Source organism: Lepus europaeus, chromosome 22 (assembly GCF_033115175.1).
Source record: "Lepus europaeus isolate LE1 chromosome 22, mLepTim1.pri, whole genome shotgun sequence".
NCBI lineage: Eukaryota > Metazoa > Chordata > Mammalia > Lagomorpha > Leporidae > Lepus > Lepus europaeus.
Genome location: NC_084848.1, coordinates 26,709,214 through 26,847,359, shown reverse-complemented (window position 1 = coordinate 26,847,359; position 138,146 = coordinate 26,709,214). Strand labels below are relative to the sequence as shown.

The following is a 138,146-nucleotide window of genomic DNA, read 5'->3' as shown; positions in this document are numbered from 1 at the left end:
TCCCAGCCCGTGTGATTGTCAGTTATTTGAGGCTCTCATTCATACAGAAGATAAAGTGGTGTTTAGTAGAAGGAATTTATTTTATAAGTTCACCTTTTAGAATATGTATTTATTATAGGATCAGTGAATGAGAAAAATGAGGCTGTTCTGAGGATGTTAAAAAGGAAAAAAAACAGGAGGTGCAGGGGTGGGTGTTTGGTGCAGCCTTGCTTGGGATGTCTGTATCCCACATTGGAGGGCCTGGGTTCAAGTTCAGCTCTGCTTTCCATTCCAGTTTCCTGCTAATGTGCACCCTGGGAGGCAGCTGTGCTGGCTCCAGTAGTTGGGCTCCTGTCACCTACATGGGAGACCCAGAGGGAGCTCCTGGCTCCTGGCCTTGGCCTGGCCCAGCCCAGGCTGTTGTGGGCATAGAAGGTTGGGAGTGAATCAGCACATGGGAGATCTGTCTTTCCATCCATCTGTCTGTCTCTTTCTTCCTTTCAAATAAATAAAAATAATTTTTTAAACAAAAAGCAGTAGGCGGATATTTGGCTTAGTGGTTAAGATCCCCACGTCCCACACTGGAGCACCTGGGTTTGAATCAGCTCCGGCTCCTGACCGCAGCTTCCGGCTAACGCAGACCCTGGGAGGCAGCAGGGAGGGCTCAGGGGACTGGGTTCCTTCACCACGTGGAGTGAGTGAGTCCCAGGTTCTCAGCTTTGTCCCCGTCCGGCCCCAGCTGCTGCAGGCATTCAGGGAGTGCTCTGTCTGTCCATCTGTCTCGGCCTCTCTGCCTCTCAAATAAACCAATCATTTTAAAAAGGAATCAGGAATTGCATTTGCTTCAGAAACCAACTTAGTCCTCTATTTTGCTTTGATTGTAAAATAATTCCCAAGTCCTGCTTCATCCAGCTCATTAAGTCACAAACAATCACAGTTTTGCCTTGCAACTGCAGAATACTAGTTAATTAACCTGCGTTGGAAGGACGTTTATTCCAAGGTGTGCACAAATGAGCTAATCTAGGGAACAAGCGTGCTTCCAACGCGTTGCCCCATGAGCCATGGGCTGCTGTTTGGCCTAGCAGCTAAGCTGCCAGTGAGGACGCCCGGGCCCATCCTGGAGTCCCTGCAGACGCCTGGCTCTGGCTCCTGACTCCGCCTCCCCGCTGACGAGCACCTTGAGAGGCAGCGTTGATGACTCAAGGACTGAGTTCCGGCCATGCATGTGGGAGACCTGGATTGAGTTCCCGGCGCCTGGCTTCAGCCTGGCCTAGCCCCAGCCTTTGGTGGCATTTGGAGAGTGAACTGGTAGATGGGAGATCTCTCTGCCTCTTAAATAAATAGATGGGGCTGGCGCTGTGGCGCAGTGGGCAAAGCTGCCACCTGTATCCCATCTGGGTGCCGGTTTAAGTGCCAGCTGCTCCACTTCTAATTCTCTGCTACGGCCTGGGAAAGCAGTGGAAGATGACCCAAGTCCTTGGGCCCCTGCACCCAAGTGGGGGATCCAGAAGAAGCTCCTGGCTCCTGGCTTCAGATCAGCGCAGCTCCGGCCATTGAGGCCAACTGGGGAGTGAACCAGCGGATGGAAGACCTCTCTCTCTTTCTACCTCTCCTTCTCTCTCTGTGTAACTCTGACTTTCAAATAAATAAATCTTTTTTAAAAATAAAATAAATATATAAAACTATGAGTTATATTTGAATACCTAAGCTGTTTATAAAGATATGTTTGTACACAAATCTTTATTTAAATTTGACGAATTGTTTACAAATATGGTCTACTAAATATGCTTTATTACGTTTTGAAAATTTTATTTCTCAAAACAACCCTCTGAAGTAGTTATTTTCCTCCCCTTTTAATGTGGAACAAAAACTGAGGCTTCGAGATTGGGTAGACTTCTGTTTCTGGAAACGTGAAAGTCTCAATGCAAAAGCTGTCCGAACCAAAGTGGAGTCACTGGGGTCAAGCCCTTCACACACATACAGCAGGGATTTGAGCCGGGAGGGTCCTCACATACACCTGCCTATGATAAGAGCTAGTGCAGAGCCTCTGTGAAGGGCTCTCGCACACATATCCTAGCCACAAGAATGTTTCTGCCAAGAGCTTCCCAGATTACAGCTTGCTCCGTGAGTCACAGCATGGCTAGCCGGATGTGCAAGTGCGTCGTCTCAGCTAATGAAGTGACGTCAGCGGCCGAGATGGGTCCCTGGGACCAGCGTTCTCTCTCTCTCACACCCAACCCTGAGTGTGTCTTGCCTTTTCCTTCCAAGGCTCCCTCTTGCCTGCACTTCCCTGGGTATGTCGATGGTCTCCACAGCACGCACGCCTTGAAGTTTAACCCTGTGCTTCTCCAGAATAAACTAAGACTCCCTAGAACACGCCGTGGGCTGTGATTCAGGCTGTCTGCAGTTAGGGTGATGCTAGATACACCAGATAACACTTCCACCGAAGAGAACTCAATTCTGGATAAAATACTTATCGTGCATGAGTGATCTGGCAAGAAAGCAAGGAAGCTATGGAATGCAAGAAGGAGTCACATAATGCGACGGAGCCCGCCGCCGCCTCTCACGCTGACCGGGGCTTCTCGGGCTGAGATTGTACATTCCAGGATAATCACGCAAAGAATAATGATAGAGGCCATATCTTTCAAAATAGTACCAGACATCCAGGGAATGAGAAGGATTCAGTTAAAAGAAATGTTGAGATGGATGGAATCTACAGTGCAGAAATTAATCCAGATACTGTTTATTGCGAGTATAGTAAATGTAAGTAGATTGGATACTACAGTAAGGGGGGCTGGTGCTGTGGGGCAGCAGGTAACGCCGCTGCTTGCAGGACTGGCATCCTATATCGGCGCTAGTTTGAGTCCCGGCTGCTCCGCTTCCGACCCAGCTCTCTACTATGGCCTGGGAAAGCAGTAGAAGATGGCTCAAGTCCTTGGGGCCCTGCACCCACATGGGAGACCTGGAGGAAGCTCCTGGCTCCTGACTTCAGATCAGCCCAGCTCCAGCCATTGCGGAGTGAACCATCTGGGGAGTGAACCAGCAGGTGGAAAATCTCTCTCTCTCTCTGCTTCTGCCTCTCTGTAACTCTGCCTTTCAAATAAATAAATAAATATTTAAAAAATACTATAGTAAGGGATTCCCAAACTAGATTACAGGGGCTGGCATTGTGGCACAGCGGGTAAAGCCAAGGCTAGTAACCCCGGCGTCCCGTGTGGGTGCCTAAGTCCCAACTGCTCTATTTCTGATCCAGCTCCCTGCTAATGCACTTGGGAAAGAAGCAGAAGATGGCCCAACTGCTTGAGCCCCTGTCACCCATATGGGAGACCCAGATGAAGTTCTAGACTCCTGGCTTTAGCCTGGTCCATCCCTGATCGTTGAAGTCATTTGTGGATTGAACCAGCAGATGAAAGATTCCCTCTCCCCCCTCCCCTTTATCACTCTTACAAGTAAATAAATAATTTAAAAAAATAGAATCATTAAAAAGAAACTGTACTATATGCTCCTTTTTTTAAAAAAAAAAAGATTATTTATTTATTTGAAAGTCAGAGTTACACGAGAGAGGAGAGGCAGAGAGAGAGAGAGGTCTTCTATCTGATGGTTCACTCCCCAATTGGCCGCAACGGCTGGAACTGCACCAATCCGAAGCCAGGAGCCAGGGGCTTTTTCCTGGTCTCCCATGTGGGTGCAGGGGCCCAAGGACTTGGGCCATCTTCTACTGATTTTCCAGGCCATAGCAAAGAGCTGGATAGGAAGTGAAGCAGCCAGGACTAGAACTGGCGCCCATATGGGATGCTGGTGCTTCAGGCCAGGGTAACCTGCTGCTCCACAGCGCTAGCCCCTACTATATGCTCTTAAAAGACATACATCCAAAATACAAAAATATAAAAAAGAATTTAAATAGTAGGCTAGGTGAACACTAACCAGAATAATCTGTTGCAGCTGTATAAATAACAGTCAAAATAAACTGACATGTTGCTAATAACATAGCCTGAAAAAAAGAGAAAAATCACAAAATCAAACTAGACAACTCACTCTCACAATGAGAGATTTTAACACTTCTCCCAATGATTGATAAATTATTATTTTTAAAAGATTTATATGAAAGTCAGAGTTACAGAGAGATGGAAGAGAGAGATCTTCTGTCTGCTGGTTCATTCTCCAGACGGCCACGACGGTCAGCATTGAGCCAGGCTGAAGCCAGGAACCAGGAGCTTCATCCAGGTCTCGTACGTGGGTGGCAGGGGCCCAAACACTTGGGTCATCTTCCACTGCTTTTTCCAGGCCATTAGAAGGGAGCTGGATCAGGAGTGGAGCTGCTGGGACACGAACTAGTGCCTAAATGGAATGTTGGCATTGTAGGCAGTGGCTTTGCCCGCACAATGACAGCCCTAATGATTGATAAATTAAGGAGACTGGTTAGGAAAATATTTGAAAAATACAAGTCTCGGGGCCGGCACTGTGGCACAGCGGGTTAACGCCCTGGCCTGGAGTGCCGGCATCCCATATAAGTGCCGGTTTGAGTCCCGGCTGCTCCTCTTCCAATCCAGCTCTCTGCTGTGGCCTGGGAAAGCAGTAGAAGATGGCCCAAGTCCTTGGGCCCCTGCACCTGCGTGGGAGACCCGGAAGAAGCTCCTGGCTCCTGGCTTCGGATTGGCGCAGCTCTGGCTGTTGCGGCCAACTGGGGAGTGAATGATCGGATGGAAGACCTCTCTCTCTCTCTCTCTCTCTCTCTCTCTTCCTCTCTCTCTGCCTAACTCTGACTTGCAAATAAGTAAATAAATCTTTAAAAAATATACAAGTCTCAAGCTTGGTCTAGTGAAAAAATATTAACATTATACCCAAAATGGAGTATATTGTGTTATTTATAACATATAAATTAAATGTATGACAAGGATGGCATAAAGACCAGGAGTGGGAAGATACAAGCACACCATCATAAGGCTCTTATACTTGATGTAAAGTGGTATAATATCACTTGGAGAAAGACCAGTACAAGTTAAAATATAGGGCGGCACTGTGGCGTCATGGGCAGAGCTGCTGCCTATAGTGCCAGCATCCCATATGGGCGCTGGTTCGAGTCCTGGCTGCTCCACTTCTCATCCAGCTCCCTGCTAATGCACCCGGATCAGGAGTGGAGCTGCTGGGAAGGCAGTGGAGATGGCACAAGTGCTTGGGCCCCTGCACCCACGTGGGAGACCCGGATGAAGCTCCTGGCTCCTGGCTTCCACCTGGCTCAGCTCCAGCCATTGATGCCATCTGGGGAGTGAACCAGAGGATGGAAGACCTCTCTCCCTTTGTCTTTCCCTCTCTCTCTGTAACCCTGCCTTTCAAATAAATAAATAAATAAATCTTTTTTTAAAAAGTGCAAGTTAGAAACCTACGTGATGGGGCAGGTGTTGTGGCACAGCACGTTAAGCTGCCACATAGGGACTGTCCTCATTATTCTTTGTGCCCTGCCTAGAAAGGGCTGAAGGGGCCGGCGCCGTGGCTTAACAGGCTAATCCTCCGCCTTGCGGCGCCGGCACACCGGGTTCTAGTCCCGGTCGGGGCACTGATCCTGTCCCGGTTGCCCCTCTTCCAGGCCAGCTCTCTGCTGTGGCCAGGGAGTGCAGTGGAGGATGGCCCAAGCCCTTGGGCCCTGCACCCCATGGGAGACCAGGATAAACACCTGGCTCCTGCCATCGGATCAGCGCGGTGCGCCGGCCGCAGCGCGCTACCGCAGCGGCCATTGGAGGGTGAACCAACGGCAAAAGGAAGACCTTTCTCTCTCTGTCTCTCTCTCTCACTGTCCACTCTGCCTGTCAAAAATTTAAAAAAAAAAAAAAAAAATTAAAAAAAAAAAAAAAAAAAAAAAGAAAGGGCTGAAGGGACCCGGAAGGCCAGCCTGCCTGAGGCCACCGTGGCCACTGCCCCTGTCCCTGCACCGCCCTGGAATCCAGCACGCCTCACTGGCTTGGTGCCATCCCCTCCGGAGCTGCTGCCCAGCGGAAGCAGGAAGTGCCAGGCCCCACCCTTCCTCCCAGGCAGACCTGGCCTTGCACTTCCTGCTGCTACTTCAGCTCGGCTCCCCTCCTGCTCCCCCTTCCTTTCGGAGTCTTCTTTACAGAAGTTCCCCTTCCAACTGTCCTGTGCTTGCCCGAGTTGGGTCCCCGCTGTGGCAGGGGCAGTCCCCCCGCTGCCCCAACCCCACACCTGCAGGGCAGGGCTCCTCACACGTGCATCTTCCACCAGGGCCAAGCTCTGTCCGTGACTGTGGCTCACGGACTTCAGGCTGCACGCGGGGAGGGGGCTGAGGCCACCCAGGGCCAGGGGCAGCCTCATGTCCTATGAAACAGGCTGTGCTCACCTCCAGGAAGTTCCCAGTGAGAACAGCCACAGGGACTGACGATGCCAGCTTTGTGGCTTTTCCCCAGTGTTTCCGAATCTTCTGCTGAGGCCCTACTGTGTGCCAGGCACTGGGATTATAGGGACGGGTCAAGCAGAGTCCTCTCCGGCAAGGGCTTTCTAACCACGGACTCGCTTACGAGGGACGGGGGAACCCCTCATGTTACTAGCATGTGCCGGGTATCCTGTCTCTTCTCACATGGTCACAAAACCCCATGAGGAAGTTCCTGTTCCCCCGTGATCTGGGTGTGGAAGCTGAGGCAAACCGCCAACAGCTGCCGAAGCTCACGTGGCTGTTAAAGGACAGAGCCGGGATTTGTGGCCTGTCTTCAGCCTCCCACCCTGTGTCCTCCCGGGAGTCTGATGGTGGCGCTGGGTCTGATGGCTGCTTTCCCACAGACCGAACCGCGGACGGAGAGACCCAGAGTTGAGGGCCTGGCCTGGTGTCCTGGCTCTGCGGCCAGCTGTGTGACACTGGACAGACCCACCCCCATCCCTGGCATCAGTCTCCTTTTCCCTTTTTGAGAGACAGGCAGAGAGCAAGAGGGCTCCCATCTCTTGATTTGCTCCCCAAATGGTTGCAACAGCGAGGGCGGGGCTAGGCCAAGGCCAGGAGCCTGGAACTCCGTGTGGCTCTCCCATGTGGGTGCAGGGACCCAAGCACTTGGGCCATCTTCTGCTGCCTTCCCAGGCGCATTAGCAGGGAGCTGGATCAGAATTGGAGCAGCCGGGACCCAATAAGCTATGCTGGTGTTGCATACTACAGCTTCACCCGCTGTGGCACAACACTGGCCCCTTCAGGTGGGTATTTTAAAGATTCTTTTCGACTCTGTGATTTTTATTACAATTTCATTTCCTTTTCACAGTCAGTTATCAATTCATTTTTGTTTCCATCTGATAAGAAGGGTCCCCAGAGCTCAGAGGTGGGGGTCACACAGCCAATTTTCTGCCAGACTGGAGCTGGAACCCGCAGTTTAGGGGCCTGGTACGTGGCAGGGTCGCCGTCAGGGTTGGATGAGTGCGATGGCATTTCCAAGGCAGGCCACCGCGGGTCGCAGCGGCAGGGTTCCGGGAGCCAGGGCTGTGTCAGCCAGGAGGAGGGGACAACTCCGAACCAGTCCCAGGGAAGCCTCCCCAGGCTCATGCTTTGCAAATGGCCCTGACGGAGATGCTATCGAGAGGCGTATTTAATGGGTTTTGGAAATTGGCTAATTTTGTAGCAGCCGTTCGAGTGCTGTCCAATGCATGCTAAGCATCCAGCAGCAGCGAGGCCTTGTGAGCAGGGCCAGGGTGCCCAAGGCAGCAGAGGAGGGCAGGGCAGTAGCTGGTGGTTTCCAGTGCCCAAGACGTGACCCCAGGCCATGGGGTCTGGTATTGGGTCAGGGCCCCAGCGGCCCCACAGGGAGTCACTCCCTCCATCTCCTCCACCCCCTCCCTTCCTGCTCTTGCCCCAGCCCTGAGCTGAGCTCCCTGGGCTTGCAGGCACCTCCCGTGCCCTGGGGTCAATAAGCCATCAATATCCCGCCAGCTCCTGCATGCCTGATTCCCCAGGAGCGGCCTCCCAGCCCTGCCAGGCCTCTCACCCGCTCCACTGTGCTCCGGCCCGGCGCCTCCTCCCGGGCGCGGCCATCCATCAGCGCTGCCTCGCTGGTCACATTTGCTTTCTCAGGCTGTCTTACTCGCACTTGTTTATTTGCTGCCTCCCCCTCTGCCTCCTGGCGCTTTCTCCACTTGTTCCTGCACTTGATTTCCTGCAGGCTGCCTGCCCGCCTTGGCCCGCACATTCCCGCTCCATTTTCCTTCTCCCGGTGACTCTTGCCTCTCTCTGAAGTTTGGGGTCAGTGAGGCACGGGGCCCACGGTGGCAGGGGTGCAATTGAAAGGGCCCAAGATATGAGGTCAGAAGCTGACAGTTGAGGGACTCTTTCTGAGAGCGGCTGGGGCAGGTCCATTACCCTCTCTGATCGGTTTTCTTGTTCGTATGGGGGAGCTGGGAGGAGCGAGGGGGAGAATAACAGCCATCGCTTCCTGTGTGTCGGGCCCCATGCCAGGCCCTTTCAAATGGGCATTTGAGCAAGTCTGGGAATGTGCTTTGTCAGTTGCAGAGTGCTGTGCAGGGACAGCAGGTTAAGCTGCCACGTGCTCTGCCAGCATCCCACATCAGAGCTCTGCTTCCAATCCAGCCTCCTGCTAAGGCACCTGGGGAGGCAGTACATGACGGTCCAGGTGCTTGGGTTCCTGCCACCCACGTGGGAGACCCGGATGGAGTTCCTGGCTCTTGGCTTCAGTCTGGCCCAGCCCAAGCTGTTGCAGGCATTTGGGGAGTGAAGCAAAAAATAAATAAATAAATAAATAAATAAGGAAGATTCTTTCTCTGTCACTCTGCCATTCAAGCACATGAAATAAATAAGTAAATCTTTTTTAAAAAATAAAAAAGAGAAAGTGCTGTGCAAAGTGCTAGCTGTTATAGACAAGCCTAGAAAATTAATCAGATGGTTACTTTTTGTCAACAAATATTTTATGCATACATTCATCTGTTTGTTTCTCCCCTCTCCCCTGCACCCTCCTGGCCCCCGTGCATGGACCGGAACTGTGCCGGTTCCATCTGGGGCTGGCAGGGCAGCAGCAGCGTGTGTGGCCCGGTGTGTGCAGCATCTTGGAAGAGGGGATGAAACGACTAGTGGAGAAGTTGCCGGAGCAGTCTGGTGGGGGGTGGGGGCCTGAGAGCAACGGGGAGCACTCGGCATGGTGGGCAAAGCTCTTGGCCTCACTGCCTTGGCAAGCGGCTGCCGTGTTCCAACAGGGACACATAGGAAAGGTGTAGTTTGTCACATCACTAAGCTGATGGCGGGGCTCGGAGCTCAGAAGTCCAGCAAGGCTTTCTTCTGCTCTCTGCTGACCGCACACCTCCTAAACCAGGCTTGGTGTCCCCCAGCCTCAGCATGCAGGGCCAGAGTCTGGTCCAGGAGCCTGCAGGTGGACCTGCTGCCGGTTCTGGGAGCCAGAATTAACTAACCTTGGACCTTGCCGGTTGCCACTCCCTGCACACTGCACCGTGCCCCCGCTACCTGCTCAGGGTGCCCCAAGGCCTCTGCCGCCTTCCACTCTCTTTACTTCAGGATCAGCGCCGTGGGGCTGCTCTGTGTCTGGTCGTGTGTTCCCCAATAGAAGAAGGAGGGGAGAAGCCCTAAGAGGAAGTGAGGATAAGGCCAGAATTAGCGACGGGAACAACTGAGGTCCCTCGGTCCGGGACAGAGAAGCCAGAGGGGCATCCATGGAAGCCCCTTGCTTTGAGAAGCATCACCAACTGCCCTGTCTCCTCCAAAGACCAAGTAGGAAAAGGTTAAGTTGCAGTCATGACAAAGATGACAGATCCAGGTTAGACACAGAGAGGCGTTAAATGCCAGCTAGAGCGATGTGGAATCTGATCAGCAGATTTTTAAGTAGCCTAGAGTTTTGCATATCTGAGATGATTCCTGGGTAGCTGAGCTGAGGGTGGTGGGTGGAAGGATTGGGTAACCCGCCATGCCCCAGGATCTACACCATTCGTTGCTGCCTCCGCGCAAATCTAACTTAGAGCTGGGCTCAGAACTCAACTTCTCGCTAGTTCCAACAGTGGAGTGTGACTGGGGCAACCCCTGGGCTGCAGGCTGGGTGTCTTCTGGCCTGGGCAGCCTGGCTATTCTGCTGGGTTGTGCCAGTCTGGAAAGAGGCCAGAGCTACGGTCACAGGAGGGGCTGGAGTGAGGAAGGACACAGGCTTGCAGGTAAAAAAGGGAGCGCAGTCAGGGAGGATAACCTTGGTGAAGGAGCTGGCCGGTGAGCCACCTCCTCCAGGGAGCCCACTGTGATACTCCCAGGCAGGCTTAGGGCTCCTCCTCTGTGCTTCCACAACACCATGTGCGGCACGGTCTTGGTCCCTGCATGAAATCCGTGATCTCGTGATGATCTGAGGGTTTGTGAGCTCCTTGATGCTGAGAACTGTTTTGTCCACGGCTGTCTCCAGGACGATGGCCCAGGGCAATGCTGGGTAAATGCGTCTTGAGAGACTGACCTAGGGAACAAATGCACTCTTTGGGACCCTTTGTGGTTACACTGTCCTCAGGGGTCACTTCACAAAAGCCTAGCAGAGGCCTTGGCTTTCTGGACCCACATTTCCATGGTGCAACTGAAGAGTGGACCCGAGGAGATCTGGGTTCGGTTCCCTGCTCGGCCACCTATTCACGACCGGACCTGACAAGCACATAACAGTCCCTGCCCTGTGCCTCAGTTTCCTCATCTGTCAAATGGGGGTGATGAGACCCCAGATTCACAGGGATGTCTTGAAAATTGAATGAGATCTTGGGTGTGTAGGTGGAAAAGCATCTTGAGAAAGGTCTTTAAGACTTAGACAGAGGTAAGAAGTTATTAATAGCCTCATTATTATTCTTACCCAGAATGCCCATGGAAAAACAGCATGTGGCAGCACGGCCCCCGCTCCCCACCCTGGCAACTATTTCTGTACCTGGAAAGCAGGTCTGGTGGTGGCAGGCCTCGTTTGCACCGTGGGGGACCCAGCGGGGAGCACAGGTGGAGCAGCCCTTTCTGGCTGTCCTGGCTGCCCCTCCTTGGGGTCTCCTCCAAACCTTTTGAGTTAGAAGGCATGGCCTGCACTGGGACCCCGGTCATCTGGAGGGCTGCGGGTGGCATCTTATCTCTGCCACCCCCTTGGGGAAGTGGTGCTGGTGAGTGCCGGGGTGCACCTTCCTTGGGAGACCAGCACACACCTCGGCATGGGGGTTAAATCCAGGGGTGATCTGTCTCTGATCCAACTTCTACTTTGTTCATTTATTTCGTTTATTAGAAAGGCAGAGAGACACAGAGAGGGAGGGAGGGAGGGAGGCAGGGAGAGAGAGAGAGAGAGAGAGAGAGAGAGAATGCCCGTCCCCATCTGCTGGTTCACTCTCCAAATGCCTGCAGTAACTGAGGCTGGGCCAGACGCACGCTGGGAGCCTGGAACTCAATCCAGTTCTTCCATGAGGGTGGCAGGCACCAAGCACTTGCGCCACCACCTGCTGCCTCCCAGTGTGCACATCAGCAGGCAGCTGGAAGCCTTGCATTCAGATATGGGATGGGGCGTCCCAAGTGGTAGCTTAACTGCCATACCGAATGTCCACGCATTCTATCTTCTTTAGACCCACTCAACCCAGAGTTCACGGGAACCCAGGGACCAAAGGAAGCAGCTCCCCCACCCCCGCCATTTCTGAGGATGAGGGGGCTCACTGCCGTGCAGCCTGTCTCTTTTCCACTTTTCTCCCCATGGCTCCACCCCAGCCTGAAGCCCACCAAGCCTGGAGAGTAGGGAGCCACAGCCGGGGGAAACAAAGCCAGGGTTCCTCTCCCCCTCCCCCTCCCCACTCACTCTCGTGCCACGTGAGTGACACTTGTGAACAGCAGCCGGGTCCTGCCAGGTCGCCTCAAAGCCTCAAAGCAGGAAGCCCAGAGATAGGAAGAGGAACCCTGACAAGCGGTTCTGAGGTAACTCCGTCCTCCACAAAGCCCTGGAGACACCACCCAGAATTTGTCCGTCCACAGAATCCGCAGTCTAAGCCATTCATGTTGCCGGCCCAGGGCCTGACCTCTCCAGCCCTAGGCCTCATCTCCCAGCTTCCCCTGGCCATTGACCCTAACGCTAACCTGTGAATGTCAGCCCAAGAGCAGACATGTAGAAGCGGACTTGTTGCTGGCACTGGGTCTCACCAGGGAAAGCAAAGCAGTGACCATGGAGGAGAGAGAGTGAGACTGTATCTGAGGTCCAGGCAAGGCTGGAACCCGCTGTGAGGAGCCAGGCCAAGGCTCTACCAGCCCTGCTCAGCGCTCCATCTACAGGAAGAGGATCACCAGTCCCATGGGAATGGTCCATTGTCAGAGAGATGCAGCCCAAGCGCTTTTAAGGAGATCTCCTAACTCGGCTCCACTCTCCCTCCCCACTCGGCCAGCCAGGTCTGCTCGCTGCTGACTTAAAACGCTGCCCTCAATTCTATCTTTAGCTCTGGCTGCTGGGAGCCTGAGTGACAGGCAGGGATGGGGGCTTGTGCCGGGGTGGGGAAAATGTGCAGCTCCGGGTTTGCTGGGGAGGTGGCACTGACTGTAAGGGGCAGCATCCGTGTAATTTTCATTGTGCAACCGTGGCCAGTGCAGGGGCAGACACAGAGCTCCTCCGATCCTGGTTGGTTGGAAGGATGGAAGGACAAATCGATGGATGGATGGATGGATGGGTCCAGCATGGAGAGAGTACAGGCCCTTCTATGAGGATGACAGCAGGACCAACGTGTCCATGGACTGAGTCACGGAACTGGCGGAACTTCAAGATCTTGGACAAATGCCTTTCCTCCTGGCCTCCGTTTCTGAGCGTTGAGAGTGGCCAAGCAAAGTGGTTTTCAGACTACCTCCATGGACCACTACCAACTCTCACCCCGGCACCGCCCTGCTGCTGGGATGGAGTTGCAAAGAAGTATTTGATTGACAGTGCTCTCCTGCACTTCCATCAGGGCCGAGTCGATCAATCCTGGGTACTGAGCTTCCTGGAAAGAATCGTGTTAGGCAAAGGGTCCTGTGGCTAAAGAGGGTGGCAACCACTGGGCTAAACAGTCTGAATGATTGCTCATAGCTCCTAGGACCCCTCAGAAACAGTGGCTTGATCACATATTGGACACAGTTGGGTCTCTGGGGCCAGCTCCAGGGGCCACTCCAAAATTAAGACAAGTTTTACTGAATACAGAAATCATGAAGACCCCTGGCTTCTATCCTAGAAACCCCTTGCACTGATGGTGGGGGGGATTCTTCCAATCCCTGCTTTGAAGGTAGAGGTGGGGCTGGGGTAAAACAGTCATCTTTCACATTTCTCATTAGAGAGTCACCTGCTCTCTCCCTTTAGATTCTTGAGTGTGGTCCACCTTGTCCTCTTCAGTTGGAGGGTCCTGGCTGGGGGTGGGATGAGTCAGGTCCTCAAATGGGGGCTGGGCAAGGGTGGTGTCCAAGTTGGCTGTGTTCCCACTCTGCCTACCTTAGGTGGGAGTTCAGTGCCTTTTCAGTCCCAGGCAAGGGACAGGTGGCTCAGTTTATGAATCTATGGATGCCCCACCCCCACCCCATGGCAGCTCAGCTCCCCAAGTGCAACCAGACTTGGCCACATGGGATTGTCTCTTGCAGTAGGTGGCAGAATAACCTGTCAACTGCCTGTCATCAGGGCTGATGTAAACAGCCCTTATCTGGCCTATGAAACACCGCAAGCTCCCCCACGGCCAACTGTTTTATCCAATAAGAGAGAGTGAAGCACCCAGAAAGGATGAGGGGCCCAGGGGGTAGCAGGAGGGTGGGTGGGCTGGAGGGGGCTGACCCCAAGCCCCAGCCAGACCTGGAGGGGGAGCAGGAGGAGACTGGAGGCAGGGACAGCTTCAAGGGACGTCAGGAGAGGGAAGTGGGGTGAGGAGCCATCCTCTGTCCAAGCTGAGGGCGGATTCTGGGACCCAGCAGGGCCAAAGGCTGAGGTCTAAGGGGGGATCTAGGGCCTGGCATCAGGACCCTGGATGCCTGCCCACTTGCGCTGACCAAGCAGGAATGAGGTCATTGGCAGGAAGGCCCCCATGGAAAAGGGAGTCCGGCCCACCCAGGTCTTCCTTCTTCTTCCTGGCCGCCTGATGGAAGGAGCAGGGTGTGACTGGACCTTGGGCAAGTTCTCCAGCCTTTGCTTTGGGCCAGCCTCCAACGCTGAGCTCCCAAGGAAGCATTAGTTTCTTGGGACCCTGCGCTCTGGCCTCCCGGCTCCAGCTCATCCCACACACTGTGCGGCCTGCTGCATGGTCAGGTGAGCAGTTCACATTATGCCTGAGTCACTCATGGGGAACCTGCTGGGGCCCACCCACTTCTCACCGCCTGGACCCCCCTCCCCAACGGGGCACCAGCCCCGGCCTGACCCCCTGTAGATAATCCGTGTTCTACTTCTTCCTGCCTCACCCCTACCTGCACTGCCTCTCTTTCTCTCTGCTAAATCAAGTGAGTGCCCTTTGAATAATTGGTTAACTCTCCTCCCTTCCAGGAAACCTTCCCCAGATAATCCCATTGCAGTCTTGCCTCCACTGGAATGCTGCAGTATGTAACGGGATTGGCATTTCCACAGCGTGTGCACGTGGCTGTGGGTTCTGAGGGTCCTGGCAGGGCCGGCGGGCGTGGGGTGGGGTGGTCATCCTTCTCTGAGAGACCCCATCCTTGGTGGCCCTGGGTGAGACAGAATCCGGATGCTGACCAGCTAGGGTCCTGATAGGTAGGGCGATGACCAGGTCAGGTTTGGTGTCTAGGAAGGTGGCAGGAGAGCATCAGATTCAGTTGTGGTGTTGACCGTCACACCAATGAGACTCCCCAGGGCCTTTTCACAACACTGTGGTCACCTGGTGTCCTCTGGCGGGCTGCGGCAGGGGGTACAGACAAGGTATAGGCCTTGTCACCCATCATCCGAAGGGCAGTCGGGATAGCTGGCTGCCCTGCACCTCGGTGAGGGAAACAGGATTGGGGGCTGCTTAGTGCATGGATCCAGCTCAGCGCATGGTCCTGGCCTGTTCTGTGGGTTTAAATTCCGAGATGCCAAGAACAGCGTGTTTTGGCTGCTCAATCCAGCGACCTGACCCAGAGCAACCTTTAGGCGTTTGCCAGCTCCGCAATTTCTTTGTTGATTGTTCTGGCTGGAAAATGAAAAGCCCTCGCTGCCAGCAATTAATTTACCAAAATAAACAAGATTTCTGTTTTTCGTGACAAAGCTCATCCCTGAGTGCCCGTCTTGTTCAAGTGGGTGCAGCCAGCGCGTTGCACCTGCGGGTGATTCCTTGTCGGAGGCTATGAGGCTGGGCTGTTCCACAAGCTCTGGCCCTCACCTCTCTCTTCCCTGGCTACAAGTGTTGGAGTCCTTGACTTGTGCTTTCCTTTTTTTTTAACAGCAGATGATTCTTATTTTCCCGCTTTGTCCTGCTTGGCTTCTTTCCAGCCCTTGGCTGACATGGGTGCAACCCGGTCCCCGGCTACAAGCCGCATTGCTGCCTGCCTGCTGGCCTCTAGCACAAAGGACCCTTAGCTTTGCTACATTTTGCCTGCAGGCCTGGTCCACTTGTCTAAGAGCCGCTTCTGAGGAGGTTGAGTCGGTACTCTGGGAACGTCCAGGCTACAGATGCCACTTACTCCTTCGCTTCCCCGACAGGCTGAGTGACGGGGACACGGAGGCACTGGAAAGGGAGGGACAGCCGTGCCTCTGAGCGAGACGTGGGCTTGCTGGGGGAGCTGGGGAGGATTTGCTCAGGTAGGCTGAGTGACAGGGTTTGGGGGTGGAGGCGCTGAGTGGCACCAGCCAGGGGCCGCTAGAGATGGTGTTGGGGCTGAGTGGCACCGGCCAGGGGCCACTAGAGATGGTGTTGGGGCTGAGCGGCGCCAGGCAGGGGCCGCTGGAGATGGCGTTGGGGCTGAGCGGCACCAGGCAGGGGCCGCTGGAGATGGCGTTGGGGCTGAGCGGCGCCAGCCAGGGGCCACTAGAGGTGGCGTTGGGGCTGAGCGGCGCCGGCCAGGGGCCACTGGAGATGGCGTTGGGGCTGAGCGGCACCAGGCAGGGGCCGCTGGAGATGGCGTTGGGGCTGAGCGGCGCCAGCCAGGGGCCACTAGAGGTGGCGTTGGGGCTGAGCGGCGCCGGCCAGGGGCCACTGGAGATGGCGTTGGGGCTGAGCGGCGCCAGGCAGGGGCCGCTAGGGATGGCGTTGGGGCTGAGCGGCGCCAGGCAGGGGCCGCTGGAGATGGCGTTGGGGCTGAGCGGCACCAGGCAGGGGCCGCTGGAGGTGGCATTGGGGCTGAGCGGCGCCGGCCAGGGGCCACTAGAGGTGGTGTTGGGGGAGGCAAAGCAGCCGTTGCAGCTGAGAATACTGTCTCCTCCTTCTCAGCACCTGCTGAGAGTCAGTCCCTGTCATCACAGCTCCTGTCCCCACTGCTGCTCTCCGGGGGACTCAGCTCAGGCTTTGGCAGGGGGAGAAAGGCCCTACCCTCCAACTTCCTCTTCCTCCCAGCCCACCTCTGAGGACGCGGCTCTTTGCAGTTTGGATGGTTACCTTTCCCATGATTCCATCTATGTGGATCCCAGGCACTCCATGGACCAGACAGGGAGCAGGTGCATGGTTTCAAGGTGCCTAGTGGTGGAAACAAACACGGCCCCATCTTCAAGGGGCTCACACTTGCTCCTGGGGTCCAGGGACAATGAGCACAGAACTAGAGAATCGTTTCCTTCTAGGCAACCAGGGGGAGTTCGAGTCTCCCTCTGCTTTCCACTTTCACCTCCCATTGCCTCTCCCATAATTCCATCCTGGAATAGTTCAGATACAACGCCCCATAGAGCCTCCCCAGAGAGATACAGGATGGCCCCAGCCCTCTGGGGGAATGGCTAGGCAGAGGAATCTTGATAATAAAACCTAATTAGCAATTTACAGACCAGACTGAGAGGGAGCTCTAGGGATTCAATTCTACCCATCATGCCCAGCTACAGTGCACACAGGGGCAATGCGCTAGGTCTCAGGGGGAGTGCCGAGAGGTACAAGATGAGCAAGAGAATTTTGCTTCCGAAGGGCATGTCCTCCATGCATTTTCTGATATTGTTTGACTTCTAAAACTTCAGTTCAGGGGCGGGTGTCTGGCACAAAGGTTAAGACGCTGCGTGGGATGCCCACATCCCGTATCGGAGTGCCTGAGTTCAAGTCCTGGCTCTGCTTCCGATTCCAGCTTCCTGCTGATGCACACCCTGGGAGGCCGCAGGTGAGCGCTCAAGCACTTGGGTCCATGCCACCCACATGGGAGACGTGGATGGAGTTCCTGGCTCCTGGCTTTGGCTTGACCCAGCCCGGGCGGTTGCAGGAATTTGGGGAGTGAGCCAGCAGATGGAAGATCTTGGTCTCTATCTCTCTTTCAAATGAATAAAAATGGGGAAAAGCTCCCTTCATTTCATATAGAATCCTCTGGAATGTAGGCTTTGTACTACGAGTTCTCAGTCTCTTTTCCTGAGCTCTGCTGAAATCACAGCATTACCGTCTTTACAACCCCTGCAAGTTTGTATAGTCATGGGAAATTCAGCCTCTGTGTCAGCATTGCTTTTAAAATAAAACGATTCTTCTCTTCCGAGCCCCACCCTTCTCAAAGTCTCACTGTGACGCTGACGCAGCAGGAACAGTTTGGGTCTCTGGCGCATTACCTTACACCCGAAGGACCTGGGCTCCCCGAGACTCAGGTGAAAGACACTCAGGAGCCACCTGTTGACGTCAGCACTTTGGAGTCCTTCCTCTGTCCCAGGTCACCTCCTCCAGGCAGTCCCACTCTTTTCCTTCTTCCTAGCTCTCCTCCTCCTCCTTTTTTTTTTTTTTTGACAGGCAGAGTGGACAGTGAGAGAGAGAGAGACAGAGAGAAAGGTCTTCCTTTTTGCCGTTGGTTCACCCTCCAATGGCCAGCGCACCGCGCTGATCCGATGGCAGGAGCCAGGTGCTTCTCCTGGTCTCCCATGGGGTGCAGGGCCCAAGCACTTGGGCCATCCTCCACTGCACTCCCAGGCCACAGCAGAGAGCTGGCCTGCAAGAGGGGCAACCGGGACTAGAACCCGGTGTGCCGGCGCCGCAAGGCGGAGGATTAGCCTATTGAGCCACGGCGCTGGCCTCCTCCTTCTTCTTTTTAAGATTTATATATTTATTTGAAAGTCAGAGTTACACACAGAGAGAAGGAGAGGCAGAGAGAGAGAGAGAGAGAGAGAGAGAGAGAGAGAGAGAGGTCTTCCATCCACTGGTTCACTCCCAATGGCTGCAATGGCTGGAGCTGCACCAATCCAAAGCCAGAAGCCAGGAGCTTCTTCCGGGTCTCCCGCACAGTGCAGGGGCCCAAGCACTTGGGCCATCTTCCAGTGTCCTCTCAGGCCATAGCAGAGAGCTGGATCAGAAGTGGAGCAGCCGGGTCTTGAACCAGCACCCATATGGGATGCCTGCACTGCAGGCTGCGGTTTTACTGCTATGCCACAGCACTGGCCCCCCACCCTCTGCTCTTCTTGACCCTCTGCTCCTTCCAGCCTCAGGGTCTGGGCCACCCCTCCCTGGATTTCCTTCTGCCTGTGCTGACGGTTCGGTTCTAGCCCTTGCTTTTTCCTTTGGTACAATTTTTGGTTTGGGACACACAACCATTTAGGCACAGGGAAAATACCGGCTGCCTCCTCTCCACACACAACAAAGGTCAGTAACCCATCATTCTATTACTTCACTCTTTCACGTGGTCATTTGTCCCTTAGGCGAAGAGGTGTGCTGGACACTGGGCACGCAGTGATGAGCAGAATAGCAATGTGCAGTCCAGGGCTGCTCCTAGGCTACTCGGGAAGGCAGGCAGCCATCAGACAATCGCGTTAACGTGTACTTTGGGACTGTGCCAGCAAGCGAGACGAGAGGCTGTGCCTTAGTCCGTGGCCCTACTAGAATACCTGAGGTTGGGCTCTGTCTAAAGGAAAGAGGCTGACTTTGGCTTGCGGTTTTGGAGGCTTAAGAGCATGGTGCCAGCTTCAGTGATGGCACCACACGGCGAGAGTGTGTGCATGGGGGTCACACGGCGAGACGGGAAGCAAGGAGGGAGCCGAGAAAGCAGAACACGCTGTATACACCTGCTCTTGTCATAACCCATCCAGTCTCCCGCGGTCTAATCCACCCCTGGGAAACCTCCCGAGGGTGGTGCCCGCCGTGACTTAATTGGGCCCACTCCCACCTCTGAAAGGTGCCACCACCTCTCAAGGCTGCCATTACAATTGAGGACCAAGCCTCCAGCATGCGAGTTTTGCAGGGGAACAAACCATAGTGGAGTGCTATAAGAATGTACTTAAGGGGGCTAACTCTGTGGCGTAGTGGGTAAAGCCGCCGCCTTCAGTGCCAGCATCCCATATGGGCTCCAGTTCGAGTCCCAGCTGTTTCACTTCCTATCCAGTTCTCTGCAGTGGAGGATGGCCCAAGTCCCTGGGCCCCTGCACCCACATGGGAGACCTGGAGGAAGCTCCTGGCTCCTGGCTTCGGATCAGCGCATCTCCAGCCGTTGCAGCCAACTAGAGAGTGAACCAGCAGATAAAAGACCTCTCTCTCTCTCTCTCTTTCTCTCTCTCTCTGCCTCTCCTCTCTCTGTGTAGCTCTTGACTTTCAAATAAATAAACAAACACATCTTTTAAAAAGAATGTATGTTTAGTGCAATAGCAAAGTACTTTATCAGGTCTGGGGGAGGTGATCAGGACTGTCCCGGGGAAGAGAGATTTTGGCAGAGATGTGGAAGACTGAGTAGGAGCTAACTCCGGAAGGGGAGGAGCCTACTCCTGAAGGGGAGGAGCCTCTCGGGCAGAGAGGCCAGCATGCCTGGGGAAGGCAGAAGAGCCGACTTGAGGACCTGACAGCACTCGGCATGACTGGAGCACATGTGGAAAGGGGAAGTGGGTCCTACAGCCCTGGGAGAGTGTGGGCCTGGAAGTCTAACACCCAGATAAATGATTACAGCTGGACACACAACGGGACTGCAAGACATTTGCAGAAAATGAAGTTTGAAGATGTTATTTTGTGCAAAACATTCCTGAAATTCATGCATGGTTTTTTTCCACAATATGCACTTTCCATGAATTTTTGAAGACCCCTCATGGGCATGGATTTTACCCTTTTTTGCATTAAAAGGAACTTATCTTTGAATTTCATTTTCCATGAACTCTTTGAAGTACTCTGGCATACTGGGTCCATAGCTAAGATGTAACCAAATATGCTTATTTAGTTCCAGAGTCAATTAAATAGGAGGAATTCAAGACTCAGGAAGACTACTACAATAAATACTCCAGAAAAATCTCAGAAGACCAAGAGCACGCACATGTTTGTTGAGTGAATGAAAGAACACAGGGATGATGGAGGGATAAAGACCTAGTTACCATGTCAGACATGTCCATTTCCAGCCACAGCCCTGCCTCATCCAGAGCCCATCTCCACAGCGCCACTCTGCCGTCCTGTTGCCATGACATCCATCCATGTGACTGCATGGCACTGTCCCACCGTGGCACAGGGATGGTCTGCCGTTGGCCTCTCCCACTAGACTCTGAGCTCCTTGCAGGCAGGGGCCACGCCTTACTCCTGTTTTCCATCCCCACGGTCCAGCATGGTGCCCAGCACACAGTTGTGCTCAGTAACTGTTGGCCGAGGGAGCGCCCGCATCATTCATTCAGCCAGACTGCACGGGCACCGGGATGACAGAGTGCACGGTTTCCTAAGCCTTCGGAATCCTCCGGACTAACAGCCACCAGTTCAGGGGAGCCGGGTGCCTTACAGGTCTGTTTTGCAGCCAAAGCAAAGCGTTTACTAGTTAATCTTAACCTCGTTCTTCTGCTGATTAAACCCAGGGCTTTGTTTTTCTTGCAGTATTTGGTTTTCCGGGGAGTGTGCCCAGCTATCTCATCAAGTCAACAGGATCAAGGTGGGCAAATCCGCAGGATGACCTGCAAGTCCTCCGCGCTGCACTGGCCTATGGTGTTAAGGTTCTGGGTGTGTGTGACCCTTGTATTTCCATGCGATGTGTGCACACCCACAGTTTCCCTTTGTCCGCATGGCACTGCCATGAGGCGTTTAACTAAGCGAGGTTAAATGAGTCATCCAAGAAAGATCACATAGCTCATCAGCCAGGCTCCCCCACACCCCCACTGCCTTGCTCCCTACTCCCGCACGTTCCCTGTCACCCACCTTGGAGGGAGATGGCTCTCCCCTCCTAGGGCCTTGCTCCTGCTGAGCCGAGCATTGGGGAAGCTGAAGGGGTCCGCAGTAGGGGGCTGCAGAGATCCAGTATTCCAGAGGGGAGAGGGGAGAGGGCAGAGGGGAGAGGGGAGAGGAGAAGAGGGAGGGGAGAGGGGGGAGGGGGGAGGGGAGCCTTGCCCTCCCAGGGGCAGCGGAGTACAACGTGCAGCTGCGGAGCCATCACCGTGACCCAGACAGGAGAAATCTGGAGGGAGACAGACGCTCGCTGAACCGAAGACAGACAGCAGCTGGGAGGGGAGGGGAGCCAGGGCCAGGAAGCCCAAGGCTGGAGACAAGCTCTTGTCAGCAAGTTCTACACACAGGTGATAGCCGGCTCCGGCTGCAGACCCCGGTCCTGTTCCAGAGCCTCTCCTCTGGGGAGAGGCCACTACCACGCCCCTTTTTAGGAGAATGAAACCAAGCCAATGGTCACTCGTCTCTCTCCTTTGGAGGCAAGGTTGCTATAGAGTTAAACGGCCAGATTCAAAATCTACAAGTTAGCGGCATAGTTATTTTTCTTTAAGATTTGTTTATTTATTTGACGGGCAGAGTGACACCAGAGAAGGAAAGACAAAGAGAGAAACAGAGAATGTCCATTTGTTGGTTCACTCTCCAAATGGCCGCAGCAGCCAGTGGGGAGCCAGGCTGAAACCAGGAGCCAAGAACCCCATCCGGATCTCTTACGTGAGAACAAGGGTCTAAGTACTTGGGCCATCATCCGTTGCCTTCCCAGGTGCATTAGCAGGGAGCTGGGTTGGAAGCAAAGCAGCCAGGACTGGAACTAGTGCTCTGATATGGGTGCTGGCATTGCAAGAGATGACTTAACCCGTTTCACAGCACAAGCCCCCCCCAAATGGCATTTTTGCCATTAAATTCTTCAGGGGTAGGGGCCAGAGCTGAAATGGCCCAAGTACTTTGGTCCCTGCACCTACATGGGAGGCCCAGATGAAGCTTCCGGCTCCTAGTTTTGGCCGGGCCCAGCCCTGGCCGTTGTATTTGGGGAGTGAACCAGCAGATAGAAGATCTCCCTCCAGCTGTCTCTCTTTCAACTAAAAATTAAAAAAACAAAAAACAAAAAAACCCAGAGATTCCTTAAACGGTTGCTGAGTGCTGAGTTCTAGGCAGTTACTTAAAGCTGAGAGCGGCGTCTCCACTGTCGAGGTATTTACAGACTGGCGGGAAAGTCAGCTGAGCCACGAAAGGCATCCACGAAGAAGCGTGGCTCAGTGTGGTAAGGAGAGGGCTGGCACCTGGCTCACTGAAGGCAAACCGGGGTGCGGCATCAGGGCGCCAGCGTCTAGAAAGGGGCCTGGGGTTAAATTTGGAAGACAGATGCATGGCATACGCCCACGACTCCGGGCCTCTGAGCTGTTTCCAGGGCTGCGACCTTCCTCTCTTAGGTCAGGTGGTGGTAATACTTTCCCATGACATCTCTAGGACTTTCCTCAGCTCGGTCTTTTTATCTATTCCCATCTCCTGTTTTACAGTTGAGGAGACCGGGCCGCCAGCAGTTCAGTAATTTATCCGAAGTCTATCAGCTGGAAAAAGTTGGCAGGGAGACATAAGCCCAGCTGTCATCTGGTGCAGCGCGGAACACACCACTTGGGATGCCTGCATCTCCTATCAGAGTGTCTCGTGCAAGTGCCAGCTCCATTTCTGACCCAGCAGCCTGCTAATGTGCAGGCTGGGAGGAAGCAGGTGATGCTTCAAGTAAATTGGGTCCTTGACACCCATGTGAGAGACCTGGATGGAGTTCTTAGCTCCTGGCTTCGGCCTGGCCCCAATCCAGCTATTGCGAGCATTTGGGGAGTGACCCAGATGATGGAAGATCTGCTCCCCCCAATTTTCAAAGCAAATAATAAATAAAAATTTTTCCTTAAAAAATGGAAATGCTATAGAACTCTAGAAACCACTACTGCTTCCCTGAATGAACCTCTCCCCGACAGAGCCTAGGCAAACGCAGTCCACACTGGGGTGCCACCCTCTCTTGGGTGCCAGCCTCCCAGATTCTGAAGCTCCATGGCAGGGCTGAGACCAATCCCTGCAGGCAGAAGAAGGCAAGGTTAGGAGATGAGATCAACATCACACATCTGAGGATTCTTCAGGATCAGGCGAAAATCTCTTGGGCCCAACGTCTCTGAGATGGTCTTGAAATCCAGGGTCTTGGCCTTGGTCTCAATCCCAAGCCCCTCTGGCCTCCAGGGACTTTTCTCATGCTACAGCTCTGGGTAGCGGAAGGGTTGCTGTTTCCCTTTGCCAGTGTCAAGGAGTCACAAGCTATCGGTCCTGAGAGAGGCTTTAGGGATGATCTAGCCTGACCCCTTGGTTTATTATAGGCTACATATTAGCAGTGGCTAAGGGCAGAGCCACTGGGAAGTGTTCTCTTTGTTTCCGTGAAAGGTCTCCCCACTGAACAGCTGACATATGCATGGTTTCCCTTGGCTGCAAGCTACGGGAGAGACTCTCACGGCCCTTGTGCGCGCACACGGGGGATCTCCATCAACCCTCATCCTTGGTGTTTTGATCCACCTGCAGTCCCCCTTTGGCTGTGAGGGCGATGTGGGTGGGGAGGGGGTGTAGACAGCAGAGCCGTGCGTTTCCCTAATGCTGAACACAGACACTGTTGCGGCTGGCCTGCGCCTCTGCTCGCCGACCTGGTACGTCAGCCTCTCTGCCATGCTGGAAGCCAGCAGCCACACATTTGTCTGCCAAGCGCCTTACGGGCCTGACCCGCTGGCAGGGGGAGCTAAGCTGATCCTTTCACCTGCTGGCTGCTGTCTGGCACACACGGTTTGTGGAGAAGGGGCCTGCCGGGGAGGAGCCGAGTTTCCCTCCCAGAGCCCCTGCACGTGAGGGTAGCGGTGCTGTCATGCCAGGTCCGCTCTTGGATCTCATGCCCTTCCTGTCCATGTGGAACAGCAAACATCTGTGCTCAGGCCTACCACAGGGCAGTGGGCAGAGAACAGGCAGGGAACGCCCGTGGAGAGCAGAGGCAGCCGGGCCCACTCCCCCACCCTCTGTCGGGACCCTAGGGCCACCTATGCAGCCCATCCCCTGGGCTCCTCCCATCCTTCTGCCTGCCCCCCCCCCCTTTAGGAATCAAACCCCTGGTTTAGACAGCATGGTAGGTTCCCATAGCAATGGGCCTTTCAGCTGTTTCCATGGCAACCAACACCCAGACCATTTAGTTGCTAGTCAACTGACAGCTGTAAGTGAATCGTATTCAGTTTAGAAGCTGAGGGGTAGGTCCGGGATTCTTTTCCGAGATAAAGACACAACCACCCCAAACGACTCGGCTCCCCTAAGCAGGTACATTCGCCGCCCCCACCTGGAGGTGCAGAGCCACTTTCTACTTTGGGGGCGCATGCCACTGGCCCCACACCACCTTCCCAACTCACAAGTTCCTCGGCTGGGTGTTCCAGGCCTTCTCACGGGGCGCTCCCCACTCCCTGTGTCCTGTTCTGTCTGCTGCCCAGAGGGTCCCTGGGACTCTCACCCAGGTGACTTCCGTGCACACGACTCTTCCCTCGGCGCCCGTTCCCTTCCTAAGCACCACGGCCTGGTGCTCATAGCAGCCGATCACTGACGCACTGTGCACCCCCGGGTTACCCGGAGTGAATGGCTAACCCATGCTTCGTCGACCTCAGCTTGGCCAAGTCACCCTTGCTGTGCCCAGGGCCACCTCGGAGAATTGTCCGTTTTATCAGCTCGCTCAAGGCATAATCCAGCTGTTTCTTTAAAAAAAAAAAATCAACTAAGATTTCAAAAGCCAACACGCAGGATTTGAAATTACTCTATGCTGTTGCTTTCTGTTAGATGAAGAGAGGAGTGACCACCAGGCCTCACCCTTAACCTCTCACCCTGGGGACTCGAGGGGTTTGGCTCCCTTCATTCTGTAAGCAGGAGTGCTCTTCGTTTTTAACACTGCTACAGTCTGGCAGTCTGGGATTTAACTGCCTTGGAATTCGTGCAAGAGAGTTGAGCCTAAGCCTCCGAGGTTTGCTCAGGGACAGGAAGAACAGGAGACATGGGCATGGGAAAGAGCACTGCTCGCTGTAGAGACCTAAGACCCCAGTGCTGTAATGACTGTGAACTGTTTGTGGAGGGCGACCTTTCAAACTAATCCACCCCGCCCAGAGCCCTGGCTGGCTCACTGCTGCAGCCACGGAGTCTCCCAAAAGCCAGGGAACAGTCACAGCTGTCCTGGCCGGAGGGCAGTGGAACTACTGGTCCCCTCTGCAGGTAGCATGTGAGGCACAGGAGCATGGAATGAGGGTGGGTGGCTGTCAGCCTCAAAGGAGGGAGCCAGGAGGAATCCTGTGGGGAGAGAGAGATAGCAGACACACACGAGAACTGAGCTAGAGTTTTCTAGGCCCTGTAGGAAGTTCCTGTGCACAGAGAATTGCCCCATTTTTGGGAGGAGACATCACCACACAGGAGATTGAATTTTCTGATTGCCCAACTGTTTCTAGACAAAGAACAGGGTCTGTCTCCTAGAACAATGGCCAGCAGTCACAGAGTGTGCGTTCCACGCCAGGGGTCATTCCAAGTGTTTTACATGCTTCATTTCATTTAATCTGCACAACCTCACTGTTACTCTCCCTGGCTGACAACTAAGGGCACCCAAGTAGGAGAAGTTCCAAGGGGCTGAAGCCAGAAACCTGGCTGCCTGGGGGGACAGGGTGGGCTGTCCCTTAGACTCAATGAGATAGGATACACAAGAGACCTTAGCTAGTAGGGGGTGAATGGTGCCAGAATCGACCATCAAGGCTTTGCTGTGGGTAACTTTTTACCTGGCGCTTTCCTGCCCCCTGGTGGTTCTCTGGGAAACTCACAGGCCTAAGAAATAGGGTTTAGTGAAATGACTATGATGAAAACAACTGTAAGTGCTTTGTATGAATTAAGAAAAGACGTTCTTGGTTTCTGCCCTAACGAGAGAGGAACTTCCAAGATCCATGTTATTCAACTCAATTATCAACAGGGTTGCAATCCCTGTGCCAAAAATCTGATTGCTAGTATGTGGCTTCCATATGTAACTAGGTATAAAGTAACATCAACTAAACTTGAACACTTATATTCAATGCAGAGCCAGGAAGCTGATGCCTCAGGGCTCTGCTGCTGGCTCCCCATCCTAAGGTTCACCCTGCCTTTGTTTCTTATCTCAACTCCTTTCCTAGAGGAGGCCAACCTGGCCTGTGGACCTCAGGGAAGGACCATACGGCCACCATGGTGCCAGCCTCCTGTGGCTCCCGGATGGTTTTGCCACACTGACACCCCTTCCATGCAGCCTCTGGAAAGACCCCCCAAACACCCTCATCCAGCAGAGCGGCAATTTTAGGGACCAGAGGTCTGTCACCCTCTCGTCTGTCAACACATTATTCTCATTCCTTTACCCCCAGATCTTGTCCTCATTATTTTAATTTGGCTTTGGGGGCAGGCACTGAAGCTTTGGTGACAGAAACAGAAAAATACATGTCTCCTAATTATGCTTGTGCTTGATTTCATCAAGTTAGCCATGGCTTGCTACAACTTCACATTTTATCTTTTTAAAAAATCAATTTCAGAGAGAGAGAGAGAGAGAGAGAGAGCGTGCCTACCTGCTGGTTCACTCCCCTGATGCTTGCAACAGCAAAGGCTGGGCCGAGGCTGAGGCTGCAGCTTGATAACTCAGTCAGGTCTCCTACAGGGGTGGCAGAAACCCTGCTGCCTGCCAGGGTCTGCGTTAGCAGGCATGGAACCGAGGTGCGCAGTGTGGACACGGTATCCTGTTAGCCTAAACCCCTGCCCCTCTATTTCACCTTTAAGCTTCCAGGCTTTCTCCATCACAGCAGAGGGTTCCCAAGTCACCACGCCTCTTCCCAACCTGTAACTCCAGATTGTTCTCTACCTGTCTGGTATCGGCAGTGTTCAGCTGGGTGTGATGAACGCTTTCACGGCTTCTTTTCAGTTGTGTTTGGTGGGACACGATTGTGTAAAATAAAGAAAAACTAGGCTAATCCTCCGCCTGCGGCGCCGGCACCCCGGGTTCTAGTCCCGGTTGGGGCGCAGGATTCTGTCCCGGTTGCTCCTCTTCCAGTCCAGCTCTCTGCTGTGGCCCGGGAGTGCAGTGGAGGATGGCCCAGGTCCTTGGGCCCTGCACCGCATGGGAGACCAGGAGGAAGCACTTGGCTCCTGGCTTAGGATCGGCGCAGCACGCTGGCCGTAGCAGCCATTTGGGGGGTGAACCAACGGAAAAGGAAGACCTTTCTCTCTGTCTCTCTCTCTCACTGTCTAACTCTGCCTGTAAAAAAAAAAAAAAAAAAAAAAGAAAGAAAGAAAAACAAGGTCATTTTGCGTAAGACAGGTAAGGTCTAACTGGAAAAACGGTGGAAAAGGTCATTTTGGGAAGAGCCAGGTTTTCAGCGGGGATGCTGGGACCATGGAGCTGGGTGCTGGCATCCACAGGTCTAGGGGACACGCTCTGTCTGAAGGTAGCAGGTGACCCCAGGCCAAACAAAGAAGACAAGCCTGACAGGACTTTATTTACTCAAAGCTACATATGTCCAGCTACAGAAAGAGGCCATAAGTTCATGTTCTTAAAAAAAAAAAAAAAAAAAAAGACAAACAAAACACCAGCTAACCAAGTGCTGTCTTTAATGAAAACCACCGAGACAGAAGAAGAGACGACACCACCACGGAAAAGCAGCCGCGCAGGGCTGACCTCTGAAACCCCCTCTGCACCCAGTCCTGGACCAGGGAGGGGAGAAGTCATGGCTGCTGCATCGCTGGAGTCGGAGGTGCTGACTCCACGAGGCACTTAGAGAACAGGAGCCTTCAGAGACCACCGCCCAGCTGGAGAGAGGATCTGGGGGCCATCCCCCACGGCCAGGACCCAGGGTGAGCCACCTGACAGCCCCACAGCAATCCCCTCAGGCGCTGCCTGGTTGGGCCCGCCTTATCCCAACAGCCAAAAGCAACGGGTTGACCCTCCGGCCTCTCTCTCTCTCTCTCTCTCTCTCTCTCTCTCTCTCTCTCTCTCTCTCTCTCGTAAGGCAACAGTTCTGAGCTCTCAGGAAATAGGGTCTTAGATGCTTTTGGACGTGGAGAGGCAGGAAGCAGCATCTTGCAATTCCTTTCATCCCAGAGGCACAGATTAAGCTTCAGGTCTGATGTCTTCACTCCCTCCGCCCTGGCCCTCGCACGCCCAGACAGCGAGCAGCTCCAGGGCTCTAGGCTACGATTGCTATGGGGATTTCCCAGCAGAAGAGGTTTCTCTGTTTGTCATCCTTAAGTTCCCACTTCACCACCAGTTTTATCTGGAGAAAGAGAACAAGAATAGGGAAACATGAAGCTGGCACTTGACCTCAGCCATAACTGGCTTCACTGTGTCCTAGGTCTAAAGGCAATCAACTGCCCAATTCCTCACACTCCCGCTCCGCTCAGGCGTGGCCTTAATGACTGTTAGCAACACCACGCAACTTCGCTGTGATCAAATATAATTTCTACAGCATTCTTGTCCCTCTCAGATGACTTGTGTACGTAAACGCCTTGCACGAATAACAACTTTACATTTAAACAGTCCTCATGTATTTGTCAACCTGATCCAGCTTTTCCCATGAAGAGCGGAGAAGTAAACAGATTCTTATGTATAAGGAAACGCTCTTGTTAGCTGCACAAAGAAATGTCAAAGCGGTGTCAAAGGATGAGCTGAAGAGGTTTAGGCTGTTGAACGATGTCAAGGACAACCGCCTGTGCAGCAATAGTTTCAGCTGAATTCCTTAAACTGTTCGCTCGGGAAGGCCTGCCTTGACTTGACTTGGTAAACTCACGTTCTGAGCTGCTCTAATTCTTGTCTCACTGATACCGTACCGTTTCTATCCTTTTTAACATTTATTTGAGGCAGAAAGACAGACACACAGACACACTCTTGTCTGCTGGGTCCCTCCCCAGATATCCACAAACGCTAGGTAGGGATAGGCCAGGTCAAAGCTGGGAGCCAGACACTCAGTCCAGGTGTTCCTTGTGGGTGGCAGTGGCCCAACCACTGGAAGCGTTAGGGCTGCCTCCCAAGGTGTGCATAAACAGGAAGCTGGAGTTGGAAGTGGAGTTGGGACTCACTTGGATGTAGAAGGTGGGTCCAACTGAAGCTTTAACCTCCAGGCCAAATGCCGGGTCCTGCAGTTTCTTCTTATGAGGACAAAGTCAGCTTTCTGGGCACTAGTTACTACCTCTCTTTTGACTCAAATGTTCCTTCACAATGCAGCATTTGCATGACAATGATACCCAGCTTCTTGAAAGTTGCCCTGGGGGCCTGCGCATGTAGGTGGTGTAGCAGGTTAAGCCTCCCATGTCCCATAGCTGCTCCACCCGACACAGTGATCCAGCTCTCTGCTGTGGCCTGGGAAAGCAGTGGAAGATGGCCCAAGTGCTTGGGTCCCTGCACTCGCGTGGGAGACCCGGAAGAAGCTCCTGGCTTCGGATTGGCGCAGCTCCGGCCATCGCAGCCAACTAGGGAGTGAACCAGTGGATGGAAGACCTCTCTGTCTCTCTCTCTCTCTCTCTCTGCCTCTCCTTCTCTCTCTGTGTAACTCTTTCAAGTAAATAAATAAATCTTAAAAAAAAAAAAAAAAAAGAAAATCAATTCCTTGGCTTCTCTATTCATATCAGAATCCCTATCTTTAGTGCTCGGTGGAAAAAACAGCAGGCCAAGGGGCAGGGGGTCAGAGGTGAAGATGGGGGCTGCAGGGGGAGTAGGGAGTGGGGAGGAGCCCCCTCTCTGTCACAGCGTCAGCAAACTCCGGCTGTCCTGCTGCCACATTCAGTGGGGAAGCCAGGATCCTCTGATGACAACGCCAAGACAGCCTCGATCTTCACCTCTGTGATAACTGGGTAAAACCTTTTAATACTGCACAGGTTTTGGATCTCAAGACCCGGCTCTGAACCTAGGATGTGGTATTTCTTGGTGGAGTGGACTCTGTCCGTGTCACACAACAGTATCTGTAAACTGGAAAGAATGTCAGCTTCCATAGGGTGACGAGACTCCAGCGAAATACTCTGTGCAAGAATGCAGCACTAGGCTACTGCGAAGGAACAAATGCACGCAGGAGAAAGAACCTGCCCCAGCCCGCGATTTCTAACCTCGCACCTACTTCTTCCCCCTCCCCGTAAAGCAGAGGAGCCCTTGAGCACAAGGCTCTCCTGGCCGGCCGGCCGGCGGCACTCACTCACTGGCGGCACTCACTCACCGAGGGGTACTCGTTCTTCACTGGGAGCTTGTTCAGGTAGTTGTAGGTCTGGCCTTTCTGGATGGGGCAGCTGATCCCGCTCTTGCAGCCGTCGGGCTCAGGAATGGGAAAGGGAACTTCAACTGCGAACAGGATGCCGTGCACAATGGCCGTGCTGTTCTTAGACTGAACATCTACGAGGAAAAAGCCAGCGAGACAGTGAAGAAAAGAGCCCCTGTCCAGACTCCGAGCCAAATCTTTAGACACGCTCTCAGGCAACAGCAGTGCTCGAACGGCAGACCGTGGAGCCTGTGTCTCCTGATTCCTAGGGTCTGTTTCCGCTTGCAGTTAGGGCTGGCGGGGAGCACAGCGCAGGTGTTCAGCCATGAGCAGCCACTGAACAATGCAGAAGGGAGCAATCGGCAGGAGCTGGTTTTTTGGCTCCCAACTCCGTGTTGCTCTTTCCTGCCTTTCATATTTTCTCAGGAACATCACAGCTACCTGGATAAACCACCTCAGCCGAGAAGGCATGGTTCTTGGCAGTGAACTTCCTACTTCCTACTTACATCAGGTTCTATCAGAGCATCTGTGTGTCTCAAATGGCACGGTCTCTAACAACGGTGAAGGAGGGGCCCCTTTGGAAACTGCATTAGAGGCGTGGTTCTTGATAAACTCTACCCTCATCACAACACGCGCAGGAGGAATAAAGGATTCATGGTATCAGAGCAGCCGGAGCTAGGAGCTGGCTGGGTACTTGGGGCATCCCAAGCATCGGCTCTGTTTCTTTCCTTCTGCCTTGGTTGGGGAAGACTTGGGTTTTGAAGGCTTTTTTTTTTTTGGGGGGGGTGGTTCTGGAACAATAAAGGGACCAGGGTATAGCCCAGGAAAGAAGTCGGGGCACCGGTACTTGGAGCTCACTCTAGGTTTATACAAACGAGAGGACTGGGCCTTTGAGGCTTCTTACTGGACTGCGCAGTCTGGCTCCACAGGATGAAGGGAGGAAAGATTCAAGGCAGACGCCCTGTCCAGAAATACAAACTCTACACCTGGGACTCTGCGGGCGTTAAATGTGGCACAAGAAAGCATCAAGTGCCAATAATATTTCCTCGAGAAAGATCAGAGTCCTTGTTTCCCGAGTGTCCGGTGGGTCCTCAGACCCTGCAGACTGTTCAGTATTAGTGGCACCCTTGCTTTTAGGATGTGGACAATAATGGAAAGGTTTATTGCTGAAAAGAACATTCTGGAGGAGTTTTCAAAGTTTGCAGACTTGGAGTCTGCATTAACGCTCTGAAGCCTGTAGCCAAACAAGGCTGACATCCCATAAACACCCGCTGCGCAATACGGGCCAAGATAGCACCGAGAAAACCCAACGTGGTTCTCTAACCCGGGAACACACAGCCAGTGCGCTGCTTAAAGGAAGTCTGGCAGCCGTGGACGCTGGGGAGCGGGTGCCGGGAGCCCAGTACGAGAGCAGCGGCCGATGGTGTAACAAACCCTAGCTTTGAAGATTGGCAGGGAAGTCACAGAACGCCGCGCCAGCCCCCCACCTCCCCTGTCCCCCATTCTCATGTTTAGGGCAATACTCCGAGTTTACTCACTGCTGGAAAAGGTGACGTTGACGCCATAGGACTGTCCCTTCTGCAGCTCGCAGGGCTGCACGTGGCATGGGCTCACATTCACTTCTTTGATAACTCCAGCTTCGGAACCTGAAGCAAAGGAGAGTGAATTGGAGTTGGAGGGAAACTCCACCAGGGAGGCGCCGCCCCCACCTCGTGGGAAGGTGCTCTGTTCTCCGGGAGGGAGTCTGTATGACAACGCAGAACCCTGATTCCTCACTCCTAAAATCATAGCCTGTAAATCAGATGGAAACGGAGCTGGTGGGGGTTAATATTTGTCAAGCCAAGTACCCAGAGGCCATGCCCATACAGGTTATATAAAGGGGCTAAACTATAACCGAAGAAACTCCAAATGTTCCCAGATCCTCGTCTCCCATTCTTTTTTTCTTTTTGGACAGGCAGAGTGGATAGTGAGAGAGAAAGAGACAGAGAGAAAGGTCTTCCTTTGCCGTTGGTTCACCCTCCAATGGCCGCCGCAGCCAGTGCGCTATGGCCAGCACAGCGTGCTGATCCGAAGGCAGGAGCCAGGTACTTATCCTGGTCTCCCATGGGGTGCAGGGCCCAAGCACTTGGGCCATCCTCCACTGCACTCCCGGGCCATAGCAGAGAGCTGGCCTGGAAGAGGGGCAACCGGGACAGAATCCAGCGCCCCGACCGGGACTAGAACCTGGTGTGCCGGTGCCGCTAGGCGGAGGATTAGCCTGTTGAGCCACGGCGCCGGCCTCACATTCTTAATAGTAAGGGCTCAGAGCTCAGCCCCAAACCTGGAAGATGCTTGCTCCCTTCTTGTTAATTAAAATACTCCAACTTCCACGTTCATTTTCTAGCAAAGAGAAGCACATGCAAAAGTAACCAAAGTTGTTCCGGAGAACTGACGCTCTGGAAGGCAAAGCAGAGGCTGGCCTCCGTGGAGGGAGCCACAGCAGCTTCGCAAGCGCTAAGTTAGGGATCTGTTCCCGTTTGCTGGAACGTCTGCCGGCTCTCAGACAGACAGGACCTCTACGGAGCTCCTGGCTCCAGTTGTTCGGAGTTCCTGAGTCATCTGTTCTCAGAAACTATGGAACTTGCATCTTGGGCAGCAAGGACCGGGAAAATCTGAGGCACCCGTAGGAAAGAAGGCGCACAACACTGGGGTTTCTGGCTTTGTCTCAGGGCTTGGAAAGATGGCTGTGACTTGTCCAAGATCACACGGCCTGAAGAGGGTCGACCCAGGACTCTATGGGTCAGCGGACTTGGAACCGGAGGGAAGTTTCGAATTTGTAGCCAGAGTGACAAATGGAAGGAGACCCCCACGGAATTCCAGGGTGACCGCTCTGCGAGGCCTTCGGGGAAGACCCAGGTTCAAAGTCAGCTACACAGAGCCCTTCCGGGTCCCCTGATGCGGCTTCACACCTTCGCCCCTCACTGCTGTTCTCCGAGAGGTTCAACCCCCAGACCCTCGCGACCTCAGTGATGAAATCTCATCTGCCCACATTGTATGCCCTGTCCCCAGACCCCTGGCAAATCCTCGGGATCTTTTCATTCTAACCCTTACCTAGCTTCCTTGAGAAACAGCGCCATTACAGATACGGGCCAAACGGCACCATCAGGGCATCCGGGCCTGGCTTTTCAGCTTCCACTGATTCCATTCGCTTGCAAACAAGCAGACTACAGAATTTCTGAGGTCCTACCCCCTTCGCAGAGGAAGCTCCTCTGGTCTTCAAACTGGGAATGACCCTTTTTAAAAGATTTATTTGAAAGGCAGAGTTAGAGAGAGAGAGAGGGAGCAATAGAGCGAGCTCTTCCATCGGTCGGCTCACTCCCCAAATGGCATGGCTGCATGTTCAGGGCTGAGCCAGGCCAAAGCCAGGAGCTAGGAGCTTCTTCTGGGTCCCAAGCACTTGGGTCATCCTCTGTTGCTTTCCCATACACATCAGCAGGGAGCTGGATCAGAAGTGGAACAGCCAAGGACTCGAACAGGCATCCATAGGGGATGCTGGCATTGCAGGCAGCAGCTTAACTCGTTATGCCAAGGCTTGCATTTCTAAACAGAGAAGCACACAGTAGCCCCACCGCGCTTCTGTGTTTTCTTCAGCCATGTTCTTTGTGGGGGAAAGAAACCTGTGAGTCACAAAATATTCTGGTTTTAAAAATAACAGGCAGTACCTCAAACCTTAACCACGTTTGTTTGTTTGTTTTCATTTATTTGAAGAGCACAGTTACAGAGAGATGAGGAAAGAAAGGGAGATCCATGTGCTGGTTCCCTCCCAAACAGCCACAATGCCCAGGGCTGGGCCAAGGCCAAAGCCAGGAGCCTGGAATTTCTTCCAGGTCTCCTATGTGGATGCAGGGGCCCAAGCACTTGAGTCATATTCTGTTGCTTTCCCAGGTGCATTAGCAGGGAGCTGGATCAGGGGTCTCAAATCAGCACCCATATGGGAGGCTGGCGTCACAGGCGGAAGCTTAACCTAAGCCACAACCCTGGCCCCCTTAACTAGGCTATTAGGACCTTGCTTTTTCTAAGAGATGAAGATGAGGTTAGAGGTCGTGGTCTTTTTATGGCTTCCCTATAACCTTAGGGCCCAAATCAGACCTAACTCCAAACAGGGTCAGTTCGTACAAACAGCAGGAGGGCAGCTGCAGTGAGGCCCGCCCCTGCTACCTGAGTCCAGCCAGGTTCCTCCTCCCCTGAAGCACTCCTGCGGTCTTGGTCTCCATCACGGCTGGAAATAACTCACTTGCCAGTACTCCTTGAGGGGCAGAAGTAGCAAGGCACCAGGAAAAGTCGGAAACAGGACTCATCTGACCTCTACTGTTGTTTCCAGGCAGGTTCGAAACTTGTCACTCACCAGCTCTGTTGAGTTCAGGAGCCCTCCAGCAGGAAGAAGAGGGCACCCTGGGGTAACCTACACATTCTCTACAAGTTTCTGAACTTCCGCTTTCTCTAACAGGAGCTATAAGCTATTCATATTTGATGAAGGGGAATGGGGTGAATTAGGAAGGACAAAGAGCCAGCAGCCCTTGCTCTGTGTCCTGCGAGGGCTGGATCAGAAATGCTTCCACGCCAACCCAGGATTTTAAAGTGGCACAAGCAAGGCTCAAGTCTAGTGCTCCTGTTCCCATTCGTAATTTTTTTCTCCCTCATTTTATTTAAAGGTGGGAGGGGGGCAGAGAAAGAAAGATCGATTTTCCATCCACCGGTTCACTCCTGAAATGCTCAAAATAGCCAGGGCTGGGTCAGGCCACATGCAGGCACCAAGAGTTCAATCTGGGTCTCCCACAGGGGGTGGCAAGGACCTCAGTCCCTGAGCCACGGCTTGCTGTCTTCCCCGGGTGCACATTAGCAGGAAGCTGGACTGGAACCCAGGCCCTCTGACATGAGGTGCAGGCATCCCAAGCACAGCGCCGAACGCCACCCCCTATTTGGGATCTTGAGGCTGGCTCCAGTAACCCCTTGCAGCCCCCCAGCCCCCAGCTTGCTCCTCCAACACTGCACAGTTCTCAAGCTATACACAATCTAAGCACGCAAACCAGTTTGCGAAGCACTCTTCTACAACATCCCATCACTTGTGGACAGGAAAAAAGTTACATCTATCTATATCTATGCTGACCTTGAATCAACAACCTGTTAGAGGCTTTGAGCTGTCTGGTTTCTACACGCTTCGTTCAAGCACAGGTCCCGTGACCCAGCAGGGACTAAGCAAAGGGCGCCACTCAGTTCTTTCCTCCTGGTTGTTGGCTACCACATTGTTCTTGGACTTCAAATGCCACCAGAACAAACTCCTTAGCTGTACCCTCAAACATTGCAAAACTGAAGTCTAAGAGGCTCTGCGGCCACCACCACTTCAGGAAATCTCACAGCAGGGGAAGTGGGCCGAGTCCCAGAGAGACTTTTGATGTGGGTTCGGAGGATGTTGTCACACCTCATGTTTCCCCATTCGAAAGTAAATTGAGAATCTGTAACAGCCCCCTTCCCTTGGAGAAATTCTCCCCCCAGGTGTGTACCTTCCCCTTTCAAATGACTAACAACTTCTGGATTGGTTTTTTTCAATGTTCCCTCAGAAACCTACCACTTTCCTACTGCTTACTTGGCCGTGAGGGCTCCCACAGGCTAGTGCCTCAGTCTCACCTGTAACACAGTCTAAGGACCGGATGAGTTAATACAGTGTCTTCCTCCACACACAGACACTGAGCTTAGTGGAGGAAAAGGCAGTAACATGAGGCAAAAATAGCATTTTTCAAGTGCCGGCCTCCCAGTTGGGTGGAACAGCATTTGTTCGGTGTTAACAGCCCGGCAGTGTCTAGTCCTTGGACAGTCCTGCCCCAGCCCAGAATTTTACTTTTGTCTCCACACGCATTTTGAAGACACCGTGTAAAGGGTACGCAATCACTCATTGACTTTTTCAACACGTATGAGTGCACTTCAAAAAACTGCATGGGAAAAAAGAAATTAAGAGATAGTTTGGGTGCAAACATTTTTGAAATCCATGCAGATTTTTTTTTTCGTAATGCCTTTCCCAGGAACGTTCTGTACTTCTTTCCTAGCTGCTGAGCAGTGCCTGCTCTCGGCACATTCCGGTTCTCTCCTAGGCCTTCGGGTAAGTTAGCTAAGGAGGCAGGAAGTCAATGATTGACTACGAGAGCTCCAAGCCTCCTTCCCGCTCAGGTAGTCTGCAAGATCGGTTTCCCGTCTCTTTCACGGCCCCTCGCTCCGCCCCACCTCCCAATACCAGAGTCCGGCTCCACAATGACTTCTGTAGACCGCGGCCGGATGCGTCCACGGCCCCCTTTGTTATTTTCCAACAAAGAGTCCGACCGCAGCGCGAGAGGCAGCTGCGGGTCACCAGCCGCGACTGGAAACGCGAGGCATTTCGTCGAGGACAGCAATGACTTAGAATCCCGAGATTCTGGGACAGGGGAAGCCCTCAGTAGTAAGAATAGAACTGAGGAGGGGAACCGACTTGCGCCTTGTCAGCAAAAGGGAATAAGAAAGCAAAAGAAGCCGGAGGAAGTCTGCACCCCTCACCCCCTGGATCCCGACCTGTTGTCCGCCCCACAAACTTGAGGAAACTTCGGACAGAGGTCCACCTCCCGCAGTGCCCAGGGACCCCGAAACGCGCGTCCCAAGGAGAGACACCAAGCTGTGTGCGGCCGAGCCGCCTCGAGGCCCCTCGTTCTCCCCCCAGAAGCCCCCGGGTCCGAGGACCCCACCCCAACCCGGCCCGAGGAGGCAGCGCGGGGCGGGACCCTGGGCCGGCCCGGGGCTCACCGCAGTCCTTGAACCGCACCGGCTCGGCCTGGACCGCGGCGGCGCCGAGCGCCAGGAGCAGGAACGCAGCAGTCAGGAAGCGCATGGTGGTTAACCAGGCTCTAGGCTCGAGGAAGCACGGAGTGGACGCCGCGGTCACAAGATAAACCTGACGGGGCGGGCCAGGGGAGGGGCCCCGTCAGGCGACCGGGCACCAGCGACGAGGCCGAGGTCCGCCCGGGCCCCGCCCGCGGGAGCCAGGCAGCGATCGCTCGAGCCCAGACGCTCGCTGTCCCGCCCATCGGGGCCGCTCAGAGCACGGGACGACGCCGTCCCAGCTCCGCCCTGCCCAGCTCCTCCCCTGAGCGCTCCGCCCCAGATTTCTTGGCCCGCCCCCGCTTTCCAACCGGGACCATGTCTTAGCCAATCAAACCCCGTCTTCTCCTGTATAGCCCAATAGGCACGCTCGGGGGGCGGGGAATCAGCGAGGCTCCACCCTCCGGCGTATTCTCCCCGCCTCCGAGACTCGGGCGAAGGCGGTGATAAAGGCGGTGCGAGGGGCGGGGTTCTTGGGGGCAAGATGGCGGCTGCCCGCATGTTGTCCCTCACAGCGTCGGCGTTGAAAGCTGTCGCCCGCTGGCCGAGGGGCAGGTACTAAGGCTAGAAGGGCGCTTGGAGTAGACGTTAGGTCTGGCGCCTCCGGGGGAAAGGGGAAACTGAGGCCGGAGGGGGAAGCGAGGGTGTGGCGTGAGGCCGTGCAGGTGGGGGTCTCGGGGCTTGGCGTGAAGCGGCCTCAGCGGGGGTCGCCAGGCGTCCTTCTGTTCCCGGACTCGTCTTCCTCCCTTGCGCCGCAGGCTCGTGGCGGCCTCTCCGGGACTTCAGGCGCGTCGGGAAGCGTCGTCCTCCGGTCCCGAGGCCGGCGAGGGGCAGATCCGACTCACGGACAGCTGCGTCCAGGTAAGGGGGTCGCCCGACGCCGAGACCGCCCCGCACCTGCGCTCTCCGTCCGCTGGCCGGCGTTTGCCATCCCGGTTCCTGAATTTCAGAGGCTCCTGGAAATCACCGAAGGGTCAGAATTCCTCCGGCTGGAGGTGGAGGGAGGAGGATGCTCCGGATTCCAGTACAAGTTTTCGCTGGACACGGTCATCAACCCCGACGACAGGCAAGGAGAAGGGGACGTGCGGGAGGGACAGAAGTGTGTCCAGTTCAAGGTGCACTCTGGCTCCGAGCGTAAAGGGTTTGCGTTGTTTTTGAAGAGTTTCCTAAGGGTGGTTAGCGCCGCCCTTCTCACACAGTGAGGATGCAAAAAAAATGTTGGTCTTGATTCAGTGTAGCTGATTTATAGGGGGGGGGGAAATGGGCCCGCCCAGGTCCACAGTAGCCTGACAGGCCGGGCTACAGTCCAGGCTGCAGTCCCTGAGCACTTCCCAGCGTTCCTAAGAAAATCAGCCCCTGTTGGAGGGAGGTGGTGCCTGCACCCCTGGGCTGCACCCCTGGGGGAAGCTCCTTCACGGCTTCCTGCTGTCTTTGCAGGGTTTTTGAGCAGGGTGGAGCCAGAGTGGTGGTTGACTCTGATAGCCTGGCCTTCGTGAAAGGGGCCCAGGTGGACTTCAGCCAAGAACTGATCCGGAGCTCGTTCCAAGTGTTGAACAACCCTCAGGCGCAGCAGGGCTGTTCCTGTGGGTCGTCCTTCTCTGTCAAACTGTGATGGGACCGTCGGGGGCCCCCGAGGCGCTGTGTCGGTGGCCCCGAGGCGCAGTGCCGATGGAGGAGCCTGGGTTGGTAGAATTCTGGAGGTAGCCTTCTAATCATGTCCCTCTTCCAGTTTTATTTCCCTGGATGCAGGATCCAAGAGTGTTGTGTGTTTTGCCACTGTTATTTCAGAATGGGAGCTTTTACTCTTGGCTTAATTCCACCCCCGCCCCCCTCCATCCCCAGTACAATAGTGGTTTAAAGTATAATGGATAGACTGTCCAAGACTCCAGCATTTGGAAGCACTTCTCTGGGCCTCAAAGCTGCTTGTACATATGTGTATAGCTATGTATAAAAACCTCCTTTTAAAGAAAGGCCTCATTTTCGTGTGTTTTGGATTATGGTCCTAGGTTGGGCAGCTTGAACACCAGTTGCTAGGCTAGACAGGGTGAGAAAAACAAATGAAATGTTCTCTTCCTTCAGAGATGTGCCCCATTCTGCACTTCCCGTTTGATGGGGCAGGGCAGGTGCATTTTACTCTGCTCCAGGAGTCAAAACCAAGAGCTCATCACCCAGGACACTTGGACCAACTCCCTACTGTATACTCATAAAGACTTGTCAAGGTTCAGCAACTGACTATTTTTAGGATATGCTAATTCACTTATGTAAACTGACTCTGGTTTCTACATGGCAGTAAGTGGTTCCTTGGTTGGTATAGATAATAGATACATAGGGACCTTTTTTTAGATTGGGTTACCAGATGAAATGCAGGATGCCCATTAAATTTGAATTTCAAATAAACAAGTAATTTTGGTTAGTTTGGGTATGCCTCAGTGCACAAAACATACTAAATTATTTATCTGAAATTCTAATTTAATTGGACATCTTCCTTCTCTCTCTCTCTCTCTCTCTCTATATATATATATATATATTTTTTTTTTTTTAAAGACTTATTTATTTGAGAGGTAGAGTTACAGAGAGAAGGAGAGGCAGAAAGAAAGGTCTTCCATCCGCTGGTTCATGCCTCAGATGGCTGCAATGGCCAGAGCTGAGCTGATCAGAAGCCAGGAGCCAGGAGCTTCTTCCAGGTCTCCCACGTGGGCGCAGGGGCCCAAACAGTTGGGCCATCTTCTACTGCTTTCACAGGCCATCGCAGAGAGCTGGATCAGAAGAGGAGTAGCCAGGATTTGAACTGGCGCCCATACCATAGGCAGAGGGTTAGCCCACTACGTCACAGCACCGGCCCCATCCTATATATTTTTTAAAAATGTTTTCATGAGAGCAACAGAGAGAGTGAGCTTCCATCCACTGGTTCACTCCCCAAATGCCTGCAACAACCAGGGCTGGGCCAGACCACAGCCAAATACCCCAAACTCCCCACACGCATGGCAGGGCCCGGGTACTTGAGGCCTTCTGCTTCTGCTGCATCCCAGTGTTCATTAGCAGGGAGCTGGAATGAAGTGGAGATGCAAGGACTTTAACTGGGATGTGTGTGTCCCAAGCTGTGGTTGAACTCACTGCCATAATGCCGGCCTCTGGCATTGTTTTTTTTTTTTTTTTTTTTTTTTAAGATTATGTATTTATTTGAAAGGCAGAGTTACAGAGAGAGAGAGAAAGTCTTCCCTCCACTGGTTCAGTCCCCAAATGTTTGCAATGGCTGAAGCTGGGCTGATCTGAAGCCAGGAGCCAGGAGCTGCTTCCTAGTCTCCCACGCAGGTGCAGCAGCCCAAGTACTTGGGCCACCTTCTATTGCTTTCTCAGGCCATAGCAGAGAGATGGATCGGAAGTGGAGCAGCCAGGACTCAAACTGGTGCCCATATGGGATGCCTGCACCGCAGGCGGTGGCTTTATCCGCTACTTCGCAGCGCTGGCTCCTATCCTGTATTGTTGCTATATCAGGCAACCCTACTTCAGGGTCACTGAAAGAAAAGCTTTTAAACCATAAGTTTTGGTGAATTTTATTTTTATTTGCATATTCATGCTGATTCATTCCCCGAATGCCCACAAGAGCTAGGGCTGGATCAGGCTGAAGCCGGGAACCTGGAGCTCAGTCTGGGTCTTACACGGGAATGGCAGGAGCGCTGGCCCTTGTGACGTACATCATCAGGAAGCCAGATCGGAAGCAGAGCCAGGACTCAGACCAGGCACGCTGACACAGGGTGAATTTTAAAGTACTTGGCTAGATGTGGTACTTAAATAGGCTGCCCAGCTTGAAATGATAAAATTGCAGCGTGGGGCCAAGAGCTGTGTGGCCAAGCAGCTGAAAAATAGTCTACCACCACCAGTGACTTACTAATATCAATGCTGGGGAAACCACCACCGGGTTGATTCTGGAAGAATTATTGGTTAATCTTTTGCTCTGGTACCTAGAAGTTTTTAACACAGCAAAAACTTGAATTACTGGACTAGATTGAGATTTGGGTCATTTAGTAAGACAATTTACTAAAAAAACAAAACAGGAAATAGAGTTTAAAAACAGAGTATCTGAGACAGAAACTTAGGCACTTTCATTACCAGTGTGGGAAAATGTAGGACTTAGAGAAGAAAACCTGCTGTGGTTAGAGGGGAAAGCAGACCTCGGGGACCAGGAGCACGGTGGCACAGGATGTTGGTGTCCCAGCGGAGACTGACCTGCCCTGCCAGACGCCTGCACCCTTCCCGTTACTTGGAAGAGAAGTTGTCACAGTCCAATTTGTTGCAGAATTGCCTTTAACTTTTTTTTTTTTTTTAAGATTTATTTATTTTACTTGAAAGGCAGAATTACAGAGAGGCAGAGAGAGAGAGAGAAGCCTTCTATCCGTTGGTTCACTCCCCAATTGGCCGCAACAGCCGGAGCTGCGCCGACCCAAAGCTAGCAGCCTAGAACTTCTTCCAGGTCTCCCACTCGGGTGCAGGGGCCCAAGGACCTGGACCATCTACTGCTTTCCTGGGGCATAAGAGAGCTGGATCAGAAGTGGAGCAGCCGGGACTAGAACCGGCGCCCATATGGGATGCCGGCACTGCAGGCAACAGCTCTATCCGCTATGCCTTAGTGCTGGCCCCACCATAGGATTGCCTTTTTAAAATCCCTATTTTCCATTCTTCACAAAAATGCCACAGGGCTGTTTAATGGAAGTTTGACTTAAGAAATTTTGGAATAATTATCACTTGGCCTTAATTGTAAATTATACTGAAACAAATATATAAATATAGAGGGGAAAGCATTTAAGCAGTCTGGCAAGTAGCCGTGTTTTTGAAATACTTTATTTTTTTTGAATAGGTAATATATATGGTACACATTTAAAAAACAAACGAATAAAACAGGGATACAGTGAAATCTGCAAGTCCTGTACCTAGCCACCCTATTAACCCTCCCTCAAAACCACCACTGCTCCTAGGAATTTATGCGACAGGTAGAATGTGAAATAACACACACAAGAATGTGCATTACCGCCTTTATGATAGCAAAAGACAGGACAAATGGGAACCGGCTCGGGACTGTTGACACACATTCCCGATACCCATCAGTGAAGTGTAGGCGCAGAACGAGGCAGGGCATGGTGTGTAAGCACAGAGTGACCCGTGGTGTTTGCGGTAGGAAGTGTGTGTGGACGCGTGCGGTTTCTGGAGAGACAGGAAGGGGAGGGGAGGGTTTTGTGGGACGTCGGTGACAGGAAGGGGAGGGTGGAGGGTTTGTGGGGCGTCAGTGGGAGCACTCTTGAGGGCACAGCGTCAGCAGGGTGCGTCTGGGCACGGGTGAGAAGTCCTCTGAGCGCCAGGTGTGGGCGGAGCAGCAGGAGGGAGGCAGCAGCTGTCCACTTCTGCCCCTTTCTTGAGACAAGTACACAGTGACATGTTGCACACTGTGACACTCGAACCCCTCCCTCCCTCTCTCCCGTGGTCTATTTTGGATAGTTTTCTTAACGAGGCATTGAAAGTCACTTTTCTTTAAAGGCTTAATGGCCATGAAGTGTTTCTAATCTCTCACTATTGGAACTGATGCTGTAATAAGTAACCTACATGTTATGTCACAGTTGATGAGAATACATCTGAAGGTCAAGATTCCTAGAAGGATTACGGAATGAAGAGTAGTGTGTTCACGGTTTTGAAAGACCGTGCTCCGGCGCCCTCCTCGGAGGTGCAGTTTCTTGTGCCAGCTGCGGTGGGTGCCTGTTTGCCTGGATGCTACCATCCAGGAATCTCCACAAACTAATCTCACAATTAAAACAGATGATCTCAGTGTGGTTTCATGTTGCATGTCTTTTATTAGGAATGAAATAGTAGTTAATGTGTTTAAGAGCCATTTATTTTTGTCTACTGAGAACATTTCAACACAGATAATGACCTAGGGCAAATTATTCAAGGCTTCTGGGCCTTGGTTGCCTCACCTGTACACTGGGAATGAGAACAGTAGGATTGTTGCATAAGTGAGGGAATTTCTGTACAGCACTCGGCATAGTGTACGGCGCACGGCAGGCGTTCAATAAGTTATTATCTGATGGCTGATGATCAGAGCAGCAGGCAGGACAGGACACATTAGGAGAGAGTGGCAGTCGTAGTCGTCTCTTTGTCCCCAGTCACACAGGCCTCGTCCATCTACTTTGCCAGTCATCAGAGCGATGTCGTGAGAGCTTCCCGGCTTGCAACAGCAGAGATCCCTCCCTGGTGGAACCCATCACAGGCCATCAGCAGGCAGGGCCAGCACAGGGCGGGCCAGCCTCGTCTCTAACACTGAGACGTAGCCAACGTAGTACATACAAGAGAAGTGGCCTAACGTAAAGTGAACACGAGACCAAGAGAGCCCAGCTGTGCACTTGTTTATTCCACCATGGTTCTGAGCTCCCGGCTAGCCTAGGCGGGGAGTGGTCTCCGCTTGTGAATGGAGAGGGACACCAGCCGGCCACGTTCCGAGGGGGCAAGCAGCGCTGGAAATGTGGCTTCCCCTGAACCCAGCCGTGCCAGAAAATAGACCTTTTTATCGTCAGCACATCAAGCCGGTGTTCACGGAGGGAGAGCCCGGAAGACTGGTTTCCTGTAGGAGGCAGTGTGTGTTTGATAGCGGTCTTTGGAGATGGGTACCGGCTTGCAGTAGCCCTGGCTGCTGGGCACGCGGGCTGTTCCTGCGTGGATTTTGAATGTTTACCTGAAGCGACCGAGTCTCTTCAGGCCTGTACGAAGTCCTGGCTCTCTGTTTCTTGTCTCCTCCCCTTGCCTCGCACAGCTTCCTCAGGCTCTTGCTCGTCTTCATCTGTGTCCCTTAGGCTCAGCAAGCTAATACCAGTTGTCCTGAGACGAGGGGATCCTCTGTCTCTCTGCGACACAGAACCAGCTACAGGAAGGAGAGGTGGCAGGACCTCGCCCAGACTGGCTGAGTGGTGGTGATGATCCTTGGGCGGGGACATTGGAGTCAGCCCTCAGACGTCCCCAGACCCTTCTTGTCCTGTTGATTCTGAAGGACCGTCCCACGGCAGCTGTGGGACCACCCATGTGGTACCCGGATCATGGCTGGGCGGAGATGTCTACAGCGTGAGGCCACAGGTCCTTGCACATCTCCACAACTTGCAGTGGATGAGGGCCATCCTTTGGTAAGCATCCCGGAACAGGGCCAGGACAGGTGGTGCTCGGGCCTCGTGGCCAGTGGCTGAAGCTGAAGTGGTGTTTGAGCCAAGCAGGGCACGGCGGCAGCAGGGAGGCAGTGATGGAAGCACGCAGCCAGAGCCCAGGCTGGGAGAGAAGAAAGCTGGCGAGCCTGGCTGGGAGATGGGCTGCTGGGCCCTGGCCTGACATCACAGTGTCGTCCCAGCTGGGAAAGCTTCCTCGGGGCCCCGACCTGTAGCTGCCCACACGGGCCCCTCACTGCTACTCCTTGGCAGCGCAGTGTGGGGGGCCTGCCTCAGCCACGTAACCTGGGGAGCAGTGGCAGCGGTAGGAGCCCTCTGTGTTCTCGCAGTGGCCGTGGCCACAGAGCGCAGCAGGCCCGTTCAGGTCGTCACACTCATTCACGTCTGCGAGGAAGGGAAGGAGGAGAGCACTGGAGTGATGGGCCCCGCCCCTCTGGTCACTGAGCCCTTGGCTGTGCCCTGCAGTGGAATCCTAGGTGGGACGGCCAGAGGCTGACATCACTGCCTCAAATCAAGGACAGAAAGCAGGGGCAGCGAGCTCAAGGGCGCCTGACTGTGCTGTCCGGCCCCTGCCCTGGTTCTGTGCAGGAACCTCCGTCCAAGCCCAGTATTAGCATCCTCTTTTGTGGCTTTACCTGCTGTTGTGAAGCCGGGCAGCCCCACTAGGGGGCAGCAGTGGCTTTCCCAGCCGTCCTAAGTTGAGTCATCTCCCTGGGCAGTGGGCCAGGGGGACAAGTCCATGCATCCAAGCTTACCCACGCAGGCCATGTGCGCCGCATCCAGCTGGAAGCCCTCAAAGCAGTCGCAGGTGTAGCCTTCCCGAACGCGCACACAGCGGCCGTTCTCACAGCCGTTCAGGATGCCACACTCCTCAGCCTGAAGCCCTTCGAAGCCCGCCTGGGGCTCTGGGGGTAGGGGGGAGACAGGAGAAAGGGAGCTGTGCACTGCTGGCCATGCCCCCAGACTCTGATCACTCCCAGTGCTGGAACCCTCCCCTCCAACACCAGGGCCTACTGCAGAGAACTCAGGGTGGGATGGGTCACCTTGGGTCATTTCAGGGTGGAGCAGGCTGCACCCTCAGTGAGGGTACCAGGCAGGTGGGGAGTCCCTGTCACAGTGCCAGGATCCCGGCCGGTTCAGTGTTTCTCTGTATTGGCTGCACTGAGTGGTGATGGGGAGTTTTGTTTGAATCTGCATTGTTTTTTTTTGGGGGGGGGAGACATGGACAGCAGAGGGGCCTCCCCCAACACTAAGCCAAACTTGTACCAGATGTGCCTGGCCCTCTTTCTGGGCACCTCCCACCCCCATGGCAGTGTCAGGGTGGCTGTGCCATGCCCACTGCCCTGGGGCCAGCCAGACTTCCTCCTGAGAACCCAGGGCCCGAGTGCTGGGATTGTCCCCGTCAAAGTCCCCACAGTGGGCCTCTAACAGCACTGGAGAGCCTTGCTCCCCAGGGTCGGCTCCGAGCTGGAGTGTGGGTTTCTCTGGAGCGGGCGGGTTATTCTGCATCCTCTGAGTGGTGCTGGAGAGAAGACCAGACCAGGCCAGACTGGACGCGCCTCCTCTCCTCCTCGCCTCCCAGGGGAAGCTCCTGAAGCTGGGACAGCACCCTGGCCTCTTAGTGTCCCTCTGCTAGTTCACCCCAGGGAGCTGTCAGTGTGTGATGCAGGCGTCTGGAGCAGGGACACCTGGCAAGGTGCGTCTTTCCCCTCCCTGCCCCCCCACCCTCCTGCTGGCAGGGTGCTTGGCAGGCGGTGGAGGGTGAGGGGGGAGAAGGAAGGGAATAGCTTCAGCCCACTTCCTCCCACCTTTGCATCAACACAGACCTGACTGGCTGGCCACGTAGCGGGGCTGGAGCTCTGAGGGCTGCAGCGGAGCCTCCAGGACTGGGGTGCGGTCTCCTGGGTGGCTGGCCGCGTTGGGGAAGCGGGGCTCAGGGATGGCGTCCTCGAGGCCCAGGTAGTTGTAGAAGGGGGCTGTGTCTGGGCCATAGAGGCCGTAGTGCAGGTCGTCGAGGCCAGGGCCGTACTCATAGCCTGGCCGGAAATGGACCCCAGCCTCCCGCTCCGCCTCGATCCGGGCCACGTTGCACAGCTGAGCATAGACCTCTGTCAAGGAGGAGGAGACGGGGCTGGGCTGCAATTTCTGCTCCCAGAAGCCTGGTGGCTGACTCCCCTGGGCAAGAGGGGACATGCGGGTTCTGGGGGGCGGGCCCTTCCCTCCCCCACCCTTTGTTCCCAAATAGGGGTGGAAGGCAGGGGTTCTGCTCTGGCTGCCCTACTCCTCCCTTCCCAGTCGGGGTGCTCCCCCCCAACCAGAGCTCCTGGGGGGGCACAGAGCGCACTGCCGGCTCCAGGCCTCGCCGTCCTGGCAGCAGCACTCCGTGTAGGTGGTGTGGCGGCCGCGCAGGGGCTGGCTGCACACGTCGTTGGTGACTTTGTTCCAGCAGATGTCCATGTGGATGTCGTGGTCCAGGAGGTCCTCTGTGGGCACAGAGCACGGAGGCGCATGAGCCCCCAGCCCAGGCCTGTGCCCGCCTCCCCGCCGCCCCAGCTGGCTCACCCAGGCCGCCCGTGCTGTTCACGCAGCGCTGCCCGCTCAGGTCCAGGGTGAGGGGCGGGCTGCAGAAGCAGTGGAAGGAGCCTTCCGTGTTCACACACTCGCCATCCTCGCAGGCTACGTCCCCACACTCGTCGTGATCTGGGTGGGGCATGGGGGGCAGGAGGTGTGGGTCCCGCTCAGGCTCAGGGTAGGGGGTTTTCCTGGCACTGACCATGAAGACGGGCCCAGCCTGGAGGACCCTCACCAGGGGCAAGGGGCTGGGGGAGGTGGCGTGGGTCCTCACCCTGGCACTTCCTGCGGGAGGCGTCATAGTGGTAGCCAGGGTCACACAGGCAGATGTAGCCGGGCACCGTGTTGAGGCAGCGGCCGTTGGGACAGAGGGCGGACCCGAACATCACACACTCGTTGGCGTCTGTGGAGGCAGCGCTGGGGTGAAGGCTGCCAGGAAGCACTGGGAGGCAGGAGCTGGGATCCCAGCTCTGCCTCTGACTGGTTAGGGACCTTGCCTCTGTCTACCCCAAAATGCTGATGAGACGACTTAACCTCTCACAGTCGACAGGAGCATTACAAATGGTAAGACATTCGTGTAAGTGCCGGAAATAGTGCCTAGCCCTCAGTGGCACTGGAGGGGGGCCACCTTGGGTTGCTGTGTCCCTCTCAAGGCTGGCTTCGGGCCTTGGTACCTGGCCCCTGCAGTGGGCGTATGGGCTCTGCCTTCCTGAGCAGGGCCTGCCTCTGCCCTTGTGCTCACACGGGGCTGGGGGTGGGGGCTGGGCAGGGCGTCGTGGTTTGTTCTTGAAGGGTAGGCCTTGGGGGAGCAGAAGATGGGGGTGAGCATCTAGGGTCTGGGCTTCTGGTTAAAGCTCCGCAGCGGGGGCTGGCACTGTCGTGTGCTGTGCTAAGTTGCGGCCTGTGATGCCAGCACGCCATATGGGCGCCGGTTCGAGTCCTGGCTGCTCCACTTCTGATCCAGCTCCCTGCTAATGTGCTGGAAGATGGCCCAAGTACTTGGGGCCCTGCACCCACATGGGAGACCCAGATGGAGTTCCTGGTTTCTGGCTTTAGCCTGGCTCAGCCCTGGCTATTGTAGCCATTTGGGGAGTGACAGTGGATCCCTCTTTTTCTGTCTGTCTGTCTGTCTCTCTCTCTCTCTCTCTGTCACTTTGCCTTTCAAATAAAGAAATGCATCTTTAAACAGAAATTGGTAAATAAAATCTCCAAGAAGTGACATGGGGGCCCAGGCTGGGTGTGGAACCACCCAGGACCTCCTGGAGGGCCCACTCAGGCACGTGGTGTTTGGGAGGAGTGGAGGATGGTTACCTGTGTACATGGTCTCCCCAAACGTCCAGGCCTCTTCCACAGGGATGTAGCCTCTCCCACTAGGGCACAGCTTGCTGAAGTCCGCTGTGGAGGGAAGCATCGGAACTCAGAGCGCGAAGGGCTCTGCCCCTCCCCCTCTCCCGCCTCCTTTGAGCGTCACCCACAGAGCCAGCCTTACCCGAGTCCTCGGACGGGCAGGGGTCACAGGTGTCTCCCCAGCCCGTGCCCTGGGTGCAGCAGCACTCGGCCTGCGTGGTGTTCCGGCCCAGGAGGTTGGAGCAGGCTGGGTGGCCGTCCTGCCCGGAGTAGCATGCCATGCGGATGGGGCCTGCGGGGTGGTGCCCTGTCGGGGCCTCGGGGATGTGCTGACCTGCGTGTGACAGATGCCCTCAGAGGCACGGACTCAGCCTGTGAATTTATTTCTGGAAATGATCACTTAAGCAAATTGCACTACAGTATACAAAACGTTGCGGAAGTCTCAACAGCCCAGGAGGTGGGCGCTAGAATTACCACAGAGAGCTTCATGGCGCCACAGCCACGCAGCTACACACTAGGGAGCTGGATTTGCACCGAGCTCCTTCGGGCCCAGCACCCCGCCTGCCTGCCTGCCTAGTCGTGGGGGCCCTAGCCTGGGGTGTGTGCTGTACAGGCTGTCCATCCTCCGACCCATTCTGCTTCACGGACAGCCCAGCACCTCCAGCTCCCTGTTCTAGGGCCCCTCTTCCCCATCAGCGCAGCAAGCTGAGTCCTAGCCCAGCTTGGGTGGCGGCTCTAGGGCGGAGTCAGGATGGGAGGGGGAGAGTCCAGCTTAGTCCAGGTGGAGCCCGCCCTCAGCTGGGCGACTCGCAGGGCCTGGACGGAGTCAGCATCCCTGCAGAGCTCCATCAGCTCTCAGGGACCCCCCCGCCCCGACCCTGAGGCAGCGGTTTCCTGAGCTTTCTCTAGGGTCGTCGGAGCCCCGTAGCCTTCGGAACCTCACCTGGCCTGGAGCAGATGACCCCTCTGTCGTGACATGTGGCGATGCTCAGACTCACTGCCCCTCCTCACTCCTCCCCTCCCCTGCACCTCTCCACATGGCCCCAGGCCTGGGCCCAGGTGCTCCCATGGCTGGAGGCTGCAGGAGTGGCTGAACTCTGTGCACCATACGGCAGATGTCGCTGGGCACCGTGTTGAGGGTCCCAGGCCTCACCTGCAGCCCCCCGCGGGCGGCAGTGCCCCTCCTGGGCGTCGTACTCCTCCAGGTCACTGGCGCAGAGGCACAGGAAGGAGCCCTCCACGTTCTCGCAGAGCGCGGCCCCACACACGGCCAGCATGAGCTCACACTCGTTCACGTCTGCCAGGCGTGAGGACGGGCTCAGTGGTGGGGAAAGGGCAGCCCAGCCCTGGCCCTGACTCCAGCCCTCGTCCCCCCAAAGGAAACAGGCCAGGTCTTAGGGTGAGAGCAGAAGCGGGGATGAATTAGCGGGAAGAGGGAAGCTATGCACAGAGGGCCTGCGGAGGCAGAGAGGTGACGCAGAGGAGGGCCCCAAAAGTGGGACACGAGGAAGGGCTGCCCCTGCACGTTCCAGACATCGGCCTCTGGGGAGGGGCCCACCTGCCTTCGTGGGCTTATCCTCGGCTGGCAGAGTGTGGCCAAGCTACCCTGGCTAAGCTGGCCCTTGGCCACTCTGTGGAGACCTGCTGTGGCCCCCATCCAGGACAGGCAAGAATGGCAGAGCTGAAGGCCCCAGCCTGCCCTTGCCCAGACCCAGGGTAGCCCGCAGGCTTCTCACCAATGCAGTCCGAGCCTGAGGGCGAGGTCTCGAAGCCCTGGTCACAGAGGCAGCGGAAGGAGCCGTCGGTGTTGTCACAGAAGCCGTGACTGCCACACAGGGTGTCATTGGCGCACTCGTCTATGTCTGTGGGACAGAGGGTGTGTGAGCACCCCACGGCCCTCCCCAGTCACGGCCAATGATTTCTTATGTGGTTTCTCAACACCAAGGCCTGCAAATGCAGCCTCCAAAAACCGGGTTAGAGAAACCCCAACATGCCCCTCCCATTTGGGCGTTGGCTCTGTCGGGTACAAGTGCGCACACTTTGGACAGCTGCACCTGCCACGTGCTCAGGGTGTCCCCAACTCACCAATGCAGTCTCCGGTCGGGGCCCTGTGGAAGCCGGGCTGGCAGCTCAGGACGCAGCGGAAGGAGCCAAGGCTGTTCTCACACTTCCCAGCCTTGCACACTGGCTCTTCGTGCTCATCACACTCATTGATATCTGTCCTCGGAGCATGAGAAGGGACAGAGGCGGCCAGGTCACTGCTCTGCCCCCGGCTGTACAAGGTCATGTCCCACAGCCTCCAGGGTCCAGTGCTGAGCTCCACCCCAGCACACCAGGACCCTGGTACCGTCTGCTGAGCCAGCAGGGGTAGGCATCTAGGGGAACTATATGCTGTTTAGGAAGCATTGAGCTCCTAGCCTTCAGGAACACTCCTTCCCCTCTCCCCTCCCCCAGTCCCCCACAGCCAGTACGTCCACTTCTTTACAGGAGGCCTGCACTGTATTACAGAGAGCATCTTCCTATCTGCCTGGTTTAAGTTCAAGGGGTCTATGACTGTCCCAGCAAAAGCCACTGAACGTAGCAGGCATTAGTAAATGTTGGCCTTTACAGCTACATTATGAGCTCTGCCGGCACAAGTAAGATCGTCTTCATTTTGTCATCCTGAGACCATCCTTGAGCCTGCAGAGGCTCAGCAAATGCACTCGCCCCCGGATGAGCCATCTGTGGCCAGCACTTGCTTCCTGGTCACAGCGAGCAGAGGAGCAGGCAGGGGTGCAGGTGCGCACCTCCCCTGGAGCCCTTACCCATGCACTGCCCACTGTCGGGGGAGGGCCGGAAGCCAGGCTCACACAGGCAGCTGAAGGAGCCATCCGTGTTGACACAGCGCCCTCTCGGACACAGGTCTGCGCCTGCACATTCGTCCACGTCTGGAACACAGATGGCCATCAGCGGCCCCGCTGTGGGGCCCGGGTAGCCCACAGCAGAGCTGGGGAGTGGCTTAGGGTAGGAAAGGGCTGGAAGCCAGAGGCTGGGCTGCAGGGAGGGGCCCTGGAGCTGGGGAGCAAAGGGTGAGAGCCCCCAGGAAAGATCCTGGGTCCCTTCCTGGCCCGCTTGCTGGCTCCCTCCGCACACCCCCACCTCCCATCTTCTCATCCATAGGAGTGGAGTCGGGAGGAGGCGCATGAGCATACTCCAGGATTGGTGTTAACATGAGCTCTGGACACGGCCTCCAGGGCCCCTCTGGCCGGCCACTGGACACGCTCACCCTGGCAGCTGGTGCCTCCCTCGGTGCTGGCAAAGCCAGGCGCACAGAGGCAGAAGAAGGCCCCGGGGCTGTTGAGGCACTCGCCATGGGGCGCACAGTGCTCCTCCTCACGGCACTCGTCCACATCTGTGGGAGAGGGCGGGCAGTGGGTGTCCCGGATGTGTGTGTCCTCCCATCCTCGCTGCCCCCGCCCCGACCCCAGTGGGGAGACCTGGGCCGCTCACCCTCACACACGGTGCCATTGGCCAGCTGGAAGCCCTGGGGACACAGGCACTGATAGGAGCCCTCCGTGTTCCTGCACTCGCCTCCTAGGCAGATGCTCTGGGCGTCTTCGCACTCATCCACATCTACAGGCCACGTGGGGGAGGGAGGGAGGCCACCAATGGCAGCAGCACCCAAGGGCAGGTTTCTCGGGGCCCTGTCACCTGCCCGGGCCCCGGCAGCTCCCCTGCCTCTCGCAGGGCTTCTCCAGCTCTGCCCACACAACACCCGGGACCCTCGGCCTGGGGTGGCCAGGACCCTCTGACCGCATCATGTCTGCAAAGGCTTGGAGTTCACAGAGAAGCCAGGGGAAAACAAGTACGAAATAAACCCGGAAACTGACACAGAGACCCTGTGCTGGAAGTTGGCTACAGATTGCTCGGGACCGGCCAGCGTTCTCCAGAATAAGGTCCTGCCACCCACCCTGGGAAGGAACACTCGGGGCGCTCGTCAGACAACAGATTCCCAGGGCCCCTCTGGAGTCTGGTCTCGTAGGGTCAGGATGAGGCCCAGGCAGCTGCTGGAGACCAGGGCCCCTCGGTGGCGCGGTGTTCCACGCCCCCACTGCACCCAGACCTGCAGCCACCTTTCTGGTTTCTGTCCCCAGGTCGGGGGTGGGAGGGGCACCCTGCTCACTCCCTTCTCCAAGAGTGAAGGGCCAGCCCCCTGCATCCCCGCTGTGCTCCCCCTGCCCCTGGGGGGCTCTTACCCTCGCAGGTGCGGCCCAGGGGGCTGGGATGGTAACCAGCATCGCAGTCCTTGCAGGAGAAGGAGCCCACCGTGTTGGTGCAGACCCCCGTGGGGCACATCCCTGGGAAGCTGCACTCGTCCAGGTCTGGGCAGAGAGAGGGCCATCATTGCCAGTGACCGCGAGGGACCAGCAAGGCCTCGCCGCACTTCTGTGGCCCCTGGTGAGGGGCAGCCCCTCCCCCTTCGTGCCCCATCCCTAGGATGCTCCAGGAGCAGCTCTGCCCTCATCTTCCCTCTTGGGCATTATGGGTCCTTGGCCTAACCTGGAACCCCTCAGTGTCAGCCCAGAGCTGAGGACAAACAGAATTCTCAGGGCGGGTGCAGGTAAGAAGGCCCACACGCTCTGGGCCCTGCGCCCAGCCCCAGCCCACCCTCCTCAGGGTACCTTCGCAGGCGGTGCCGTCTTCATTCAGCCAGTACCCACTCTCGCAGGCCAAGCAGGTGAAGGAGCCCTGGGTATTGAGGCAGAGGCCCGTGGGGCACGAGGCTCGGCTGGCACACTCGTCCACGTCTGAAACAGGCCGTCGGGGACAGACGTACCAGGACAGCCAGCGGCTGACAGGCGGGCAGGGGCCCAGGGGAGGAGGGGGCTCAGCGTGGCTAAGGTTGCAGGGCTGGGCACGGACGGGGCTGGGGGCGTGTGCCGAGGGGAAGGGGCGTGGGCCAGGTTTGTCTGTGCAGGAAGGGGCCTGGGGCGTCTTTGTACCTTGGCAGCCCTTCTCGTCGGAGGTGGCCTCATAGCCCTGCTCACAGGAGCATCTGAAGGAGCCTTCCAGGTTGATGCACTTTCCATGGGCACACAGCCCGGGGGTCAGACACTCGTTCACATCTGTGGGGAGAAGCCCACGCCGGCGGGCTGGCTTAGAGCGTCTCAGGCCCAGGCCTGGGAATCAGCGTCCACCTGTGCAGGCCACGAGGCCCGGCTCCGCAGTGCACCCCAGTGCTCACTTCAGCTCTGTCCCACAACATGGAGCACCCCCCCCCCAAAGTGTTCTAGAAAGGGGGACAGGGTCGCTCAGCCCTGGGGCTGGTTTGGCCAGCTGAGGACACTCGGACTGGGCCTTCCAGGTCCCTGACCCATCTCAGTGTGGGTCTGAGCCCCGCTGGCCTCCTACCTGCCAACCACCCAGTGCATGTCCGCAGCCCTAACCCAGCTTCAGCAGGTGGGCGGGCAGCGTGACCAGAAGCCAGCAGTGCCGGGGTGGCTGTGGCTGTCCCCGGGGCCTGGGAAACATCTGCCCTCTGCAGAGCCTCAAAGAATCCATTCAAGACTCAGGCCCTCCCAGCATCCTGAAGCCTCTTCCTGTGGGGGCTGAGGGAACACCCCTCCTGCCACTCACGCAGCCCCCGCTCAGCGCGGGGTGCCGTCTCGATGCTGCTGTGACGAGCAGAGGAGCGAAGCCCCCACGGCCCCAGGACCGCGGAGGGACCGGCTGCCGGCTCTCACCACCGGCTCCTCACCCTGCCCCACCCCGCGGGAGCTTGGACTCCAGCTCCAGAGCGGATGTGGCAGAAGAGCCCCCCCCCCCCAAACTGGCTGACTCAGCGGGCAGAGCCCCAGTTCCCGGAGCACACCCATCTCATGCCCGGTGCCCTCTGGGAATCCAGCCGGATCACGGAGCACAGCCCGCCTCGCCCTCCCCGAGCCCCCTCCCCTGTCCCCTGGCAGGCAGCCCTCACCTACACAGCTCCCGCTCTGGCCCCTGTAGCCCTCCTCACAGGCCAGGCAAGTGTAGGAGCCGGGGGAGTTGACGCATCTCCCGTCGGGGCAGGTGCCAGGGTGACGGCACTCGTCAATATCTGCAAAACAACAGCCCCTCCCTCAGCGGCGGTCCCTGGGAACCCCAGCCCACGGGCAGCGACCACGCACATCCTTGACCCTGCCCTTGGCTGGGGGGGGGGGGGGGGGACGTGAGTTTCGGCACAGATGAAGAGTAGGAAACAGTGAGAGTCTCCCTGTGTTCCCAACTCCACCTCCCACCCACTGTCCCAGACCAAAGAGAGGAACGGAAGAACTTGTGAGAAAGGAAGACACTCCCTGGGTGGGCGCAAGGGGCCGTGGTCACCACCAGCTGTGGGAGGGTGGGAGAGCCAATGGGGATGGGCCTCCACCTCGCCCTGGGTCAGTTCCGGATCCTTTACATGCAGGGACCACTACCAGGATAGGACACGCCTGCTGCGGTGGCCAGTGGGGGCTGCTACCTGGGGCTCCGATCCCCGCCGAGGGCCGGGGAGCAGAGACGAGCTGCTCTGCACAGGAAGTGAGGATGCAGGCCAAGCCCAGCCCTGAAGCTCGGTGCAGCCCAAAGGCTTCTCTGCTGGGCAGGAGTCAGACCCTCCTTCTGCCCGAGAGCTATGGAGGTCTCCCCACACCCATGATGCCGAGGGATGAGTCTGGGCACCAGCTGGTCAGGCAGGGTCGGAGCTAAGCCTGCCTGCGGGGGGCTGAGGCCAGCAGAGGTCACTAAAGAGCAGGACGTGGGCAGGAAGTGGAGGTGGCAGGGTCTGCAGAGTCAGGACACATCAAAGCTGTCGGTCCTCTGGGACCTGGATCCTCTCAAGCTCCACCCTGAGGGTCCAGAAGAGGGAGCCCCTCCCTGCCACCCCTGCAGGCAGTGACTCGGGTGAGTGTCTACAGGGAAACGCCCATGACTCTGAGGCAATCTTGGGGACACGTGGACAAGGCTCATCTCTGCAGAGAGCCCAGAGCAGTCCCTGTGGTGCTGTGATGACACCGGGTGGGACTCCCTAAGGGGCTCTAGGGGCGGGCGTTTGGGGCAGTGGTTAAGATGCGGCTGGGGATGCCTGCATCCCATGTTGGAATGCCCACTTCCTGCTAATGTGCACCCTAGGAGGCAGCAGGTGATGGTCCAAAAAGTCATTGGGTCCCTGCCACCCACGTGGGAGACCTGGATTGAACCCTTGGCTTTGGGAATTTCAGCCTGGCCCAGCTCTGGTTGTTGTGGGTATTTGGGGGAGTGAATCGGTGGACGGGAGATCTCTATCTGTTTCTGTCTCTCTCTCTCTCTGCCTTTCAGAAATAAACATTTTTCTAAGGGGTTCCTGAGAGAGAGAATGAAGTAGGACCAGGACACCTGCCCCCAGACGAGAGCAGGCTGCACCCTGGCCTGCTGGCCCTTGGCTGAGCTCTCTGTAGCACGTGGGCAAAGGTGTTGGGAATGACAGGCAACTCCTGCTTCAGAGCTATGAGGCTTTGCAGGTGAAAAGAAAGCAGTATAAGTCTATGCCGAGAAAACCACAGGCTTTCCCCGCTGCTGTAGGGACCAGGCAACACGGGAAGGAGACCAGGTGTAGCAGGAGCAGAGGGCCCGAGTGCCCTGTCCCACCTGTGCTGGGCAACCTCTCCTGGAGGCGGTGCAGGGAGTGTCCCGTGCTGCGTCTCTAGGAGACATGGATGCTCACTAACGCTGGGCAGGAAGTGTTCCAGCCCTCCACGCTCTGGGCCACGGCAGGCGTCTGCCTCCTGGTCCCTTGTAGTCAGGCGGGGCTGGGAGACTAGTGCTGCCCGATGAGCTGCGAGCAGGCAGGATGTGTGTGATTTGTGGACCAAGCCTGTTAATTGTGTTCCACTCTCCAGACTACTCCCTCCTCTGTCCAGGGAACTGGCCACATCCCAGAGACTGGCTGTTCCCTCAACTGAGTCCTGGAGGGAGCTGCAGAGCCCCCAGCTGACCCGTGTTGGACACGAGGCCTTGATGAGACCCTAGCCGGGCTAAGGCTGGGCTTGCCTGTTGATGCAGCAGAACCCAGTCCATCCTGGCACCTCTGTGATGGCCACATGTGTGCAGTCTGGCGGCAGGTGGGCGCGGGAGGCCAGGAGCAGAGCAGCCCTCAGCTCCACTTGAGCAGGGAAAGGATCCCTGCATGGCAGCGGATGCGACCCAGTGGTTCCCCCAAAGGAGCCAGCTGAAGGTTCTAGATTGCAGCAGCAGATTCCCTGGGACTCCTCCCTCCAGCCTCCTGGGGCCTACACTGGAGCCAATCACGGAGCGGAGATTGTCTAGTCTAGGGTTTGGATTTCATTTTACTTAAAAAATTATTTATTTATTATGTGATTCATTTGAAGAGGGCATGGGGAGAGAGAGAGAGAGAGATCTAGCCACTGTTCACATTCCAAATACCTGCACTGGCTAGGGCTGGGTCAGGTGGAAACCGGAAGTCGGGAACTCAGTCTGTGTCTCCCACATGAGTGGCAGGGACCCAGGGGCTTGAGCTGCCTCTCGCCGCCTCCCAGGGTGCATCAGCAGGAAGCTGGCACCCAGAGCGGCACCCTGACAGGGCGTGGGCCTCCTCAGTGGCATCTGAATGGCTGGACCCTCAAGACCACGCCTGGAGTTTGACTTTTAGTCTAATAGGATGGCATGTTTTGGCAAGCTTTGGTACTCTGGTTGTCAGGGGCAGGAGGTGTCTGTTATGTCTGTGGCTGTGGCTGGCACTCAACCATCATTTGCTGGGCAAGGAGTGGGCCACGGTGCCTACAACTGGACCCTTGGTCCTCTCAGGAAGAGGGCCCCCAGGCCCCCAGGCAATGGGCTCCCCAGGGGGCAGCTGGACATGGGAGGGTCCTCGTGTTCTCAGACTGGGCGCAGCTCTGGCATGGGTACCTCTGGCCTTCATGGGAGTGTGGGCTGGGGGTGGGGCACAGGGAAGGCACTGACAGTCTACAGGGGGATCCACCCCTGTCCGTGGGAACCCGGAGTTCAGGACAACGGAAATGCCATTGAGACTGTGGCCGGGGCCCTGGGCCAGACCTTGCAGCCTTTCACCAGGGACTTTGGGTTGCAGCGGAGAGCGCGGTTTCTGGGCTGGAAACAGAAGAAAGAGGGAGGAAGTGGACTGGCTGGGGGTGCCGGGCCGGGCCTGCGGTTACCGATGGAAACCTGGAGCCGTGCGCCGCCTACATCATTCTTTCTTTCAGCAGACTCGTGGGGTCCGCCCTGGGCCAGGAACCGGCCTGACCTCTCAGGCGTGGTGTGTGTGGGCAGCCTTTCCTCTGGGACGGGAGGGGACGATCCAGAGAGGGGGTGGGGGCCGGGGGCCCTGCTGGGCCAGGGAAGGGACCCCGGAGACAGGGCGAGCCCCTCGTGTATCTCGGTCCTCACAAGAGCCTCTGAGATGGGCCTTACGGTTTCCATTTCCAGACAGGAGACAGGAGCCAGACCCAGGCCTGTCTGCACCGGAGCTGTGCCCTTAACCCAACTGGTTGGGGTGAATTTGGCATTTTGAATGTTCTGGTGTTTTCTGGGTTCAGTTCCTGCCCTTTTGCTTTTCTGTCTAACACAGTGTGGCTGTGACACTCAGGGGAGCTTGCACAGACAGCTGGGGCGCAGCCAGCACCCCAAGTGGCGGCTGCTTCGCTCTCCCTTCTCCCAGGAAATGTCTCCAGGGAGCTCATGAGGGCCAGGGCCAGGGTTCAAGCTTTGACCACGTAGAAGCCTGAATGTTAAGTCTGAGACCAGGCAAGTTCGGGCTGGGAGAAAGCTGGAGGCTGGTGGAGGTGGTGGTGGTGGGGTGGCGGGGCAGGGTCTGAGCCTTGGCTCGGACCCAGGACAGGGCTTTTCCCAGACAGAGCCTTGCTTGGTCCTCATTCACTCTCAGCTCAGCCTGGCTTAGGAGCACACGGCTTAGCCTTCCTGCAAGCATCCGACACCCCAGGCAGGCAGGTGGCGGAGGTGGAGCTGGTGTGACAGTGGCAAGCTCCAGGCGGGTGGAGGAGAGGGTCTGGGCGGAGACCAGCTAGCAACATCTCAGCCACCCTCCGGCCGGGTGTGGGAGAAGGAGGGAATTCTGGGATCTCGTTCACACATTGTGCATCCAACCAGCCCTGACTGGGAGCTGATGGGCGTCTGTGCCTGGCCAGCTAAGGACATGGCATAGCACATGGTCTAACAAGCTTCAGCGAGGCCAAGACTCTGCCTCTGCCACCCGAGAAGAGGTCCCCAGGAGACAGGGAGATGAAGCTACGTGCAGACATGCCGCTGTCCATCAGAGGGGCTCAGCCTCAGGGGCCCGGAGCGGACAGGCTAGGAAGGGAGCTAGTGGTGGGGAGGGCATGGGGGGCCCAGGCTGCCCGTCTTCCGCCCGCTCCTTACCTTGGCAGTGCCCCTTCCTCACCATGACATAGCCCCGGGCACACTGGCAGTGGTACGAGCCCTCCGTGTTGGTGCACTGCCCCCCGCTGCACACTCCGGGCTGCGCACATTCGTCCACATCTGGGAACACACAGAGAAGTCCTGAGTGGCAGCCGGCCCCGGGGGTGGGGGTGCGGGGTGGCCTGGGGCAGCCTTTCCAGAGGTCAAGGGCAGGGCAGGCTCCTTGCAGAGCCGGGAGGGTCAGAGAGGGCTCTCAGCCAGGGCTGACACTGGTCTGCTAGCCCTAACTTCCTTTCTCTCGGAGGGACGGCTACATTTGGGTACACGGAGGCCCTTGAAGCTGTCTCTGCCACCTGGCGGGAGAGCTGGTATTGAGGCTGGGTGGCAATCCACACAGCACCATCCAGGAGGCCATCAGGGTCCCCATCATTGGGTCTGCTACAACGGTTGTCTTCAGGACCTTTTTTAAAAAATTTTAAAAATTTTTTTTTTTTTTTAAATTTTTGACAGGCAGAGTGGACAGCGAGAGAGAGAGAGAAACAGAGAGAAAGGTCTTCCTTTTTGCCGTTGGTTCACCCTCCAATGGCCGCCGCGGCCGGTGCACCGCGCTGATCCGATGGCAGGAGCCAGGTGCTTCTCCTGGTCTCCCATGGGGTGCAGGGCCCAAGCACTTGGGCCATCCTCCACTGTACTCCCTGGCCACAGCAGAGAGCTGGCCTGGAAGAGGGGCAACCGGGACAGAATCCGGCTCCCTGACCGGGACTAGAACCTGGTGTGCCGGCGCTGCTAGGCGGAGGATTAGCCTATTGAGCCGCGGCGCCAGCCAGGACCTTTTTTTTAAATAAAGATTTATTTTATTTGTTTGAAAGGAAGAGTCAGAGAGAGAGAGAGAGAGAGAGTCTTCCATCTGCTGGTTTACTCCCCAAATGGCTACAATGGCTGGGCTGCACCAGGCTGAAGCCAGGAGCCAGGAGTTTCCTCTGGGTCCCCCACATGGGTGCAGGGGCCCAAGCACTTGCGCCATCTTCTGCTGCTTTCCCAGAAGCATTAGCAGAGAGCTGGATGAGAAGTGGAGCAGCCAAGACTTGAACCGGTGCCCAAACGGGATGCTGGCGGCGCAGGCTGCAGCTGAACCTGCCGCTCTACAATGCCAGCCCTTCTCCGGGGCCTCCTTAAAGGTTAGGAGTAGAGCAGACAGAGGGAGGCCGCACGCCAGGCAGCTATGGAGCTGCAGAGTGTGGTTATGTCATTGTCCCAAGGCACACTGGTGCCCCATGGCGGCGCTACACCCAGCCCTGACCATGACCATGACCTCTGCTTACACTTCTGGGGCCCCCTGCTCCCCCCACAGCCTGGCTCACAGGCCTTCACCACTCGGCCCCAGACTTGCTGTAATTTCTCATTTGCCTGTGCTCCTTGGCCTGGCTTTGGCCATGGCAGCATCCCCCAGGAGCAGCCTCCAAGCCTTTCTTCCCACAAATGCCTCCACCTGGAGCACCTTTCCCACCTCGAGGGCAGCTGCTTCCTCCTCCCCTTTGAGGACTGGCCCAGTGTATCAACTCCAGGCATCTAAGGCCACTCCCAGCCCCTCCCCCTGGTGCCCCCTGTCCCCAGCACTGGTTCAAACGCCTCATGGAGTCCTTGGGACGATTCCCTGAGATAATCCGGGTGAAAGGCTTGGCACGCTGCCCACCTGGCCTAAGATCAGCACGGAAGCAATGTCAGCTGCTGACATGACTCCAGCGCTAAGCCTGCCCTGCAAAGTCCACGCTGCTCAGCCAGGCATGGAGATCATCATGCCTTGGCCACGCCTGCCTCTCCCACCTCGCTTCTTGCCTCCTGCACACCTCCAGGACCTCCTTAGAGCTTCTGCCTCCCACCCCCCAGCTGCCTCCTCCTCCACTCTCAGGGAGGCTGACCCTTCCCTCTGGGCCATCTGCCCTTTCCCAGGCTTCCCTGAGCCCAGCCCTTAGCGTAACTGTTGGTTCCCTTGTTTGCTTCTCCCCGCCGAACCTCAGTGTCCTCACCTCGCTACTCCCCGCAGAGCCCCAGCGAGAGCGCATCAGGGACTCCAGCAATAGCGTTTGTTCGTGGACAGTGTTTGCAGCACTTCAGAAGCCTCCAGGACAGACCAGGGTCACCGGCAGAAGGGGTGACATGAGCCTTCCCAGGCCCACACCCCGAGATCCTGACCTGGCAGGACAGGGTGGGCCCACGAACCTGCAGTGCAACTACTGTTCAGGCCATCTGGAAACCACTAGGCCTCGTTTGGAAAAGCTCTGACCCCAGTGGAAGGCCAGAGGGAACTGAGGCAGAGCTTTGGTTGGGAACCGGTGGGGCCTGGTGCTAGGACTCAGTCTATGGGGGAAAAGGAAACGGGAGTGGGAAAAACTGTGCTCTTCACGGCCACGCAAACGTGGGCTCCAGGTGGACTAAAGCATAAAAAGGTCAAACCATAGTCTCAGGGGAAGAAAGTGCAGGAGAGGGGCTGGCATCAGGGCACAGCGGGTTAAGCTGCCGCCTACAACATGGCCCGGCATCCCACATGAGTCTGGCTGCTCCACTTTCCATCCAGCTCCCCACTAGTGCACCTGGCAAGGGAGTGGGAGATGACCCCTGCCACCCATGTGGGAAACCCGGATGGAGTTCCAAGCTTCTGGCTTCGGCCTGGCCCAGCTCTGACCACCACGGCCATTTTGGGGAGCAAATTAGTGAATGGAAGATTCTGTCCCTGTAACTGCCTTTCAAACAAAAAATCGAATTTTGAAAAAAAAAAAAAAAAAAAAAAAAAAAAAAAGTGGGCCAGCATTGTGGCGTAGCAGGTTAAACCACCGTCTGCAGTGCTGGCATCCCACATGGGCACTGGTTCAAGTCTCTGCTGCTTTACTTCTGATCCAGCTCCCTGCTGATGCGCCTGGGAAAGCAGCAGAAGATGGCCCAAGTGTTCGGGTCCCTGTACCCATGCGAGAGACCCAGAAGAAGCTTCTGGCTTCGGATTGGCCCACCTCCAACTGTTGCGGACATTTGGAGAGTGAGCCACTGGATGGATGTTTTCTCTCTCTCTGTGTCTCTGCCTCTCTTTCTCTCTGTTACCCTGCCTTTCAAATAAATGAATAAATCTTTAAAAAAAAAAAAACAGCATAGGAGATCTTTGTATCCTAAAGGGAGGGGCAGACTCCCTAAATAAAGCCCTCAAACCCGAAGAAGTAAGGCAAAGCCATGAGTTTCAACACATCAAAGTGAGGGATTGCTTTTCTGGATCAGGTCAACATACAGAGGACGACCGGGAGAGCTGCAGGACGTGAATCCAGCCACACGTCTGGACTCCACAAGGGACTCGGGAAAAGCCGCAAGGCAAAGCAGCAACCAAGACTGAAGCAAGAGACGGGAGCAAGCGACTCCCAGGTGAGTCACTCGCCTAAAGGCCAGTGCATGAACTCGCTAGGAAAGTGCCTCTTATTTTAAATATTTAAATAGCTTATATTTAAATATTTAAATGGTTTATATTAGTTGTTTCTGTATGTACTAATTTATGACTTGTTACGGTTTGTATTAATTATACAGATCAGCGAATTCATAAAGAAGATAGACAATAAATAAAGTCACTGAAAATATCACTCTGAGATGGCAATGTTCAGAAAATGCGTGTGCTCCTGGATGAGAACGCGTGAGCGGCAGCCACGCCCCCCTGGGGGAGGCACTCACAGCCGACCTCAAGCCCCACCTCCTCTGCCCCAGCTGGCGGGGCTGGCCAAGACATCTGGACGCCCAGGCTGGCACAGGGCAGAACCCTTGTCTGGCCAGTGCTGGTGACACTGATCCCTGCGGCGGCCATTGCTTGCCCAGGGCCGGCTCCCCAGGCTGGGTCTACATGCAGGCTGCTGGAGCCCGGAGAAGCCGCCTGCTCCCTGCTTCTCTCCGGGCCCCCTTGGCTGGCTGCTGCCCGAGTCACTTCCCTTGAAGGCCAGCGGATTGCGTCCCTGCCCTGCTGCTTAGAGACCTCTCCTGCCCGCAGGACAGCGCCCAGGCACTGCAGCCTGGCACTTGAAACGCTTCCAAACTGGCCCCAGCTCCTCCGCGTCCTCCACGGCCCCCGTGCTCCGGGCACACCGACCTCGTCACAGGCCTCTCCAGAAATGACCCCCTCTTACCTGGACCCCCCGTTCCTACCTACACTCCACCGTGGCGTCCAACACAGCGTATGGTTGGCAGCCAACCATGCCTGGGAGTCGGCGTCACTTGGATGCTGTTTCCAGCTCAGCTGTGACTAGGTGTGAGGTCCCTGGTGTTTCCGTTCACCTCCCTGAGCCTCAGTTTGCTAAACTATAAAATGGGGACAAAGATTTCTACTGCAGGGGTTGGGGTGATGAGCTTCACCCAGGACAGGGCCGGCACCTCCGTACTCGTTCAATGGAAGCTAATATTCTTCTGCCCCAGCTCAAGCAGCCCCTGCAGGAAACCTTCCCGAATCCTCTGCTATGGAACCAGCTGCTTCCTCGTCTGGATCCTGCAGTGTCCACATTCCCGCCTCCTTGGGCTCAGCGTCCTTAGGGCCCTCAGCGCGGTGCCCGGCCCACATGTGCTCGCGCCAGAGTGCTCCCTTCTTCCACCATATTGGGTGCTGTTTTCTCTGCCCCCTCCTTCCCCCCATGATCAGATCAGAGGCCCTGGATGGCAGACCAGGTCTTCGAGGGGCTTAGAACCAAGGTGACCTTGGCAATGGGGGGCAGGGCACCCCACGGGGCTGCCTGGCCAGAACCAGCAGTGTGAGCCCTAAGTGGGGGCAGCAGGGCTCTCAGGGTCAAGGTGAAGGATGTCCTGCTGGTGGTGCATCCAAAGGCTGTGCTTGGAGAGTGCTGGGTTATGGTCTGTGTGAACTCAGTCACAGGAATGTACGTGGGCTGTTCTGGTCACGACGGGGCTTCCAGTGCACCTGAGCTCACCGAGCGTCCCCTAGCAGAGGGCCAGGCCTTCCCAGGGAAGCTCGGAGCCGCGCGGGTGTCTCCAAGCCGCCGGGATCTGTGCCCCTCTCTCCAAAGCACAGACGGGTCATGGGTCACCCGCTCTCCCCGAGATGGAAGCAGATCCTTGTCACTCTGAGTGCAGGGGCCTGGTTTCGGTCCCCATCTCCAGCCTGTCCCCTGCCCCTCTCACGCTCTTGGCTCAGAATTCCTTAGGTCCTTTAGCAAATATCACTGCTTGGTGGACTCCTGTCCCTACCGCACGTCTGGGTGCAGGGTCAGCTTCCTTCCCGGCGCAGGCAGAGTCTGGCCTCTCTTCCCCCAGCTCCCACACTCCCCACACTGCAGCATGGGCAAGGGACTGCAAATACCTTGGACTTCTTGCACCCCTGGGAGATGTGGAGCCCAGCCAAGACGCTTTGTCCTGTCCCTACCCCGGGGCCAGGGTGGGCACAGCTTACCTTGACACTGCTGTGGCGCCCCCTCGGTGGCCAGCGTGTAGCCGGGGTAGCAGAAGCAGCTGTAGGAGCCCACGCTGTTGACACAGCGCCCTCTTCCTGCACACGGGTCCCTCAGACACTCGTTGTCATCTGACCAGAGCGGGGTGGAAGCGAGGTTAGGGTGGCCAGCAGTGGAGGCTGGGGTGACGGCTAGGACCTCGTCCCTGCCCCTGTCTTCCTCCCTAGGGGCCCGCTGACCACCTGCTCTCTCCTTGGAGACCACGGTGGATGAGTCTCCCCTATATAAAGCTACTAGGAGTGGGGAATGATGTCCACTCTTAATTTATCTTGGCCCCAAACCTTCCCCAGCGATGGCCCCAGTGGAGGCTTTTACAACTGGGGCAGATGTGGGTCCATTCTGCAGGTAGCAAAATGTCCAGTTTGAGGAGTGGGTGGAGGGCTGCCAGATGCTGGTGGGGTACACTGGGGTTCACCCTCACTCTCCTAAGTCCTGGAGACTCATGGATGTGGCTCACAGAGGCAGGTCCTCCCCTGAAGGTCAAGGTCAGCTTCGTCCACAGGGACCGTGCTCCTCATAAGCTCACTGACACTCAGCACTGCCCGGGCCTTCTGCCGCCTGGACGGCTGACTCGGTGCCCCAGCCCCGCTCCTGTCTACAGTAGGCACACAGTCGGCCCAGGGCGCCTGAGTGAACACCTGTGCAGTAGGCCTGGCTGGGGTGCAACCGGTAGCCGGGGCTGCAGACACACGTGTAGCCTTCCGGGAGGTTCACGCAGGTTCCAGGGCCACAGAGGGTGGCGGCTCCAGCAGCACACCTGTCAATGCCTGTGGGAGACAGGGCAAAGTGGTGGTCACAGCCAGGTGCGGCGTGGACGAGGGCAGTGGAGTTGGCGGGGGTGGGGAGGGGTCAGGCCTCAGAAGACCAACGAAGTCCACCACTCCTTAGCCAAGCCCTCCCCTGTCCACGCACAGCAGGGCCTCCTGTAAGACTCCGGGGCCCGGGATGGACTTACAGATGTGCCTTGCTTGATGGAGACCTGCTAGGTCCCAGGAACCCGGGAGCCCTGCGGTCAGCCTCCCTGCTGAGGCCTGCACCTGACCTCCCTGTGAACATGGGCACGGCTCTCTGCTGTGCCTGGCACATCTCTCCCTGACCATCCCCAGGCAGGCTCCTTTACAGACTGACCTAAGGAGTAGGGTGCATGGGGACATCTGCCTGGGTAAGATAGGAGAGGCAGACTGAGACCCAGGCTGCCACCTTGAGAGTAGCCTGGGAGAAGGGAGGTGGTCACAGAAGGGACTGTGTCTTGGCAGCAGGATGGCAGAAGGGCCCATGCATGATGGGATGCAGAGGGCCTTCGAAGTCTGTTGAAACCATTACAGGAGGGTCTTTGGGTGGTGGAATGATGAATGAATGGATAGATGAATGAAGGCAGGACACTTTCAGCCTCTGTGTGCTCCCTGAGGTTACAGCCTGAAGCCCACATCCCCAGGGGTTCCCCTTCAGCCTCTGTGTGCTCCCTGAGGTCACAGCCTGAAGCCCACATCCCCAGGGGTTCCCCTCTCGCCCCACAGCTCCAAGGGAACCCAGATCCCCAAGAGAGCAGGCTGGGAAGGGCCCGTGCTGGTGCACAACGCACGTCACAGTCTCTGCCACACTGTGCTGAACTGAATGCGTGCTCTGGCCTGCTTGCCCAGCCTGAGCCTGTGTGCACCCAAAGGGGTGAGGCTGGGGGATGGCAGGGCACGAGGGAGAGCCGGCTAAATGCCGAGGCTGGGGGCCGGGAGGCCTCCGTCACCCACAAGGCCGAGAGCTGGCCTGGCTTCCTTGCCCTGTCCCTTGCTCCTGGCCTTACCGCAGCTTAGCCCAGCCCGGCCCAGCCCGGCCCAGCCCGGCCCACTGAGCAGAGGAGGGCAGAGGTCAGCAGGGATCCCGGGGAGGCCATGCCCCATCTTACTCTTGCACTGTCCCCCCAGGCTGCAGGGGCTCCCCTCTTGCTGGAGGAAATCCAGACCCCTCCTCACCTTCCTCTCGGGGCCTGAGGTTAAGAGAGCAGCAAGCCCTGGGAGAGAGCTTGTGGGCAGGCCCACACGTGCACGGGGTGGGGGTGGGGATGGCCGCCATGGCACCCGCCTGGCTTCTCGGCACCCTGTCCCCACACAATGAGCCTTTGAGGAGGCCACATTCCAGAGCCAGGTGCATCTGCCAGGGGTCTCCCCCACAGCTGCCCCCATCGCTGGCCAGAGGGATAGCAATGCAGACTCTCGGGCAGCTAAACAATCTTAAGAATCAGAACTGAGTTCCTTCCCGAAAACCAGCCTTCCCCCGGGAGACCCCTGGCTTCCGCGGAGGTCTCTGAGTCAGGCCCTCTCCCAGCAGCCGCCTCCCTGGGCTCATCAGGGCCACAGACAAGGCTCCTTGTCGAGGGCGGGGGGAGCACTGTGCTCTTGGTAAGTCGAGGCTGGGACCGCAGAGCCTGCACGGGGGTCGCGGGGCAGGAGGGGTTCTGCTTGCACTTGTGCCCTGGAGCCGCTCCCAACAGCCGTGTCTCCCAAAGCGGGGTGCACAGAGCCCCAGAGGGCTGCCTGCAGCTACCTGGGGGGCCTGTGGTCACAGGCACAGCGGCTGAAGGGGTCACTTGTTCCTCTTCCTGGGGCTCTGCAATCTTCCGTGCAGGCAGTGGTGGCGTTGGTCTTCCGGTGGCGTCCTCTGCAGAGGACAGAGGGCAGCAGGTGAGTGGCCATGCCCTCCTCCTTTGCTGTTCTAGAACCTGGGGTGCAGCCCAGGGTGGGTCGCCCCTTGAGCTTCCTAGCCTCCTGAAATGTGACCAGGCCCCCTATACAGAGAATCTGGGAGCTTGCTGAGGTCTTGGAGCACACCCATTTCACAGGCAAGAAGACTGAGGCTGGCAGAAACAGCTACCGTCCCAGGTGAGCCAGCTGGGTGGAGGCAGAGCTGATCCCCACTGCAGCTTCCTCCTCCTTCTGTTTGCAGAGGGTCCTACAGCATTCTGCCACTGACTCAGGTGTTTTGAGAGGCAGCAGGACAGGAGTTGTGCCCAGCACATGGGTGCAGGAAGCTGAAATCCAGCCTTGTGGTCTCCGAGCCTGTGGATGGTGTGCTGGGCTCCGCAGAGGCCTCTCAGTTCAGGGAGGCGGCACAAGGTCCCCTGGGGGAAAGAGCTCTGGGGACCCAACACACTCCCATCTTGGGGAGTGTGCTTTCTCTTTGGCCTGAGTTGTGCACTGGGTGACACCTTGAAATTCAGAGTTTGTGGCTAGGGAAGCATTTGCAAGGCATTAGGGGGTCTCTCACTGGCTTCACAAGCCCTCAGTTATATGGACATTCTGGAAGGAACACTCTCAAGCCAGGTCATTCATGACCTCCCCTGATGACAGCCCCAGGGGCCAGCCCACTCCACCACCAGGTCAAGGTCCCACCTTCCCTCCCTTCTTTTTTCCCTGGGAGCCGCTGGGGACTCACCTGGGACCCAGGCAGGTAGGTGGGCAACACTGGTTGTGACCTGCATGGGAACAAGAGAGCGTCACCCCCATGATGCCCTTCCTCTGGGCTTCTTATCCAACTCGCTCTTTTGCTTTTTCATTCATTCCAGGTGTGGGAGAGCTCTTATGTATGCTGGGATTTTGCTGGGCACTTTATGCCCACAGTCTTAACCAGCCTCTTAACCTCAGCTAGCTTGGCCTGTAACCCGCCTCCTTACACGGCCCCTCCTCTTCTACCTCCTGCCACACCAGCTTACTCCCAGGACAGTGGCCCATCTGATGACATCAGCCAGGCTGTGTACTGCGCCAGGGTCTGGCACGCGGGAGACTCTCAGCCAGCGGGGTATCAGTGCTACTACAGTCACCGTGTTTCAGACAGGGCAATGGACACCCAGAGGGTAAACAGAACAGTTAGGGCCACAGGGCCAGCGTGGTGAAGCCAGGACCCACAGCCTTGGACAGAAGCAGTGGGTGTGGCTGGGTCTGCGAGCACACGGGAAGAGAGTCCCGGCCTGGGAGGACCACACGGTGCTCCAGGGGGAGAGCAGCCCACAAGAGACACAGTGCCGGGGCTCAGTCATCTATGCAGGTCGGAGGGGGAGGGGGCATGGCAGGACTGGAGACCGGCAGAGGAAGTAGCAGATCAGCCCTTCCAGAATGTTCCTCTAGGAGGACACCCTGCTCTTCATAGGAGTACCCTGGGCACGGGGAAAGGACTCAGACGCCCCCTTGGCAGTGAAGCGGTCCGAGGTTATTCACAGCTGTGCCTCGACTTCCCCAGGAGCCACTCACAGAGAAGACCTTAAAGTCTCAGCTGATCTGGGTCAGAAAGTGCCAGATCCAGAAGGAACCGGAGCCGGCTCTGGGCCCCCTGTGCAGTGGAAGCCAGGACTCACTGGATGAGGTCATGCTTCCCTTCTGAAGGGCCCAGAGCACGGCAAATGGGAGGCTGCTTGCAGGCCAGCTGCTCCGCGAATGCGACCTGCTGTCTCCCCGCTTTGCGGTGACACTGCGTCTTTGGCTCAACCCTCCCACCTGCCGTTGCTCTGGTAAAACCCGACGTAGCCTCCATCTTTCTCCTCTCCCTCTGCTGTGGGACACTGCCCTGGGGCCTCAAGGACTGCCAGCTGTCTGCCACCCTGGCCCAGCTCCTTAGGGGCAGGCGTCACTCACCTGGCCGGCCGCCGGGGAGGCACCTGGGAAGGGAAGAGTTAGCGCATGAGCTCTGGGCAGGGGAGCCCAGCTGCCCCTCCCCTGCCCTGGCCAGGGCTGCTTCACAGTCCGCACCCCAAAACAGGTCCCCAGCAGGAGCAGCAGCGGAGAGAGCACAGACTCTCGCCCCCGTCTCCACTGTCAGCCCGGGGGAAATTGGCCAGCACAGAATCCCAGAATGCCAGGTCTTGCCAGGGATGTGGAGAGCAAGCCTGCTGCTTTCCTCCAAGGCCCTCCCTGGACCGCTCCCCGCCCTGGGCCCGTCCACCCACCGATCCTGTTGCCTACCCCTTCCTCTCCTGCCTCCCAGCCACACTGGGCCCCTTAGCCCCTGCCCTGGGCTTTGTCTTCACTGCTTTGTCTGTCCCAGACTCCTGGAGCAGTTTTGGTGACCACAAAGTTCGCCCGGTCCTAAGCCACGCCTGGCTTCCTGCCCTCAGTGCTGCCAGCAACCTGGGCATGACTTCTTCATGGTCTTCCAGGGCACCTGCCAGAGGAGGCTCGAGCCCAGTTCCTCTCCAGCCCTGTGCCTTCTGGGTCCAAGGCCCTGAGCCGGAGTGACCTGACTCCAAGCGCAGGGCTGGGGCCAGTGGCCTCCGAACTCCAAGGGACGCCCCCGCCAGAGCTTCCGGCTTTGCAGCAAGCCCTAGCTCCAGAAGCTGCTCGGCCAGGGGCAGCAGAGGCTTGATCAGCTGGGATGCGGGCTGCTGCTGTCCTCCTCCCCCACTAGCAGCTTCCTGGGACCCAACACGGTGAGGGCAGGATGAGGCCTTCCTGCCGCGCCCGGCCACAAGCGACGGTTCCAGGGCTGGGTGCTGCTGTTCCAAGCTCTTTCCTAATGCCCCAGAGCTGGACTCCAGGGACCTGGCAGGAATACCCTGTGCCTCTTTGAGGTGCGGCACCCTTGGGGGCCAGAGGAGTCCCCCGGCAACCCCCCCCCCCCCCAGCCCCGATACCCTTGTCAGGGAGGCTCGTAGCCTCGAGCCAGGTGTCGGTGGCTGCCCGGAGTGGCTGCCTCTCCACCGGCCCAGGCAGAGGCCCGCTGCTCTTCTGTTCCTGCTCCCTCGAGGGCCTGGCCAACTCCTCCTCCTCGGCCTTCCTCATGGACAGGCGAATGTCTGAGCTGGAGTAGGTGTAGCCATGGCCAGCCGGACAGATCTCCCTGAAGGCCTCTGCGAAACCAGCAGCCACGGACAACTTGAGAGACGCCCTTTCCCACCAGGGCTCAGGCCCTCCCTTCCCTCCCTGTGGGGGCCCGGACCACTGAGGGAGGTCATACTGGGAGGGGGTGGGGATGGTGGGGGGTGAGGAAGGCCCCTGGTGGCCAAAGCTGGGATGGGGACAGGGGGTTACCTGTGCCAGGCAGGGGGCATTTCTCACACTCGCTGCCCCAGGCTTTGCCCACGCGGCTGCAGCAGCATATCTGCTTGGTGATCTGCTGGGCCAGGGGCAGGGTGCAGGTGCCAGATCCCAGTGACCGGTAGCACAGGCCCTGCTGCATGGACACAGCCTTGTCCGCTGCAAGAGACAGGGCACGTGGGGCTGGGTGAGTGCCAGCCAGAGGGGACAGCGCGGTGGGAGGGCAGAGGGTGCAGGTGTGGCTGGCCGCGTGCACTCTGGCTGGCCTGGCTCACACCTCAGTCTGAAAGTGCAGCCATAGGGAAATGCGTGGGCCCGCTCTCGTGTCATCTGCTTGTGCAGACCCTTGACCCTTGAAGTGAGCACGGGAAGTGAGGATGGAGCTGCTGCCTCCAGGCACTGAGCTTCCAAGAGTTCGCTGACGGCCCCACGTGTGCCCGGGGTGGAGTGGGGAGCAGAGTGACCCACAGGCAGCCTCCTTGGGATGATGAGACAAGGTAAAAACCGAAGGTCTGATGGGGAGGTTTGAGGACGGGCACGCTGTCACGGTCACCATTGCACCCAGGCACCTTCCACGGTGTCGATGTTCGGTAAGTGCTGATGGAACGGACAGATGGGCGGCTAGGTCAATGACTCCAAATGCTGTAGGCAATAGGGTGCTGGTCCCCTCTCTGCGGTTTGAATGTGTCCCTCAAACATTATGTGCCAGAAACCTAATCCCCAAAGTCAGATGTGGCTGGTCTTCGAGGGGTGGGCCCTCTTGCACTGGGAGATGATTGGCTCATGCATGGACCAATCATGGATTCGTGGGTGATGGGTTCCCTCGGGAGTGGCTTTGGTACCCAGGGAGCTCCCGTGTGGCTGCGTGGTGCCCTCTGCCAGGGTCGAGTGTGGCAAGAAGGCCCTCACCAGAGGGCAAGCAGCAGATGTGGGCGCCGTGCCCTTGGACGCCGCAGCCCCCAGAATCGTGGGCCAAAACAAAAAAACCTTTGTTCTTCACAAATCACCCAGTGTGTGGCGTTCAGTTAAAGCAAGAGACTATGAGACTATTCTCATGCCCTGTCTCGAGGGCAGACCAGAGGCTATGCCTGGGTGGGAGAGGCTGAGTTCTCGCAGGGTGACCGGACGTAAGGGGACAGCTGGGGTGGAGAGGACAGCGATGGAATCGCCAGTCCTGGGGAACACTCAGCAGACCAAGGCCAGGTCCCTGCTGCGCCATGAGCTCCGGGACCTCCCTAGACCTTAGCTCTCGCAGGGGTTAAATGGAGATGGCAGAGACAACGCCATGGTAGTGGTCGCCTGCCTCTCTGCCCGCCCGGCCTCTATGACCCACATTCTGCATTAGCACCCTGATTTTCCTGGGGGTCCCCTCTCCTAGGCTCTCAGTGTCTCAGTGGCGCTGGAGTCGGGTTCTTCTCCACGGCCTCCCCAGACCTGCACCAGGCGGTCTGCAGTCCAAGAGCTTGGCCGGCCACAGACAGCTCTGCTTGGCTGGTGGGGGCCGATCGGACCCGGGCTGCCTGCCGCTCCCGAGGCCAGCCAGGGCTGGTTTTACTCAGCGCTAGGTGATCGGGCCGTCCTACCCAAGGAAAGCCCATCTGGGCCACAGCACCAGCTCTGCCATCTAGGAGAGCTGCCGGTGCAGTCCCTCCCAGCTGGGAACCACGGCTGCCCGGGTGCACCGGCGTGCACACACGGGGACCTTGCTAATGCTCACGGCTCATCCCTCGTCCATGTCCGTGAATGTGGGGGCACGTTCAGAACCACAGGGACTCATGGGTTGTGGGAAGGCCCTAGGGTGGGGTAGAAGCCCTTTAGGAAAGGTCACTTTGCAGTTCTGTGGCCAGGCTGCTCCCCCAGGTGCTGGAAGAGGCAGCCACATAGGGGCCAGATGTTGCAGCCCCTAGGGTGTGCAAGGCAACAAAGGGACACAAAGGCTTTGAGAGAAAACCCATAAGGAATAGAAAGCAGGAATCTCAAACCGCTCAGCCCAGGAGGAGGAAATGCCCTGGGCAGCAAGGACAGTAGGAGTGGACTCTGTTCCAGGGGCTGGGACATTGGGCCAACTCCAAGTTGAACAGCAGACAGCAGCCCTGGGCACGGGACTGGGCCTGGCCTGGAGCCCGGGTGTCCCCCCAGCCCTGGGCCCCGCCAGCACTCACACACGCAGCGGCTCCGCGACGGGTCCAGCATGAGGCCGGGTTTGCAGGTGCACAGGTAGCTGCCCCTGGTGTTCACGCACTCCGAGTCCTGGCACAGCCCCAGGGCCAGGCACTCGTTGACATCTGTGGAGTTGGAGGAGATGAGCAGGTGCCCGCCCCCACTGAGACCTGGGGGAGGGGACGGGCTGGGCGGGGCCTTCACATGCTTTGTCTGGGTAAGACAGCACCGGGAAGACAGTGGCTGTTGATTAAAGGTGATCCCTGTCTCGGGGCCTCAGTTTTCTCATTCATAAAATGGGGATGATGATAGCAGCAGAGAGTGTTGTTAGAAGGATCATACGATAGATACGATAAAACTGGCAAACCACTCGGGGCAGTCACTGGCTGGTACTAACGCTAACAATTATGATGTGTCTACTGTATGCCACATGCTGTCAAGTAGACCCACGTGTCCCCATTTTACGGGTGAAGGGAATGAGGCCCCAGGAGTGACCTGCCCAGAGTCCCCGGGCCTGTACGTGGCACCCCAGGATGCAAACAGAGGAGGCTGGCCCCGAGCACTCTCAGGGCTGGAGGGTAGCAGGCGATGGGCTGCCAAGTCTGCCCTATTTAGCCTTCCTGGAGGGGTCCCTGAAGCTTGTGTGTGGGGCTCAAGACTGGGGAAACGTGTGCAGAGAGCTGCAGGTGCCAGGGGCCCTGGCCTGGACACAGGAGGCTGGGGCAAGGGGCTGGAGGGGCTGGTGCGGTGGGCAGAGGGTTGGGAGGATGAGTATGCAAGCACCTGTGAGCCCCCTGTCCAGGCAGCTCCCCCACAGCCCCCCAAGGTCAGCAAGTACACAGCTGTCCATCAAACAAGGGCGGAACAGCAGCCTCCTCTGTGACCTTGGGGACTTGAGGCTGCAGGTGGCTTCCTGCCCCGAGGCACATCCCAACCCACGCTCTCTAAGCTCTGAGAAGGGGAGGGGGCGCCTTGGCAACGGGGCCTCTGGACCGTGACACAGCAGAGCTGCTTACACGGAGGCTGTGTGAAGGTCACCCCGCCCCTCCCCCGAGGCAGGCGGAGCCGTGGGCACTGGGGAAGTTGGCACCAAGCACAGGAATGAAGGGCTGAGAGATGACCCAGCTCGGTCCTTGGCAGCACGCCCCGTGGGGATGGGGGGTCTTGGGGAGATGCCGCTGTCAGCTGGGAAGGGAAACCCATCCATGCACTCCCAGACAGCGGCCAGGGGGATGCGCGGGAACCCAAAGCTCACTCGCCTCCCTGCGTCTTTCCTTCCTCCGGAAGCCCCTGGTTCCTACCTTCTCCCCTTCCCCATCCCCAGGGCTGGGTGAGCAGGTGGCTGTGATGAGGCCCTGCGGTCCTTCCTGGCTGTGCCCGGGCTGTGCACACAGTGTTCCCTCGGGCTGTGCAGCCAGCCAGCACCGTTCCTTTCCTTACGCTCTTCCCCAGGCCTGCAAGGCCTGCAGCTCTTTACCTGGCCAACTTGTACTCATCTTCAAAGTCCTTCCGTCAGTACTGCCTCTTCCAGGAAGCCTTCCCTGATCCTCTCAGTCTGGGAGGGGCCCCTCACCGTGGGATCCCATAGCACCCAGTGCCTCTTTTCATCAAGAACCTTCTCTCCTTGTGTGCGATCGTTCAGGTGTCTGTTTTCACCCAGGCCGGGGACTGTGTCTTTCCCATCTCTGAGTACTTAGCACCTAGCACCATGGCTGCAGCTCACAGTAAACCCCACCGTCCAAAAAACTCCATGGAAATCAGAAGGGAGGAAGGGGGTGGTGGTGCATGTGGGGGCGGTGGTGAACAGGTGTCGGGTGAGAACCACTGATCTGAGCAAGGGGACACTCAGGGGCAGAGCGCTCTGGGCAGGGCAGGGGCTCAGTGGAGTGAGGGCAGAGGGTCTGCGGGAGCTCCTGAGAGTCACCCTCAGCTCCACCTGGGGGCCCCAGCTGGGAGGAGAGGCCTCCGGGGCCAACTGAGATATGCACAGGCTCTCCATGCTCGGGCAGGTTTTGGCCGCCACCCCACCGGCCACTGCCCTGCCGTGGTCTGCTCTTTCGCCTTATCCGATCCCTTTTTCTTACTCATGGGCCAGAAATCACCTCTTCAGCTCAGCACCCCACAGAAGCGGGCTCCTCTCTCCTGGGGGGCAGGAGAGGGTTCCTAGGAGGCCATCTGGGGCAGCCCCCTGTCTCCAACCCAGCTTCGCCCAGCTACCTGTCCAGCTGCCAGAGCTCCGCCAGCCGCAGGAGCCGCTCACTGGCGGGAGACCCTGCTCGTGTCACACCCCTGCTGCGCCCCCAGTCAGTGGGCTCGGAGCCAGCAGCTGCCAACCAGTGAAGGCCCCTGGGCCCTTGGTCATCCGGGGCCCACTCCCACCTACCAGTGACAAAGCCATTACTGCGCCCCACCTCCCTGCTCTGTCCCAAGGTGCCCCTAGGGCCCGGCCCCTCTGTGGGCCCTCTGCGCCCCAGCCGACACTGCCGCTCACAGCCCAGGGCGGGCGTCAGGCTTCACGTTCCCCGATCTGTGCCAGCTGCGCCCTGCCCTTTGCCTCCCTGGCTGGGGCCCGAGGCAGGTGGGAGCCCAGCCCGAGCAGCTGGAGAGACCTTGCTGGGTAAAGCCCTCAGAGGCCCCCACCTGACCACCCACCAGGCAGTGGAAACTCCCCGCATCCCCCGTATCCTCACGCACCAGCCCTGGAGGGGACTGGGGGTGAAGGGTCAGCCTAGGGAGGGCCATGCCCTGTGCCGGGTGGGAAGGGGAAGGAGAGGTGGGAGTGGCTCCCTGGCCCCCCATCTGTGGCTCCCCCACCTGCCGGCTTCCTTAGGCTCCTGGAATGGAGCCCCTATCCACTGCTAGCTGGGGCTTAGAAGCACCTGCAGTGGGGTGGGGTGGGGTGGGGACAGGTGGAGCTTCTGCCTCAGCGCTCGTCCCCTCCCCATGTTCCCACCCTGTGCCTAGCGGGTTGGTTCCTGCTTACCTTGGCAGTGAGTCATGTTCAGCCTCTTATACCCCAGGGGACACTCCAGCTGACCATTAGCAATCACCGGGGAGGCTGTGGAGGGAGGACATGGACAGGTCTCACCAGAGGGCCCAGGCCGGGAGGCGGGGTGCAGCTGTGAGCCCTTGCCGCACCCCCTGGCCATCGCCCTAGGGGGCTCTGAGAGGCCACCGTGTACCATCACCTGTATGCATGATTATCAGCGGCGCTGAGTGCAATAAGCCAGGCACAGAAGCACAAACGTGGGCTGGCGCCGCAGCTCACTAGGCTAATCCTCCGCCTGTGGCGTCAGCACACCGGGTTCTAGTCCCGGTCGAGGCGCCGGATTCTGTCCTGGTTGCCCCTCTTCCAGGCCAGCTCTCTGCTGTGGCCAGGGAGTGCAGTGGAGGATGGCCCAAGTGCTTGGGCCCTGCACCCCATGGGAGACCAGGAGAAGCACCTGGCTCCTGCCTTCGGATCAGCGCGGTGCACCATTCTGGGGTGAACCAACAGCAAAAGGAAGACCTTTCTCTCTGTTTCTCTCTCACACTGTCCACTCTGCCTGTCACCAAAAAAAAAAAAAAAAAAAAAAAGAGAGAGAAGAAGCACAAATGCCGCCCGCTCCCACTTGCGGAAGAGGCAGGGCGGGAATGGTGGTTACCAGGGACTAGGGTGGCTGGGGAGACATGGGTCAAAGGGCACAGAACTTCGTTAGGGGGAGGGGCGTGTCTGGAGATCTGTTGACACCATGGTGTCTATCATTAACAGTAAGGTGCTGTGTGCTTGACAATTGGCGTTCTCAACATAAAAAAATAACCACCCACAAAATACTAAGCTAGGGGCAGGTATATGACACCGTGGTTAAGATGCCACTTAGGAGGGCTGCAGCCTATATTGGAGGGCCTGGGTTTGAGTCCTGGCTTCACCCCTTTCCAGCTTCCTGCTAATGCACACCTGGGAGGCAGTAGGAGATGGCTCAAGTACTTGGGCCCCTGACATTCCCCCAGCAGGCCTGGATGGAGTTCCTGGCTCCTGGAACCATTTGGCGTGGCCCATTCCTGGCTGTGTGGGCGTTTGCAGAGTGAACCAATGGAAGATCTCTGTCTACCTGACTCTGCCTTTTAAATAAAAAAAGTTAAGAAATTAAAAAACCTTTTTAATCAAGCTAATTAATGTGAATTACATGTGACGTAATACATGTGGTGATTTGTTGGATTTAGCCATTCCACAATGTATACGTATTTCAAAACATCACATCCTATACCATAAATATATATGTTTGTCAACTTAAAAACATATTTAAAAATATGAAGAAGGGGCTAGCACTGTGGCACAGCCTGTTAAAGTCCCAGCCTGCAATGCCAGCTTCCTATAATGGGCATTGGTTCAAGTCCTGGCTGCTCCACTTCCTACAGCTCCCTGCTAACGTGCCAGGGAAAGCAGTAGAAGATGGCCCAAGTGCTTGGGCCCCTGCACCTGCATGGGAGACCTGGAAGAAGCTCCTGGCTCCTGGCTTCGGATGGGTTCAGCTCCAGCCATTGCAGCCATCTGGAGAGTGAACCAGTGGATGGAAGACCTGTGTGTGTGTGTGTCTCTCTCTCTCTCTCTCTAATGCTGCCTTTCAAAATAAATTAAATAAATCTTTAAAAAAATTAAGAAAAGATACTAATTGATTATATACCTCAAATATAGTTATACCATTACATATAGTAGCTATTATACTATGTATTATACAATACAACATAGGGTTGAGGGGGGAACTTCAAACTTTTATTTTGAAAGAATTATAGACACCCAGTAGATGTCTGATTGCAGATCGCTCAACAAGGAGACAATTTTCAGTATTTTGATCCTGACTTGATCTCACAGTTTCCCAAACAACTGGCATTAATAGAAACAGGGAAAGCATGTCGGTCACTGTGGAGCAACACACGTGTCGGCACCTCTGGTCTCTTTCTAAGTGGATCAGTCCCCACCTCGAGGGCTCCACTTTTGTTTCTTTCCAATAATTTGGATTTATTTATTTTTCATTTGATTTTAAAGGGGGAGGGAGAGAGAAAAAGGGTGGAGGGAGTATCTTCTATCTACTGGTTCACCCTCCAAATGCCCCATACAGCTGGGGCTGGGCCAGGCTGAAGCCAGGAGCCAGGAACTCCATCTGGGTCTCCCACATGGGTGGCAGGGGCCCAGGGATTTGAGCCAACATGGCTTCCTCCCAGGGGAAGCAGGCATTGGAAGTACACTGGGGGCTTGAGCGCAGGCACTCCGGTAGGGCACGCAGGTACTCAAGGAAGCAGGCCCCTGTGCACCCTCTTGAGAGCCTCCTACAGGAGCCGCCGGCCATCCCAGAGCAGCAGCAAATGGGGAACACCAATCCGTTTTGTTAGGAAGCGAAACAAGGAATAAGTCATCTTTCTATCTGAGGCTCCCTTTGTCGAGAGGTAGCCAGGGATGTTCAAGTGGTCCTGGCAATTGTCTCAGAGCCTGTCCCGCTCCGAGTTCCACAGGGACACGGTTCTCCTGAAGGGCCTTGCCTGCGCCTCTGCCTCCTGCCTTCTGCTCTGACAGGTCTGGGGACGCTACAGCCAGGGACTTCCCACTCAGCGCCCTCCGTCTGTCACCCCAGCCCCTTTCCTTTCCACTCCAGGGGTCACGTCAGCAGCTCCCCGTGCAGAGTTGTTTGGTAAAACTTTGTTTAATCCAAGGAGTCATCTACTGGTGAAAATCTGAGTTTTCTGGTTCTGCCTCCCTTGAGTGGTTCACAAAAAGATGTTTTACCTTATTGTTGAACTGGATTCTTGCAAATACCAAGAGACATATTGGGAATATCTATATTTTCATCCAGCTGCATGGCCAAGCTTGAGGGTTTTGGTGTTTTAGAATGCTTTTTCCTAATGAATACAGATTTCTGTTAGCACTCGCTGCTGCCTGGGGCCTATTATACACTGACAGCTAGGTCTGTTATTAATGGTTGCAGACAGAAATCTGTATTTCACAAAGTCTTTTTGAACCTTCGGATGCTGGGTACATTTTGGTTGTCATGATAATTTGAGAGCAGAGGAGACGGAGAGAGGGGGAGAGACAGAGAGAAGACAGCTTCCATCAGTTAGTCCTCTTTCCAAATGCCCACAACTACTGGGGCTCGGGCAAGGCCAGAGCCGGGCACCAGGAACCCAATCCAGGTGTGGCACATGGGCCACAGGAACCCAGTTACACGGCTGCCTCCCAGGAGAGGAGCCGGAGCTGGGAGCTGAACCCGGGCGCTCAGATGGGGAAAGCTGGCATCTCAGCCAGTGCCATAACCACAAGGCTAGCCAACTGCCTGCACCAGGTCCTGACTGCTCCGACCCTGTAACACGGCTGCCGACACAGCCGACCGCCATGGCGAGAAGTGCCCGCCCTGCATTTTGTCCATGGCTGCTTGTTTGTGTTATTTTGAACCCAGTTGCTTTGCAGGAGGTTTTTCGAGGCACTTCTCTGCTCTTCAGTGAGCATTAGGCAACAGAACAGCGAGCCAAACGCTGCAAACCGCCCTGTGTTGTAACACGACAAGGACAAACATGAGGAGGTGCCACATTTTCCTGGAACCCCCACTCTTCCCTGAGGACACAGCGGCTGCCAAACCTGACATGTGACGGTCTGACAAACGGACAGAGCAAGCGAGGACATAAATTAGCAAAGCTCCATTTTTTTTTTTAAACTAAGAAATGTTAGATTGAAGTTAGAATATTTTTTTCCTGCTGTGCACTGGCACACTCTGCATTTGCAGCTCTAGTGGGAGCGGGGAACTCAGCTCTGAAAATCCTGGGACTGAGAGGGAACAATGGGTGAGCTGGGGGATGTGCCTGTCCCTGGCCTGGCACCAACTGAGGACAGGCACGAGGGAAGGACGACAGGACGTTGCTTGGAGAAACCCACGAAGCCACGGCTGAGCTGCAGCCAGGGACACTGTGAAAAGCAGACGATGGTGGGGGCAGGGCGGGGTCACTGCCAGAGGCTGGAGTCCCAGGAGGTGGACAGGTGCCCGAGGCTCCCGAGCTGTGAGGCCAGCGGGTGTCATCCTGTCCCTCACAACAACTCCATGGGGGCAGGGCTCATCAACTCCATTTTGCAGATTAGGAAAGCAAGGCTCAGAGAGACTAAGCAACTCGCTGAAGTCAGGAAGTTGGTTGGAGCTGCATCTGGGTCGAATCCAAGCCTCCAGACGCCGAGACCACATCCTCTCCACTCACCTGAGTAGGGGAGAGGTCAGGGGGCTCCGGGACAGCCAGCAACCCAGCAGTGTCACCTTTTTTTTTTTTTAAAGGCTAAGGATCTACAAATACTATTTGCTCATTTGAGAGGGAGAGGGAGAAAAAGAGACAGAGAGAGAGAGAGAGAGAGAGAGAGCAACCCTATTCTCTGGTCCATGCCCTCAGTGCCAGCAATGGCCGAAGCTGGAAGCCAGGAACTCAGTCCAGCTCTCCCATGTGGGTGGCAGGGAGTCAACCCCTTGAGCCAGCGCCACTGCCTCCCAGGGTGTGCCCTAGCAGGAAGCTGGACTGTGGGCCCGGGCGTCTTAGCCAGTGTGCTACTCACTAGGCCACACATCCGTCCCAGTGTCACCTCTTGGGAGAAGCTGGCAGAAGTGACCAGGAGAAGTGGCAGAGAACTTGGATTAGAGCTGGGAGCAGGAGCGGGAGCAGCTGCTGGCCGCTGAAGAGGTGGTGACAGCTGGAGGGCCGTGCTAAGCCGTGAGGCCCCGGTGTGGACACAGGTAAGTGCTTGTTCTGTGAAGTGCTTCCCGTCCCTGTGGGGGCGGCACTGCGGGGAACACGGCCCAGGGCCAGGCCTCACAAAGGCAGGCTTTGGGAGACAACGCAACCACTGCCTTGGGTGACACTGCCTTTTTGTCACTCCCCACTGGTTCCCAGACCAGGGTGCCCAGAGGCACTTACGAGGCCAGTTTGTAAGGCCAACTGCAGCACGCGATTCAGGAAAATCAGCTTGAGTCTCCCTGGGAGAAAGCGAGCAGAGGTTCAGACAGCCACGTGGCTCAGGCGAGCCTTCAGCAGCCGGTGAGCTGTGTGGCTCCCAGCGAGAGGAGGCGGGTGGGCCCTGTCCCCACCCCTGCCACCCCTGCCAGCTGCCCCTCCCTGGTCACAGCACCTAACCTGCTGCCTACCGTCCCTCTCCCCACTACAGTGTGAGTGCCACAAGGACAGGGACCTTGTGGACATCATCATCTGTATGTCTAGTGCAGGTACCTGGAGCAGTACGGACACTTGTCCAAATGGCTGTAAGTGATAATAACACAGAATGGCACTTTCCACGGCCTGGCCCTGACAGAAATGGCTTACAGCCATTTACTCAAATCACCCTCCTATCAGCCTTTGGAGATGCTCACTAATATTACCCCCATTTCACGGATGAGAGGCACAGAGAGGCCCCAGGTCACCCCGCTGGAGGACAGAGCTGGGACCGGGGACTCAGGCTGTCTGGCTGCAGAGGAGAAATTCGGAACCGTTCTCCCTGCTGCCTCCCAATGAGTAAGTGACAAGCACAGGTGCTGTCCAGAGGACCCCGGGTGCAGTGGAGGCCACAGGGAGACCCCTGCCCAGCAGGAAGCCTGCCACCCTTCCTGGAAGCCCTCCCAAGCCGTCTGCGCATTAACTTTTTCTTAGAGCGGGATCAGAAGAGGGAATGGAATGGCAGGGATGCTCAGAAGGAGGGGAGAGGATGATGAGATGCCTTTGTGTGACTCCCACGCTTCATGAGGTGTAGAACCCCTCAGGGCCCCTAAAGGCCAGGGAGGAGGACGGGAGGACCTGAGATCTTGAGAGAGAGATCGAGAGAGAGAGAGAGAGAGAGAGCGCGCAGAGTGAAGCTGTGACTCCCACAGACGCCTCCGGGAGACACCTGGGGTGGAGACGTGAGAGAGCCAAGCGTCTGCTGAGGGCTGGCTGGGACCCGATCCCGGGGGTCTGAGCTTGGCACCGTGCCTGTGGGGCGTGCAGGGTCAGCGTGGGGGGACTGAGCAGATCCCAGGGGTCTGAGCTTGGCACTGTGCCTGTGGGGCGTGCAGGGTCAGCGTGGGGGACCGAGCAGATCCCGGGGGTCTGAGCTCGGCACCGTGCCTCTGGGGCGTGCAGGGTCAGCGTGGGGGACCGAGCAGATCCCAGGCATCTGAGCTCGGCTCCGTGCCTGTGGGGCGTGCAGGGTCAGCGTGGGGGGCCGTCTCAGGGAGGGAATCTGGGCCATGAGCTTTCTGGTCTTTGACCTCAGCTCTTCTAGCCCCTGACCTTGGCCCTGGCCACCCGCCGCTGCACCCTGGTTGCTCACGGATCTGGGAAGGAAGCAGAGGGCCCCCACCCCTGGCTGCAGCCTGCCCCTGCCTGCTGACTCCCGACAGCTTTGGCCTTGGCTGTGAGAGCAGAGCAGGGAGGAGGCGGTGAAGACATGCGTCTGGCCCCAGGGCTGTTTACAGGCTGGGCCGTCTCAGGCCCGATGACAGGTGCCTGCAGCCGGGATGAGGAGGAAGGCTGAGAGCAGCCGCTCTGCCCAGGGCACAGCCTCATACATGGCCGCTGAGGCCAGGGCCAGGGTCAGTGGCGCAGGGACCTGCAAGCGGGCTGCAGCCTCGGCCCCTGGCCTTGCAAACCTCAGGCGGGTGAGCTGGAGAGAGAAACATCTACTCGCTTGGCAGCCAGACCCACTTCTAATTCCTAGGTCTACACTGGCTCCGTGTGTGACCTGGACCACATTTCTTGTGGAGTTGCTATGGTGGGGGGGGTCACTTTGCTGAAACAGATGGGCAGGCTGAGTGGAGCTGGATCCTAGCACGGTCCTGTAGGTGCCTCTCTCCCTCCCTCCTTCTCCCCCACCCCCATCTCCCGCCTTCCTTTCACGGTCTCAAGGAGAGCTCCCTGGCCGGCTGCCCTGCGTGAGTTTGCAAGTTACCGAACTTCGAACTTCACAGAGCCTGGGGTTTCTTATCAGCAAATCGGAAGTGAAAAGTCCTCTCTCGTGGGGCTGCTGCGGACACTAAGCAAACATTCGCGACTCTGAGCACGTCCTTGTCACACGTAACAGTGGCCAGAGCGCCCGCCCTTCCGACCTCACCTGCAGGAATGACGCACACTCCCTCTGAACCCGTCCTCGCTGCCCCAGTGGGCACCGCCACCAGTGAGGAGAGGGGTCTGGGCACGCTCCTGGCTCAGACGGGGCCCCCCCAGCCATCCCCACCACAGCCCTTCCCAGAGCTCCCCAGGCCAGAGACGATGCCACGTGTCGGCTCCAGCCTCCCCTGCTGGGGCAGGGTGGGTGCTCGCTTCAGCCAGAGGCGCCATTCCCAGGAGGCTTCCAGCGCCTTGGAAGAAGCTCTCAGAATCTCTCCCAGCCACAGTCACAGGGCTGGTTCAGCCCAACAACTGGAATTCTGAAAATCTCGTTTCTTGAGGGCAAGGAACTGGGCGTCCCGGAGAACAGGAGCCCCACCCCAGCACAGCTGTTCCCCAAGCCGGGGTCCTCTGGGTGAGCAGACACTAGGGCCAGTGCACAAGAAACTTCACGGGCAGGTGCATCACAGGGTGCTTGGGAGCACAGACCTGGGCTTCCAGGCCTGAATGGGGATCATGACACCTGACACCCAGAGACATCGTTGGAATGCAGCCGGTCTGGCGCCTGCGCCATCAGGGCTCTGGACAGACACCTGCTGAGATGAGGGGGGTGACCATGCACCGGCTGCTGCTCTGACTTTCCCTCAGCTCTCTGCTCCCATGCCCTCCTGGCCCACATCAGCCTCCCAAACCCACCCTCCCCAGGAGCAGGCATCCTAGACCCACACCTAGAACATTGCTCATGCGCAAGGGACAGGAGCAAACCAAAGCACAGCCAAGCTTTCTTCCAGCTGAAGGCGCTAAACCGATCTTCAGACATCGCTGAGCACATAAATCCCCATCCCCTCAAAAATGAACTTCTCAGCCCAGCTCCCCTGAGAAATCCGGCCTCGGCAGGAACACCCCTTGGGACGGGGAGCTCAGTACTTCCGGGTGCAATCTGTTTCACTGCTGGGCACCTGCTTGCTTACAAAATTCCAGTCTAGGAGCCTGATGTTCTGAGCCCTCCGGGCAGCCCCAGGTCTCAGGGCAATGGTTAGGGAGGTCTGGCTCAGCTGCCAATCAGAAACTCCGTGCAAGTGAATCCCGGCTTCACCTGTCCTGGCTGCGTGACCTCGGACAAGTTCCTCCACCTGCTCTCAGCTTCCTTGTCCTCGTCCGTCAAAGGAGGGTTAAAACCCTGAGCTTGCGGGTGGTCGTGCAAATTCACTGAGATACGGCAGGTGAAGGCTCTGGCGTGGTGTGAAGGCTCCGGGACTGGAGGCCCTGCCTTGTTTTCAAGAGGGAAAGGGCCAGAATTCCCTGGAGGGACACAGCAAGCGTCAGCTCCCCCTAGAGCTGCTGGGAGGGGCCTGGGTTCTGAGGTGAACCCATCCACACCAGGCAGACGAAAGCTGATCCCCGGGCAGACAGCTGGAGCCCACCGCCACGGGCCTCGAGCCCTGCGCCAGCTCTGCCTGTCCCAGCAAAGGGGCCTTGGGGTTGACACGGCCAGTGCCAAGCCAGATGGGGCCGCGGCCAACTTTCCAGTCAACCCAGATGTTTGCCTTTCTCGGATGAAAACTCAAAAACGTGGCCTCGGTCCACGTGGCTGTGAGAGCTGCGTGGTCTCCAGGCTCTGGCGGGGCACAGGCAAGCTCTGGGGTGGGATTGTTGATAACTCCCAAGGGTCAGGGAGAGACATGGTGCAGCCAGGGCCTGGGAGGCTGGCTGGGGACACGCTGCATGGCTTCAGAGAGAGAGAGAGGGGAGCCACAGGTGCCAACACGCCTCCCGGAGCCCAGCCCCTGAGGAAGGGGGCTCTGCAGGACCCTGGGAGGAAAGGCATGTCTGGGCCATGTGACAGCATAGCTGTGTTCTGCAGGGACTCTGCCAGTCTGGCCCCAAGCCTCAGAAGCACAAGATGACCGGGGGGAAGCTGTGAAGTCACATGGGCAAGTCACGTGGCTCCCAGGCTGCTCCATCAGGACCCCCTTGACGGGGATGATAAAATATCCCACCCTCCTACCCCCCATCGAGAAGCATAGCCCTGTTTTATCAGAGAAATACAGGCTCAGAGAAGCAAAGCCACTAGGACCAAGAACATTCTAGAACCCAGAAGTCTGCCTGTCTTGCCAATCATCCCCGAAACCCTCCGAGCAGTTTGTCTTCTCCCAATCCTTGCACAGTAGCTCGCTGTCATGACTACTTGAAGAGGCACCCTCACCCCAGGCATGGACACATGGCTGGGTGCTGGCACCCTGTCAACTCAAACACGGTTCCCAGCATCCCTGCCCTCCTCTATACAACGTCCAGCTGCGTTTTCTTGTGCTTTATATGTTTATGTTGCCCTGGTTTTGTTATTTCTCACTCAGTGTGCTGGCATGCTTAGCATTCCAGGGTCCGCCCCCTGGTACCCAGCTTGACAGAGTGTGCCGAGCATAGTGGGGGAGGGAAGGGGGCACCTGGGACACAGCAGGTGGAGGCAGGGGCAAGGACTGAGCCTTGGAGATGTGTGCGTGCGTGTGTGTGTGTGTATGTGCGTGTGCGTGTTGGGGGGTCACAGCACCCGTGTTCATGACCCACAGATCTCTGTGTCCACGCCCCCTGCCTCAGGGCCCTAGTCCTGCATGAACAAAGCTGGTGCCGCTCTGCTGGGAGCAGGGTCCTTGGGCATCGGGCGGGACCAGGTATGGGGCGGGTGGGTGGGCAGGCAACCCTCAGGGTGCAGGGTCTGGCCTTCTCTCCTGCTCCCCACCCTCCCAAGGGAGGGCTGCCCTGCGGTCTGTGGGTGCAGTCGCTGTGCCGAGGGGGCAGGCCCAGGACCTCCCCTGACAGCAGCCATCACTGTCTGGGCCTCACAGGCAGCATGCGTGCATCCCTGCTGGCTCCAGGGCCCTGTGCTCACATGCCCTGCTTCAATCATGTAAGAGATGAGGTGGCGTTGGGACGAAGACTCCAGGCGCAGGTGTGCGGCATGGCAGTTAAGACGCCTCTCCAGACACCTCCATCACATTTCACAGGAGTCCCAGCTCCACTTCCAATTCAGCTTCCCGCTCAAGTGACCCCGGGAGGCTTGAGTACTTGGGCTCCTGCCACTCACATGTGAGACCTTGACAGTTCCAGGCTCCAGGCTTTGGCCTGGCCCAGCTTAAGCTGTTGTAGCCATTTGGGGAGTGAACCAGCAGATGGAAGATCTCTCTCTGTCTCTGACTCTCTGTCTCTCTATCTCTCTCTCTGTGTCATACCACCTTTTAAATAAATGTTTAAAAATAAATAAATGGTCCAGAGTGACTTCCATTTTCATTTTCACTAGTGTCACCTCTTGGGTCCCTGATAGGTACTCTGGTTTCGCACATTGCTGTCAAGTTGGCTCGTGAGTTGAAGAGGAGGAAGTGACCCCAGTGACCCTGCAGGACCCTCCAGCAGACTGCTCAGGGCTCAGGACCGTGCTTGGTGGCCAAACCTCAGACAGCTCAGGACCAGAAGACTTGCCCAGAGCTGGGTCCCTGGAGACAGGAGTGGCCTGGCCCCACTGTCTGCGTCCCCACTGCCCTTGGCACTTGTCTAGTCACTGCACCGGCTCCTCTCTGATGCCACCAGTGGTGTGCGGCCCCCACTCCACCACTATGAGCACAAGGAGAGCAGGTGCTGTTCTTCCCGTGTGGCCGGGGCCTGCACACTCTGGGAACCGTAGTGGGGGCTCGGTCGATGTGAGCGTGATTGACTGGCATGTGAGATGCAGAAGTCAGGGGTGGGCCTGGTGGGAAAGAGGAAGGAAAAGCAGGACAGAGCAAAGGAGCCTGCAGGGGAGATGCACACACACTCCTCTGGGGGGCGCTGGGTCTGCCCCCTTTGCCCTTTCTCCTAATATTGACAAAGAAAATAGCACAGCTGTTCCTTGGCTCCCTGGGGGATTCGTTCCAGGGCCCCAGAGGATGTCGGCATTTGCGGACGCTCAGGCCCTCCACGGGAAAGGGAGAAATACTTGCACATATGCCCATTCTCCTGCAGGATGCTGCTTCAGTACATTCCTGGAAAATGGAATTTATCTTGGTGCAAAGTTAATCGAAATCCAAATTTGAGAAGTCCATGCAAGTGTATAATACGAAAAAGTTATGCATGGGTTTCAAAATTCTTACACCAAAATAAAATTAGCTTTAATTTTTTAAAAAAAAAATTTGCTTATTTAAGAGACAGAGAGAGACAGAGAGAGAGCGCGCGTGTGCACACTCCCATCTGCTGGTTCACTCTCCAAATGCCCGCAACAAATGGGGCTGGATCAAGGGCCAGAGACAGGCACCAAGGCCTCAGTCAGTCCTCCCAGGTGGGTGGCAGAAACACAGTCACTTGAGCCATCGCTGCTGTCTCCCACAGTGTGCATTAGCAGGAAGCTGGAGTCAGAGCCACAGCTGGGAATCGAATCCAGGTCTTCCAATGTGGGATGCATTTTCAATGCCAGGCTATGCACTCACTCCCTAAACTAACATTTTCATTCCATTTTTTACCCCCGTATCTTTAAATCATCTCTAGGTCACTCTTAACATCTTACACAATGTAGGTGCTATGGGGACGATGACAAGAAAAGAAGGAAGTCTGAATGCACTCAGCACAGACACAACCATTGTGGGCCCAGCCACGCAGCCCACGAAGGAGACAGCAGGGGAGCATTGCTCGCACGAACGAGGATCTGTGCAGGGCGGGGGCTACAGCAGGGGATGCCACATAGCCCTGAGGGCATGTGAATTCACCACAAGCCTCAGTGCATGACAGATTCAAGTCTGGCTTTCTGGAACTTTCTGGAATTTTTTTCCAGATATTTTTGCTCTGCGTTTGGCGGAATCTGTGGATGCAGAGCCCACACATACCGAGGCCGACTGTGAGAGCTTCCATTTGTTGACCTAATGCTGAGCGCACGCAGCGTCCCAAGTAATGCCCTCGGCAACCCCAAGAGGCTGCTGCTGCTCCTGCCACGGTCTCCCAGGGCAGGGGAGGGAGGCACGGAGGCGTCCACGTCCAGTGGGCAGGCTGGCCCTGACGTCTGGCAGCTCAGCGCTGACTGCCCTTTGCTGCTACCACACCGTGAAGCTGCCTGTGCTTATTTTCAGTTTGGAAATTATAGTCCTTGCTCACTTGCTCGGGCCTGAGTCCGATGTGGGGAACAGGCCTGCCCCTTCCACCTTTGGGTGCCAGGCCAGGCAGCCCTCAAAGCCTCTTCAGCGAGCCCACTGCTGACAAGTGGAAGAGATGCACGCCAGCATGAGGCCTGGAGTGGCAGGCAGGCTCAGACCTGGCACCTGGTCACCCCCAGCCATGGCATCGAGACCCACGAGAGCAGCGGGAACAAGCCTGAGGCACCGGGGCAGCCTTTGCTCAATGAGTGAATGAACACACGTTAGAGTTCTCCCACCATCCACAAGGGGACAGGGAACTGGGGTTTCCATGCCATGAGACGGAGGGATCCTGGGGATAGACACTCAACGCTGGCCCAAAGATGGGGGCGGGGGGGGGGGGAGCAGGAGGCAGGGTGAGGACGAGGCCTGGGGGCCCCTCCAGAGAGAGAAAGAGGGCATCCCTGAGTCACCAGATCAGGTGCTCTGGGCCCCTGGTGCCTGTGCAGGGGTGCATGTGGGATAGTAAGGCTATGAAGGGGCCCCATACCATGGGATCCCCAAAAATCTGAGCAGGAACCGCTGCTAGAAGGAGGAGCCCCTCACAGGCAGTGGGGCAGGAGGGCTGAGCTGGCTGCACTCAGGAGCCTCTGGGGGCCCCAGAAGCACCCTCAAGGCAGAGCTGCAAAGCCTGCCTGGTCTAGCAGCCTGGCCACCCACCTGCCCGGCCCTGAGACCCTGGGGGTGCGTCCTGCACCCCACCTCCCCTGACCAGGCACCCAGCACTCACCTGGTCTAGGCGGGCAGGGGACACATGAGGTCACCCCCCAGAAGGCCCCCACGCTGCCACAGCAGTCCTCTTGGGTGGTCAGCTCCAGCAGGGGGTTGGCACACTGGAAGAGAGGCATGGGTGCCTGTGACCCCTCTCCCCTCCCCTGTGGTGCACAGGGGTGTCTCAGGAGAGCCCGGGACACACAGCTCGCCCCTCACATTGTGGCGGCCCACGGCATTCCCGAGGAAGTCAGCTGATGCCCCAGAAGAGAACAGAGACGCCTGCAGTCCTCCCTCCCAGACCCTGGGCTCCCAAGCTCTGCCCTGCCGGCTCCAAGGCCTGGCCCCAGTGCGCAGCCGGAGGGTCCCAAGAACAGCTTTTCTTGGCCCACCTGCAGGGTCATGTGTGGTGTGGGCCCTGCTGTGAACAGTGGCTTGGGCTCAGAGACACCACGAGCTGAAGGGCAGGGAGTCCCTAACCTCTCAAGGACTTTCAGGAGGTAACAAACTGCAACCCCAAGGAATAGCACCCCAGGCTGGCCTCACCCCTGTTCCTGGGTGCTTGGCACCCCAAAGCTCACCTGACTTCCCATCAGCTGCCTCTGGGGCAGTGACTGTCTCCCTCCCTGCACCACCAGGGCTTGGGGTGAATCTGTCATTGCCAGTTCCACCTCTCTCTGGGACCCCCATCTCAGCTGCCCACGGGACTCTGTCCCCAGAGCCTCACAGCCTTGCTGTACATGTGCCTGGGTGGTCAGTGCTTGGCCAGCATTCACTGGGCTCAGATTCTAGGCTGCCTGGGCCTGAAGACACTGGGGACAGATCCTCCAGATGGCCACGTCCTTGGGTCCTCTGCTGTGTGCCTGGTACCGGCAGGTACCACGTGGAGCCCAGGCAGCAGGCCCGGCCCCTCCACGCTCAGGCCCTGGGTTTTCCCATGTGGGAAGGAGGAGATGGCAGACACTCAGACCCAAAGGAGAAGGAGAGAGAGGAAGGCAAGCACAGAGTGCGGGAGGGGGAGACTGCTGTTCTGGAAGCCTCCATGACTGGGGCATGAGCCGACTCTCACCTGTCCGTTCACGGTGCTCAGGTAACACCGGCCCAGCAGTCCCTGAGGCCTGAGCACTGCCGGGGGTGGCGGCCGGGGGGGCTCTCCTGACTGAGCCGGGATGGTGTTCCTGTCCCAGTGACCGCGGCCGGAGCTGGCGGGAGGCTGGGCAGGGGGCCGTGTATCCACGCTGTTGTCATCCGGGGCTCTCTCGGTCTCGGGCCGCACCCGGGCCACCTGGTGGACCTGCACGGAGGCCTCGGGTGGGTGGTGAATGTGCACCCTCACCAGCGAGGGGTTCACAGAGGCTGGATGGAGGGGTGGGACTTAGTGCAGGGGAAACGGGGCCACGCCCCCACTTTCCCACCCAGAAGGAGTGCCCTGGGCCCAGTGGGCCACCAACTGCGTGCCTCCCCAAAACTCTCCTCTGTTTCTTCACTCCCTGCCTGGAACCCCAGGAAAGTCCCCACAGTGAGGACGGGGCGCAGCTCAAATTCCTTCCCCGTGGACTTTGCCTATGAAGTCGCGCGCTTGATCCTACCTCCCCCCAGGGCCCTGAACAGTCCTCGGGGCACACAGAAACCCCTGCTCCCACACCCGGGCCTTTGCTCACGCCAGCCCCTCTGCTTAATCAAACGCTACCAGGCAGTGAAGGCTAACTCAAGTGCATCCCTGCTGCATGGCCTCCCCCAGAGCTCCAGGTTCAAGGGTTTCTCCCCTCCTGGCCTCCTGCAGGAATCCATATTATTATGATTTTTGCACCCTTCATTTGGCACTAATCATAGGAGCGGGGAAAATGACATCTTGTGTGTTGATTTCCCCTGCAGCCTCCTTCTGTCGAGCATCCTTGACTGCTCAGCGGAAGGGGTTAGAGAAGGTCAGGCAATGTCGGGGAGCCCCGAGGGGTCTCGGCAGTGAAGGCAGCTTCCCTGTCCCAGCCAGCACAGGCACAGGGACGCCAGCCACCCTCCCCGGCGCACCTGCCGGGCCCAGCCGCGCTGGCACTCACCGAGCTGGTTGGAGAGAGGCAAGGTGAAGGTGGACTGCTTCAGGGGGCCTTCCAGCAGGGCCCCGCGGCGAGAGCCCCGCTCCGGGGGCTCCCTGTCCAGCTGCGGGATGGGCAGGTGGCAGAACTTTCCGGTGGAGTTGGAGGGGCACCAGCATTCGTCCCTGCCGATGCAGCGGCCTCCGTTCAGGCAGGGAATCTGGCAGAAATCTACAAGGTCGACCCTCAGGGTGACCGGCGGGGGAAGACACACAGCACCCACCGCAGAGCCAGCAGGTGACAGCAGATCAGCAAGGGGCACAAGACCCCACATCTCACGGCTTGGAGAGCCCAGCACCCGCTGAAATGGAGGGACTTTCTCCAGGGCCCAGGAGCGAAGAAGGATCCACAGTAGCCCCCTCCCCACCTTGCCCCTCTAAAAAGCCCTCTCAAACCTTTCTCTGTCCCCTACAACAACCTGGGGTATGCGGCAGTGGCGTTAACATGAACCCACTCACTCCTGTGTTGAGGAATCAGAGAGGTTAGGTGACTCGCCCAGAGTCCCACAGCTAGCCCAAGGCAGAGCTGATGAACTCAGCTCTCCATGTCATGGGAGCAGGGGACTTCCTGCCTATAGGTCCAGTCTAGGGCAGCCTGTCCCCCTGTCCCCACCCCAGGGCCAGTCTGGAACCATCTCGGGCGAAGGGACTCACAGATGCGGAAGCCGGACTGGGGGTCATGCCCATGGCCCCCCTGGCTGTACAGGGTGGTGGTATCACCCCGCTCACAGCTGTTGGCACAGTGCCCGCGGGCACAGGTCTGCTTGCAGATGGTGGGCGTGAAGACGATCTTGATCTTCTTGATTTTCTCCGTGAGGTTCAGCCCTGCAGAGAGAGGGCTTGGGTCCAGGGGGCGGGGCTGAGACTCGGTCCACCTCTCCCACCTGGGTGGCAGGCCGTTTTCATACAGAACAAACCAAAGAAGGAGGCAGGCGCAGGCAGACCCAGGGAAGGGAGGGGTGTGCATAGCGGAGGGGTGGCAGGAAGAGGAGGAGTCCCTGGGAGGTGGGGACTGTCCACGGAATGATGGGATGGAGGCTTGGAAAAGCAGGGAAAGGGGCCTGGAGTTGCAGTGCAGGGGGTTAAGCCACTCCTGCAACACTGGCACCACTCATGGACACTGTCTGCTCCACTTCTGAGCCTCCTCTCTACTAATGGGCCTGGGAAAGCAGTGGAAGATGGCTCAAGTGCTTGGGCCCCTGCACCCATGTGGGAGACCTGGAAGAAGCTCCTGGCTCCTAGTGCTGGCTGTTGCAGCCATCTAGGGAGTGAACCGGCAGATGCAAGTCTCTCTCTCTCCCTCTCTCCTTCTCTCATAACTCTGACTTTCAAACTAAATAAATGAATCTTAAGAAAAAGAAAAAGGAAAGGCAGGCCTGCAGGAGCCGCTCTCAGGAATGGATGGGACAGCAGGTGTGAGTTCCGGGGGATGCTGGGGACCCCCTGTGGGCAGCAGAGGCCCCGTGCAAAGGAAGCGACTGGCTGGCTTGGTCTAGAAGGGGTGGAGTTGGCAGGAAGTAGGAGGAGGAAAGACTGAGGCCTGAGAGTTCAGGTTCAAGGTTGGTGATAGAGGCAGCAAAGGCAGGAGGGGATCACAGGTGGGCAGAAATCTCAGTCAAACCCAGATTGGCTGGGAGCCCTGGAACCTGGCCTAAAGCAGGTGTTCAAATACCAGGTGCTGATTGGCTGAAAGAATGAGGGGAGATGACAGTGCAGCCCCTCTGTGAGAGGTAGGGGGAGAGGGGAGGTCGGAGATGGAGATGCTTGACTCTGACCGGCCCTGAGACAGGGTGTCCTTACCCCAGGGGAATGCAGCCTGCGGGGCGCCAGCCCTCGGCTCCAGGCCAGCGGCCACAGGCAGGGCGTTGGAAGTCAGCTGGCCGCTGGCAGCAGCGGCTGGGTAACGTCGGACGGTCCGGGAGAGCCCCGTGTGCTGCTGGGGGGGCCTGGTCTGGCTGAGCCCACTCAGGGTCCTGTGGAGGCAACCGGGGCACAGGGGCTTGAATATCCCAGGAGGAGGTCTCCAGGCCCTCCCTCCTGCTGGTTGCTTGCTGTCCCCTCCCCAGCAGACTCCTGGCCACGGAGGTGCCTGAGGCCCAGGAGGACCGAGCTAAGGTTAGGCAGCCAGCTCTGGGGTTACCCACCCTGATGGAGCCAGGCTTTGGCTGGGTGCTTCTGGGCAAGTCACTTGGCCTCTCTGGGCCTCCGAGCCCTTGATTGCAAAATGAAGGTGCTAGACTAGGAGGCTCTGACACACTGGGAGTCTTTAAGATCCCACTTATGGATGAGCCCCTGCCCTGAAACCAAGTCCCGTCCCCTCCCCTGCAACACAGCCCTTCACCCGAATCACCTTGCACCCAACGGTGCAAGCTCACAGAGCCTGGAATCTGCCTCTCACTTGTTTTTATTGTATAAACGGTAGAACAGCGACATCTAAGGGGGGGGGGCATGAACACATCACACCCTCCCACGCTGGCGCAGCAAACACTTCTGCCTGTGGTCTCGTAGATGCCCACACCTGTTAGCATCACCTGCAGATGCAACTGGAGCTGATTTCACTTCCTGTTACATCACAGCGTAGGCAATTCTTTGATTTTTTTTTAATATTTATCAAGCTCATTGCTACATGTAGTCTATCTTCAGATAAAACACAACGTAAGGTCTGGCGCTGTGGTGTAGCGGGTAAAGCAGCTGCCTACAGCGCCGGCATCCCACATGGGTGCCGGTTCAAGTCCCTGCCACTCCACTTCCAATCCAGCTCCCTGCTGATGCACCTGGGAAAACCAATGACCAAACAAGGACAAAATGGGGAAAATATGCACAACCTTATTGTGGACAAGAAAACAACCTCTAGGATAGCTAAAGAGTTCCTAGAAACAAAAAAGACAGAGACTAACAGCCCTGGAAGGAAAAAAAAAAGCAAAGAATGTGAAAGAGCAAGTCACAGAAAAATAATGTTTCCTACAACCCAGAAAAATACGCTCAGCCTTTCTCCTTAGAAGAGGCGTGCAGGTGAAAGATTTTTAATCCATCGCTTAGCAAAGATGCAAAAGTTTAATCACACACTCATTGGGCGAGATGGCACAGAGGCACACTCTCAGGTGCAAACTGGAACGGCCCTCGTGGAGAGCAGCGTAGCCACGTCATGAGGCATGGATGCTTGGCCCCTGCAGCTCCAGCACCACCAAAGGAGTTCAAAGGCTCTGGCCCACCGCGAGGTTCGAGTTTGGCACAGTGGCTAAGATGCCACTGGAGATGCCCACATCCCATGTCAGAGCGCCTGGGCTTGAGGCCCAGCTCTGCTCTTTTTTTTTTTTTTTTTAAGATTTATTTTATTTATTTGAAAGATAGAGTTACAGAGAGGTAGAGCCAGAGAGAGAGAGAGAGAGAGAGAGAGAGAGATCTTCCATCTGTTGGTTTACTCCCCAAATGGCTGCAACATCAGGGCTCAGCCAGGTCAAAGCCAGGAGCCAGAAATCCTACCCAAGTCTCCCACATGAGTGGCAGGGGTCCAAGCACTTGGGCCTCTTCTGCTGCATCTTCCAGGCCCATTAGCAGGGAGCTGGATCAGAAGTGGAGCAGCAGGGCTGGTGCTGTGGCATAGCGGTTAAAGCTGCTACCTTTATGGGCACCAGTTTGAGTCCAGGCTGCTCCACTTGCAATCCAGTTCTCTGCTTTGGCCTGGGAAAGCAGCAGAAGATGGCTCACGTCCTTGGTGCACCCACGTGGGACACCTGGAGGAAGCTCCTGGCCCCTGACTTCAGATCAGCCCAGCTCCAGTGTTTGTAGGCATTTGGGGAGTGAACCAGTGGGTGGAAGACCTCGCTCTCTCTCTGCCTCTCCTTCTCTCTCTGTAACTCTAACTTTCAAATAAATAAATAAGTCTTTTTTAAAAAATTTTTATTTTATTTATTTTTAACAGGCAGAGTGGACAGTGAGAGAGAGAGACAGAGAGAAAGGTCTTCCTTTTTGCCATTGATTCACCCTCCAATGGCTGCTGCGGCCGGAGCATTGCACTGATCCGAAGCCAGAAGCCAGGTGCTTCTCCTGGTCTCCCATGTGGGTGCAGGGCCCAAGCACTTGGGCCATCCTCCACTGTCTTCCCGGGCCATAGCAGAGAGCTGGCCTGGAAGAGGGGCAACCGGGATAGAATCCGGCGCCCCAACCGGGACTAGAACCCGGTGTGCCGGCGCCGCAAGGCGGAGGATTAGCTTGTTAAGCCACGGCGCCGGCCCCATAACTAAGTCTTTAAAAATAAAAAAAGAAGAAGAGGCGGAGCAGCGCTCTGATACAGGATGCCGGCATCACAAGGGGTGGCTTAGGCCACTGCACCACAGCACTGGTCCCTATCCACACCACACTCTTGCAAAGCTCTCTACATGTTTCCTTTCCTCCCCTTAGTACCCCCCCAATATATCACACACACCTGAGCCCACACCCAGGGCCCCAACCAAGACACCTGAAAATGTCCCAAATCATACAGGAGCAGGGTTATTCCCAGAGGCCCTGTTTTGCAATGGCATGTTTTGTTGTTGTTGAGAATAGGAACAACTTAGGTGTCCTGTGGGAGAGAGCTGGCTAAGCTAAGCAGGGTTGGAACAAGGCACCTCCCACCCACCGGTGTGGAAAGGCCCCACCTTCCGCCACAGCGAGCAAACCCACTGGCTGTTTTTGGACAGACTGACCTAACCATGGTTTTCACATTTCTAAATGGTTGGGGGGGGCGGGGGGGATCAGAAGAATCGTATTTCCATGACATGAGAAAATGATATAAAATTCAAATTTAAGTTTCCATAAATACAGTTTAATTGGAACGCGGCCACACTCATTGTCTGAGTCTTTCGCTCTCCGACGGCGTAGCTGAGCAGTTGCAGAAGCCATCTGTCACAGCGAGCCCAGATATTTACTGTCTGGCCTTTTATGGAAGAGATTTGCTGGCTCCTGGTAGAGGGCAGATGAACTTCTGGGTGAAAATACAGATCATCCGCATGCATGGTGCATTGCTTCACATATTCATAAAGCAACCTTGGAAGAATGCCCCGGAAAATTAGTGACGGGGGTTACCTGGGGGGTGGGGGGGAGAGCGCACAGGGAGGGGGCGGGGTGGAGGGGAATAAACACAACTCAGGCCCCGTGCCAAGGACGCACATCCCAGGCAGCCTCTCGTGTAGGCCCTGCCGTGCCCCCAGGAGTTAGACACTCACTGTGCCCATTTTAGAGAAGTGGAAACACAGGCTGCCGAGGGGCCCTACCTTGCTGAAGTGTGGAGGCCAGGCTACCTAACCAGGTCCCCCACCCTCCTCCCATCCTGAGCCCACCCAACCATCCACCCCCATGGCCACTTTGCAGATGAGGGACAGAGGCTGGGGAGGGGTGAAGAAGAGCCGGCCTGGGCCCGCAGGGAGGAGGGCCCGGAGTCTGGGCTGGGCTGCAGGAGGAAAGGCCAACTCCTCTCCTCCCACTCACTCAAGAAGCACTCGCCGAAGGTCTGGCGCGTGCTCCCGGGTCTCAGCTCCATTGGAGGTCCGACAAAGGGACCAGCACCCAGGCAGGGTGAGGGGGCCCGGGAGGGAGGGCTAGGCTGTGAAGGGCGGGGGGCTTTAGTGATGGCTATTCTGCTGGTGGAGGGATGAGGTTGGGGGGGGGGGGCGGTTGTTGACCAAGGTCTGGGCTGGCAGGGGGCGAGCACAGGACCAAGAAGGAAGCATGGATTCGAGGAAGATCTAAGGCCCGGAGATGGAGATAATTCCCAGCCATAGCTTAGGCAAATGGGTGGAGGGAGGCCCAGGAACCAGGACCTCAATGGTAGGGACCCCAGAAGCAGAGGACGGGCTCGGTTTGGGACGCGCTGAGGGTTCCGTTCCTCTGGATGGATCTCAACGCAGAAACACTGGGAGGCCGGACTCGGGAGAGAGTTGGGGGGCTGCAGACCCCGTGAGGGTGGGCCTGGGATGGGGGCTTCCCACATGAGGAGGTGGTGGCTACAGAACTAAGGGGCGGGCAGGAGAGTTTGTCACTTCCAGCCTGGGGCCTTGATTCTGCTCATGTCTCCCGGGTTAAAAAAGGGAAGTCTTCGCCAGCCCTCGACACCTGCTAGCGCCGGTCCGCTAGCGCGCGCCGTGCCCAATAAACCAGCACCAGCCCCTCTGCTCGCTGAGGACATGTGGGCCTGCTGCTGGTGAGCCTGGAGTCTTCTGTGCACACAGACGTCCGTCACAGTTTCTGCTGATAAAACTGCTCCCGGCCCCAATCGTGGATTTAACCCTCGTGACAGTTTGTGCTACTCCTTGTGACTTCCAGGGCTCTGACACCTAAAACTCTGAGAAATGTCAAGAGAAGCAGGAAGGGTGGAGGGGGCGTGGCCAGGGAGGGGGAGGGGGCAAGGAGAAGGCCCGTGAGGAGGGCCTCTCTCAGCTTCTGGCCACAGGTTCCGGGCTGCTCTTCCTCTAACTGCAGCCCCACCCAGTGCCCGGGTGTCTCCCAAGGGGCTTGGTTTCCCCTGCAGAGCTCCGCACCCCCAGGCCAGATGCCAGGGACCAGCTGGAGGAAACTGGGAGGCCACGTGCTCAGAGGGTCCATGTCGGGGGTGGGGGGGGCCCGCACCCGCCGGCTCCCAGCACACTTGATGGGGGCAACGTCTACACTGCCATCTGCAGGTGACTCCCAGGTGTCTCGAGACCACTGCCGCTGCTGTGCCTGCTGTGCCCTCCCCATCCAGCCCCTTTGGCCTCTCCAGTCAGCCCAAAGCCCCCACTGGGCCCCACGTGGCTGCCACAAGTCCTATCCCCCTCGGGCCCCTAGCTCTTTCTGTGTGTGGCACACGTGGGCTGAGAGGGCTAGAGAGGCCCCAGGAGACTGCCCGGCTGGGGTGGGGAGGGCGTGGAACCCTGGGAGTCTCTCCAGCCCACTGCTGCACCTCTGTCTGCTTCCCAGCCAGCTCTGGAGGCAACATGGCGTCCCTGATCCCAGTGGGTGGGTGTGAGGCGGGGGACCCTGGGAGGCCTGACCCCTGCCTCAGCGGCGCCTTGGTTTCCCAAGGGCCCAGAGCCTCCCATTAGCCTTGTCCTCTCCTCTGTCCCTCGTGAGCACTTCTCCACCGACACTGTCTCCCTGTCCCCTCCTGCCTGGAGAGGGAGCAGGCGGGGGAGCCGGGGCAGGCTGCCGGGGCTCCCCCTGGGGCACCTTGGGGGCAGAGTGGCAGGACAAGGTGGCCCCAGGGGACTGCCCAGGGCCCCAGGAAAAGCCTCCTCCTCCCACCAGGAAGAGCCACTCCAGAACCCTCTGTCTGCCTGCCTCTGGGCCACAGGACCACCCGCAGGACGGAAGCTTGGCCAGGGACACGTGCTCCCTCCACGGAGTCACCACAGCACCGAGCACACAGCTGTTGCCCCAAGATACCGATCACATTGAACTTGGGACTTCCCCAGGGCTTCTCCCAGCTAGGAGGCCGTCTCCCCAGCCAGCTCGGGGAGAGCCTGGCTTTTATGAATTCATCACTCAGCCACTGCCCAGTATGCTGGGGAGCCCCTTGCAAGACGCACAGTCCCAGCCGGCACGAAGGGCTTGGGATCCAGACAGGGCAGGAGGACTGCAGGGCCTGAGCAGAGGCCCTGGCAGCTGCCTGCTTCCATGGTTACTCCTCCTCTGAGCATCCCTTCTCCCCACAGCCCAGAAAATCCATACAGGACCCACGCAACACACAGCGGAGCGGTTATCGGGAGCGTGGTAGCCACCCTGGAGAGGGTGTCTCCCCTCCTGGGGTGCAGCTCTGGGCACAGGGGTGCTGTGGGGCACATCCCTGAACTGCAGAAAACAAGGTGTGTGCCGAGGAGTTGCTGGGGACCAGGGCGAGGCTGGGGGGCTCCTGGCTGTGGAATGGAGGTTACTGCTCCTAGTCCCAGGACCAGAGGGGCAGGGAGCTGACCCGTAGGAAACTCGCCCTGTGGTGGCATCCTTCCTTGGGTGACTGTGGGTCTCAGGGGTGCCTGGGGTGGGGCGGTGGAGTCTCTGGGAGCCGCCAATCCACACCCAGACCAACACAACCACCCTTGCTGAACACAGGGAGCACCAGGCAACAAACATACAAGGATGCTTCAGGAAGTTCATGGAAAACGGAATTCAACAGTAAGTTAATTTTGGTGCAAAAAAACTGAAACCAGGCCTAGTTTTTCGTAAGACACACTTTCCATGAACTTTTTTAAGACACTCCCCACCCCACTCCCAAAACATCACCTTGCCAAGGCCCCCTACCCACCCTGGGGGTCGGAGAAGGAAAGGAGCCCAAGCTCAAGGCTGGACTGGGCTCAGACACGGAAAAACCCACGATTCTGAAGCTCGGCTGGCCTCTCACCTGCAGCAGAAGTCTCTGGACCTCTCCCCACGTGACAGATGAAAACGATTGGAAGGAAAAGAAATGGGCCAACAGGGGTCTGAGGAACATGGCACACGCTGCAGGAGGCTGGGGGAGGGGTGGGGGTGACCTTGGGCTGAGGGGGTGGAGCAGGGCCACTGTCCTTGTGTGTGGTCATTTCACCTCCACCAAGTTGGCCATGAGGTGCCAGCCTCCTGAACCCTGGGTTCCCAGCTCACAGCCCTTGGGTGCTGTCCGCCTGCCATGACGCACCCTCCCACAGGTGCACCCTTGGCAAACCCAGGCCTATGACTTCACGTGCGGTTCCCCACTCCTGAACCGGCCTATTGCAGACAATGGCAGCAGGGCCTGGGTCAAGGACAGCCAAAGCCCTGCCTGCTCCTCCAGGGGCGCAGATACACCCAGGACCATAAGCCAGGACCCTGACCCAAGAAGTCTGCGCACAGCCACGCAGCAGCCCAACCCCGTCAACTGCCAGGCGTGCGACACCTGCCGCGGCAGCTCCGTTCTTCAGCTTTTTAGCTTCCTGACCACAGTGGACCATTTTGCAGAAGACAAAGCGGAAGCACGGAGGAGCTGCCAGCCCACCCCAGGTCACGCCCAGTGGGGTCTCCAGGCCGGAGCTCTCCTGCCTTTGGCACATGGCTTCCCCCCACCTTGCTGCCCACCCAGGCTGTGACTGGAACCTCACCAGGGCTTGAAACTCCCAACAACCACCCTGGGCAAACTCTGATTTTGAGCAGCTGCTTTTGTTCAGGGACAATTAAGAGTGGGTGCCACTCACAAGTGCCCCAGAGAAGTACCACTCGCAGAAGGCCTAAAAAGTGCCTGAAGCATCGACACGTATTTAGATAGGAGTCCTCCTGACAACTCTGGAAGGGTGTGGTGGTCATCCCCATCCTCCAGATGGAAAAACTGAGGCCAGGAAGCCAAGCCCCTTGAGATTCACACTCAGGCTTCCTCCCTGTAGGACACAAATGATTTCACAATTCCGCCCTCCTTATGACCTGTGCTCTGGAGGGCCTGTGACCTCAACCCAGGAACATCAAAGGAAAAAGAAATATGGGATTCATTCATTCCCCGCGGCAGGTGGTGGCCTGGCTGGGGTGTGGGGAGGGCACGGCCACCCCCGCAGAGCCAGCCCCCCTGCGTGGGGCACTCATGGGCACACACCCCGGGCAGTGGTCAGGGGCGGAGGTTCCAGGAGGAAAATGACGCGTGGGCGAACTGGCTGGACACAGAAATGCGGTTGCCCGGGAGGTTTTGATTTGTAATCTCTGTTTTGCAAGGACCGGGGATTTTTCTCTTAAAAAGTACTTCACTTCCTCGAATTTTAGACCTTTCACAAATATTTTTTTAGGAGAAATAAGAAGAAAAAGACGAGAGGGGGAAAAAAAAAAAACTCGAGAGAATGCCTGTTAGAGCCACTCACTTCCACAGTGAATCACGGGTACCAAACCACAGCTATGCGGCTGACAAAGGAGCTGTGTGTTTTCTCCTTTGATGATTGCAAATCATTTAGTAATTTTCACTATGTCATCTGCAGATAGAGCAATGGACGGACACACAGCCGCACCCTGCTGGGACCCGAAGGCCGCCGCCTTACACCACGGTCGTCAGATGACTTTGAACTTCATCCGTTTTCCCTTTCTAATCGTTGTCTGGAAGATTACCCTGCAAGGCTTCAACCTCCCCCTTTAGCCATCCCTGCAGAGGTGGGCTGCGTGTGCCATGCCTGGGGGGAGGTCGGGGGGGCGGGCAGGGGCGGGGGCACTGATCCAGTTCGCTCCCCAAGTGGAAACACGTGTCCATTCCAGAGCCCCTCTTTTTATTACTGTTCTCAGGATACCTCTTTGCTTTGCTAAAGGGATTGTCACCGGGGTCGTTCGGAGTTGCTGATGGCAGGCGTACAGATGAAGCACCTGGAAAACCCATCGACCCGGAGCCAGGACAAGGGGCAAACCCGATGTGTATCTGAGCTCAAAAGGAGATTTCACAGGGCCTGCAAAATCTCCACGAGGACTTTCAAGGCAAGCTCACGCCACAGTTTCCCACCCACATCCTCTCTCTCTCCCTCTCTCTCTCTCTCTCTCATACAGAGAGAGGGACTCACTGAGCATCACGGTTCTGCAAAGAGCAGCCTGAAAGAGACCCTGGGCTGTCCATCCACTCCCCTCCTTCCCTCATCTCTCCTTCTCTCTTCCTTTCGAACAAAAATCCTAAAGGGCTTAAGTCAGTCCAGGGCTCTGAGGACAGCACAAGCCTGAGCCGTGTGCTGCTCCTGTTCTTCCGAGGCCGGATGCTGGAAACCGCACCCACGGCCACTTTCACGAGGCTCCCCGGCCTCCCCCGTGTGGCTGGGAGCGAGGCTGCCCCAGGCTCTCGTTCCGCGTCTCTGCCTTGGCTGCCAGGCCCTGCGCGGTGCCCGCCAGCTGCACGCCCCCGCACTTGGCCTTGCTTACCTGTTCTGGGGCTGACGGCACAGTGCCTGGGAACACAGACTCTCGGCTGGGACAGAGGAGAGCTTGAATTGCCCTTCCCCTGCCCCTGGTTTCTAGCAGGAGTACCCTGCTCACAGGGGCGCTGAGGGCTGCAGAACATGCCAGAGACCTTCCACTCGCTCCTGGGACCCTGGCCAGCCCTCTCCAGCCCGTCTGGGCCCTGGGAGGCTCCTCCCCCCCTGCCCTCCAGTCTAGTTCAGCCGATAGGGAGCCCCAGCAAGAGGTGAGCAGAGGGACCACCCTCCCCAAGCAGGTGGGCAGGGGCCGGGTTCCTCTGCCAGAGCCCACAGCTCTGTCAGTGGCCGTGTCCTGGGGCTGTGGCTGCTCTGGGTTCAGGAACCCCTGGTCCCTTGCTCCTTGGCCCTGGAGGCTGCCCCAGGCATGCTCCGCCCCCTGTGTTGTCTGCCTCTCACCCTGTCCATGCCCTGGTAGATGGACCCTTTATTCAGCCATGCCCACCAAGTGTGCCAGCTCCTCCCTGCTGGAGCTCTGATCCAGACAAGAATACCAGCTATCAGGCCACCCTGCATTTGGTGCAGAGGTTAAGGTTAAGGTTAAGGTTAAGGTTAAGGTTAAGGTTTGCCACCCAGGATGCTGCCTGCCTCATCTACAGCCATACCACCCTGAATGCGCCTGATATTCAAAGCTAAGCCGGGTTGGGCGTGGTTAGTACTTGGACAGGAAGATGCCCGTCTCTCACATCAGATCGCCTGGGTTCAAGGTAAGGCTCGGCTTCCAATCCAGCTTCCTGCGAATGCACACCCTGGGAGGCAGCTGGTGACGGCTTGAGTGCTTGCCACCCGTGTGGGAGACTCAGCTGGAGTTCCTGGTGCCTGGCTGCAGGCACCTGGGGAGTGAACCAGCAGGTGGAAGATCTCTCTGTCTTGGTCTCTGTATGTCTGTCTCTTTCAAATAAGTCTTCTTACCGAGCATTGAGCACAGAGGTCCGTGACTCAGCCCTGTAGCCACTTTCCTGACCACACTGACCACAGCCCTGTGGAGCCGGTGTTAACGTCAGCATCATCTTACACTGAAAGAGCTCACATGGCCTCCAATGGCCGGAGGGCAGCAGAACCGGATGAAAGGGAGGGCTGGGTGGCCCCCAAGCCAGGCTCTCACTTCGGCCGGAGTGTCCCCAGGATGAAATCCCACCCAGCCTGCAAAGTGCCGGCCCACTCAGGAAAGGGCCCCCAAACAGCAGATGCATCCAGCAACCACACCAGGCCCCACACACCACAGTCCTCCCTGGAGCGTAACCCCAACCCAGCCCGACCACAACCCCAAGGTTAAAACCTCAGCCCGACGCCTCATTCAGCTACACCCCTAATCGCACCCTACCCACCGCTCCGTAACCGCCCTGGCTGACATCCACCCCTGGGGCTCCTGGTCCAGACACACCTCTGACAGCACTGCGGTGAGCACTGGGGATCTCCCAGCCCCTCTGCCTCCCTCTGCCCCCCGCGGCAGGTGCAGCCCGCCAGCCCACCCCACCTGCACTCCACTCGCTGGATACAACATCTGTGCCCAATTCAGCCCTGAGACATTGTGCAACACCCACTTCCTGCCCGCCGCGAGCCGGGGACTGTGACGTGGGGACCGCGACAGGAGGGGATGGCGAAGTCAGAACGTTGTGGATGCAATGAATCCACGGACAGAGAGGGAGACTCAGAGAGGGAGGAGTGGGGGCCTTCAGCGCCGTGGGGGCTGCCTCAGCCTGGCTTAGTCAGGCTCCTCTCGGAATGGGGAGCAGGAAGCAGCCCCTGTGGCCCCCGAGCCTGCCACCCCCTCAGTCTGCTGTCCCAGCCCTGCCCCCCGCCCCATCTGCCAGTGCTGCTCTGAGCTCTGAGAGGCCTGAGCTCTGCACCCGGCCCAGCCCCGCCCCATGGCGTGTGCACAGCGGTGCAGGAGGAGGAAGGAAGTACCCAGCCCCCACCCTCCCCGCAGCCTCTCCTGGGGCCCTAGGTCCAGGGTCAAAGCAGAGCCACATTTCACGCTCTGCCCGGAACAGGGATTTTACATACAAGCTCACCCTCAGGCCAGCCTCGGCCCCGCCCAGGGACTGAATGCCTTGGGTCTCAGGTATGTGCGTGGCTGTGGAGATGCACATCAACAGCACAAAGCCAGATGTCCACCCTCTTCCAGAGGGCTCTAGAAGGGACCTCAGTAGCTAAATCCAACTAGAAAGGATTCCCTTGAAGCCACACGCTTTGTGGAAGAAATGGAAGATACCTCTCTCTCCTTCTCCCTCTCTCTAGCAAAGAAGCCAAGTCTAGGGTCACCACATACGGTTGTACACGCTGTGCACTGTACAACTCTTGGGATGCCTATCACAGAGACGGCAGTGTGAAGGACAAGCCCCAGCACTGTGTCCAGCAGCTGACAGGTCCAGGGCCGAACTGGCTGCCTCCCTCCCCCGCCTGGCCGGAACAGAGTGCTTCTGACCCGCCCTGTCACGCCCAGCAGTCTCTACTAGGCAGGGATATGCTTGGGGCTGGCTGGGGCCGAGTGCCAAAGAACCTTCTGGAAACCCTGATGCAGCCCCACTGCACTTCTGGAACCTGTGCCTTGCGAGAGGCCTGGGCGGCGTAGGCCAAGGTCTCTGCGCTCCTCAGAGTGGTAGCAGGGCGCCTGCAGCTACAGGCTTGGGAAAATAAAACCCTTGTCACTCCTCTGGCTGGGGGCCTGCAGCGAGCACCCTCCCACGACTCCTCCCCTCGGAGCCTCCGGCTTCTGAAGCCACAGCCCCCGGCGAGGAGAGCTGGGGGCCGGCTGAAGGTCAGCTCAGAGTGGGCTCAGACCGGCTCTGCTGCAGGCAGCAGCGGAAGATGCGTGGGGAAGGAATGTCCACTCGCTGGATCCTTGTTTCCCGGGAGCCAGCTACCTGCTGGGCGCTGTTCTGGGAGCCTGGGATGTGTCAGTGAACACAACACAGACCTCCGCCCTGGACCTCTCAGTAGCAGGGGGAAAACAAACACAGTAAATCACCACATTATACGCCACGTTAGGGAATGGAAAATCAAAAGTAAACCAGATGAGAGGACTCTCAAGTTGAGGGCTGACGATATCCAATAATGTGAAAATGGGAGCCATCCCAATCCTGGCACGAGGCCAGGTCCAGGGTCACCTTGGAGAGCTGCACAAGTTAGTGCACTGTGCAACTCCCGGCATGCTTGTAACAGGCTCTGACGTGAAGGACATCCCTGGTGTTGTGTCCAGCGGCGAAGGTTAACCCTAAGGTTACAGAGACATTTGACGAGGACCCACTGGAGAAGCTTACTCCAAAAAATGGCCCACGGACATACGCAAGGCGTCAGCAAACACTCTAACCTACTGTCAGAACGGCCAAGAAACCCCCAAGCATCTGCAAGGCACGCTGCGGTCTGCAGAGCGAGCGTTCCTTCTCACACGTTGGTCCAAGGGCATCCTCACAACATCCTGCGAGAAAAGACCACGCTTCCCATCGCACGGCGAGGAAGCGACGTGGGACCTCCCGATTCCCAGTCTACCTGGAATCGTGTTCTCAAGGTTGAGGTAGTGGTGAGTTCCAGAAAACCTCAGGAGGTAATGTTGGGACTCCGGTCAAGAAAAAGAGAAAAAGGAAAAGAAAGGCCGGGAAGGGCCTGGAACCATCCTAGCCAGGCCTTCAGGGAAGGAGTGGCCCAGCGTGACAGGTGCAGCCTCGCTGAGGAGGGCTGCAGGCCGCCCTGAGTGACAGCTGAGGTCTTCCTCCAGGAAAGGCTGGCCTGGCCTGGACGTGACCTTGGAGAGGGGCAAAGTGGGGAATCGGCACCTGTTGGCACCAGGGACGGGACAGGGCACAACCGGACGCCACGCCGTCACTCTTGACCTCAGGGCAGATCCATGCTCTCCCCTCTGGCCCAGGGCAGGCAGGGGGCTTTCCCAGGGTCTCCTCTGTAAGGTGGTCCCCTGTCACGTCCCGGGGGAATGGGACAGTGGTCTTGGGTCTGAGGGACACAGCGTTCTGACGAGGAAGGAGGACAAACAGGATTCATGTGGCTCAAAGGAGCGAGCAGAAGGAAGGCTCCCAGGGCATGCTGGAGCCCAGGAGGGAGCCACGGAGGAGGGTGGGGGGCTGGAGCAGGAGCCAGGCTCAGAGGGCCAGGGCAAGCTTCCCGCTGACGCAGAGTCAGCGTCTCCCGGGTCCCCACGATGGGCCCGCATCCCAGCTGCCAACCTTCGCCTTGCCTCAGTTTCCCAGTCTATAAGCCTGGTCAGCAGAGTGGAGGAAAGCCCATTGTAGCAGATGGGGTGCCCCACACTGATTGGCCATGGAACGGGGCAGGTAGCTGATGAGATTTGCAGGCATTGGACCTAGTGCCTGCCAGGCACCCACTCATGGCTCTACCTGCAGGATTCTGAATTCTCCCACACCCCCTCTGAGATGGGCGTGAACTGGCCCATGTCAGAGTCAAAGGGACTGGGATTTCGGGGCTGAAGTGGCTTGTGTGGCTGAATCCTGAGGGCACCAAAGCCCTGGCACCCCTGCACATCCCCTCCTTCAACAACCGGACCTCCATCCGCAGGGTGCCCAGGAACCAGTCTGCCTCCCCTACACCAGCGCCGCAGGGCCTCCTTCCTGCCAGTCAGGGCACACAGCATCACCAGGAGACCTGTCCACGCAGTCCCATGGGGAGCCTTGTCCCACCTCCCCCTACACCCAGCCCCTGACTGCTGGGGGAAGAAGACAAGACAAGGCACCAAGCTGATTCGCCTTACGGAGTGTGGCTCCCAGCTGCCAGCCCCCAGTACCTGGGTAACCCATCCCCGTTTCTGGAAAATATTTGTGGCATCCATTGCCCTTAAAATAGAGGGGTGGGGGGCTGGTGCATCCCAGGTGAGCAGCAGATGGAGTCCCGGCTGCTCCACTTCTGATCCAACTTCCTGCTAATGGGCCTGGGAAGGCAGTGGAAGATGGCCCAAGTGCTTGGGCCCCTGCACCCATGCGGGACACCAAGATGGAGCTGCAGGCTCCTGGCCCAGCCCTGGCCATTGCAGTTGTTTGGGGGAGTGAACCAGCTGACGGAAGGTCTCTATCTGTCTCTCTGACCCCTTACTCTTTTTTGAAGTTCTGCTTTCAAATAAAGAAATCAATTCTTTTTAAACAATAGGGAGATGTCTTGGGTTAACCAGGTGGGCCCAGTGTCATCCCAGGGGGCCTTGAAAGTGGGAGAGGGTATCAGGAGAGCCCCAGGGGAGACCCAGCAAAGAGGGAGGCAGAGGGGAGACTGAGACCACAGACAGGTGCAGGAAGGTGGCACAAGCCAAGCGGTGGTGGTGGGGGGGCTTCTAGAGGCCAGGAAGCATCTCAGCTGATAGCCAGGGGAGGCCGGGGCTGCAGCCCCCCAGCTGCGAGGACCTGAGCTCTGCCAGCCACCCGAGGGAGCAGGGACACACTCTGCCCCGGGGGCCTCCGGGAGCGCAGCCTGCCAGAGGCCCTGGCTGACAATAAACTGCGCTTGCCTGCACCTGCGCCTCTGGTGGGGGTTCCTTATGGCAGCCAAGGAGCGTGCGGACAGCATGAGGACAGGTGGAGTGGGCAGAGAGGGGCCGGCCAGCAGAGACGGAGGGAGGGGCGCAGTTGGGGAAGGAGCCCCAGCCCCTTCAGCGGAGAACCTGCTGGGGCCCGTCACAGACACGCCCCTCCCCTCCCCTGTCTGGCTCAGGGCTGTCCTCCAGGCCCCTGTCCACGCCTTGACTGAGCCTGAGCAGTGTCCCTGGGGCTCACTTTCCAGATCCTCAGAAGCAGCAAACCTAGCGGAGGTCCCTCCCAGCCTAATGCGTCCCTGGAACCGGGTCTCCCAGAGAGTGGGTAACAAGGGGCCTGGGGGAATAGCCAGCCCCCAGGTCAGCCAAAGCTGCTCCTCCCCCGAGGCTGGCTGTGGGCTCTGCACACGCGCATGCAAGCACACACAGACACGCAGACACAGACATACACACATCCTGCAAGGCTCTCTCTACTCTGTGCCCCCTCGTCCTGGCCTGAACCACTGTTTCCCCAAAGCCTGCGGGTTCCAGGTTCTTAGAATCAGCCGCTGCCCCATCTCTGAGGTCCCTCCCCGTGGCCCCTGGCTCCCCGGGCAGGGCAAGGCACTCTGCCCGGCCTTGGGGCAGAAGCCTGGGCTGCAGCTCAGGGAGACTCCCCGGCAGCAGCTGGAAGGCATCCGTCTGCATCTGGCGCTCTGTCGGGCGTTCTGCTGGACCCTCCCTCTGTCCATGTCGGGGACACGCGTGTCCCGGCCCCTGTCCTAGGGGCCTCTGCTGATCCCCAATCGCACAGGGTCCCCCTGCATTTTACAGCCCTCCCCACTCTGAGAATGCCCTGAGCACTAGGCCACGTTGCGCCCTCTGGACACACAGGGCCTGTTCAAGTTGCTATCAGGAGAGAGGCCAGCGGCTGCCTGGGAAAGCTGGCCAGGCTCACAGGAAATGTCTGACACCACCAGGCAAGTGGGATTTGGCCTCCCAAAGCAAAATACAGCTGGGCCGACAGCGGGGCGCTCGCGTTTCCCAGATTCATGGCACCGAGGCCCCGGGGCAGAGAGGGACTGGGCTGGCCTGTGGGTGGCAGCTCATTAAGACCATCACAGCAGCCCCTGGGCCGGGAGCCTGTGACAGGTGAAGGGGACAGCCCTGGCGGGGTCCAAGATCTCCCCCAGGGTCTTGGTGCACAGGACACCTTCCCTGAGGGCTGGAGGCCCACGGTGCCCGTGCTCACTGTGATCCACCCACCTCACATCCACCAGGTGCCTCTGGTGTGCCAGACGCACAGACGCGTGCAGGGTCTCGGCTCCCAGGGAGCTTCTGGGTGAGGGAGCAAATGAAGAGACCACCCCTGCCCGCCGGGGAGGCTCACCCCTCTCACCCCGTGAGCAGCCTCAGGTGCAGGGCGAGCGTTCAGTGCCAAGTGGGCCCTTTTGCTAGCCTAGCTTTGTGGTTTGGACCAAGTGTTGGAGATCCGGTCGGAATTGGGCCCTTCTTTGAGCTAAGCTGTGGGGCAGCTCTGAGAGCAAGTGGCGGCTCCGCCTTTTGGGGCGCAGGCCCCTCGGTGGATCTGCAGGTGCAGCGCCAGTAAGTAAGGGCCGCAGGGGCTCAAAGAGCTATGTAGCCTTGATGGGGCAGGGGGCAGGGAGGGAGCTGGGAGAAGCAGGGCCAGGCCTTGAGGACAGGGAGGAGGGAGATGGGCTGGAAGATGGGGCAGGGCACGGCAAATGAGAGGGCCAGAGCGACCGACCGACCGACCGGCAGCGTGCACACACTGGGATCAGCACATGACAGACGGGTGAGCCCCTCAAGCCCAGCAGGAAGGACTCTGAGCCCACCCTGCCCCTGGCTGGAGCCTCCAGCATTCCTCCAGGTGCCTTCACATCAGGCCCACCCACAGCCAGGACCAATCAGAATAAGGCGCCAGCCCTGCTCACCTGCTCACAGCCAATCCCAGGCCTCTGGGTGGTGCACCTGGCCCCTGGGCTCTGCACGCAGGCCTTGCTTTCAGGGCTTGGCTCTTCTGGTTCCCTGGGCCTCAACCTGAAGCCAGCTTTGGGCTTTGCTGCTCCCTGCTGCCTTTGAGGTCCTGGAAGCCCACTCCCCCGAGACCCTGGTCCGCCCAGCCCCGCCCGCTTTCAGAGCCACTGGACACTTGCAGCCTCCTCTGCTCTCGCTCCTGAGAACTCAGCCGGCCGCTCCTGACCCTCCCTGCCCCCCGGGTCAGGGAGGCAGGGAGGTCGCCTCCTGCCCGGCTCCCCTGGCCTCTGACAGGGCAAATCCTTTTTCCCCTTAGTTCAGCAAGACGGGGTTGCAACATTTCAGAAAGAACTTCCTAAGGAGGCAGCGAATGGAAAAACTAACGTGAAAAACCCAAAGCAAAACACAGCCCCCTAAAAAAACGGACCGCTTTGCAAAGTTCAGATTTCCTGTCCTGAGCTCGAGGAAGTCTGGCCAGGTTGGCCAGCGAGCAGGCCAGGGAAGCCTGCCCGGCCGCGCTCCCCTCGCTGCTGTTTATTCGACTTCCTGCTCCCACACGCTCCTTCCAGTGCGTGGTGAGGGAACAGAAGGGGCTTTTTCTGGCACAGGGGTCTCCCGACATCGCAGAGGCCGCCGGCAGCAGCAGAGGGCAGGGGCGGAAGCTGACACCATAGAGAGCTGACACGGGCACCCCACAGTAATCCTTATCACAAGGCCACCGTGCACACATTAGCATCACCCCCACCTGACTGGTAGAAAGTAACTTGCCCAGGTCATCCACCTAGGAAGTGACAAAGGCAGGAACCAAAGCAAGAGACCTGACCCCAGGGACATGCCCACTTCCAGTTCACCCCCAACCTGGGCAAGGATGCCCGCGCCACCCCACTACCTGACCCCCCCACCCCCACCCCATGCCTGCTCGCAGTTCACAGCCCTGGCCAGGCAGGCAGGAAGAGCCAAGGACAACTCCACCTTCTCCACCAAGGGCTACACCAAGCACTCCTCAGGAAGAAGCCCCTCCAGAGAGGGGACTCACCTGGCTGGCGGCAGCTGTGGTGCGAGCGGCTGGGCTCTGACCTCCGGCTGTTCTCTGGGCGCGCTGCTCCTGCGCAGGTTCGGGGCGCCCTCGGCGGAGCGCCGCGGTGCAGGCCGGGAGTTCTGCGGGTCAAACTCTTCCTCGGGAATGACCTCCTCGCAGCGGGCTCCGCGGAAGCCCGAGCGGCAGACGCAGAGCTGGGGCCGGCTGCAGGAGCCCCGGTTCTGGCACGGTGGCTGGCACACGGCTGAGGATAGAGGGAGAGAGAGGGGTAAGGGCCGGGACCACTGGGCGACACTGGGTGACGCCTCCTGTGGGAAGCTCCCGGCTGTGCGCCTTTGGTGACGCTGCCACTTGGGACACCCCCATCCCATATTCAGCAGAGGGCCTGGCTTTGAGTCCTGGCTGCTCGTCTTCCCACTTAGCTTCCTGCTGAGGAGCACCCTGGGAGGTAGCAGGTGCTGATGGGTCAAGTGCTTGGGCCCCTGACACCCACACGGAGACCTGGATGGAGTCCAGCCTGGGGACAGGTGTGGTTGAAATTGGCCTCTCTCCCCCAAGCCAGGACAGTGTAGCAGCCCCCAGCCCACGGACCCCAGTCCCCAGCCCACGGCTTCCATCTTCACCACCCTTCGTCAGCTGGAGGAGTGCAGAGCCACAGCCTATGCTCAGAGGCCAAGGTGGTCGCGTGCCAGGACTTGCACTGGGACAAGGGCCCTGCCCCGGGGGAACACGTTCGCACTCCTGAGTACGTGGTCTTGCTCCTCCTGCATCCTCCCAAACCCAATGTCGCATCCACCCATCACTCATCATTCCACAGTTTTTGGGTGCTGGGCACTTGGGACAAAGTCCTTGCCCGCATGGGGCTTGCAGTCCCGTGAGGGACAGCAACAAGTAGCAGGGCCTCAGGAGCACCATGTAGGGTTGGGCAGGTGCTCCAGCCTGCCCAGGGGCTTTTCAGGGGCCAACGGGTGGTCAGAGTACCTCTCCGAGAGGTGGGATGAGAGGGGCTCAAAGGGGCTGGGCCCAGAAGATCCAGGCAGGGCCTCCCAGGCGGCGGCCCAGGCCAGCACATAACTCTGCAGGCGGGAAGAGCATGGTTAGCTCCGAGGCAGCCTGAGTGTCCTGGGGGGCTGGGGTCTGCGACCACAAGCTAGGGAGCGGGGACAGACACGCAGACCTCGTAGCCTCGGTTGCTCCAGGTGTGCCTGTGAAAACGCCAGGCACAAACGCCATGAGCAGGTGCCTGCGGGTTCGCACCCTCAACTCTCCTCTCTGAGTTCAAATCCAAACCACAGGCTGGATACATCTCCCCCAATTCCACCCGGCCTGGGTCCCCTCCCTCTCTCAGAGGCTTCCCAGTACCTTCAGGATCCAAGCTGGCTTCAGGTCAGCCACCAGACACTCCCTGGGAAACTGTGCCAGGTTGGCCTAGGGATTGGTGACCTCGGACCCCAGCTCCTCTGGAGCCCACCCAGTGCTTTCAGAGGTTAAGAGAGAATGAATGAGAGCTCATGCATTCACTAGCTGTGAGACCTGCAACATAGCCTGCATCCTGCCTGACACACAGAGCAGGACGCACAGACTCTGGGACAAGGACTGGGTCAATTGGAGCCTCTAACCCAGGCTGAGGCAGGGAGAAGTCAAGGCAGGCTTCCTAGAGGAGGTGATGCTGGCCCGAGACACAAAGGAGGAATAGATTGGGCAGTGGGCACACTCAGGGCACCTGAGGGCCAGCCTACCTATTCAGCAGAGTGTGGGGAAATAAGGCCTCCCTGCAAGGCGCTGGCCACCGGCTGGATTTCAAAGGCCAGGCATTATCCTCAATGCCTCAGCACCGCTTCCTGGAGGTCTCCAGGCTTCCAGGGGAGCAGGGACCCAGAGTGATAGGTCTGGGGTTATCACCTGGCCTCCACTCCATCTGCCAAGCAGACTTAGCCCCGGTCCAACCACCTGCCAGGCCCTCTGCTGTCACCATCAGATTGCCAGCCCGGCACGCACAGCAGGGCCAGTGAACACATGGGGTCGGGGAGAGAGGGGAGGAGAGAAGATGTGCTTGGTTCTTGTTTCTGGAGAGGAGCAGAAAGGGAGGCCTAGGTGGATTCCTACCCTCCTTGCTGGGAGAGACCCTGAACCTGGCACAGATGCCCGGAGGCTCATGCAGCTCCCACCTCTAAGGGGGTTGGGGAGTCTGTGCCCCAAATCCAGCCTTTGGCAAAAAGGCCAGCTTCCATCCTTCCCCTCCTGAATCCCAAGGATGGCCCAAGCCAGGCCAAAGCCAGGAGCCTGGGACTTCATCCAGGTCTCCCATGTGGGTGGCAGGGGCCCAGGGGCCCAAGCCAGCATCGCTTGCTGCCTCCCGGGTATGCAGCAGCAGGCAGCTGGATCGGAAGCAGAGGAGCCAGGACTGAAGCCCAGGCTCCCCGACAAGTAGGCAGGTGCCTTCGCCGCTGCACCAACCGCCAGCCCTCCGCCCTGGACTTTAACAATCAGACCTTCCGCCCTAGGGACCCGCCGAGACCCCAGTGTCTGTCTGTGCCTCACTGAATTCTGCATCTGCCTCATTCGCGAACGCCTTGTGCAAACACTTGGCGAGCACCTTCTCTGGGCTGCACTGGGTGCAGGGAGTGAAACACGACCAAGGCAGGGCCCTGGTGGAGGAAGCTCGGCCTCCCCCCGGCTCAGCGAAGCCCCGCGCCGAGCAGCGACTTGGGGCCTGCGTGAGACTTTGCAGGGTACGGCGACAGCACATGAGCAGCGAGTGGTCAGGGGCAGGACACGCTGTCCTGTGGCTCTCTAGAGTAGCAAGCAGGTAAAATCCCAACAGCCTCCAAGCCAGCCCACGCACTGCTGGGAGACACCGCTGGAGGAGACATCCCTCCCGGTTTGGCCATTTTGGAGACGGTGGAGACGCCCCATGTGCCGGGCAGGGGCCCCCACAAGCTTCGGCGGTCGGAAGTTTTGAACCTGCTCTTACCAACGCTGCTTCCATGTCTCTGGGGTTTCACAGGTTTCAGCAAGATGGAGCAGCAGTCATGGCTCCCTCTCCAGTGCTAAAGTGCTTTGTTCCGGGGTCGGTGTTGTGCTGCAGTGGGTTAGGCTGCCATCTGTGACACGTGCATCCCCATGTGAGCACCAAGGGTTCGAGTCCCGGCTGCTGCACTTCCAATCCAGCTCCCCCAGGCGATGGCCCCAATACTTGGGCTCCTGTACCCACGTGGGAGAGTTGAGGCTCCTGCTGGCTTCAGCCTGGCCTAGCCCCAGCTGTTGCAGCCATTTGGGGAGTAAACAGAACACTTTCTCTCTCTCCCTCTCTGTTTCTCACTCTTTCTCTCTGTAACTACACCTTTCAAATAAATAAATAGGAATCTGTGTGAGTGCACACACTATGGGACTGGAACATAAACTCAACTCCCCTCTCCTCCCCTCCCCTTCCCTCTCCCCTAATGGCCCACAGGGGTGGCTCCAAGTGTCTGCCTATGGAAGGAACATTCTGGCAGTTTCTGCTGGTCTGCCAGAAAACAAGGAAAATGAATACAGTTTTCTCTGTGTGTGTGTGTTTGTAATGCTATTTTTGTCCCATTTATTTAAAGAGCACTTTTTGTTTTGAGATGATTTCTTTCCTATGTTTTCGATGTTAAAATTTTCAATTAAAAGTGGTGGAAAACAGTTTCCTTTTTTTGCTCATTGTTGTTTTTCCTCCCTTAACATCCTCATTTGGAAAAATGAAGAGCCAGCCACCGGCTGGCACCTAAGACACCTGGGAGATTGTATCGATGCGTGCACTCCAGCGACCCTCTGGCAGGAAGTGAACAGCCGAGGCTCTTTGTGTAAAGAACCCTGGACCAGAACATTCCCAGGTCAAATGAGCACAGATTTCAAAACCCAAGTGTCCCGAGGGAAATTCAGAATCTCAGATTGGCCAGTGGCAGGGACCGTCGCGCAAAGCCAAGGAGGAAATGCTGGGGGGAGCAGGAGGGGTAGCCCCGGGGCTGCAGGGACCCAAAGAGAGAAATCGCCAGCCTCGGTGGGCTAGGCAGTCTTCACGCTTTGCCCCTGGAGCTCCTTCCTGCCCGTGGGTCCCTCAGGGTGCAGAGAAATCAGCCTAGCGTGCGTTCCGTGGCTCCAGGGACTCCTTGGGGGCCGAGGGCAGCGGCTGCGGGGGACAGTGCCCTCGGATGCCTGGAAGCCACACAGCTGCCCAGCCTCCCCGTGCCCGCCCGCCGGCGCCAGCCTTTAGCCATTCATAACTTGGGTTCTTCCAGAACCCTTTCTTCGCCACCCCTCCCTGGCACTCTCTTCCTCACTGAACATCGGATGCATCCAAGGTCTCGCTGCAGAGGGAGCCGGCTGCCAGCAGGCAGGGCAATAAAAGGAAACTCCTGGAAGTGCCTTGAAGGCCAGAAATGGAAGGCATTGTTCCCCCGCCCGGCTGTGCCCCTTCTGCCTTCGCACAACAGCCGGGCAGGGCTTCTTCAGATTTTCCACACAAAAACCCTGGTCTTGGGAGAAGACCAGCCTGGGAATGGGCAGGCCTGGGAGAGATTCGAGAAGCAGCTCTCGCTGTGCTGGCTACTCCCATCATCTGTTCAGCATCTCTGGTGCATCAGCTACTTGTAACGGAAAGAACATGGGGTTGGCGTCGGCCAGGACCCAGCTCGGCCACATCCCAGCTGTGTGACCCTGGGCACATGGCACCTCGGCCGCCTTGCCCGTAGAGTGGGCTGGTCATTCCTCTCTTAAAGAGTTGCGTGGGTCTCAGCAGGCATCCTGGGTGTGAGAGGACTCTGTACCCTGGAGCTAGGCTCGCCTATACCTTCTCATACTGTAGCCACAAGCTGTATATAGCCACTTAAACTTAATCCAATTAAAATTAAATGGAATTTAAAATTCAGTTCCTCGGTCTCACCAGCCATACAGCAAGGGCTCAACAGCTGCATGTGGCTCACTGGACCGGAAGAGAGACGTTTTCATCATCATAGAAAGTTCTAGTACAACAGCAACAAAACCCCACTGAATCCCTAGAGACAGGATAGCCTTAGAACCATTCAGCCTGGCCTTTTTCCCCAGGGAAAAGCCTGGTCAGCTCAGCTCATGGCTAGTTGGCGGATAAGTAAGAACTTGCAGGGCCGGCACTGTGGCGTAGTGGGTGAAGCCGTCACCTGCAGTGCCAGCATCCCATATGTGTACCGGTTCGAGTCCCAGCTGCTCCACTTTCTATCTAGCTCTCTGCTATGGCCTGGGAAAGCAGTAGAAGATGGCCCAAGTGCTTGGGCCCCTGCACCTGTGTGAGAGACCTGGAAGAGGCTCCTGGCTCCTGGCTTCGGGTGGATGCAGCTCTGGCCGTTACAGCAATTTGGGGAGTGAACCAGCAGATGGAAGACCTCCCTCTCTCTCTCTCTCTGCCTCTCTGTAACTCTGCCTTTCAAATAAATAAATATATCTTCAAAAAAAAAAAAAAAAAGAACTCACTCACTGCACAGTGGAGTCTATATTCCAGGCAACAGTACAGCCCCTCCCCCACCTCACCTCCCACCCCCAGGTGGGACGCTTGTCATCTGCTCTCCTGTGCCCCAGAGACACCTGCTCCCTCCCTCCAGGACCCTGGAGGAGGCCCAGGGACTCCTCCTCCCTCCAAGACTTCAGCTCCAGGGACTCTTGTCTGAGAGCTGAACCCCAGCTCCTGGCCAGACGACGGGTCCTGCCTCCCACACCGGAAGCTCCGCAGCCCACCAGGACACTGGGCCACCCAATCCCTCCTGTAGCCCAGGGCCCTCCCTTGCCCAGTATTTACCCCAGCCCCTCCCTGGGCATCCCACTTGAGACCCCCACCTGCAGCCCTCACTTTGCCCCTGGAGCTTACTTGCTGGGAGGCCCAGCTGGGGCCCTACGCTACTTCTCCACTACCTTGGCCTTGGCCTGGCACAGGAAGGGGACACTGCCAAGGGACCCCTGTCTGCCGGCCGCCCTGGGATCTAGCCAGGGCCTCGGCCTGTCCGTGGGGGCTGTGTCCCCCAGGCCTCGGGGCCTTGCCCTGCTCCCACCACAGCTGTGCAGGGTCGGGGCTACAGCTCGGGACGGCTGGAGACAGCACTGGGGCTCCGAGCCGGCCAAGTGCCCGGCTCCAGAATAGCAGTTGTGTTCACATAAAAGCTTCTAATGAGAGAAAGATGCCGTTCCTGGCCCTGTGCGCGCGCTGCAGACACTGTCTGGAAGGCCAAGTGGGCCTCTACCGTTTGGCGGCCGGAGGGGAGGAAGGGGAGGCGTGAGTCAGACCTTGGCCCCCAGCCCCTCAGCCTGGACCGCCCTACTCATTGTATTAACAGATGCTCCCCGTGCTGGGCCAGTTGGGGGGCTGGGGGCAGGGGGCTGGGGCAGGGAGCAGCCCCGATTCCCACCGGCTCCAGCAGGCATGAGCTGGGGAACCTCTGGCTATGGCCCGTGGTCCCAGGCTGAGGCCCGAGTGTGTCCCCAGCAGCTGCCCCAAAGCTGGAGAAGAGTCGCCTGTCCATCCCCAGCTCCTCCTTGGGGAGGGGGCATGGCTTTGGGGGCTGCTAGAGGTGAGAGAAAGGATGCGTTGGGGACCTGGGACAGCCACCGCAAGGGATGAGCCCCGGGAGCTGTGTCCCAGGGAAGGGTGTGGAAGACGGGTCTGCATTTGACATGAGCCATCCACCCCTCTGCACAGCACCTGCTCCTCGCCCAGGCCCTGGGCAAGTCAGGAGTGCAGGGGGGCCCAGCCCCACTGAGGACGCGGTAGAGGCCAGGGAGGACGCACGGAGACGCATGGGGTCTCACGGAGCCCTGCGTTCCAACCACATGACCTCAGACCAGCTCCCTCTCCTCCAGGACGTGATGGTACACTCAGCGGCTACTGGCGACTGAGGACAGTAGACACGACATGGGCTCCCAGGATAGTCAGAGGGACCATCCCAAAACAAGTGAGCCCACAAGTAGAAGGGGAAAGAGGTGAAGGGCCGAGACCCAGAATGCCAAGGTTGGTGGAAGCAGCTGGGGCAGGGGGCTTGGGGTGCAGCCCCTTGGAGGAGCAGGGTTTGAAGTGAGGACTCTCCAGATGCCGACAAGGTGCCAGTACATAAAGGGGAAGGGAACCAGCAGACGGGGAGCAAGGCCTGTGTAACACCTGCAGCCAGGGGTTGGCCAGCAGGGGGCAGTGCTGAGAGATGAGGCTGTGGAGGGCAAGAGCAGACGCGCAGGAGCACAGCCTGCTGTGGGTACCCAGGCCACCACGCTGTGCTCGGGGCCAGAGAGAAGGCACCACGTTCAGGCAGGACGTGTGACGGGAAACAGAGAGGGTTTGCTGGGGGCCTGGTGACAAAGTCTGAGCGGGAAGACGGTGTCCTGCATGGCCACCAGGGGTGGGGCCCCGGGCGGGCAGGGAGACAGAGAAGCCATCTCCCAGAGCGGGTAGGAGCTGGGCAGGGGAGCTGGCTCCGGGGCAGGCGAATCACGAGTTCGTGTTGGACGGGCTGGGGACGGGACGTCTGGGAGGGATCAAGAGCAGATGTGCAGCCGACGCAGGAGTCTGGGGTCAGCGGGGAAGGCTGGCTGAGGACGGATGCGAATCTGGGCGCCATCAGCCCGGAGACGGTGTTTACATTCAGGAGAATACGGCCCGGGAGCAGAGCAGCAGAAGAGGGGAGAACCCCAGGCAGGAGCCCCGGCATGGAAGCCCAGGGTTTGGCTGTGGGTCGGGGAGAAGCCGCAGCCAGGGCCACGGGAGGGCACCGGGACAGGGAACCACACGGTGGCCACTCGCAGGCTTGGAGGAGGAGGCAGGCGTTTAGTGCGTCGCTGGCAGAGTGAGCCCTGGACATTATCATTTCATTATTGTTATAGTGCATGTTCATTGTCTGGCACGGCACCTGTGGGGCTCAGTAATGGGCTGTGGTTTATGTGTGGCCTGGCTCCCGTGGCCCCCGCCTTAGAAGTGGGAGTTTAGAAGACCTTGAGCAAGCCTCACATTAAGATGCTGGGTACTGGAGCTGGCATTGTGGCTCAGCGGGTAAAGCCATATGGGAACGCTGGGGTTCGAGTCCCAGCTGCTCTGCTTCCGATCCAGCTCCCTGCTAATGAGCCTGGGAAAGCAGCGGAAGATGGCCCAAGTGCTTGGGCCCCTGCCACCCACGTGGGAGACCTAGAGGGAGCTCCTGGCTCCTGGCTTCGCCCTGGCCCAGCCATGGCTTTTGCAACCATTTAGGGGAATGAACCAGAAGAAGGAAGATCTCTCACGCGCTCTCTAACTCTGCTTTTCAAGTAAATAAAGAAAACAAATCTCTAAAGAATTTTCTTTTAAAGATGTTGGATAGTGAGGGAGAAGCCAGGAAAGGAGGCGTTAGTGAGCCTGAGGATGGAGGGAACTGCCAGGTCCCCCGTGGACCAAGTGCGCACAGAGGGCACACAGGTATGGAGAGATCCGGCCCCCCACGGCCAACAGGCCACAGGACGTGACTTCAGGAAGCTGCTGGGCAGGCATGTCCCCCAAACACGCACTGGGCGGAGAGCCCCAGGGGGACACACACCTGCTCACCAGGGAGATCTCGGGTATCCCAGCAAGCCAGGGGCGAGGTGGGCAATGCCTCCTGCTGGGACTGCGTTCTATGGAGAGGCAGAGAGACAGAAAGAGATCAACAAAGATCTCCTCTCTGCTGGTTCACTCCCCAGTGCCCACAACAGCCAGGGCTGAGCCAGGCTAACGCCAGGAGCCAGGAATTCCAACCACGTCTCCCACACGGGTGGCAGGGGCCCAGGCACTTGAGACATCGCCCGCGGCTTCCCAAGGTGTGCATTAGCAGGCAGCTGGAAACGAGAGAAGACCTGGGATTGGAACCCAGCACTGATATGGGATGTGGGTGTCTAACAGACATCTTCACCACTAAAGACTCCCCTTGTCTACAGCTGGGTCTCCACTGGCGTCATACAATTCTTCCCTTCGTCACCTCCCACCTGCCTCTCCCCCTCCCCCTCTCCCTGCCAACTCCTGAGCCCCCAGGATGATTCATCCAGAGACAAGCCACCCCTAGGCTCGAGCGTCCGGCGCCCAGCAGGCGCTAAGCAGCCAGTAAAGCTCACAGAAGTCCCAGGTCTGTCCCGGGCCTCTGTCCTGGGCTTCACGAAACAGTCACCATACAAGGCCAGCCCTGGGCTGATGGCTGCGTGTGGGTCCCCTCGCACAGTTCCCCCTAGCAACAACCACAGGTGCTCTTCCCACTCACCCCACCCGACAGGAGGAAGCTCAGTCATCAACCACTCGTCCCAAATCACCAGGTATTGGGTGATGGAGCAAGGGTTTGAGCCCAGGGTGTCTGGCTCCAAAGATGGGGCTTTCACCCACCCTGCCAGTCTTCCCCTGTGGGAAGGGGTCGTTACAGGGTCGGTGTGGGTGGGACAAGCCAAGCTCTCCCAGATCTGGAGGGGCGGGGTCCTCACTAAGAGGAGGATCAGAGGGGATGCTCGCCCAGCGTTCGTGCAAAGGCCCCGGACCCACTCCAGCGCCTCCATCCCCAGGAGCCCCTGAGTGCCGAGGAAGGGCTGCTAGAGCTTGGGCAGCAACACAGACTCGGGATAGGCCCTCATCCGTCAGCACACACTGAGTCTCTTCCTTGCGCCCAGTGTGCTGCATGCCGGGAGCCTGAACACCAAGGCCAAGGTCTCACATGCAGAACACAGAGACCTGCACGGCGGACCTAAGCGACCTCACCTGCTCCTCACAACTCTGCCAGGCAAACTCACTGGGTACAGAGTACAGAAGAGGGAATTGTGCCCCAGAGAGCTTGAGCAACCTGCCCACAGCCACACAGCCACACAGCCACATGGTGGCAGGGCCAGCATTTGCACCCCGCCAGTCCAGCAGCATCTCCTGGACCCAGCGACTCCCACCGTGTGCACCTGTCCACACACAGTTGCTCAAGTAGCAGACAGCATGGAGGGGAGGCCCAGTTCTCTGGCTCCATGCTACTGGCTACGTATCCAGGCTCTGCCGATGCCCGGCTACAGGCTGTGACAAACAGTTCACCTCATCTGAAAAGCAGGAGGAAAAGCTAGCTTGTAGGGTTGTCGTGCAGATAAAAAAAGTAATAACACACAGGTGGGCATTTGGCCCAGTGGCCCCGTATAGGAGGGCCTGGATTTGAGTCCGAGTTTTGGATCCGAGTCCAGCTTCCTGCTAATGCGCACCATGCAAGGCTGCAAGCGATGCCTCAAGCCGTGGGGTCTGCCAGCCGCGTGGGAGATCCGGATTCAGTTGCTGACTCCCGGCTTTGGCCTGGCCTGGACACAACCGTTGCAGGCACCAAGGGAGTGAACCAGCAGGTGAGAGTTCTCACTGACCGCTTGTCCCTCTTCCTGTGTGTGTGTGTGTGTGCTTGTGTGTGTATGTGTGTGCATGTGCGTGTGTGTATGTGTCTGCATGTGTGTGTGTGTTTCTGCCTCTCTTCCTTTAGGATAAATAAATACATTTTTAAAATTAAGATTATAGGGGCCGGCACTGTGGCATAGCAGATAAAGCTATCGTCTGCAGTGCCAGCATCCCATGTGGGCACTGGTTCGACACCCAGCTGCTCCGCTTCCGATCCAGCTCTCTGCTATGGCCTGGGAAAGCAGTGGAAGATGGCCCAAGTGCTTGGGCCCCTGCACCCACATGGGAGATCTGGAAGAAGCTCCTGGCTCCTGGCCCTGGATTGGCGCAGCTCTGGCCGATGTGGCCATCTGGGGAGTGAACCAGTGGATGGAAGACCTCTCTCTCTCTCTTTCTCTCTCTCTCTCTCTCTACCTCTCCTTCTTTCTCTGTGTAATTATGACTTTCAAGTAAATAAATAAAATTCTAAAAAATAAAATTAAGAATATAAACTGCTTGGCAAAGCACCTGCCATTCGATGCTCTCCCTAACTCCTCCCAGTGACTTGGTACCGAGGACTGTCCTCGTGTCATGGGCTAGGAGAGACATTCACCTGCCCAACGACACTGAGCGAGGATTCAGACACCCACCCCCTCCCAGATCCGCCCCGAACACAGCGTGCATGGTCCTAACCTTGAGCTTTGCTGCATGCGAGGGTCGGAGGAGTAGTGGTCTGCCTAGAGCCCCTCAGAACAGCCCCTGCCCTTGTTGAGGGGGGGTGGAGAAGGAGCCAGCATGAGAAGATTTTGTCCCAAAGGAGCCACGGAGTCACTCCCACCCTCCAGGCCAGGGCAGCTGCCTCCATGAACACATAAACAGAGAAATCCCTTGGGAAAGCCCACAAAGCCGCAGAAGGAAAGGCGGGGCCTGGACCAGAGCCCAGCTCCAGACCCCACCCAGAGGGGCGGGGGACACCTGCTGCCCCAGTGCTCCCTCGGTCCCACTGACTGTGCAAGGAGGACGGCGGCAGGCCGGGGCGACACACCAGTGGGAAACAGTCCTGGGCTGAGTCTCTGAGAGGCGGCAAGCAGAGGGCCAGGTGAGCATTGGAGCACCAGGCGGCACGGACCCCACGGGCATGGCAGGGAGGCAGGCCCGCTGATGTCTGGGAGACTGAGTGTCTCTGTGGTTCTGGAATGAGACTTCCTGCTTGGCAGTGGGTGGGTGCCATGCACCCCTCCTGCACCCCGTGTGTGTGTGCACGCGCACCCGGAGGGCAGCCATGGAGAGGGGAGAGGGAGATGGGATGTCACTGGGGGACGCGGGGAGCCAGCTGTCGGGGTGCCGAGCCAAGAGCCCCATGTCCTCCAGCCCGTGGGACCCAGTCATCCAGGCCAACACCCCAGCGCCCACGTGGTTTTCATTAGGCTCATTAGCAGCAAAACAGCAACAAGCAAACAGCACAGGGACCAGTCCTATGGTGCGCAAGCCCACTGCGACTGAGTTGCCAGTCTGGGGCCCCAGGGCCAGGATGGATGGCCAGGGGGACAGCAGGTGCCAGAGTGGGAGAGGGGGCACCAGGGCAGTGGGGACGGGCCACGTCCTGGAGCAGGCTGTGCTGCGGCCTGCTGATGCTATGACAACCCGCAGGCTCCCCCAGCCTCCAGCCTCCGGCCTCCAGAATTGCAACTCCAGTTTGGCATCCAGCAATGCTGGGGAATCACAAGCAAATTAGAAACTGAGACCCTCGGGGGCTGGAGGGCCACGGTGAGGCCCATCCCAGATGCCCCAGGCACGTGGGAGAGAAGTCCCCCCACCCAGCTCCAGCCGCCGGTTCAACCTCTGCCACGTGGTACCTGGGCAGTGCTCAGCAAAGGCTCAGCTCCGGGGCCACAGCTGTCCTGCTCCCACCTCCACCTCCACAGTGGAGATGGAGTCCCCGGAGGCCCTGCGACTCCAGGTGTGGTCCCTGGGAGCGGCTGCAGCGCGGTGCCAGCCCGGCCCGGCTCTGCTGAACCTGAACCTGCCCTTTCCCAAGAGCCCCCAAGGATCCGAATGGGCGGGAGCGTCCTATAATGGACCCCAAACTCTGTGATTTTGGAAAAATACCAGCACCAGGCCCAGCCCCCAGAGCTCCGACTTAGCATAAGGCCACCTGGCCACCCATTTGGTAGGAAATGGAATTGAAAGATAAGTTTATTTGGCTGCAAAATTTTTTGAAAAGCAGGGCAAGTGTTGTGGTGCAGTGGGTTAAGCCACCACTTGGGGCACTTGCCTCCTGGTTTGAGCCCCCACTCTGCTCTTCAGACCTGGCTTCCAGCTAACACAAATAGGAAGCATCAAACAACAGCTAGTTTCAGTCTGGCCCAGCCCTGGCTGTTGTAGGAATTTCGGGGGTAAACACATGGATGGAAGATCTCTCTCTCTCTCTCTCTCTCTCTCTCTCTCTCTGTCTCTGTCTCTGCCACTCCCTATCTGTCACTCTGTCTTTCAAATAAACAAATAAATCCTTTTTAAAAAATGTTGCAGCCCACACATCACTTTTTGAGAATACGCATTTTCCTTGAATTGCTGAAAGCCCTTGTACTGGCCCTACTACTAGCTGGAGACCGAGCACAAGCAGTCCTCAAAGAGCTCATGAAAATTTCATTCTATGAAAAGCTATGCGTGGATTTCAAATTTTTTATATCAAAATAAATTTATCCTTGAATTTCATTTTCCATGAACTTCGTGAAGTGCCCTCATCCACTGTCTTCCCAGAGACATTACAGAAAGAGAGGAGAGAGAGAGAGAGATGAGGGGGGTCTTCCATTTGCTGGTTCACCCCCCAAATGGCTGCAAAGCTGGGAGTCTGGAACTCCATCCAGGTCTCCCACGTGGGTGTCAGGGCTCAAGTGCTTGGTCCTTCTCCCGCTGCTTTCCCAGGCACATTAGCAGGGAGCTGGATCAGAGGTGGAGCAGCCAGACACCAAACGGTGCCCTTGTGGGATGCCTGCATTGCAGGTGATGGCTTAACCCGGTGTGCCACAGTGCTGGCCCCAGAATGTGTTAGAAAGGAAACCTTGGGGCCGGTGCTGTGGCATAGCAGGTAGAGCCATCGCCTGCAGTGCTGGCATCCCACATGGGCACCGGTTCGAGTCCTGGCTGCTCCACTTCAGATCCAGTTCTCTGCTGATGGCCTGGGAAAGCAGTGGAAGATGGCCCAAGTCTTTGGGGCCCTGCACCTGCGTGGGGGACCTGGAAGAAGCTCCAGGTTCCTGGCTTCAGATAGGCGCAGCTCCAGCCACTGTAGCCATTTGGGGAGTGAACCAGCAGGTGGAAGATCTCTCTGTCTCTGTCTCTGTCTCTCTGTAACTCTGCCTTTCAAATAAATAAAATAAATATTAAAAAAGGAAAGAAAGAAAGGGAACCCTGGAGTCAGGTGGCCTGGACTCAGATCCTAGCTCCGCATTTCCTGGCTGGTGACCTGGGCGATTTACTTGTCTGTGCCTCAGTTTCTTGAGGGGGGTAGCAGTGGCCGTGTCGAGTACACCTTGCACCAAGTGAGTGCTACCCAGGCAGCGGCTTTGGTCACCGTTGTCACTGCCTCTGCAGCCACAAGCGATGGCACAGGTGTGGAGGCCCTGGCTCTCCCTCCCTCTCCTTGGTTTTCACGTAACCGGGATAGTCTCTGTCCCCTCTCATTCACACCAGCCTGCCCAGCGGCACAGCAGACCAAGAGAGGATGGCTGTGGGCATGGGGCAAAGGCTCATCTGGCCCTCGGGCCTGAGTACCCGACATGGGCCGGGGCCACCGAGCCAGCGGCCAGAGTGAAGGGGGATTCCCAAAGCACACAACACAAAGGGGGGCCCTGGGACCATGCAACGTGCAGAACATCTGGGGCCATGTGTGTTCTGCAGACACAGGCGGCGGTGCAGCACCCTGGGGACCCTGTGGGTGGGGGGGAGGGCGCCGGAGGGAATGCAGGAAGCATTCCAGAAGCCAGGAGCAGGGGGCTGCTGGGAGAGGCTCTGTCCAGTCGGAGACATTTTAAACCTCCCCCCTGCAAGCGCCTCCACGCTGAAGTCCCTGAGCCCGGCCCACCCCAGCGGAGAGGGCAGCGGAGGGGGCAGGGGGCACTCACGTTTGAGACAGTGGTTGGTGCTGTTCGCGCGTGTCCATCCCGGGCAGCACTGTCCCCCGCAGACGTTCCTCCTGTGGGGTCAGCAACACAGGGTCAGCATGAGGATGCTCAGTGCTCTACAGGAGGGGACAGACTGTCTCCGTGGCCCTGGGGCAGGCACTGTGCACGCCCAAGGGACAGCAGTGTGCCTGTCTAGGATGGAACCCGGGGCCCCTGAGACATGTCACCACCTCTCCAACCTGCCTGACCGGGTGACCGTAATGATTCAACAAGGTACGGATGCTCAGCACCTGACACAAAGAAGGCAAAAGGGACAGTGGTCGTCAGGATGACAACCGAGCAAGCGCAGAGAAAGGACAGGAAAGAGCCGCGGCCAAAGACCCAACCTGGGTCACTCACTAAAACGCAAATACCACAGTCCTCGCCGACCCTCTAAGAGGCAGCTGGGAGACACATATAAAACAGTGACAAGGACAGGCGGACGTGTCACCCGCCACCAAACTTGCACGTGGAGGAGCCTTGGCCCACAGCAGGCTGCTGTGTGGTAAGACTGAGACCCGAGGAACAGGGCTCTAGAACTGTTGAAGAACTTGGGACCAGTGCAGTGGTGCAGTGGGTTAACACCCTAGCCTTAAGTGCTGGCATCCCATATGGGCGCCGGTTCTGGTCCCGGCTGCTCCTCTTCCAATCCAGCTCTCTGCTGTGGCCTAGGAAAGCAGTAGAACTATTTAAGAAGAACTTACGGGAGAGCAAGCTCATGGGAAGCCGGGGCTGGGGACGTGGTTACGTCGTTTCATCTGGGGAGGCTAACGGGGCTCATTGTACATGGGATGGAGTCCTGTGCCCAGCCACACCTTGGTGCTGGCTCTGAGGGCAACCAAAAGAGACCCTGGCCCGCAATACCGGGGCGCTCAGTCAATGCACCCCAACTGCCTCTGGCACCAGTAGCACCCCAGCCCTGATTCTCCAGCTAACAAACTCAGTCTTTCTCCTCCAGAGAAGCCCTCTGGGGTCCAACTCCGTGGCCCAGGCTGGGCCCAATCACGACCACTGGGGATTGTCCACTGAGTGCCCACTGACAGTGGAGGGGGAGGCCACGGGCAGAGCAGGGGTGGCCACGGCTCGGATCTCTGTGGCCAGCACGGCGAGCATCTGGTCCCGGTTAGGAGTTTGTTTGACATTGGAGTGGACCCCAAAGCTTGTGTGGTTTTGGGAGCCTTTCAAAGAATTCAAAATAAAATTCCTGCAACTTAAAAAAGCCGAGGCCCATTCCTGGCCCTTGGGCCCTCAGTTGTGGATAGCTGCCTCCAGGGAGCGCCCCAGGATGTCCCAGAGCCCTGCCTCGCGCTCCACCACCGCCTTCGACCGCTCCCTGGCTCCAAGAAGGCCCCCTCCCCACCAGGGCCCTAACTCTGGGGTCTGGGGAAGAGGCTGCCCTCGCGACACGGGGTTCTGGAATATGAGCCCTGGTGGAGTGACAAGGCCCCCTTGGGCCGGGGAGGTCTTTGCGAGGAAAGAGGATGCGTGCCCTGGGAGTATCAGAGCTGAGGGCCCTGGCAGGGCTGTCACCGCATGGACTCCTGCCCAAGGAGGCCCCTGCAGGACGGCTTTGCGGCTGCGTGTAGGAGGGCAGAGACTGGGCCAGCCTGGCCTACCCACAGGGAAGCCCCCAGGGCTGTCACGACACACGGGGACCGGCCAGAATCACAAGCAGAGGGGCCGGGCTAAGCTGAGGGGTCAGGCACCCAGAGAGAGCTTCTGAGAGTCGCTTCTCGGCCGGTATGAGACACATAGATCCGAGCCCAGTGGGAAGTGGCTGGGCAGGGGCTCTGGCTAGCAGGGGGAGCAAATGAGTGTGACTCCCTGGGACTCTGGCCCCCGGAAGTCAGCTCTCATACTGGTCAGAGACCACACAGCTCCCAGATGACACCACTCAGCAAACAGCAGCCTCACATCCAGCTTAGGAAGAGCCCCGACAGACCTGACCGCGGCTCCTATGCTCAGATCCTCCCGCGGCTCTCCGCTGGCGGCACCCCCTACCCCACCTGTGCCTCCAGCTGCTTCGGCCACCCTGCCCACCTCCCCCGCACTCCTCCAAGGTCACGAGGCCACCACAGATGTCGCACCGACGCCTTCACGCCAGCGCCCCCTCCACCCATGAGGCCTGCCCCGTGTGCTTGCTAAGTGATGTCCCTTGCCACCAGCAAGACCTCCAGGTCAAACGTCCCCTGCCTGATGCCAAACCTCGCGACGGCCACCCCGCCTCCCGGGTCTCCATCAGCTTCATCCCATGTTTCCCGAAAGTGGGAGAAGCGACACTGAGTGAGGACAGGCGACCTGGGGGTTCCACCATCACCAGGCTCGGCGACACTGGGTCACATGGTAAGGACTCTCTGGGTCGCTGAGGGTGTCGCCCTCTGAGGCTGGATGCCCTGCCAGTCCCCCTTCCACAGCTCTATTCTAAGACGGTGAATGGTGCCGGAACAGAACTGAAGAACAGTTTGTTTTCATTCTCAATTTTCCTACAATCGCCGCCTCTTATGCAAGTGGTCCTCCTTTCAACTCACCCTAATGATACAAAGCTTCCTTTCTATTATGAATTCATTTATGTAGAAAAATGAGTCAAGCCCTGTTTGTAATAGCAGCAAAAAATGTAATTCATTCAAAGATCCAAACCAGGAGGACAGATAAATAAACCATGGTGTACTCAGACAATGGAATAATAAACAAGAGTTAAAATGAATAAACTCGGGCTAAACGTATTAACATGAATAATCTCAGGAATCTAATAAGGGGGGAGCAAATTATGGAAGAACACAATATGGTATCATTTTTCTGGGTTTAAATATGCAAAAATAATATTGTGTATTTTATGGATACATGCATCTGTAGTAACAGCATTAAAATATGCATTGGAGGGGCAAGACTCTGGCCTAGCAGTTAAGCCACAGGCTGGGATGCCTGCCTACTGGAGTGCTTGGGTTCAAGTCCCAGTTCCTCTCCTGACTGCAGCTTCCTGTATATATATATATATATATATGTACATATATATATAATATACATATATATAAACTATATATATATATATATATATATAAACTACATGCATTGGAATTAACTAAATTCAAGTTAGTGGTTAACTCGGAGGAGGGCAAATTTATGGAGGAAATTTCAATCCAACTAAAAATGTTGGAAGCAGGGTGGACAAAGTGCAGGCTCCTGAGTCCCACATCTGAGTGCCTGGGTTCCATACTTGGCTCTGGCTCCTGACTCCAGCTTCCGCCCATGCTGACCCTGGAAGGCTGCAACGTTGGCCCAAGGAACTGAGTCGCTGCCGCCCACGTCGGAGGCCCAGACTGAGTGTCTGCGTCCCAGTGTTGGCCCAGCCCAGTTCTAGCTGAGATCTGGGGAGTGAGTCAGCAAAAGGGAGCTTGCTTTCTGTGTGTCACTGTCTCTGTCTCTGTCTCTCTCTCTCTCTGCCTCTCAAATAAAGACAGAAAGAAATATTTTTTAATCAGAAGCAAAATAAACCAAAATATTAAGGTGTGGTAAACCTGGATTGTGAGTTTTAGTATTTCCAATACCTTCATCTTTTTCAAAAACTTCATAATGTACTTACAAATAGATAACACTCTAGTCCTTGTTATTTTAACAGCAGATAGAGAAAAAATAATATCAGAACAAGAGGGAAATATTATGAGGGTCACAAGCTGTGAGACTGGTTCCGGAAATGCAGAAGATCGGGAAACAATGACTTAATAGGTCCCCTGCCGACAGTACATTTCATTAGGACAGGCACTGTGTCTGCTCTGGTCACGGCTCTATCCCAAACATTTCATGCCATGCCTGGCACACACTTGGTAAGCCCTCGCTGCGCGCACTAAATGCCAACCACGTTGAGAGTTCCCTGAGGACAGAGGCTGTCTTGGCCACTACCCCACCCCTGGGGTCCAGCACAGCCTAGCACACAGCAAGCCTTCTGCAAACACGTGGTGACCGACCAGTCCTGGCGAGGCAGTTCCAAGCTTCACCGGCAGGTGGCACTTGGTCATTGGCTCGCGGCATCCCACCAGGCAATGGCCAAAGTAGTCCGCCTGGCCAGAAGCCAGGAGCCAGAATGGGCTTGAGTTGGGGAAGTCAACGGACAAGGCTGCCACTCAGCCTCAACGCGGCTGACACGCAGTGGCTGACTGGAGTGCCAGGAAGCTGCACAGAAGACGGCGGGGGAGAGGAGCCACACGCAGCACAGGATGGTCTGTGTGCGCCTGAGGACAGCAGGGGCCTGTGGGTGGCACCCGGCCCATACACACACATCTGTGCACGCCTGCCAGCCTCGCAGTCCCAATCTGCTTTGCTCACCAACACCTCGCTTCACAAAGTCTGATCCTGCCCTGTCCAACCCCCACCCCGCACTCTCAGCCTTCCCTCCAGCTGCGCTCAATGCCTACAGAATAAGCTACTCCATGATCCGGCCCTATCTCTGTCTCCAGCCTCGGCCCTGTGGCTTCCCTACACCAGAGCTTCAGACCTGCCCCTGGAGCAGTGCCAACAGCAAAGAGCCCTGGACCTTGGCGGTGCTAACTGGCATGCCACCCTCACCTCTGCCTACACCGGGGGATGGCCACTGATCCCCAGGGGGTCTGCCCCACCCCCGACACTTAACAGGAAGCTTCCAGCACTAGAAAGCTGCACACAGGTATCTGTTCACCTCTCCAATTTGTTTTTTTAATGTTTATTTATTGTCATCTACCTGACAGGCAGAGTGACAGAGAGAGAGAGAGAGAGAGAGAGCGAGCAATCTTCCCTCTCCTGACTTGCTCCCAGCAAATGACTCCAACACCCCAGGCTAGGCCAGGCGCAAGCTGGAAGCCAGGAACTCCATCTAGTTCTCCCACCCGGGCGGCAGGGGCCCGAGCCCTTGAACCATCGTCGGCTGCTTCCCCAGGAGGAATCAGCGGGCAGCTAGATTGGAAGTGGAGCAGCTGGGATGGGACAAGCACCCGGATAAGGGATGCAGGTCTCCCAGGCAGTGACTTCACCCGCTGCACTACAACACCCTCCGGTCCCTCCATCCTGATTTTAAGTCACCGAGTTGCTCTCCCACCAGGAGCCACGCCCTGGTCTCTGGGCCCCATCCCCTTTCTCCCGTTCCACGTGCGCTCTCTTTAGAGCATCTGTTCACTCGTAGTCAGGACAAGAAAAACAGCAGCACAGGTGCCCTATGAATACCTGTTGACTGATCCTCTGCGTAAGCAGCTGGACAGTGCCCGGACTACTCTGCCAGCTTCCACCCGGCCCTTACCTGGGCAGCAGGGAGTTCACGCACCCGCTCACTCATCACTCAACGGACACTTAGTGAACCCCAGGTGCAGACACGGTTCGAGGCACCAGTAACCCAGAAATGAGAAAACAAAGCCCCTGCTTTCCCACACCCTGCGTTAGTATGGGCTGGGAGGCCAGATCCTAAACACAAACAGAGCATGTCGGATGGAGAGAGTGCCGTGCAGAACCATAAGGCAGCCGGGACAGTGAGAGAGGACGGGGCAGGAGCGGTGGGAGGAGACTGTCCCAGCAGAGAGCCGGATGAGGCCAAGGACCACAGTGCAAGCAAGGGCCACGAGGCCTCAGGAGCAGGATTGGGGGTGATGAGGCCTTCACGCTGCTCCCCAGGACCAAACTCCACTACAACTCACACCCAGGCCACGCAGGGCTGCCAGAGCCCTTCCCAGCCTTGCCGAGGGTCCCCCGCGACCGGGGCTCCGGGGTCTTCAATCTAGAGACACCTGTCAGACTCGGGCCAGGCTGAGCCCCCTGGGCCATGAGCAGCCGGGGTGGAGGATGGGGGTTTTCACTGGGCGACAGCACCCCCGCAGCGAGCAGGGGGCGGTACCCCCAGAGGATTGGAATGAGGCTTAGCTTGCAAGTCACGCCGACACCCACACACGCTGGAGCACTCCACTCTCCACGTATGCACCGTGCAGGCGCTACATCCGGGTCGATGTCCTGTCCGCAGTGCCCCCAACCACGCGCCCATTCCACTCCCAGCCCACTGGCGCCTTAACCCATACACGTGCCCGGGGCGCGCGGCTTCGTTGCCAATCCCTTACCCGAAGATGCCGTCCGCTTGAGCCCTGTAGCCCCCTGCCCTGGCCCAACCTCCCCAAGGCCCCCAGCTCCCAGCGCAGACACAGGGGCTTCCTGGTCGCAGCGTCGCCGGCGTCTGTCTGCCGGGACGCGCGAGCTGAGCGCGGGAGGAGCGCGTGCGCATCAGCGGCGCCCGGCGAAGGCACTGGACATTGGGGCTCGCGGCGAGCTGGCCAGAAAGGGTGAGGATGAGCTAGGGCTTTGCCTCAACACCCGGAAAGCGGGTCTCAGCGTGGCCCTGGAAACTCGGGGCTGCTTCCCCGCGGAGGGACCGGGGCATGGCCGGCGCCCACTTCGCGCCCGCGCTCCCCTCCGCGAAGGAGCGCACGGGAGCCCCCGCGCGCGCTCCTCGCGTCCCGCTCGCTTCCCTTTCCCATGCTCACCCGGTGAGCCGCCCTCGCGGAGCGGCCCCGGGCCGTTGCGGGGTCCGGATGCGCGAGAGAGCCGGCGCGGCCCGGGCCCAAGGTGCGGGCTGCGGCTGGCCCAGGGCGCTGTTTCTCCGGTTCTGCGCAGGTGGCTGGACTCGGCGCGGCTGCTGCGCGCGGGGCGGCCTCCTGGCCTCCGCCTCGGCTGGCCTCCTGGGGCTCCCCCAGCCCGGCGGGGTCCGCTCCGCGGGCGGCAAGCCCGGGACGGGCGGGTCCTGCTCGCGGAACAGGCTGTACACCTTGGCTGGGTTAGCGGCGGCCGGGTGGCTAACCGCAGGGCGCCGCAGCCGGTTCGCGTCCCTGCCAGACGGCTCGTATCTCCCCACCGGGTCCCTCTGGGCATGGCCCATGCCCACGAAGAGGGCCAGGACGAGTGGAAGGAAGCCCCGCCGGGGGTTCCACCGGGAGCGCCCCGGGTGGCTGGAGGTGGCCGGCGGCCCCATGGCGCAGGAGGCAGCTGGAGAGCGGAGCGCGCGGGGGGACCGCGCCGGGCTCAGCCGTGGGGGCGCCCAGCCGCCCGCGGACTGCTCTGCCGACCCGCCTGGCGGTCCGAGTCTGCGGGCCTAGGGGGCCCTGAGGGCGGCCGCTGGGGGGCCGAGTTGCCCCCTGAGTCTGGAGTCGGCGCTGCGTCTCCAGCCGGGCGCCCACGGCCGCTGCCCCGGCGCTGCAGCCGTCTGAAGGGGATTCGGAGGGTTTTATTTTTGGAAACCTCCTCCTGCTTTTTCGGCTCTTTTATCCACACCATGCCCCCTCCTCGGAGGGACAGCTCGGCCCCCTCATTACGGAGAGGGAGACAGAGGAATTCCAGCAACACCCACTTTGGCACCGGGAAGCGGGCGGGCGGCGAGGGGGATTAACCCGTGAGGAGCTGAGGACTGGCCGGGCAGATGGCGTGTGCCGGGACAGGGGCCCCGGAGCCACCCTTCTCCGGCCCTGGCCGAGCTCGCACTGCTAACCGGTCCCGAGGTGATCTGGCCCTGACCTCGAGGACAAACTCCCGGACGGATGACCGGGGCGGCAGCCTGCAGTCACGAGGAGCGGGAGCGGTCCCGAGGCCTGGGAGACAGGTACAGAGCCCAGGGCAGGTGCGCCCGGGCCCTCTCGCCGCCTGCCCCGGCCGCTGGGGGCGCCCACCGCGAGTGCGGGCTGGCGCCGGGGCAGCGCCGGGAGCTCCCGGGCCCGGGCCGCGTGGGCGCGCGCGCCCCCTGGTGGAGCCGGCCGCAGGCTCGGCGTAGCGGCAGCGGTGGAGACGGGCCGGGCGAGCAGCCTTGGCAGCTTCGACTTCATCCATCCCCGGCCTGCCGGGTCAGGCCCGGCCCAGGCCTGGGACGGTGATGCTGGCCACTCTTTTTCACAGAGGTTCAGACGAAGAGCCTCTTGAATGAGGGCACACAAGGAGATGCTGTGTGTCCAAGAGGGGACAGGGAGGGACACCGGCCTCCTGCGTCCGGTTCAGAGTCCTAGGCCAGCCCTCACTCCCTTGAGTGGGATTCCACGGGCGCATCTTCCTGCGCTCGCTCCGGTCTCTCCATCCTATTGCCCTGTGTTACCTTCCCTGCTTCCATGTCCCCTCCCGTGGTTGCCTCTGTAGCTGATATTTTGGATGGTCGGAGCCTGCGCAGGAACAATCGGGAGCAGCTGCATTTTCCTCTGCTTGGGCCTTCAACCCACGGTGGTGAATGCCCACTCCCTCCCCTTGGTGACACCTGGGCCAAGACCTTTGCCTGCCTACCCCTGCCAGGATGGTTTCCTAAGATCAGTGCACACGCACTGGAGGCTGCTCCTGTTCCAATCAAAACCTCACTGTTGAGTCAGTGTTCCATCCAAGTTAACACTGACCCTGCCCCCCAGGCCTGTCCCTTGACCAGAGACCCCACAGCGGGGAGCCAGGCGTGGCCGGCCTGTCTTTCTGAGCCTCCCTTTCTTCTGCAGCTTCTCTGTGTCAAGGTACCGGGAGAGGTGTCAGTCTTGACTCCTCCTACACTTGTGTGCTCTTGGAGGTGGGGGGGGGTCTCTTTGGAGGACCTCCACCCAGCACTACCATTTGGGACACGGGAGCGCCTGTAGCTTCCAGCAACGCAGCCAGCCTCTGTGGAGGGGCGGCCGTGGGGAGCCCGCCCGTCTCTTCCACAGGTGACCTGTGCCAGGCTCTCACTGTAGGGGGCGCGAGGGCACTCTGCACCCTGCTTGCCAGCCCTCGGCGCTGGCGCTCAGCTGGCTGCCTTTCATTTGGAGACCTGGCTCCAGGCATGGGCTCTGATCCTTGTGGAACCTGTTCTGCCTTTAGGGAAGCGTTGTGGAGCGTGAGCCTGGTTAGCCTCTCCTGGCTGGGCTCGGCAGCTTCCGCACACCTCCTGAGCCTGCAGGAGAAGTCCTGGTCAGCATCCTAAAAGCCATTCACTGTGCAGCTCCCCAGGCCACCACGAGCGCTCTGGCTTCCCCAGAGCCTGGGACCGCCCTTGGTTCTATGAGACAGCCAAGCAGTGGCAGGGCCGCAGCGGCTAACTGAAAGAAAGAATAAGCCCGTCAAGGAGGGAGGGCTAGGAGCCGCACGCCCATTTTAGGGGAGAACGACTGAGTCCTGAGTGGTAGCTGTTGGTCCAAGTTTCTGGCCTTGCATCTTCAGGGTTGGCTCCAGAGGCCCCTAGCCCTTGCATCTGGGGACGAACGTCAATCCCAGTTCCTGGAACGTTCTGTTCCCTCCACGCCGACCTGTCCTCGCCCAGGTAGCTGCCCCGGCTCTGCAGGTGCAGCTCGCTCACTCGCCCCTACCTGCCCCGTGCCTTCAGGAAGCTCTCCTCGTCCTCCCCCAGCGCTTACCTCGCAGCCCCCTGAGCCTCACCAGGCCAGAAACCTTGGCGTCATCTGCGTCCCTGAGCTATTTTTTCCTCCTATGTGTCCAAGTCATTATTACTGCTCCGTCTCCTCCGTCTGCATTTCTGGAAGTCTGCCGCCCATTCAGCCTCTCGCCGTGACCTCAGCCCCAACCCTCCCTTGCCACCCAGCGCCTGCCCACTCTGCAGCCAGGACAAGGGGTCCCTGGAAATTCCCTCCCTGTGCTCCTGGGGACCCCCCAGCATGGCTGATCTACTCTGAAGACCCGCAGCTGCTGCCCGTCTGCGCGTCTGCCCCTGGCTGCCCGCCCCTCCCCTCCCCTCGCCTGGAACTCTGCAACCTGTTGATGCCGCGCTTCGGAATCGCCACTCTCATAAACACTCGAGTTCTGTTCTTTTATTTTTTTTTTTTTTTAAGCTGCCAAAATTTATGGAGTCCTCTACGGTCCAAGCGCTGTGTTAAGCGTGCTCCATAACTTGGCTCGTTTCACCAAAGGAAGGCAGTGTGTTTTAGTTTCCACACAGACAGCGGAGAACACGGGCTGGGAACAACTCCCGGCTTGCCCGAGATCACACAGCTAGCTGCTCGGTGGCAAGTGCAGGATTCAACCGCGGTCGGTTTTCCCCACCAGCACTCGAGCTCTTAGGAATGCACCCTCCCACCTCCCCTCTCAAGTGGTCCCTCACTGGGGTGGGGGTGGGGGTGTCATCGCCAAAGTCCTGAATTCCCGAATGGTCACACTTGTCACATTTCCATTCCCTGGAGATGGGGAGTTTCCGGAACGTTCTGACCCCCCATCCCACTCTGCCTGGTGAAAGAACAGGGGCTGTTTATGAGGGCGCCTGACTCACGGCATCCCCACCCTGCTCCCCGCTTCCTCCCTAATGAGGCCGCAGAATGCTGGTGGCCAAGCCCAGTCGCCCATCTCTTGGCTCCAGGAAGGGAAGTCATCTCTGGAAAGCCCCACCGAGAGAGTCCCAAGGTGCTGATACAGAGATTCCGGCACAGGCACACAATGCCGGGGCCGGCAGGCTGCTGGGTACCCAGGGCGAGCTCACTGTGTCCCCACGTCTTGCTGGAATAGTGCTGGTAGCCGGAGGACTCTCTGAACCCGAACTAATGTGGTAAATAAGGACCCCGAGCAAGGACCGGTCTCTGCTCCCTGTGCTCGGCCGCAGGCTCTCACCAGACGGAATTCTGGGGAGCTTTCTTCTTTGGCAGTGCCTAGACCTCCAGCTCTGAATTCCTCTCCCCAGGAGCGCTTGCTCCCCTGCTCAGAACAAAGAACATGCTTCCTGGTTAATCAGGAGTCAGGATGCTGAAGGAAGGCTGGCTGGACACACAGCCTTCCAGATGGGAGCAGCGCGCAGGCTCGGGGGTCCTTGTGTGGCCAGGACCCTGGCACTGTGCAGAGAGAGGCCTCCCAGGCCCATGGAAGCTGCCAGAGCCCCTCTGCTTCAGACACCACAGTGTGGCACCCCCTAGAACTCACCGCCACCCTGCCCTGGCTGGCCAGTGCCTGTCCCTGGCCCCCACTCCCCACCCCTCGAGCCTGACTTGCTGGCTGGGTGGCCATCGAGTGGATGCCCTGCAGAATATTCTGGAAAGGGCCCTCCCATTCCCCTGTGGCAAGCGTTTCTGTCTCCTGTGGATGAAGCTCTGTTTTCTTTTCTTTTTATTTATTTATTTAAGAGAGAAAAAGCGCTGAGTGGCCGCTGCGCTGTTCCCTGAGGGGTATTGCTGGAGCATTGCCGTGTACAAGGTGCTGTGCTAAGTGTCTGACTGTCAGGGTCTCCAAGGATACTCAGGATAATCTCACGAAGGAAGTACCATACCTTCACCTGTCAGAGGAGCCAATGAAGCCAGGAGGCGAAATGACCCACCCACCAACCCAAGGCTACCGGTGACTGCCCTGGGCGTCACTCCCGGTTTTTCTGGTCCCAGGCCCTAAACCAATGCCAGCTTCCAGGGGAGGGGAGACCACCTCCAGCTGTTTGTGGTGTGATGGGGGTACTGCTGGCTGCTGGCCCTGTCACATACCCTGCCATAGCATGCTGGCTGGGGCTCCATGTTGGGTCGGGACAGACGAATGCCATCAGGGTGAGTTTCAGTGAATGCCATCCCCACCCACCGAGAAGGAGGCAGACAAGCTCACCCTATCCCCGGGAGCTTGCCGCTGCGGGCTGAGGCTCACCCCCACCCTGGGTCGTCTCCGCAGCCCCCGAGGGGAGAAGCCTGTGGTCCGAGGTCTCACCGCCCAGAGTGGAGCCAGGACGCATCTCAGCATCTGCCTGGCTCCAGGGCCGGCGCTTTTCCCACCACGCACTCTGCACTCGCTCCGGGATGTTCTGCCACCAGGACCACCTTCAAAACAACCCACTTCCCGCCGCTTCCAGGCTCTGCTGCAAGAGGGGGCTGATCCCAAAGCTCTGCATTTCGCAGAAGCCCAGAGGTCATTTCCTACTTACCTGCAGTCTCTGGCTGGAGGGGGAGCTTCTAGAACTCGGGGGGCGGGGCGGGCGTGGAAGCATAGCTTCTCCTGATAGAGTCTCTAAGACAGGAGCAGGACCACTGGGGAACTGGAGACCCCCACCTTTTAATTCCTCCCAGGAAGACCACAGGGGCTTCCTGCCCTCCCCTGGGGTTGGGGGAGTTCCGGGGGGATCATGGTCGGGCACACCTGTCACTGTCCCCAGAGGCCAGCTCAGTGGGCTGGGGGAGTGTGCAGGTGGATCCAGGGGGCTGGCATGGCCGTGCAGGTGTCTGAGGACCAGGTGGACGGGAAGCCACGTCCCTTGGCCATCACTGGGCTCTCCCAGCCTGTCCCCAGCCTGGGCTTCCTGCTGGGACACAGTGACAGCTGAGGGGTGAAGCTTGTGGGGACAGAGAAGAGGGGCTGCTGTGGGGTCTTTTCCAGAACCAGCTTTGGCCAGGGAGGCCTGCAAGGCTCCCTTCTGCTCATCAGCAAGGCAGAGACGGGATGAGGAGGCCCTCTGCCCCATGTCTTTGGCCCGTCTTCCCCTGGGGTATGTGTTGGGAGTGGGGCCCTTCACTGGGGTTCGCCCTGGTGCCTGCTACTCTCTCAGGGACCCCAAGCCCGTGGGGTCAATGCCAGACCCTGAAATCCACCCCCCAGGCAAGGGCACAGACATGGGGCGGAGGGGGAGGGGAGACATGGGTGCAGCCAGGTCCCGCCGGGCCCCCGCCGGGCCGCATGACTCACGCCCCGTTTCCGTCCACTCTGGTCTGAGTGCCTTGGCCCGCAGGCCTCTGGGAGGTTGTAACGCAGCCTGGCCCCTCGCCCATCAGGGCTCAGCAGACACAAATGAAAGATCTCAGCGCTCAGGAACTCACACAGACAGCACAGGCACGCTGTGTGCGCTGCCTCGCCAGGCCAGACCACGGCCAGGGGTGGCTGTGGCCAAGGCAGGCGGCAGAGGCGCCTGCAGCTCCTCCTCCACCCCCACCCCAGGCGGTGGCCAGGGGCGGCCTCTGCCCACGTGCTCTCCCCCGCGCTCTGGTCCCGGCCTGAAGACCACAGTGCCACCAGCATCTCCTTAGCACCCCACCTCCACTGGACTACAAGTCCCCAGGGGGCTCAGCAGTGAGGGCCACACTGCCTGGACCTTCCAGGAACAGCCGACCTGTGACAACTAACCGCACAGTCTCTGCGTTCTGCTCAGGTCACGGCTCAACAACCTTCAATGGCTCCCCACTGCCTCCTGGGCCTGGCTCCTACCCCTCCCCTCCTTGCAGGCTGAGCCTCCCCCTAGCCTCCTCCCTCCCTGCGTCCTCTCACCCACGTCGCCCTCACGTTCTTCCTCTGGAATGTTCTTCATCACCCCCATCTGTCCTCTTACTCCCATCCTAAAGACCACCTCCTCCAGAAAGCCTCCCCAGATGCCTCCCTCCGTCTAGGCAGCCTGCTGTCCCTCTAGGTGTGGCCCTTGATTCTGGCACAGTGGGAAGAACACCAGGTTTTATAGTTCTACCCTCAGCCAGTTCTTTTTTTTTTTTTTTTTTTGACAGAGTGGACAGAGAGAGACAGAGAGAAAGGTCTTCCTTTGGCCGCTGGTTCACCCTCCAATGGCCGTCGCGGCTGGAGCGCTACGGCCGGCGCACCGCGCTGATCAGAAGCCAGGAGCCAGGAGCTTCTCCTGGTCTCCCATGGGGTGCAGGGCCCAAGCACTTGGGCCATCCTCCACTGCACTCCCAGGCCACATCGGAGAGCTGGACTGGAAGAGGAGCAACCGGGACAGAATCCGGCGCCCCGACTGGGACTAGAACCCGGTGTGCCAGCGCCGCAAGGCAGAGGATTAGCCTGTTGAGCCACGGCGCCGGCCTCCT

General features: G+C 57.9%; 3 protein-coding genes across 4 annotated transcripts; 1 reads left to right on the top strand and 2 right to left on the bottom strand.

Moving 5' to 3' along the window:
• Positions 1-27,800: 27,800 nt before the first annotated feature.
• Positions 27,801-37,449, bottom strand: NPC2 (NPC intracellular cholesterol transporter 2). Its single transcript, XM_062181220.1, has 4 exons — positions 37,257-37,449; positions 31,991-32,098; positions 30,414-30,586; positions 27,801-28,484 (listed from the first exon to the last, which is right to left on the bottom strand). Exons 1-4 carry the CDS (start codon positions 37,339-37,341, stop codon positions 28,398-28,400), a joined length of 453 nt encoding a protein of 150 aa, XP_062037204.1. The 5' UTR covers positions 37,342-37,449; the 3' UTR covers positions 27,801-28,397.
• A 327-nt stretch (positions 37,450-37,776) lies between these two features.
• ISCA2 (iron-sulfur cluster assembly 2) lies at positions 37,777-62,451 on the top strand. 2 transcript variants are annotated; one of them, XM_062181635.1, is made up of 5 exons: positions 37,777-37,886; positions 38,090-38,192; positions 38,282-38,397; positions 62,099-62,239; positions 62,399-62,451. In XM_062181635.1, exons 1-4 carry the CDS (start codon positions 37,816-37,818, stop codon positions 62,208-62,210), a joined length of 402 nt encoding a protein of 133 aa, XP_062037619.1. In that variant the 5' UTR covers positions 37,777-37,815; the 3' UTR covers positions 62,211-62,239; positions 62,399-62,451. The 2 variants fall into 2 exon arrangements, with proteins under 2 accessions (XP_062037619.1, XP_062037618.1); XM_062181634.1 differs by lacking the exons at positions 62,099-62,239; positions 62,399-62,451 and adding an exon at positions 38,769-39,301.
• On the bottom strand, positions 42,175-131,425 carry LTBP2 (latent transforming growth factor beta binding protein 2). Its single transcript, XM_062181633.1, has 36 exons — positions 130,923-131,425; positions 124,396-124,466; positions 109,915-110,161; positions 92,325-92,497; positions 91,179-91,349; positions 90,490-90,696; positions 89,502-89,788; positions 88,452-88,554; positions 75,475-75,549; positions 72,494-72,616; positions 70,326-70,490; positions 69,929-70,144; positions 68,934-68,956; positions 67,741-67,780; positions 66,853-66,966; positions 64,953-65,081; positions 64,257-64,385; positions 58,835-58,954; positions 54,402-54,521; positions 53,428-53,550; positions 53,107-53,232; positions 52,681-52,806; positions 51,935-52,057; positions 51,711-51,836; positions 51,250-51,372; positions 50,531-50,662; positions 50,182-50,307; positions 49,599-49,742; positions 48,588-48,779; positions 48,410-48,493; positions 47,373-47,501; positions 47,090-47,227; positions 46,843-47,010; positions 46,354-46,635; positions 45,283-45,432; positions 42,175-44,911 (listed from the first exon to the last, which is right to left on the bottom strand). The coding sequence occupies exons 1-36, from the start codon at positions 131,405-131,407 to the stop codon at positions 44,766-44,768; spliced, it is 5,436 nt and encodes a 1,811-aa protein (XP_062037617.1). The 5' UTR covers positions 131,408-131,425; the 3' UTR covers positions 42,175-44,765.
• Positions 131,426-138,146: the final 6,721 nt, after the last annotated feature.

Excerpts from the sequence above, each read along its gene's own strand:
- NPC2 (XM_062181220.1), bottom strand. The coding sequence starts at position 37,341 with ATGCGCTTCCTGACTGCTGCGTTCCTGCTCCTGGCGCTCGGCGCCGCC. Across the intron at positions 32,099-37,256 it reads GGTGCGGTTCAAGGACTGCG|GTTCCGAAGCTGGAGTTATC; the intron begins GTGAGCCCCGGG and ends CCTTTGCTTCAG. Across the intron at positions 30,587-31,990 it reads CAACGTCACCTTTTCCAGCA|ATGTTCAGTCTAAGAACAGC; the intron begins GTGAGTAAACTC and ends TTTTCCTCGTAG.
- ISCA2 (XM_062181634.1), top strand. The coding sequence starts at position 37,816 with ATGGCGGCTGCCCGCATGTTGTCCCTCACAGCGTCGGCGTTGAAAGCT. Across the intron at positions 37,887-38,089 it reads GCCCGCTGGCCGAGGGGCAG|GCTCGTGGCGGCCTCTCCGG; the intron begins GTACTAAGGCTA and ends CTTGCGCCGCAG. Across the intron at positions 38,398-38,768 it reads GTCATCAACCCCGACGACAG|GGTTTTTGAGCAGGGTGGAG; the intron begins GCAAGGAGAAGG and ends CTGTCTTTGCAG.
- LTBP2 (XM_062181633.1), bottom strand. The coding sequence starts at position 131,407 with ATGGGGCCGCCGGCCACCTCCAGCCACCCGGGGCGCTCCCGGTGGAAC. Across the intron at positions 90,697-91,178 it reads CCAGTCCGGCTTCCGCATCT|ATTTCTGCCAGATTCCCTGC; the intron begins GTGAGTCCCTTC and ends TCGACCTTGTAG. Across the intron at positions 51,373-51,710 it reads GGGAGGCACCAGCTGCCAGG|ACGTGGACGAATGTGCAGGC; the intron begins GTGAGCGTGTCC and ends TCTGTGTTCCAG.